The 144,179-nt window shown below is 37.7% G+C and overlaps 3 protein-coding genes and 1 non-coding gene across 9 annotated transcripts; 2 read left to right on the forward strand and 2 right to left on the reverse strand.

The window, feature by feature from the left end:
• The first annotated feature begins 7,102 nt into the window (after nucleotides 1-7,102).
• Nucleotides 7,103-90,449, forward strand: LOC127803355 (disease resistance protein L6-like). Of its 4 annotated transcripts, none has more exons than XM_052339519.1 (2): nucleotides 7,103-7,713; nucleotides 55,772-55,900. In XM_052339519.1, the coding sequence occupies exons 1-2, from the start codon at nucleotides 7,400-7,402 to the stop codon at nucleotides 55,809-55,811; spliced, it is 354 nt and encodes a 117-aa protein (XP_052195479.1). In that variant the 5' UTR covers nucleotides 7,103-7,399; the 3' UTR covers nucleotides 55,812-55,900. The 4 variants fall into 4 exon arrangements, with proteins under 4 accessions (XP_052195479.1, XP_052195477.1, XP_052195480.1 ...); XM_052339517.1 differs by lacking the exon at nucleotides 55,772-55,900 and adding an exon at nucleotides 40,588-40,718 and having other exon boundaries at nucleotides 7,104-7,713; XM_052339520.1 differs by lacking the exon at nucleotides 55,772-55,900 and adding an exon at nucleotides 89,847-90,449 and having other exon boundaries at nucleotides 7,106-7,713.
• LOC127805388 (small nucleolar RNA R71) lies at nucleotides 19,990-20,096 on the forward strand. Its single transcript, XR_008024122.1, has one exon. It is a non-coding gene; the product is annotated as a small nucleolar RNA R71 (small nucleolar RNA).
• Nucleotides 40,829-54,250, reverse strand: LOC127803353 (putative late blight resistance protein homolog R1A-3). Of its 3 annotated transcripts, XR_008023506.1 has the most exons (6): nucleotides 53,644-54,250; nucleotides 42,473-44,725; nucleotides 42,277-42,360; nucleotides 41,574-41,683; nucleotides 41,111-41,416; nucleotides 40,829-40,901 (listed from the first exon to the last, which is right to left on the reverse strand). XR_008023506.1 is itself a non-coding variant. In XM_052339512.1 (3 exons), exons 1-2 carry the CDS (start codon nucleotides 54,088-54,090, stop codon nucleotides 42,515-42,517), a joined length of 2,658 nt encoding a protein of 885 aa, XP_052195472.1. In that variant the 5' UTR covers nucleotides 54,091-54,250; the 3' UTR covers nucleotides 42,016-42,360; nucleotides 42,473-42,514. The 3 variants fall into 3 exon arrangements, 1 of the variants encoding a protein (XP_052195472.1); XR_008023505.1 differs by having other exon boundaries at nucleotides 40,829-41,416; XM_052339512.1 differs by lacking the exons at nucleotides 40,829-40,901; nucleotides 41,111-41,416; nucleotides 41,574-41,683 and having other exon boundaries at nucleotides 42,016-42,360.
• A 44,821-nt stretch (nucleotides 90,450-135,270) lies between the features above and the next one.
• LOC127804919 (putative late blight resistance protein homolog R1A-10) lies at nucleotides 135,271-140,396 on the reverse strand. The gene is made up of 4 exons (XM_052342019.1): nucleotides 140,091-140,396; nucleotides 136,072-138,910; nucleotides 135,731-135,921; nucleotides 135,271-135,583 (listed from the first exon to the last, which is right to left on the reverse strand). The coding sequence occupies exons 2-4, from the start codon at nucleotides 138,883-138,885 to the stop codon at nucleotides 135,520-135,522; spliced, it is 3,069 nt and encodes a 1,022-aa protein (XP_052197979.1). The 5' UTR covers nucleotides 138,886-138,910; nucleotides 140,091-140,396; the 3' UTR covers nucleotides 135,271-135,519.
• Between the last annotated feature and the right edge of the window lie 3,783 nt (nucleotides 140,397-144,179).

Below are 144,179 nucleotides of genomic sequence, written 5' to 3' on the forward strand. Positions count from 1 at the left end.
TGTTAGGGACGCGGCCGTGGGTGTGGAAGGTCCGACCTCCCTCTCCGCGAGCTCGTACTCAAAGTTGTGGACGAAGAAGTAGCACTTGATTGGCCTCAGACTGCCTCAGTTCGACGAGGTCGAGGTCTACCATGTCGTCACCTATTGCAAGCTTCGGTGATCTCGGCCGCAGGAATGAACGAATCCTACACCTAGGACTTTGATAGATCCCTCACTCGCAAATCTCGGTCTCAAGGGAAGGGGTAAGCCGGGGTAATCCCTGAGTAGCTGGTATGTCAACTCGAAATCCCCCGAACCCATACCCGCAGTGACGAGTCTATCAAGGATTTCAGTTTCCTCGACCGACAAATGTGGTTTCTGCTTTCGAAATCTACGCAACAAAAATGAAGATGTCAGAGCTTACACAGAAGGCCAAATAGAGCTGCCCAAACTGAAATATCCTTACCTGGGGTCAACACGAAGCTAAAGTTCCTAAGCGGCTAGAAGGAAGGGCAGGAGGAAACGAAGAACCAATTGAACTTGTAATTGCCCACGTTGCATTTCTTCTTCGCCCGGCCCTGGGAAGAATAGTTTTGTATTTGGAAGGATGAGCTGCCAAGTAGTAGAGCCCGTCCTTAGCAGTCTTGAAGGGAAAAAGAAATTTGATAAGTTTCGGAGTTGGGGGAGAAAGATTGTTCTTAAGGAATAGGATTGTTAAAGAGGTAAGTTGGGTGTATAAGTTCGGGGTCAGCTGGAAAAGTGCGAGCTTGAGCTTATTCAAAAGGTTCGAAAGGTAGGGGGTAATGGGAACCTTGAACCCAGACTCGAAGCGCTGGGGACTAATGGCAATAAAGTTGGTCGGTGGATAAGTTGCATGGCAGTTCGGAGATGGGATGTACACCTAGAAACCCTTCGGAAGGCGGGATTCCAGGACGCAAGTCACCACCTCGTGAAACTTGGCTTTGGAAGGATGTCGTTTAAAGACCTCGCGCCCGAGGCTATCTTCCCCGACCTGCTCGTTAACGTCCAGATCGGTTTTAGAAGACAATATGTCTACTGGCTCCCTAACTCGTGAGCTCATTTCCCCAAAGCTATGCGTCTCTATCACAAGGCAGTTTTCTGAATTCGAGGTGTCGCCCTCTCCTACGATGTAGTTGCAGCGCTTTTGACCCAAATTCCCTTGAACGAGATCGGACATCTACAAAGAGAAAGAAAGGACAGTCAGGTCGCAAGTAACGAATCAGACCCCAAAGAACTAGAAAAGCCTTAACAAGCCATGCGCTTTGCAACGGGATGCTGCCCAGAACAATAGGGGGGCTGCAACTACAAGTCCTGTATTCCATGGAAGATCAACCCTAGAGTCTTTAAGCCCGAAGGCTCGGTGAACACCTAACTAACTGATTCTAATTGGTCCCCTGGAAAGTGAAAGCAACACCGATAAAATCGAAAAGACCAGAAGGACCATTGATAGCTAAGCGATGATGGACAGACTAAACAAATGAAAAAGATGAGAGTTACAAGAAGGTTACCAATCGTTGAGTCTTCGCCGGTGTGAAAGCTTGAATCAAAGCGTCGGACAGGGATGGTCGACGCTTGAGCAATTGTAGACGGGAAGGCTTGATGGCAATGGAAGTCTCGAGAGTAAAGGAGGAAAATAGCAAGAGAAAATTCAAAGTAACATGAAAAAGGGAAAATGGCAATGCCCTTTGCTATTTATACCTCGTAGATCGGTCAATCTCAACCGTTGGATCAAAATGACTTATGGAATGCACTGCATCCATCTACCGCACAACAGCCCATGGGTCCCACAAGCATCATCATGCACAAACAATGCAAAAACGTGTGCATTAAATGCGTTGCAGACAAGACGTGCTACATGAAATGACATGATTTGAAACGATTGGGTAGAAAGCTAAAAGGCGTATTAATAGCTGGAATGGCTGGCACGCATCAATTCCCAGTCCGAAAGTCGCACTACGAGCTGGGGGGGCTTTAGGTTACGGGTATTTCCCATTCTACCCCTTATGGGCTGGACTCAACCCAGCGGGCTGACTCAATCGCATACGGCCCAGTAGACCACGAGCTGAATTCGTCGAAGCGAGCTCACACGCTGCTAAAGCTCGAGATCGGATCTCAAGGCCAAGCGAGTTCCAGCAATGCCTTTAGTTCGCCGTACTATCCGCACGAGCTCCCAACTACACTTCGAGTGAGCTCCCAACTACTTTCTCAGTTCGCCGACCTAGCCAATCAACTCGCATAACTGGAAGGTCATATGCCCGAGAACATTAGTGGCCTAGGGGTCGTCCTAGCTGGGCCATCCAGGCTCAATTTGGTCTCATCCTCTCGGCCCATTTGATTGGCCTATATCAATCCCATCCTGGACCCTTGCAACAACATCATGACAGTCACGTCTGGATTTTCGTGCGTTCACCTTAGATCCCATCCTCATTAATGACGGATCCCGTCCACATTAATGAGGGTCCCGTTGGCACCTTACTGCTACATGGGCATTTTCGCTGGCTCTAGAAATTCCATCTCATTATCTGCAGATGTACATCATGTGTAGGAGGACTGCTCTACTTCCCATATATCAATCAGCTCTTCCTAGAGCCATGGTATGTTTTCTCACCAACTGGCTGATACTCTGCATTTTCCTTACTCGTTTACTTATTTGAGCATCGGAGTATTATTGCAGGGACCAGACGGCGGACCAACAGACCAAACCAGATAACCCTCATTTCTTCTCCATTTCAGATTCATCACACCAGTGCAGGCCAACGAATCATGATTGACCAATTCCGAACGTCGACAAAACTATTGCAAAATTTTAATTAATCTCAATCTCCCACATTTCTTTTACCAATAATTAATCTCATGCGCATCACTATAAATTTTCAATTAATCTCAATCTCTTATATTTCTTTATCAACAATCAATCTATTTCTATGCGCGTGGCAGTGGCATGACATCCATCCCCTCACAACTATTCCATATATTTTTAATTAATCTCAATCTCCCCTTGTATGATTGTATCACAACTATTTCCATACGCCTGACAGAGGTCACAACTCCATTGTCTTTCTCAGTTCCCCTCCTGCTCAATTTCTTATCCATCAAGTGTCATTGGCATTTGCCATCAATTTGCGCACGCGTAGGTCCTCAATTCAACTAATTTCATAACTACGCATTCTCTTTAGCGATTCCATTTTTATTCTCACCATCTTGTTGTGTGATTTATCAGGTATATATTTTGATTTTTTTTATTAACTCTTAAATTATCAATTAATTTTATGTATATATTTCAATATTTGTGATATCTCTGTTATTAGTGAATCTATATTAATGGATTGAGAATGGTATCTATTGAAAAACATATGTTGGAACAAATTAATTGTAATAATTTAATTATTATTTTTTATCTAAAAATGTTAAAAAGTAAATTTGAAGTGAAATATTATAAATTTATATAATAAATTTTTTTATTAATATTAATTTTATTTTTAAATATAATCGTAGAAGTTCTCATAAAAAAATTGATTTAGAAACCTTAAAATCTCATGGTGAATCTCATGGCGGACCCTCAACATGCAAAATCGTTATTTTTACTGCATCAATATTTTTAGATGTTTCCCTTTACGTGATCAATAGAATGGGCGAAAGAAAATCAATATACAAGATGATTGACTTGAAGGAAATTTTTTAAAGTTAAGTGATTACTGGTAAACTTGCCTTCAAGTTGAGTAACCATCGTACATTTTATCCATTTTTTACATCTTCTTCAACAAATTCAAGTACAATAATTTGCAATTTTCTTATTTAATTATGAACAGAAGTTTCAGAATAAAAATATCCCTCGTATGAGTGCGATTTTGTTCATCTCCTTTAGCGGGGTGAACGTAATCTCTGTAAGTGGGATTTAAAAAAATATTTTTTTTAAAAAAATAATATTTTATTTTTATATTGAAAATTATAAAAATTAATCGTATTTTAAAAAAAAAATTATTTTTAGTGATTTTTTTAAAAAAAATTATTTTCAACCACTCAAACAAATTAATTGTTGAAAACAGTCATTTTTCAGTTTTAACCATATTAATCATTTTTATTTTTTTTTAAAAGAAATCGTTTTCAGCCACTCAAACAAACTAATTGCTGAAAACAACCACTTTTCAATTTTAACTCAATTTTAATTCTATCAATTATTTTTGTAAGTATGTCATTTTTTTTATAAGTTTTAATCCATCCAATTTTAATCCTGTCACATTTTTAGTTAAGTTCTAAAAATAATTTTTTTTAAAACATGATTAATTTTTATAATTTTCAATATAAAAATAAAATATTATTTTTTTAAAAAAAATTATTTTTTTAACCGCCACTGACGGGTTACGTTCACCCGTTAATGGGGTGAACAAAATCGCACTCCATCATATGACAATATTAATAATTACGATGATTCCTGATTACTGCAGCGAGTCAAAGATCTACAAGATTTTTATATTGCAAATGTCATTTATAAACTAGGTATTAATTACCCTGTCCTAGCTAGCTATTTCGTTACAAGTTGAAGCGCTAGCTGCTGCCTGATGAAATTGCATAACCAATTAACTTGTTCAATAATAATACCATTAAATTAAATTAAATATAGAGATTTTAGTGCTGTTGATTCTCATTCTATACATTGTAGTCTCTATTCTATTTTTTTGATATATATAGCAAAGTTTTCATTCTATTACTTTATGTGTTGAAGTAAAAAAAGGGGCAGCCCCTTTTGACATTTGTGGGAGAAGAAAATAAAAGAAAAAAAAAAACAAAAAAAATAATTAGAAGCATTAAAGTAGAAATTGACACAGAGGAAGTTGGCAATCATAGTCGCAATTAACTTACAATAGTCGCAATTCAAATAGTGGTGATAAGAAGAGAGGCCCGGCTCATTTGTTATTCATTTCAAGTAGAAAGTTAGAAATATTCAAACTATTTCTTCTATTTTTAAAAGAGATTATTATTATTATTTTTTTATAATTTAAAAAGAAGATTATAACTTATTATTTTTTAGAAACTTCTAATAGAATAAAGGGATTAATTATACCAATAATTATTCAACTTTATATTTTGTTACTGTTTGATCACTGAACTTTGAAATGTTACCTGTTAATCATTAATATTTCAAAACCGTTACTGTTTAATCACTGAACTTTAAAATATTACCTACTACTTATTAATATTTTAAAATCATTTCTTATCCGTCACTCGTTAGTCACTAAACTTTAAGTTCACGAGTGACTAATGAGAAATAGTTTTGAAATATTAGTGATTAGTAAATAATATTTTAAAATTTAGTGACTACATAGTAATAGTTTTGAAATATTAGTAATTAATAAATAATATTTTAAAATTCAGTGACCAAACACTAATAGAATGTAAAATTAAGTGATTATTGATGTAATTAACTCTAGAATAAAGACTCATTATGCCAATTTTCCAATAGTAGCAACCAATAGCACAAAAATAATAAAGAATTGTAAAATATATATATATATATATATCAATTGATACTAGCAGGTTTAAGAAATTTCTTTTGTAAAAAGATTAAATATAAAATTTTGGTATACTCAATTAATTTGTTGAAATTAAATCGAAAAATATCAAAGACTATATATAATGCTCCAAATAAATTTATATTAAAAAACTAAAAACGTTATATAATAGAATTATTATTATTTAGAATGTCGAGGATGAAACTCAACCATAATATTTTAATCTTTCCACGTTCGGGAACAAAAAACAAAAAGACTTTCAATTTCAATCATAGAAATAAAAAACTTCAACAGACAATATCATAGAACAAATTTAGATAAATTAGATTCATGGAATCCTTCTTTCTTTCGGTAATAATTCTCAAAAAATTGAGCCCAAAAAAAAAAAAATAATTTGATAAAAAATACTATAAAAATAGATATTGAATTCTGAGGATAATAATTTTTGCGTGGCTACAATGTCCGTACTCACGATTATATTAAGAAAGATAAATTATAAGTTGTATCTTTAACTATTATATAATATAAATTCACAATTTATTAGATTCCGATTCCTCGTCATGACTGTGAGTAACAAATGTTGAATTCTTAATTTCCATTAATGATGCTGGTGAGTTGTCACTGGCCGAGGTCGGGCCTGAGGGCCAGGCCAAGCTCTGGGTTCTCCATGAGCCGAGTTTAATGAAATTAGTACTATTCTATTGGGAGTACATTCGCATCATTGGTCCCCCTTCTATTTGAAGTTTCTGAAAAGCCATTGAGTTAACAGTAAAACATAATCGAAAGTGCCAAAAAGAGACTTAACGATGCACCTACGTACAATAATAGACAGAATAAGGACCTTATCGCTATTATATTAGTTCCCAGCTCACTGAATTCCCTTCTCCATCCACAGTTGGAAGCCCTTAGTACTAAATAGTCTCATAATTACCCGTCCCTTAGCTTCAATGCTTGGCCAATTTACGACCGTAATTTCTCTGCTTTCTCCTTCTCCAATGCTAATCATAACCTGCACGTCACTTCATTTACTTAGCTGCAAAGCAATTAAAATTGGAGAGGAAATACTTGGCTGAAAATGAATTAAAATTGAAGAAAGGATAGAAGAAGAGATGGGCGGACAAGGCTGCTTCAAGCCTTCAGCGTGCAACGCGTGGCAGCCTCCAGCTGCCATTTGACTTCAATTTGGGCTCTCCAAACGGCGCCGTTTTGGCCTTCTTGCTGCTGGAAAATTCCAGCAATATCTCCTCCACAAAATCAGCTCCTCCAATGCGCTGCCTAAGGATCGATCAAAAGACCAGCCGCGCCTGCAACCTCCTTCAATTATATACATATACATGCTAACATTAATTTTAACTTATACTTCTGCTTCCCTTCTTAAAAATAATATAATTTTCAGCATTGCACGTCCCTGCCTCAAACCTTAAACCTTCCGCGCGCTATACCCTTGCACACACAACCACCAAGCCACCAACGCGTGGCAGCCTCCACCAGGCCACCAACTTCCCTTCTTGCGGGTGGGTATTCACACGCAAGGCCTTTCACAGTCACGTACATGGCTTTCTGGGTACATATATGGTCCCACCCACGGAAAATGCTAGACGAACAACTCCCCTAGACAAACCTAATTTGTTCCCATCCCATATACATGAAATTACAAAACAAGTTGTCAAAAAGGAAAAAGTAGATAAATTAAGTTTGAGAACCCGTCGGAGGGGGAAAAAAATTGGAGGAAAAAGACGGTGTTATGGAGTCAACTCCAGCGTTCCGGCTAAAATGGGACGTTTTCTTGAGTTTCAGAGGCGAAGATACCAGATACATATTCACTAATTATCTCTACGTACGATAGTCTCTTCTCGAATGTAATCCGAGTCTTTCTAGACAATGAAGGAATGGATCGGGGCGACGAAATAGCGCCGAGTTTGCTAGAAGCGATTGAGGATTCGGCTGCAACAATTGCTGTTATATCGCCTAAGTATGCATCCTCCCGGTGGTGCTTGGAGGAGCTGGCGAGAATTTGCGAGCTGCGAAAACTTGTGCTTCCGGTGTTCTTTGAAGTTGATCCGTCGGATGTACGGAGATTGAAAGGACCATTTGAGAAGGACATTGAGGATCTGGAGAGAAGATTTGGAGTGGAAAAAGTGGTGAGATGGAGGAATGCCATGGAAAGAGTTGGAGGGATTTCTGGCTGGGTTTACAACCACAGGTTCTCTCTTTAACCCTATCTCTTTAATTTTGTACGTAATTGAAGATAAGGTTTGATTTTTTTTTTTTCATGTTATTAGTATATTTACAAGGTTATAATCTATGAGGATTACATGATAATAAACATAATTTAGCTATCTTCAGAATTTGAAATTGGTGCTTTCGGCTTTTGTTAAGAACAGCAATGTTGATTCGTGAGGATTTTTGGGCCTATCTATTAGAATCAGAATTGGAATAGGAGAATTGGATCCCCCTATATATCATTCTATTGATGCATGCATTTTGTCTGAGATAGAAGAGAAAAGCTTCGATCTAGCTACATATGAAACAAAAGGATCCTATCAATTTTTTCTTTTCTAATTAACTACCCTTCATAACAATTTTGATTATTTCACGTGCATGTATCAATGGAGAAGAGGAAAAATGAACAAAATTTGTCAAATAAGAATAAATGAATTTGGAAATATGTATTAGATGAAAATAAGGATTGTAATGGAACCAATAAGTTTCAATTTTCTTTTAATAGAAATATTATTGGGAGCTCACAGGAATGCTGTGAACGAATATTAATTACAAAAAGAAAACATATATATGTTCCCCAAGTAGCTAGCTAGTGCATGCATGTCAATCATTAAAACTTTAATTTGAAGTTAGAATTAAGATTATAGCTGCATATATATATATATATAGGAATTATATATATATGGGAGAGTTTGTAACCAGAGTTTGTAACCAAGGAAATTATACACATGCATGGATGTGATGATTTGGAATCCAATTTGTGGCATGTGTAGGTAATTTTGGCTGGGTTGCACTTTTGGATTCTATTATAATTCAATTATTATAATTGACAGAAATGAGTGGTGAAAAGTGGGGTACATAGTAGTTGTGTGTTGTGTGTTCTACAAAATGTGAAATATTTGGCTTTAGAGATCAAAATTTCAAATATTTTGACAATTTAATTAAGGAAGTATGAAATAGAACTTCGAATAGCTATTTATTACCCAATTTTGGAGTTGGTATTCGATTAATTTGATAATCTGTTGTTTGGCAACCAATGGCCATAATCGAATGGGATTTGAGTACTGACGGCAATGGGCCTGAACCCATGGGTGGTTGGGGCTCATGTTTGTACAAGTTCTGGGTAAAGCCGACCTCTAGGTTTGATCGAATGAGACGAGTCGAGCTGGACATTCAATGCTCGTGGGCTGCATGAGCCTACATGAGTACACATGTGTTATGCTTGTTTTTTATAGTTTATTTTTAAAATTTGTAGCAATTTTTTTGCAAAAAAAAAAATTTAACTTATTTTCCAATCAAACTCATAGTGAACCGAGCCCAAACCTGACTCCTATTGCATAGGGCAAAGCCCAAGCTCGGGTAGTGGTAGGTTGAGATGGCTTGGTTTTTCCCGTTTATTTTTATTAGATACAATAAGATATATTTCGTGAAGTTACCTACAGGTATCATATAATATTGAAATTTGTCAAAGGATTTAATTGTGCAGACCCTAAGCCTCCATATCCGTCATTGCCCCTCTTGCCTCGCTTGCCCCGCCACTGCATCGAGCATCGTTGTGGCCTCCCCCTATCGCGTTGAGCATGGTTGTCCCCCCTCCCCATCGTGTCGAGCATTAGTCCACCATCACCCCCTATTGGGAGCACTAGTTGTCGTCGCCCCCTTGGCTCGAGCACCGATCACTGTCGCCCCTCACTCTGCCACTTACATTCACCACCAGCCGTAGACCATTATTGCCCCTCTTTGTCGCTCAGACCACCATCTCCCCCGCCAATAGCTCGCGTGATCTTCTCCCTCACGCTTAGCTGCGAGCAACTGCCAACACCCACCATATTGCATCTCGGACGACCACCACTAGCTGTACGCCCTACTTTCCCGAGGAGGGCATTAATCACTCGAAATTTCGGGGATACATTTTTTTTTCCTCAACATATACACAACATCATTCATCATAGATTAAATCCTGACAATCCCGATCCACTGTCTCAACATATTAACTTAAGAATAGGCTAAAACTAGCAACATCATCACATCAGCGGAAGCAGAATTGAAACCTTGAAAATACATAACCGAATTTATTTTATTCATAACGTAGAAATTGTTTGACAAGACGTTTCAAAACAAAATACATCGAGTCTCATCTCTCAACAATAACTACTAATACCTCGAGCATAGACAAAATATATACTAACGGTTACAATAAAATCAACAATTATATCTCGATAACTCCCTTTCCTTTCGCATCACTGCTTTCACTTGGAACGTTTGAATATTCCAGGGACATAGTCCAAATTAGATGATGAATCATCTAAGTGAGAGTTCAAAAACATTTTCATGAATATATGCAAACATGAATAATATCGACATATCCTTTAACAATCATTCAACATAAATTGAATCCTGATATGACTCGACATACCTCATCCCAAGAGAATCTCACATAGCACTTAACCCTAACCGAGAAAAATGCAATCTCTCTAAAGGCCACACATCCACATTGACACATTGGCACAATGTAATCCTACTTAAGAGGGATAACCTCAACACATGAACTCAGGTATCACCCCCATATCATGTATAGGCATTATGCTCATACTTAAAAGCATCCGGATCCCAACACAACCCTGGCCACAAGATGATCAACATTATCCATGGGAATCCACGTTCACCTCGGGAACAATACTACCGCTCAATGGTCCTAGGGTGGTGTCCACTCACAGCCCTGCCATTTTGAGCCGGTCTGAGGTGGTGTCTACTCGCAGCCCTGCCACTTGAGTCCCGTAGGGTGAAGTCCGGTCTCAGCCCCGTCCTTAGTGGGTATTTTCCTTTGGCACGCTTCCCTAATGCTATCACTCAAGTACGTCACACAGGTTGACAATACACATCCCACATAGACATCACACAACATGCCAATGCCAACATCATCAACCATGTATCATTTAAACATCATTTTATGTACATAATTTATCGCATAAAATTCAATGCACATGCAAAAAACGTTTAGGGACAAACCCATATGAAATCAACCATCATAAGTTAAAAATCGTTCACATGCAACAAATCCTTTTGCAAGTAATCAAATCATGTTTCAAGTAGACATTTTCACATGCAACGAAGCAGTTTTTCAGTTGAACTACTCACCTTCGACAAATTTCAGGATGCCTCAATTAACGTGCACGACCTCGATTTTCGTACCAACCTCAAACTTCGCACAAGCCAGTTCACCTCAAGCCACAAGGCACCCTAATCATTATATTCATTTCAATAAGCATCAAAATCCCAATTTTCCTCATTTTCTCTATTTTTCTCCCATTTTTTCTTACTAATATTCTAAATAAATAACTCCTAAACCTATTTTCTTAAACATTGTTGTTAAAATCCCGATTTTACGCGTACGATTTTACGATTTTACGATTTGAAGACCCCTAAACGATTCAAATCCCATGTAAAATCCAATTTGGGATAAAATCCTATAAAATCTCGATTTTACATATACGATTTTACAATTTTACGCTTCAGAGATCCCCAAACGATTTTACGATTCAAAGACCTTCATTGATTTAAGTTGCAATTTAGAGGATATTTTCCAACGTCTCAATGTCACATAGCATCTGATATTGGAACTTATGCAATGAATTATTATATTTTGCCTCTAAATTGAAACTTGATTTAACATTGATCGTATAAGTTCCAATGTCACATAGCATTTAACATTAATTGCATAAGTTCCAATTTACTTGATTTAAATTATAATTTTTACTTGATTTAACATTGACTGCATAAGTAAATCAAGACAAACAAGTAATTAATTAATGGACCACCAAACCCCAAATCGGGATTTTACTTGATTTAATCAATGTTAAATTAAGAAAAAAATGCAACATAAATCTAATGGAAGACGTTGAAAGATTCCTCTAAAGAATTTTAAGCTATATTTTACCTCTAAATTACCTATATTTTGCCTCTAAATTGCCTATACCAACCTGCTAGTTTTTGAACTATATTTTGGAAGTATCATCTTTTGAACTATAATAAGGAATAATCAGGTTATTAAAAGATATTAACTTATTTTCTGCAAAATTATGTTATTATAAACATATATTTACAAAAATTGAAGGGTATTTTTAATTATCTCTAAAATCTTACGATTTTACGATTCGATTTTATACACACTTTTTCGATCCCACTTAAAATCCCGATTTTAACAACCTTGTTCTTAAATCTTATTTCACCAAAATTCATAATAGTCAAATATCTTCAAAGGAAAATTACTGAACTTACCTCGATGCTTCAATTTCACGTAAAATGAGGCTCTTTAATGTTAAAACCGAGACACCAGAAAGCCAAACTTCAAAACTTTTTGCACCAGCACCTAAATCTCCATTTCTAAGATTTTAGGAATTTTTTTTCACAATTTTCTATGCAGGCACGCGCCCCCACGCGCCCAAGGAAGTTTAACCCACGCACATGCGTGTGAAGCCAACGCGTGCAATGCACACACTTCGTCTTCTCCGGCGAGCTGGTCGTCGGCCGGCTACCGAAATCCTCCCCCGACCGCACCACCCGATAGCCCTCTCGAAGTCAATCGCGATGGCATATCTTGATGCCCGAAACAACCACCGGAAGGGCTCCAAATCAGGCAAAACCAGACTCGGTCTGACCCCAGCGCGCGACTTTCCGACTAAGCCCGAACACACTTTAAACCCTCACCAAAATGCTTCAAAATCTCCAAAAATATCTCTCAGATCATGGGCTTCAAAAGCCCCATCCTTTGAACCTCCAATTTGTTCAGTTGAAGCCTCGATTTGAAACTCCAAAATGCAAAAACCCTTGGCCAAACGAGCTCCTATTTATAGCCAAAATTGGCCCTCTAATCGGGCATGGGTGTTCGACCCAATTTCTCAAGCTTCTCAAAACCCCCTCAGGCGACCCAAAAGCATCGACAAAGGCCCTCAAAAGGCCATTTAGAGGTCGCTGCATTGCTGACCGAATTGTGGTCGAATTTTTCGAAAATTCGGCCACCTCGTTGCTCGTTCGCGGCCCAGCCTTGCCCCCCACGCTTGCTTGATCACCCTCCTCGGATTCCCCATGGTCCGAGCCTCGATCGGTGACTTGCAATTTGTTGGTCGGCCATGGCTGGTTCTATCTTTGCGAAATTGCACTTCCACCCCTTCCAATTTTGACTTTTACACTTTGGCCCTTTCTGTCAAGCATCTTTCTATTATTTCCACTAAGACCCTCAAGTTCCAAAATCCTTATTTCCTCTTCTGAAGATTCTAAAAAATCATCCGTTCGACCTCCCTCTAGCAAATTCAGTAAATTTTAAAACATTACATTTTGGCCCAAATTTTCGTTTTGGTCTTAAATCCTTTTGTTTCTTCCAAAAAAAAACCACTGAAGGGTTGTTCTATATACCAAATATGACCCTCCTTGGGGTTCCGTTGACTTCTCGAAAGCCCCCCTGCGATTATCCAATTTTTCAGCCTCACTTCTAGTTGCATTTTAGCTATATCGAAAACTATTCTCGATCCAATTTCTTCCGATGCTAAAAATCACTTTTCGAATCGCTTATTAATACTATATTATTTTCCTTTGATATCTAAGTTTCGGGACCCTCCCTTCAATTGATTCAGCGACTTAATTTCACTATTAAGCTAATTTTCGGTATTTTAATCTCAACTTAAATGACGTGGCAGCCTTATGCTGAAATGGGGTCTTACACTAGCCTCCCATCGGCTCTCTCACCGCCATTGCCCCCAGCTGGTCACCCCCATCCGTTGGCCCCCCCTCTCCAAGCCTTTCACCTACCTTCTGCCTCTACCGGGTTGTTGCCTCGAGGAGTCGCACATGCATTTATATATATATATATATATTTGTTGTTGTTTGTCTTATGTGGTGATGATGATGATGATTTGGTTGTGAAAATAAAAAATTAAGAATATATTTTTTATTTGATTACGTGAGGAGTTTAAGATTCGAGCTTACAAAATATCAAGTTCATATGACGTGATTGGGGAATGAAATTTACCCGTTAGTGAATGTAATCCAAAAAATGATTGAAGACGGTGTTGAGAAAGATAGAAATGTCTAAATATTACTTTATTTGAAATTTACCTATGTTAGGACTGTGACCTCTAACAACTTCCTTCCATAGCGGTCCTACCACGGAAAGCATTTCACTTTAGGACCATGAGCTACAGTAATTTGGCCTTTCAACTCTTCAACTTTTGTATTTTCACCTCACTACTTTGTGACTTCCTTAATATCAACCCCAAATAGATGCCCATCCATGCCTTCCATGCTGGGTTCGACTCTAATCATGCACTAAAATAATTATTTCTGTTAGTGTAAGTGTTCTACACCCAATCAGATTGGGCATGTTGTACACTGACAATTGCAATCATATTTATTATCAAATAAGGAGTTATTTTACTTCACAAGAAGTCGTTCTATTAGTTTCTTGTTATTATTATAATGACCGAATGAAACTAGATAGAAGTTCATATGATGTATACTGTGATTAATCTATAAAGATGTGAGAAGATGCATCATAATTTCTAAACATCATTAAATGTCCCAAGTTGTAACAATGTTAAGAATGGATATTGACAATTGTGGTAAGATTTGTATGTGTTATGTTTTTGCTATGTAATAGCAATAAGGGTCTCACACCTATAGGCATGGGGATTCTTAGACAAGTACATAGGTGACCAATGTTGAAGAACGTGTCACTAGACATGACTCGCCATGGGAATCCATTTTAGTTATATGTTGATGAAATTCTCATATGAAATGGGTGTAACTAATTCTTAGACCCGAGATTGTCATGGTCATCTCATAAAGAGACTGATATGCTTTGACATTATTTCGATGGGCCTAAACAAAGGCTGCACATGGGCAATCGATGGGCATATCGTGAGGCTTATGGAGATGAGTGCATAACTAAGATGAGACTCATCTATCCCTTGATAGCTTGATAGAGGATGATGTATCTAAGGCGTCTTCGGTGGATATTCACTTTAAATCCATGACCATAGTGAAAGAGATCAGTAAGGAGTTATTGATTCATTTTCTATTAAGTGAAGATATCTGGATGACCGAAGAAAATTCATGTGATTGTAATGAAGCAATATATCGCTAAACTTGAAATCACATAAGATACATTAACGAGATGGTCAAATTACATGGTAACCATACTTGTAAAAGGTTATTTGCGGATTATGAATACTTTTGAATAATTAGGTAGGTATGATGCTTTACTAGAGGTCAATTTTGTCTTATGTGTTCATATTAACACATTGTCAACATATTTAGAAGCTTAATGAGTCATATGCAATAGGTATGATCGCTGACTTAAACTAAGAAAGTGGATGTATGGTTAAGTGGGACACTTCTGCAATAAGTTGTGTCGTCATAGGTTCTCATGGAAAAAGAGCAAATAGACGTAATGACGTTGATATAATGAGGGGTCGTTATAAAGAAAAAAGTTTTCTAAAATGACAATTGATTAAATTAAGAAAGAGTTTCTAAGTTAATAATTTTTTTATTTGTTGGAGTGGCAAATAGGAAATAAAATATATTTGGGCTTAAATTAATATTTGGGCTAAATTAGATTTGGGTCAAATATTAAATTAAATATTATATTTGGGCTAAATTAGATTTGGGCCAAATATTAATATTTAAATATTATATTTGGGTTAAATTAGATTTGGATCAAATATTTTATTTAAACTTATAATTGGATTTGAGCTACTTAATCAATTACTAGTTGGACTAGGATAAATGAGTTGGTCCATATCCATTAGGGTTTAAGAAACTCTAGGAGGTTTCTCTATAAATACCCCTTTAAGGGTTGCTCAATTTATAAAAATTATTTTTGTATGATTTTTCAAGAGTTGAAAAACAATTGCCATTCACTCTCTCTCGTTTCCTTCTGCATCGATTCGAAACGAGGAGGTTATTTCCATCCGTACACAAGCAGCGAAAAGGAGAAGGAGCTAGCACTCCCATTCCATTTTCCTCGCCAACAGACGTGTGCCGCGTATTACGAGTTAGAGGTCGGACACTTGGATGGTTTGAATCTGCAAACGACTAAAAAATGTAAAGGTTAGATTTATTTTATTTTTTTATGTGAATGATTTGATTTCGACGTTGATCCAATTGCTGGGATCAGGGTAAAGTTCAAAATTTTTGAACTACGCTGCTTGCCCCGTAGCGATCTTGCTTTATTTTCAATTTCCGCTTCAAATATCTTCAAATGAGTTTATCACCTACATAACCACATATAAAACCAAATTAAGTAGAAATCATGCCCATTAAATGAATAAATGCTAAGTTTGTAGGCCAAAATAAATGTATAAAAGACACTCATCAAATACCCCTAAACTTAGTCTCGTAATCGTCTCGAGCAAGACTATCGACTCAAATATATCACCTTTCAAATAGAGAACAGTTAGCATTCCAAAATCACTTACATGTTGAATAGTTTCCTAGTTAGCCTCAAATTTTGGTATTGTTCATAATTCACATAGAGTTTTCTAGTAATGCTACACAAATGTTTTGAACTTATTCCATGTTTTGATGTGTGTGTGTGTGTGTGCGAATCTGATCAGGTACAATATCATGCATAAGGTTGTTGGTATCTAGACCCTTCAATGGTCTTGTACACTTTCCCGCTCATGATATGCACTCTACCCCCAAACTTGGTCTTTTCAATCAATCCCTAAGTGCTCTAAAAATGTTCTCAATCACTCTTTTCTTTCTTGCTCCGGTTTGGTTAGGCCTAACCAATAATAGCACTACCTCAGTCTGTGAAGATTCTCCTTTATTTTGAATGCTTCAGCATGCTAACATCCACTAGGTAGTCAAACCTACTAGTTATCTCAATCCCCAAAAATAAATATCGGCACAATCTTTTTTTATTTTTTTATTTTGTGCACATATATATCTTATGTGCAAGACTTTACTCCATTAAGCTTTCTAAATGACCCTTGTAGCGGCTTTCAATTGATGACTCCTAAGTCAAATGACCATAGGGCACTAGGTTTTAAGATACCCTAACGGCCTTAATCACTCAGAGTCATTAGGTTACGAAGAGAGGTATAAGATATATGTAAGCTTGATTTATTTATTTTTTTTTACATGACATATTAACATAGGGATTAGATCATTAGCCTCTAGTCATTACCTAGCTTCCATCAGTATACCAAACATACTCCACACAAATTTTTGACATGCACGGAATCAACACATTCCTAAATAGATACTATTATCGTTCAACCTTCCCCAAACTTCTCTTTTATTAGGTTAAGTGTTCACTAAATTGATTTTGGGGGCTAAAGTCCACTAACAACTTAGTAAATGTAATCAATCTATGCAATGAACCTCCTGGCAATAGTGCTCAATATTAGTCTCACATGGGAAAATGAGTCATCAAAACAAAGTGAGTAGCATCACCATCTTCACTGTATGAATCAAAATATTGCCAAATAAGTTTCATAATTGCCGGCTAGCTTATCTAACAAAGCCTTTTTTATGTGTGTGTATATATATATTTAAGCGTCATCTCAACAAAATAGAACATATCACACCCCAATGGAGTAAACCCTTCCCCAAACTTAAATGAGACATTGTCCCAATGGAACAAAGATAAAGAAAAATGAAAGAGTGTACCCGGTGCGCAATAGAGATGTGATGGTAGACGGATCAACACGTGCCCGTTTTGAGGTATTGGAAATTTCAGCAATGGCCTTGCCCTTTCAAGCAATTGGTGTAGGACGTGTCTTTGGTGGCATTATCACTTCCAAAAATGTATCTACAATGCACAAGTTTGAACATGATAGAGCAACAATGAATAGAAACGACATGAAGTAGACAGAGTCACATGGATGCCCAAAGTCCCCCCAAACTTAAGCCTCAAAATCACTAACTTAAGGTGCAATGTGCAGATGAACATTAGTTGGGACATTTTATCAAACACCTAATATGCATGTTGTATATAAACACATGTAATAAGAGCATTTAAGGTGCTAGAAACCCTTCAAGCAAAAACCACAAATTCCTTCACCTATGCACATACAATCATGCCCTAACTTCCATTCATACACCATCATAGCTGAAAAATAAACAACAATGCAAAGATGTCCCCAAAATATAAAGTTTCACGATACATATCGTAGCAATTCGAGAATGCAAGGTTGGAATGCACGATTTGAAGATGAAATCAATGCGTCTACAAATGTATGATGGATTTGAGGGTAGATTGAAGGTTTGGTGGAGAGGCTTTTTGGAGAGATTCAGAGAAAAGGTGACATAAATGAAAAGAGGGGCTAGTTTTAATAAACCAACCTATACTGAGGTCCTACCGTGGCATGCTTATCGCGATTAGACCATGAGCAACAGCAAGCCTCTTCTTATTGCGATCCTACTACGATTGGATCATGAGCAACAACAAGCATGTTGTAATGCATTTAGGCGACGCCATGCTTGCTGCGGTCCAACCCCTAGCTCCCATCCCTTTTTTTTTTACCTACTCCAAATGATGACCTCAACATTATTGTTTTTATGCACAAAACAATTTCTAAAAAAAAAAAATGACACTCTAACCTGACTCAAAATCAGATAAACTAAAGGCAAGAAAGCAAAAAAAAAAAAAAAGTGCAAAATTATAATAAATGAAAGGGTTAGAAAATTGGGTTGCCTCCCAATAAGCGTTTGTTTAAAGTCGTTATCTTGACTTTGTCTCCATCTTCAATGAGGCTTGAATTCTTTTTCCATCAACATTTTGTGAGTGCTAATTAATGGACTTATTCCTTGAATGTTAACAACTTTCAACCCAATTCCCTTCTTTTGCTCCCTCAACACCCTTACCAACTTTTCCTTTTCATGACTTGGTGGCTTGGCTTTTGAAGAAGAAGAAACATCAAAAGAACACAATTTATCTCTTTTGGATGGACAACCTTTTTGCTTCTCTCCCAAAGAACCCACAGCTATGACCTTGTTCTTCACATCCAAAATTAATGAAATTTTCTACAGGTCATTGGATCTCTCTACGAAATCAACAATTCCATCTCCCATTAAGACTTTTTTTTCATTGCCATTAGAATGTTTCATAGCCTTAAATACATTAAATGTAATTGTCTCATCATAAATTCATCATAAATTCTAAGGCTAAGTGTTCCTTCCTAGACATCAATCAAAGCTCTCCCTGTGGCAAGAAAAGGTCTTCCTAAAATTAAGGACATATCATAATCTTCTTCCATGTCCAAAACAAAGAAGTCAACAACAAAAATAAATTTATTCACTTTTACCAAAATGTCTTCCACTACTCCCCTATGATATTTGATACTTCTATCATCTAGTTAAAGAGAAACAATGGTGGGTGTTGGTTCTTTTAATCCAAGCATCCTAAAAATAGAAAATGGCATCAAGTTTGTGCTTGCACCAAGGTCACATAAAACTTTATCAAAATTAATTTCACTAATAGTGCAACGAATGGAAAAACTCCCTAGATCCTTGAGTTTTGGTGGAAGCTTATTCTGTAAGATGGTTGAACACTCCTCTGTTAGGTTGACTGTGTAATACCCAAGAATTTCTTGAGGCTATAAATGGAAATTAATGAAAGGTACACGTGGAATTATCGCAAGAATAAGGCTATAGGACACACGCATCAGTTCGTTCTTGAAACTTCGAGATTGCTTCTTCCCATCCTTATTTTTCTTCTTGTGGTCTTCCCTATTTTGGTAGATTCTAAACATTTTGATTGTTGCCATACGAGAAGTTAGGATGGTTTCTCCAACTGGGATTGTATGTCTAAGAGAATGGATTATTGTGATGCCGTTGAAAGTTTTGTTCGAGTTGGAAATTTTGTGTATAGGTAGCCTGCTCCGTAAAGGAAGGATCCATGATGACCATTGGGCATTCTGAAGATTGATGATTCGCCCCACATGTTACACAAATAGCAAGAAATCCTTGCACCATATTAGTGGATGAGGAGTATTTGAATGCTTCTATCTATTTTAACAAAGCATCAATCTTAACTAGCATCAAAGTACTCACTTCCACTTCATGCACTCTAGTTGCTCTTTTATGTAAACTCTAATCCGACCACATTACAAACTGCTCACTCATTGTTTCAAAAAGATCATGTAGTTCTCTAGCCGATTTATTTTGAATGAAACCACCTACTATAGAGTCAACGGTTGAGCAGCTATAGGAAGTTAGTCCAGCGTAAAAATAATAATTTTGTGCCAGTAACAGGATACCATGACTTTGACACTTCCTCAATAACTCTTTGAATCATTCGCATGCCTCATGAATGTTCTCAAATTCAACTTGTTGAAAAGTTGAAATTTCATACTTAAGCTTGCTAATCTCAGTGACATGCACCACTCAGACAAGTTGATTTGCGTTATCGCCCATAGTGTTCTATTACTGTTCCCTTTTTGCCTTATGTTTACGATGTCTTTGATGAAATGTTCGTTCAATTTCTGGATCAAACTCAACAAGATCGGGACGTTTTGAACAGGGCATGCACTATCTCAATGCTATCACAACAAAAATTTAAATAGTTTAGCATTAGGAATTATAGGAAGTAACACAGATGTTAAAGCTAATCTTAGCTAAAGTAATAATCAAAAGAGCCAATCCCTGGCAACGACGCCAAAAACTTGTCCGCCTATTCTATCCCGCAAATGGACAAATCGTGACAAGTAATATAGTGATAAATAGAGTGTCGTACCCACAAGGATTGTCTAATGATTTTTACTTTAACTACACTTAACCTTAATAAGACACACACAATTAGATACTATTAACAGTTATATTATAAAAATGAAAACTAAATCACTAATAGAAAAACGCAAAGACAACTACTTTGGTTTTGAAACTCAAAAGTTGAAAGCACTAGGATTCATGAATCCACCATCGCTTTTGATATGATTTAATCTTACAGTACTCGAGTTTGTTAATTCTTGTATTGAGTTGAAAATCGATGATCTTATAACAATCAAAAGCCTCTCTCGATGGTCAATCGATTCTATGCATATATATGAGATTAATTATCTCTAATCAACCTACGAATATATAGACATGCATTTACCCTCAGTGATCATCTCCATACAATTTCACAAAGCATAACAATATCTCTACCTGTTATCGGACCTTATGTTATTTATTACCATGTGCTAATTCGTATTAAATCTTTTGAAAGCAATATGAATCACAAACACATTTCAATGGTAATCAAGCATCAAACGAAACAATAGTATAATAAACAATCAACCCAAAAGACAATAATACAACAGAATTGAATACTTTGAATTAAATCGATAATGAACGAGATTTCATCATTCACCTTAGTTACAAAATACCTAGCCTAACATGATTTCAATCAATAATAGCATAATAAAAACGGAAGCCATGATCTAGAAAAGAAGAAAGAACAGAGAAAAATATAACTAAACAGTTGAGTTCTTCAAAGCCTCCTCCTTTCTTCTTCGACTCTTCTTTGTCTCTAGTAAAAAAAAAAAACAAACTCTAAATCTTCCAAGAATCATTCTTTATATAATGTTTTTTAGGTTATCAGAGTCATGCATCTGGAAAGAGTCCATCCCCACTATGGTCCTACCATGGTATGCTTACCGTGGCAGCACCGTGAGCTTTAGTAAAGATGTCCAACTATGGTCCTACCATGGAATTCATTCCATGTTAGGACCGCGAGCTCCAGCAACTTCCTTCTACAGTGGTCCTATTGTGGAATGCATTCCGCTTTAGGACCGTGAGCTACAACAACTTGACCTCTCAACTCTTCAACTTTTGTATTTTCACCTCGTCGCTTTGTGACTTCCTCAATATCAACCCCGAATAGATGTCCATCCATGCCTTTCATGTCAAGTTCGGCTCTAATCATGTACTAAAATAATCATTTCCACTCCAAATATCTTCAAATGAGTTTATCACCTACATAACCACATATAGAACCAAATTAAGTAGAAATCATGCCCATTAAATCACTAGCCTCTGGTCATTACCTAGCTTCCATCAATATACCAAACACACACCACACAAATTTGACATGCATGGAATCAACAAATTCCTAAATAGATACTACTATCACTCAACCTTCCCTAAACTTCTCTTTTATTAGGTTAAGTATTCACTAAATTAAAGTCACAAAGCGGCGAGGTGAAAATACAAAAGTTGAAGAGTTGAGAGGCCAAGTTGTTGTAGCTCACGGTCCTAAAGCGGAAAGTATTCCATGATAGGACCATTGTGGAAGGATGTTCCTGGAGCTCACGGTCCTACTGCGATAAGCATACTATGGTAGGATCACAGTGGGGTTCAAAGTTTCGCGAAAAGGCTATTTTGAGTCTGTTTTCTTCCAAATCAAATGGGGATGGACTCCTCGAATGTGCACGACTCTAAAAACCTAAAAAGTACTATATAAAGATTTATTTTTGAGGGATTTGGGAAGTTTTTTGGCCGAAGACAAAGAAAAGTCGAAGAAGAAAGGAGGAGACTTTGAAGAACTCAACTGTTTTGTTGTATTTTTCTTTGTTCTTTCTTCTATTCTAGATCGTGACTTTCGTTTTTATTGTGCTATTATTGATTGAAGTTATGTTAGGCTATGTGTTTTGTAACTAAGGTGAATGATGAAACCTCGTTCATTGTTAGTTTAATTTGAAGTATTCGATTTTATTGTATTCTTGTCTTTTGGGTTAATTGTTTATTATACTCTTATTTCATTTAATGCTTGATCACCATTAAAACGTGTTCGTGATTCACATTGCTTTTGAGAGATTCAATACGAATTAACACGTGATAATAAATAACATAAGGTCCGATAACAGGTAGAGATACCGTTATACTTTGTGAAATCGTATGAAAATGATCACTGAGGGTAAATGCATGTCTATATATTCGTAGATTGATTAGAGATAATTAATCTCATATATATGCATAGAATCAATTGACCATCGAAAGATGCTTTTAATTGTTTTAGGATCATCGATTTTTAACTCAATACAAGAATTAACAAACTCGAGTATTGCAAGATTAAACCGTATCAATAGCAACAATGGATTCATGAATCCTAGTGCCTTCGACTTCTGAGTTTCAAAACCAAAATAGTTGTTTTTGCATTTTTCTGTTAGTGATTTAGTTGTAGTGTTATAAAACCAACTATTAATAGCATTTTATTGCATGTGTCTTTTTAAGGTTAAGTATAGTTAAAGTAAAAATCATTAGCCAATCTTCGTGGGTACGACACTCTATTCATCACTATATTACTTGTCACAATCTGTTCACTTGCGGGAAAGAATAGGCGGACAAGTGCCTTCCATGATTTTGCTTTTGCCCCCGTCTACCCTCATGTTGACACATTGGCTTTATCTATCAAGAATCAATCCAACTTTCCTTGCTGTATTAATCGTTTGATTTGTTCTCGTAGTTCTTGGCAGGCTCCTGTAGAGTGCCCCAGACATTCATGGAATTTGCAAAAAGAGTCTAGCTTCTTCCCTAGGGGTTAATTGGAACGAGGGGGAAGTTAATCAAGCTTGTATGTGCTATTGAGGATAGAATGGCCATTCTGGACTCTTTAAGGGGGTGAAATTATGAAAAGGCGATTTGCGTGGGTCTTCTCCTTATCGGACTATTTTTTCAACTCTTATAAATTTTCCATCTAGTTGTCTCTCTCTTTTCTTCGATTCGCAATTTCCCAAAAGGTCCATTTGAGTAATAAATTGATCAGCTCGAGCAAACAATTCAGATAGAGTAGATGGATGAGCAAAATCCAAGGATTCTTTTAGTAGGGCAAAAGTGGTGCCTTGGATCATAGCCACCATGGTTAAACTGGTAGACAAATCCTGCACCTCTGAAGTAGCATTCTTGAACCATTCAACATACTATTTTAATGTCTCGTTGGGCCTTTATTGAATGCTCATGACATATGAGGGATTCTTCTTCTTTGGTATATAAGTAGTAAACGTTTCCAAAAATGCCCTGGCCATCTGGCCAAAAGATTTATTGTGCCCATTTGGGAGGTTGACAAACCACTGGTAGGCTTGGTCGACTAACGATAGGGGAAAGGCTCGGCACTGGGTAACTTCATTCCACCAATGCAAACTTGCAATAGATACAAACCTCTATATATGGGACTCTGGGTCTTCTTTTTCAAAGTACACAGGCAGTTGCAGTAGTTTAAAATCAGGCTGGGTAAGTTAGTTGAGCAATTCTGCTGATAAGGGGAATCCCTTAGAAGGCATTCCTGGGGGTGTTGTGATAACTTGCATCTATTCCAAAACTTCCTCGATTAGCTTTTTCACATCTGCAACCCCAAGTGGCATTTGAGTGCTCACTTTGTCAATCGGGGCTCGCTATAACGACCCGCTTCTACTTATGGGCGCTACTGATAAATAATCGACCGGATTACTCACCCAACAAACCACAACTGAAGGGTTGGACTATGTTTCAACAGGAAACGCCCTAGGTGGGAACTAGGCTTAGTCCTTCCCTTCGCTCCACTCAAGAATCGGTCTCAACTTAAACAAGAAAACTCAGCAGACCGAGACCCAAAACCCAAGTGAGCTTCACCTCTCTTCAGCGCGCCTCATAGCAAGCCAGAGGTGACCCAGGCACAAAGCTAGCATAACAATGCTTCGCCGAGTATTGAGGATTTATGAGAACATATCTCGCTGGTCTTTACTCGGTCCAAACTTGGCTTCAACAACTAAAGCCGCATATACATCATGCAGACTCACAATCATCTATCACACTATGATGATTACAATAATTAGATACATCTAACGCTCAACAACATATATATTTACTCACAAGGTATACATACATACACCACATGGCCACGTACAAGAGATAATAAAATACATAATTCGAGCAACACAGTTAGTTGCCACAACAGTCTTCCGGCGCCATCCCTGCTTGTATCTGGACTTGCAACATCTACACATGAGGTAAAACCTCATGAGTCATAAAGACTCAGTAAGGGTGCAATGCATGTAAATATGAATATAACCATGTTTATGTATTCCAAATGCATGCAAATGAGGCTAGGCCCACACATCCTCACAACCTACCAAGGTTGAGGCATCAACCTATCAGCCCCCACAACACTAGTCATCCATATGGCCATAGGTCCACTAGATCTCATATCACGCGAGTATTAACCACTACATGCAAATGCAACATAAAAACATTATCAAACACATTTACCATGTAACACCCCCTCTCCTAGAACTGCCCGAGAAGAGGTGTTACTGGGGATAATAAAATAAACCAACTGATAACTGAATTTTGATACCAATACTGTATATATCAATTAACTGTAATAAGACTCTGAGTCATCAAAACTGAAATCATAATTGCATCTAAGGGAAATTCCCTAAACTCGAAATTGAAATGAATCTAAACTGATCAAGCACTAACTAACAACTAATAACTCCCAGACATCTTTGGTCTTGAGCGGCTCCACGTACACACACTACTGGACACTGCTGCTAGGCCCCACGTCTGGTACTCCCCCACTAGGACCTGGAATGGTGAAGAGTACAAGGTGAGCTACAAAGCTCAGCAAGTAATAAACTGGAAAGAATAACTGAAGCTGAATCGAAGAATATCGATACTGATGAAAATACTTACTGAACTTGTACTGAGAGATATAATAATCACTGGATGGCATTTATAAGATGAAATGCACATAAGCTGTAAACTAAATGCAGGTATGCAACTTTGGCCCATAGGCCCACATAACTGTAACACATACCTGACTGATCTGAGTCCTGCAAACATAAAAACTGTAAGCACATACTTTGGGCAATATGCCCCTAGCTCCCTGGTCGACATCAGGCGAGCAACTCATAACTGAGATATAATTGTACTGATACTAGTGGGATCCCCGCGGACAAGCCGCCTGGCGCGCATAATGCAATGCTCATATAAATGCTGGCACACGATATGTAGTGCTCCACATAAGTCATGCTCAATGCTCATACAATGTGTATGCACATAATCTCACAAAATAATGCTGACCATGTCATAATGAACTGATAAACATGGTATATGATTTTACTAGAAATATTGAGATTCAAATATTCTGAAATTTCTAAGTATAGGCATGGCATATTGGATTTGATGATATCTTGGCATAAAAATTCAATATTTAAATAATTGAATATTCATATTAAATTTAAAACTTGAATCAAGAATTTATTGGAAGCTATTTGGATGCCATTTGATACTATTTGGATGATTGAGAAAGTCTAAGGAAGCAATTTGAATGAAAAATAGCTCATTCGAATGAAAAAAATGGATTTCAGCAAGCTCATTCGAATGGCAGAAAACTCATTCGAATGACAGAGACTCATTCGAATGACAGAAGGCTCATTCGAATGACTGATGATATTCAAAGGCTATTCGGATCTGATCTGGGACTCATTCGAATGACTCTCAAATTCATTCGAATGAATTTTGAAAATTTTCAACTTTTGAACTGGAAAAACTCGACTCATTCGAATGCAACAGTAACCTTATTCGAATCAATTTGAAGATCATTCGAATGACAAGAAGGCTCATTCGAATGCTAAGCTATACAAAGCAACAACTTACTCACATCTTCAAGGGCTCATTCGAATGACAACAAGGCTCATTCGAATGACAGTCAAAAACCTCAAAAATACATACGAATGATATGATAATCACATGACTCATTCGAATGACTGGAATATTATAGGGGAAAAGCCTACGATAACACTGAAACTTATTCGGATACTTTGAAACTCATTTGAATGACTCAAGGCTTATTCGAATGACTGGATTCTTATCAGATATACAGCTTACGATAACAGAGATCAAAACTTGAATCAAAACTTAGCTTCACTACACCATTCCAAAAGAAATCTTGGGAGAACAATCCCAATTGATATATAAACAACTTGAGGGATGATTTACTGATCATAACTAATGTAAACATTGCAAGGAATATACATGAACTGGCTGGTACTCACTGTACGCATGTAAATACATATATAAACATGCACTGAACTGAAATAACTCACTGTAACGCACATATATGAATATACATGCACTGGAACTGATTCAATGATGGAAATCTGATATCCAACTCAATCAAGACCTGTAAGAAAGGATTACAGGGGAAGGATACTTGCCTTATGATCTTCTTGATCGACTTAATGATCTCACGAGAGCCTCCTATGCAAGACTTGAACTCACTGCTCGTGCCTATATATATATATACACTGACTGTAACATAAATCTGAAACTTAAACGAAGAACTGCTGGAACTGATGATCGAATGCTCATATACGATCTCGTAAAAAAAGTTTACAGGGAGAATAACTTGCCTTTCAAACTCTCTGATCGATCCAATGATCTAACAGAAGCCTCCAACGCAAAGCCTTTAATTCACTGTTGAAGCTTCTTCTTCTCTCTGTTGTTCTTCACACGGCGAAGACAACATGGCTAATGACTATTATATATATACATATGCTTAAGAGAAACCTTAATGCCATCTCTCTCTCCTAATATAACTAGGAGTCTTTCAAACCGAATCCTTCTCACGGCTGGGTTAATTAATCCCTTAATCACACTAATTCTGTTTAACAATTAAACTCTAATATCAAATCCTTAAATGACCAACACGTCCTTGCATTTAATCTTCTCAATAATTAAACATAATTAAATGCTATTTTCTCAATTAAATCTCTAAATTGCCATATTAACAATTAATTGGCAAAAATTCTCCAAATAAAACTAATTAAGAAATTCAATAATTTCTAAATAAAAATCTAAACCCTCTAATGGGTCGTTACAATTTCTCCCCTCCTTAAAAGAATTTGGTCCTCCAAATTCGTAACTGGTTACTCGAACAATGAGGGGTAAAGACGCCTCATCTCTTCTTCTAGCTCCCACGTCGCCTCTTCTGCCGAGTGACGCTGCCATTGAACTTTCACAAGAGGAATTGATCGATTCCTCAAAGTTTTCTCTTTTCGCTCTAAAATACTGGTAGGCGTCTCTTCATAAGACACATCTTCCCTCACTTCAAGAGTCTGAAAATCGATCACATGTTGAGGATCTGGCACATACTTCCTCAACATGGAAACATGGAACACATTGTGGACATGGGACAACTGAGGTGGCAAAGCTAACTCATATGCCAAAGTCCCTATCCGTCTCAAAATCTCAAATGGACCAACGTAACGGGGACTAAGCTTCCCTGTTACGCCAAATCTTCGCACACCTTTAATAGGCATGACTCTCAACCAAACATGGTCGCCTACCTCAAATTCGAGGTCTCGCCGTCGCTTGTCTGCATAGCTCTTCTGTCTGTCTTGTGCTGTCTTCATCCTTGCTTTGATCACTTGGATCTTTTCTGTCGTCTTCTCCACAATTTCAGGACCCAATAAAGTCCTATCTCCAATCTCTTCGCAACATATCGGCGATCGACATGGTCGCCCATACAAAGCCTCATATGGTGACATTCCAATACTTGAATGGAAACTGTTGTTGTAAGCAAATTCCACCAAAGGTAAATGCTCATCCCAACTACCTTGAAAATCTAGAACGCAAGCTCTCAACATGTCATCGAGAGTCCTAATAGTCCTTTCTGACTGGCCATCTGTCTGCGGATGAAATGCCGTGCTGAACTTCAACTGAGATCCCAATGCCTCATGCAAAGCTCCCCAAAAATGAGAAGTAAAACGAGGATCTCGATCTGATACAATGCTGGATGGAACACCGTGTAACTTCACGATCTCCTCAATGTAAATTTTGGCAAATCTATTTAATGGATAAGTCTTCTTAGTAGGAAGAAAATGGGCTGATTTAGTTAAGCGATCAACAATCACCCATATAGCATCGTAGCCTCTAGTAGTCCTGGGTAAACCCATCACAAAGTCCATAGCAATATTATCCCATTTCCACTCCGGAATGGGTAATGGAAGTAATAAACCTGCGGGTTTCTGATGTTCCGCTTTAACTTGTTGGCATACTGAACATTGTGAAATATAACTGGCTACATCTTTCTTCATACCACTCCACCAATACTGTCGCTTAAGGTCGTGGTACATCTTCGTAACACCTGGATGAATAGTGTAACGACTCTTGTGTGCTTCATTCAAAATCTCTTGCTTAAGATTTCCACCATCGGGTATACAAATACGTCCCTGAAATAAAAGTATACCATCACTCCGTAGAGTATATCCCAAAGGAGAAAATTTCTCAATATCTGCTAAGATTTGTGCTAACTTCACATCTTTCGATTGCTGTGTCTTGAGCAATTCAAATAGCTCGGGTTGTACTCTCATATAAGCGCAACTCACAACTGGTTTATCTTCTGGGGTTGAAATAGATAAGACACTCAACTGTTCTAATAACCTCCATTCTTGAACCATCATCGTAGCCATAGAAGCTCCTCGCCGACTCAAAGCATCGGCTACTACATTAGCCTTTCCTGGGTGATATAGAATCTCACAGTCGAAGTCTTTAAATAACTCGACCCATCGTCTCTGCCTCATGTTCAATTCCTTCTGGGATAAAAGATAATGTAGGCTCTTATGATCTGTATAAATTTCAACTTTCTCACCATATAGATAGTGTCGCCATATCTTCAAAGCAAATACTACCGCTGCCAACTCCAAATCATGAGTAGGGTAGTTCACTTCGTGTTTCTTCAATTGTCTGGATGCATAAGCATTAACTCGACCCTCTTGCATCAATACGCAACCCAAACCTGAATGGGATGCATCGCTGTAGATGGAGTATTTCTCTCCACTTCTTGGAATGGCTAAAACTAGTGCAGTAGTTAACTTTCGCTTCAATTCTTGGAAGGCACGTGCACACGCGTCATTCCATTCAAACTTTTCTCCTTTTCTTGTTAGCTTAGTCATGGGGGAAGATAAACGAGCAAACCCTTCGATGAATCGTCTATAATAGCCTGCAAGACCCAGAAAACTACGTATCTCTGTCACTGTCGTAGGTCTCGGCCAATCCATAACTGCTTTGGTCTTGTCTGGATCCACTGAAATACCATCTCCAGACACCACATGACCTAGAAATCCAATTTGAGTGAGCCAGAACTCACACTTGCTGAACTTGGCGTACAGTTGCTCTTCTTTAAGTCTTTGTAATACCAGAGTAAGATGCTCTGTATGCTCCTCCACATTAGATGAGTAGACTAGGATATCGTCGATGAAGACAATAATGAATCGATCTAGGTACTCACGTAGAACTCAATTCATCAAATCCATGAAAACAGCTGGGGCATTCGTCAACCCAAATGGCATCACCACAAACTCGTAGTGTCCATAGCGAGTCCTGAAAGCAGTCTTCTGAATATCATCGTCTCTAACTCGCACCTGATGGTATCCCGATCTCAAATCTATCTTCGAGAATACCTTAGCTCCTCGCAATTGATCTAGCAAGTCATCCACTCGAGGTAAGGGATATTTATTCTTCACTGTCACCTGGTTCAATTGACGATAGTCAATACATAATCTCAAAGATCCATCTTTCTTCCTCACGAACAATACTGGTGCACCCCACGGGGATGAACTGGGTCTGATAAATCCCTTCTCTATTAATTCTTCTAATTGGGCCTTCAACTCCTTTAGCTCATTAGGTGCCATCCGATATGGAGCCTTAGAGATAGGCTGCGTATCAGGCAATAAATCGATAGTAAACTCCGATCCTCTCCGAGGAGGTAATCCTGGTAGCTCATCTGGAAAAACTTCTTGGAAATCTCGTACTACTGGTACCTCAGTTAAATTCTTCTTGCTTCCTTCGTCAGTGGTTACAAAGGCTAGATAGGCCTCGCATCCATCACGCATTAGCTTTTCAACTTTCATCACCGAGATCATAGGAATCGTAGACATAGGCTTAACTCCTCTATAAATGAGAATCGGCTGTTGAGGTAGTTCAAAATCAATAATCTTTCGCCGACAATCGACTCTTGCATAATGTCGTGATAGCCAATCCATGCCAAGGATCAAATCAAAATCCTTAACATCAAGAATTACCAAATCTCCCAATAGCTTCTTATCATGGACCTCGATCTCACAATTTTCAAACATTTCTCTAGCTATCATAATCTTATCTCCCGGCGTAGACACAATCAAGTGGTACGGCAAAGAAATCCGGGGATGGGGAACATAACATACTATGCGCAGTGCAATAAAAGAATGTGTAGAACCAGTATCAAATAATGCACGCACATCATGACCATATAGGGATAGAATACCTTGGATAGTCCCGTCGCCCTGCTCTGCCTCAGCTGTGGTAAGGGCATAAACTCTACCCTGCACCTGTCTATCTGCGGGCGGTGGATGCTGAGCTACTGGTAGTGCTGGTATAGGTGCCGCTCCTGGCCCTCTAGCTGCTGGTGGCCTCTGATTAGCCTGCTGACCTCTATTTTGGGGTGGTTGAGTACACCGGTTGGCTGTGTGTCCTTTTTGTCCGCACCTGAAACAAGTGACCTCTGGTGCGGGAAGTGCTGCTTGATTCCTCGGGCAATCTTTCTTTCTATGTCCCTCTTGTCCACACTTGAAACAAACGTTCTTCCCAGCTAGGCACGGTCCTCCGTGCTTCCTTCCACATTGACCACATTGTGGATTATTCTCTGTTTTATTTCCTTGTCCGGCTGTCCACTTCCTCTTCTTATTATTGTTGGACGAACCCTGAGATGTACCCGTGCCCTTCTTGGTTGCTTGTGTTGCTCTCCATTCATTGCGATCTCGCTCGATAGCATATGCTCGCTGGACCACCGTGGCATAATCCACACTTAGAGCTCCTCCAAAAGCATGTCGGATATCCGCACGCAATCCTCTCTGAAATTTGGCGGCCTTCTTTGCTTCACTGGACACCAACTCTGGAGCGTATCGTGACAATGCTGTAAACTCCGCCTCGTACTGAGCCACCGTATTAGTACCTTGTACCAACTCCACGAATTCATAAACTTTCTGCTCCTTGACCCATGCTGGGCAATAAGCGTCGTTGAACACTTGTTGAAACTCAACCCATGTGGGTTCTCGATCACCAAACCTCTGGCGGGCAGTCTCCCACCATCTCTCGGCATCGCCTCTGAACATGAACGTGCTAAGTCGAACTCGTCGGTCGTCCGCACAACCAATAGATCGGAGATGCTTCTCTATTGATAGCATCCAATTCTCCGCTGTTGCTGCATCTGTACCTCCATGAAATGCTGGTGGTCGGAACGCCATGAAGTCCTTTAATAATTGACTCCCAGTGTCTGCCGCTACAACTGGAGTTGTTGGGGCGACTAGCGGTTCGCCTCCACTGCCTCCTGCTTCTTGGTGCACTTGCGGTTGTCTCACCTGGTTCGTCACTAGGGTATCGACTACCCTCATCAAACCTGCCAACATGCCTCGCATCTCGGCCATACCCTGTCGTAAGTCACTGCCAGAATCCCCTGGTGAGCCTGGTGTGGGAACTGGAACCTCGCCTGGCGTAGAAGTAGCCTGGCTACGAGTACGGGGTCGTCCTCTTTGATTACTCATCTTCCTGTATCACCACTTAGGGTTAGAATACTGTAAATTGGGTTAACGTATCTAACTGATGGACACAAGTCCTAACTCTACCCAACATCCTATGTGTGTACTGGAGACTCGTCAAAACACTGCTCTGATACCAATACTGAAACACCCCCTCTCCTAGAACTGCCCGAGAAGAGGTGTTACTGGGGATAATAAATTAAACCAACTGATAACTGAATTCTGATGCCAATACTGTATATATCAATTAACTGTAATAAGACACTGAGTCATCAAAACTGAAATCATAATTGCATCTAAGGGAAATTCCCTAAACTCGAAATTGAAATGAATCTAAACTGATCAAGCACTAACTAACAACTAATAACTCCCAGACATCTTTGGTCTTGAGCGGCTCCACGTACACACACTACTGGACACTGCTGCTAGGCCCCACGTCTGGTACTCCCCCACTAGGACCTGAAATGGTGAAGAGTACAAGGTGAGCTACAAAGCTCAGCAAGTAATAAACTGGAAAGAATAACTGAAGTTGAATCGAAGAATATCGATACTGATGAAAATACTTACTGAACTTGTACTGAGAGATATAATAATCACTGGATGGCATTTATAAGATGAAATGCACATATGTCAGCCAGAGGTGCTTTGACTCTTCGGAGGGCCTGGACGTGTCTTTGGGGCTAAACTCTCCCGAAGACGTGCTTCTTGATATTGTTCCGGAGACTTGAGTCTCCAAGTGGCTTTGGTTCCCCTAGAGACTTAAGTCTCCAGGTGACTGCAGGCTCAGGTCTTCAGGTCCTCATTTTGGCTCGATTTTCTAGGGCAACCCACAATAGTTTTGAAATAAAGCTTTTTTTTCTTTTTATGATATTTCGAAATAAGATCTTAAATGAAATTTTAAGTTTTGCAAATCACCTATAAAGGAATGTCAAGACAAACTTTTTCTTTGTTTTTTAGAACTTGAAAACCTTTGTGATTATGAAATATCTGGTTTTACAAAAATGATTTTGAATAGATCTAAATCTTTTAAAATGAATGAAAGTGTTTAAACATAAGTCCATAGAAAAATAAGTGGCACATGAGATTTATAGTGGTTAAGTCCTTGGCCTAATTCACTCCCTTCAAGTATCCCCATTTGAAGGTATTTTCACCATCAAACAATGATAGAATGAGGTTTTACAAGGCTCACCTTAATAACCTTTACACTTTGAGTTTTTGAATAGGCTTAACTCAAACCTTTAAGTAGTTTTTTAAACCAGGTCTCAACTACAACCCAATAAACAAGATATGAAAAATCAAGATACACTTGTGTATCAATACAATAAAGCACAACAAATAGGATAGATGTCTTAAAAGTTGATTTGTCTTGAAAACCTTCATAAGAATCGTTTTCTAGGATTTGCATGGTCTTATAACGCATTAAATGGTTTTTTCCTTCAATGCTTCATGAAAAGATGTACATGCATAGAAATTGTTGAGATTTTATCTCACACTATTTCCTCATATTTTTAGTTTGACAAGAGGTACTTGTATGATCTTATTGTAATAGTTATTGTTGCCTCAAATCTAGATAATTTTTTTTGCTTCATTATGTACCTAACTTGTCTTTTATTGCTGTTGAGATGAACGGAAGACTCAAAACAAAACAGATTATAAAATGTTCTCAGAATCCAATTACTTTGATAGAATAGAACATCATACACACACTTATGCAATAAAATGGAACACAAGCAAATCAGAACAAAAAAACACAGGAATTGAAAGAGGACACCAAAATTTACCGTGGTTCATCCTAAATAGGGTTACCTCTACGATGAGCTCAGGAAGAAAGAGCTCACTGCACTATATTGAGTAGGGTTACAAACTCATAACACACAAACTGTACATCAATAATTCTTCTAACAAAATATCCTCATAATCATCAAATATTGATTAGAAGCAAACCTAAGAACCAAAGATTACAACAAGAACAAAGAGCTACAAGAATGAAAATGATTGCTCACTCGAGAAACCCTTCACCGATCGATCTCCCTCTTCCCCTTTTCTTTTCTGTAATTTTTCGTCTACTTACCATCCCGAGGCACTGTGGTATTTATGTGAGAATCGAGCGGTTGAGATTTGATCGGATAAAAGGAAGCATTGAAGGCCATTAGTTGATCGTATAACATGATTAACAAAAAGGGAGAAAAGGACAATCAAGAACGTCGGGCAGAGGAGCAAGCTTGATGGTTGCCAAGTGACCCTCCATCAACCGTCCAAGAATGGGCAGCTGAGGTTGCCAACTTTTCCCTCCAATCAAGACGACACCGTTTTGATGCTTCACCCACAACAATCTTCACCTTGAAGCATTAAGAGGAGGATGAATCCACTACCCAGAAAATAGTGCAGTATGCTTCAATTTCTTACTGTCATAACTCTTGTCAGTTGATGGATCAACCGACTTCAATGTGCAGCAAGCCCAAGCAGTGCTTGAACTTAGCTGTAGTCAGAGCCTTGGTCACCATATCAGCTAGATTGTCCTTGGTTAAAACCTTATTAATAACCACAATTCCATTTGTTACCAGTTCTCAGACAAAGTGATACTTAACATCTACATGCTTAGTGCTCTCATGATATGTCGAATTTTTACAGAGGTGGATAACACTTTGACTATCCGAGAACACCACTACTTTGGTTTAAAGCAAATTAATTTCACTTAGGAGGCCTTAAAGCCATATGGCTTCGTTAAAGGCATATGTAATGGCCACATACTCTGCCTCAGTGGAAGACAATGTAACCAGAGGCTACAATTGTGACTCCCAAATGATGCAATTACCTCCTAAAGTAAAGAAGTATGCTGTAGTGGATTTTCTAGAGTCTTTATCGCTTGCAAAATTTGAATCTACATATCCCACAAGATCAAGATTATCATATCTTTTATAACACAAGCCAATGTTGACAGAACCGTTAATATATCTAAACAAGTATTTCAAGGCATCCTAATGAGGTTTCCTAGGGTTTGACATGTATCTACTTAGTAAGGAAATTGAATGAGCAAGGTCAGGCCTAGTACTAATCATAGAATACATAATGGTTTCAATTGCATTTGCATAAGGTACATTTTCCATTTTAATGATTTTAGAATTTGAAGTGGGACACTGGGCTTTAAAAAGAAGAAAATGACCAGTTAAGGTGATCGTTACAGATTTACAATTATTCATACCAAATCTTTGCACAGCTTTTAACAAGTAATCATGTTGCTGTATTTTTAAAATGAAATTGTTTTTATTTCTTTCTATTTTCATTCCTAGAATTTTCTTAACATGCCCTAAGTCCTTCATATCAAATTTCATGTTTAACATAGATTTTAATTCACTAATTTTGGACTTGAATTTGCTAATTAACAAAATATCATCTATATATATATATATCATCAAATAGATAGGAATATCTGAAAGGGTAAAATAGAAGCAATTATCATACTGACTCCTAACAAAACCAATTTCTGATACAAAATGGTCAAATTTCTTATACCATTGTCTAGGTGGCCATGCAATGATTTCTTTAATAAACAAACATGCTGAGGTTTAATTGAGTCAATATATCTAACAGGTTGAACCATATATATTTGTTCATCTAGGTCACTGTGTAGGAAGACAGTTTTAATTAACATCTAGTTGTTCATGTTCTAAATCAAAATGAACAGTAATAGCAAGTATTAAACGAATAGTTTTAAACTTAACAATTGGAAAAAATATTTCATTATAATCTATTCCCTCTCTTTGGGTAAAACCCGTAGCAACTAACCTTGTTTTGTATTTAATTGGTTCGGAGGATGACATACCTTCCTTCAGTTTGTACAACTACTTACATTGAATTAACTTTTGATCCTTTGGTCTGGGAACCAGTTCCCAAGTTCCATTTGCAGCAAGAGGTGCCATTTCCTCAACCATGGCTTGCTGCCATCTAACACTATCTTGAGAGTTGATAGCCTCCTCATATGTAGAGGGCTCACTATCTCTCAATTCATAACCTGCAACCAATGCACAATACACTAAATCTGAATAAGGATACTTAGAGGGTGGTCTTACCACCCTCCTACTCTTATCCCTGGCTAGTTGATAGTCACTAAGATCCTATTGGGGAACACTAGTTTGTTCCTCCTCAATCTTAGGGTCATCTGTTTGTTCCTCATGATCAGAATTGTGATCAGATGTATGATTAGTGGGGGATAAAACATCCCCCAAATTTGGTTCAAGTATGGTTGGGGCGTTGCTCCACCTAAATTTGAGTGTCCTCTAGGATAGTATGATCATCTAGTTTTCTCTTATCATTAGATTCTTTTGTGTTTGTTATCTTATAAGAGAATTTGGTTTTATTGAATATGACATCTCTACTGATGATTATCCTAACTCCACCTGAATACCTATCCCATAACCTATATCCCATAGTACCTTTTTGGTAGCCTACAAACACACATTTTTTGGATCTAGGTTCTAACTTTCCTTCAGATTGATGAGCATATGCCTCACAACCAAAAACTCTTAAGTATTCAAAGTTTACTTTCTTACTAGTCCATATTTCTTCAAGGCATTTAAAATTTAGCACTATTAAAGGGCTTCTATTGATTAAATGAGATGCAGTTGAAAGAGCCTCACCCTAAAAGAATTTAGGCATACTTGAGGTAAATAGAAGGCAACTAACTTTTTCAAGTAGGGTTCTATTCATTCTTTCAGCCACCCTATTTTGTTGGGGTGTATTTCTAATTGTCTTATACCTAAGTATGCCTTGTGAATTACAATATGTATCAAATTCTCTATTACAAAATTTCAATCAATTATCTGTCCTTAACACTTTAATCTTCTTATCAATTTGGTTTTGTACTAAAGTCTTCCATGTTTTAAATTTTTCTAATGTCTGATCCTTGGCTTTTAGCAAGAATACCCAAACTTTTTTATTGTAATCATCTACAATGGAAAGGAAATACTTGTTACCACCATGGGAGGAACCTGGGAAGGTCCCCATAAATCAGTATGTAGGTATTCTAGGCATACATTCGCCAAGTAAGTACCTTGATGGAAACTCAACCTGTGTTGCTTGCCTAGAATACATGGTTCACAGAAATCCAAGAATTCGGCAAACACTAGTCCAAGGTAGCCTTGGTTTTTCAGTGCCTGCAAACCTTTTAGGCTCATATGACCAAATCTTAAGTGCCATAATCCTATCTCATCAGATTTTATAGTGCAAGTAGAATGTATATTAACAGAAGGATGATAGCAGCCATTTAAAATATATAAACTATGTTTCTTGGTGCCAGATAGGATTAGATCATCACTTTTAAGAACATCCATGAAATCGTTCTCTGCTTTATATGAAAAACCTAACTCATCAAGTGTGCCAAGTGATATTAAGTTTCTCTTTAAGCCTAGTACATAACTTACATCAGTTAAAATTCTCATTTTGTTATCATGCAATTTTAAAGATATATCACCAATTCCTTGAACATTACATGATTGATTATTACCCATATAAACTGTACCAGTTTCCTTTTGATTAAAGTTTTGAAACCATTCTCTATTAGGGCAAATATGAAAAGAACAACCGGAATCCATTACCCATTCATTTTTAACAGATGAGCTAGAGACAGTAAGCACTATAGCTAGACAATTAGAACTACCTGCATTTACATTTGTGTTACCCCCTTGTTTCTGTTTCCTAATAAAATCTTAGCAATACTTTTTGATATGTCCCTCTTTCCCACAGTGGTAGCACTTCCATTTTGTTTGTTTCTATTTTCCCTTCTTATCCTTTTTCTTTCCTTTAGACCCTGTTCCATTAGATTGATCACTATTCCCTATGTGATTCCTTTTATCATTTTTAGCTTTCACAAACAAATTATTACCTGACTTCTTTGATGAATTTAATTCAAGTTCTTTTGCTTTAATACCCGAGATTATAAATTTAAGCTAGGAACTATACTAGTATAACGCAAGGTATGTTTAACATCATATTCATCAGGCAGAGAATTCAATAAAATCATTGCCTCACTGGTATCTTCTAGTGCTTGTTCAATACCTCTTAACAATAGAGCTAATCTAGTAAATTCATTTATATTTTCATCCATTGATTTAGAGGTATCCATTTTGAAGTTAAACAATATGCATTTTAAATATACAAGATTAGGTGTAGTCATAACAGAAAATAGAGAATCAAGCTTGTTCCAGGGATCAATAGGGTTAGACATACCATCTACCTTCCGAATGACGCTGTCACCGAGATGAAGAAATATGAGGTTGAAAGCCTCATCTCGTATTTCTTCAGTCCGAGCGATCTGGTCTATATACCATTTTTGATCATCTGGTTTCAGTGCTATTAGCACTTTATGATGAGAGAGTAAGACTCTCATCTTCTTTTTCCAATTGCCGAAGTCACCTTTTTCGTCAAATATTTCAATTTCGAATCGGGTGGATGCCATCTTCGCTTTGCACGAATGTAACCTAGACCTCTAGATTAAGACTCTCTCAGCACACACCCACTGACCGAGAATCATAGAAACTCTAGAGTCTTGGTTTAGGGCAAAGAACAAAGCCCAAACCCAGAAATCGAACAACCCAGATTCTAACTTAAACCCCAGAACACAATTTATATAACTGCGCTCTGATAACTGTTGAGAAGAGCGAAGACTCAAAACAAAACAGATTATAAAACTTTCTCAAAATCCAATCACTTTGATAGAATAGAAAACCATACACACACTTATGCAATAAAATGGAACGTAAGCAAATTAGAACGAAAAACACAGGAATTGAAAGAGGACACTAAAATTTACCATGGTTCACCCTAAATAGGGCTACATCCACGTTGAGCTCAAGAAGAAAGAGTTCACTGCACTATATCGAGTAGGGTTACAAACTCAGAACATACAAACTGTACATCAATGATTCCTCTAACAAAATAGCCTCACAATCATCAAATATTGATTAAAAGCAAACCTAAGAACCAAAGATTACAACGAGAACAGAGAGCTATAAGAATGAAAATGATTTCTCACTAGAGAAACCCTTCACCGATCGATATCCCTCTTCCTCTTTTCTTTTCTACGATTTTTCGTCTACTTACCATCTCGAGGCACTGTGGTATTTATATGAGAAACAAGCGGCTGAGATTTGATTTGATAAAGGTAGCATCAACGGCCATTAGTTGATCGTATAACACGATTAACAGAAATGGAGTAAAGGACAATCAAGAGCATCGGGCAGAGAAGCAGCCTTAATGGTTGCCAAGTGGCCCTCCATCAGCAGTCCAAGAATGGGCAGCTGACGTTGCCAACTTTGCCCTCCAATCAAGATGGCATCGTTTTGATGCTTCACCCACAACAATTGATTTTCTGCCAAAGGTTGTTTTAGCTTTGCTTGGATATGTATTGCTTCCATTAGAATGTTTTTAAGTCCAATTGGTAAATAATTTATTAGTATTGGGATTGGGATTGGATGGTAAAAAAATTCAGTGTTTCTCCCTTAACAAAAATATTACCAATAGAAACAAAAGCATTATTTAGGGAAAACATTAGAAGGTAAACTACTTGAGAACATATGGGGAAACTTCTTTTTGACCCTCCAAAATTCTCTTGTGACTTAGTTCTCATCTCCTTGAGGATAAATATTGTCATCTCCTTTAATTTAGAGACGAATATTGTGTCATCTCCTTGAGGATAAATATTCTGTCATCTCCCTCCGATGTGCTTTAGATCTCATCACCTTCATTATATATTAGCTATTGAATAGAAATAGATAATTTAGCCGCCTCTAAATTGTCTCCAATTCGGCAATTTGAATAAGTTTTAAGATTCCATCTCTAAGTTGTCTGTATTCCAATTGCTGATTAGAGGTGGAAGAAATCCTTCTCTAAATTACCTCCCTATTTGGCTTCTCTTTTGTAATGAATCTACTCGTGGATGTTTACAAAGCAACCGTATTTCATTTTGTCAGTGGTATTACCTATTCTAGCCACTCCTGGGAATAATTTAACAGAGTTGAAAGAATTATGGGATATAGGTTTGCCAACTTATGATGCAATTTTTAAAGCCAAATTTTCTGATGCGTGCAGTATTATTGTGAACAACTAGTGAAGTTTCAGACATTAATGACCTTATGTAAGAACAAGAAAATTCAAAACTTGCCCCCAGGGCGTAAATCAACTGACAAAGGAATAACTTCTAGGGTGTTACTTTTTGGGCCCTCAGGTTTCGTGTTCAAGTACTGACTAGGAGATAGTTTAGCAGCCAATGAGCGACATTGAAAAATGAAAAATACTTATCATTCTCATATTTGCGGTTGTGCTAGGGGTCAAAATCTGGTTGCTGAGTTCCTTGATTTACCTCTCTTGCTGAAATCGTGAGGCCGAACATCTGGAATGCTCGTGATGGTGCGAAAACCAAAAAAGAAAAAAAAGAAAATTCAAAACTTGCCCCTAGGGGCACAGCTGAGTAGCAAGGAGGAGGCTGTAAAGTCATACTAAAGGCTGTCAGTGTGAGATCGATTCTTGGGAAAGGCAAATCTGCATTCTTCTTGGAGTGGTTCTTGGTAAGTGCTAGTAGATGTAGTTTCAAACCCTGATCACCCAGGCACATCCTTGATTTACTTCCCTCGTGATGACTCTGGGTGAATTTGACGAGGGTGAGAGTGATAGCACGTAATTAAAAAAAAAAAATCAAAACTTCTTTACGATGTCTTGTGAAGAAAACTTCTAAACCTCAACATTACATAATTTTGAAAATCTAGCTTTTCAAATTTGAAATTTTAAGAAAAATTCAAGAAATATAAAAAATCTGTGCAGCTTCATTTACCCAAAAAAAATAGTACTTACTGTACGTCGGACAACGGTTGAGACAAAACATTCACCCTGCGTTTATAATCATAAATGTATGAGAAATTAATGCGCAGCAAAATACAACAAAAATAAATCACAAATACAATTTTATATGTTCAAAAGAAAAGGGAAAGAAATCCAGCTTCTTGAAATGTACCAATTAAAACTATTTCTAAACATAAAAAACCACAAATCCCCATAGCACACATGAATCATTTCAGCCCAATACAATGAATGTGAATCATCATTTGCACTGCGAATGTGAAGTTGCTCGAGCACTCACCAATTGAAACTTCACTTTCCCTGAAAAGCCATTGGAGCCTCAATGAATTTCAACAAAAGTTATTGGACTATTCAGAACCGTTATAAGTACATTGCATCAGTTGTTTGCACTTAAGCAAACAATTTCAATCTTTTCAAACTAAGATATGAAGGAAAAGAAAAGGCAGCATTCCATTACCTAACAGCATCTTTTCTCTCTCTCTTTTTGCTACGGACTTTCTTAGCCCGTTGCATCTCCAATCACCAATTCATGTAAACAACGGTCATAACTAAATTCTGGCATTGTTCCTGCAAAATAAAGGCCATCAGATTCTTCCAAAATACCACAAAGCAACTAGTAAAACATTGAACACCAAAAATTTATAGACCCTGAGTGAAATGTTATTCAGTAGAAAAACACTTTAACAAAGGACTAGCTTATATCACGCTTAGAGATATTGTAAAACTTTCCTTTTGCCAAAATTTTCTAATGTTTTGTGCCATCTTAAAACAGAAAAAGTAAATCATACAATTCAGGACCAATAGAATGCGCACGCCCCCAAACCCCCTCACCCCACCCCCCTTCTTAATTTTCTTTTTAAGAAAGGACTGATTTTCTTTTTTGTTTGAGTGAATCAAGATTCGGAATGAAGCTGCACCAATTTCATTCAGTATCGAAAGGAAAGTACAATAAAATGGAGAAGCACACGCCTGAACTCCATTAATACACCAATAATTAAAATACAAGAACAACAAAATTAAAGAAAATCCTCCTCTTGATTCCTTCATTGGCCAAAACACATATGGCCTCTTTTTCCGCACCATGAACTTTGTTAAACAGAAGATAAAAGAGTATTCTGCTGACTACAAAAGCCGGAAAATAGAAGAGTACAAAAACCCACTTTATTATTGGATCATAACAGAACCCAGAAGCAAAGAAATTCTCCAATGAGAAAGTTTCTTCCGTGAAGCAGAGATGGCTTTACCTGAAAGAAGAAAAAGGATCAATAGAGGAACATGTGCGTGTTCTAATGAAAGTGAAAGATATCTAGTTCGAAAGACAGAATTGAAGAATAAAATGCTTCTATTTTCTCTAACCTATCAAGGAAGAATAAGCACTCCGCATTGATTATGAGCTTTTCATAACTCTGGAGGATAAATAGAGAGCTTGAACACACTATCTTTCGCGTTCTTGTCTTGGGCTAGCACTTGAAGTTTTGCCCGCTGAAGTTCCCTAGCGGATAGAGCCACGGATTTGTCGTTACAATAAAGATCCATCAGCTTCAGCGTGGGAATATCTGCAAGTCCAGATGGAATTTTCTCAAGCTTAATGCAATGCCTAAGGAAAAGGTGCGTCAATTTTGGGAAATGACTTGCAGAAGCCTTCCAGACAGTTAAATCTGTGCTTCCAATGTGCAAAACCTTCAGTCGTTGAAAACCCCCATTTTCTGTTGTCCACGAGGTTCCTTCAAATGCATTCTCTTTCAGTTTTAGCACCTCAAGCTTCTTCAGCTTTCCCAATGTAGACATATATTTCCAGTCAAGCTTGGTATTTAATAAAGTCAGCTTTGTGAGGTTGCTCGGAAAGTTGCTCTCATTGGGAAGGACAAGTAACTTGGCAGTTGTATCAGTATTCAGCAGTTTCAGATTTTCAAGGAATTCTAGTTTCTGAAGACTACCAAACAAATTGGATGCAGCGTTACCTTCCATAATAGGTACCAACTTTCCACATATACCCAATTTCTTGAGCATTGGAGCCCTCTCGAAGACTTCTTTCTGGCAACTCACGGGAGAGAGCGCGGAAATAGTCTGTATATTTATATTAATTGAGGAATCTGCCTTGGTCTTTGCCAGCAAAGATGTGGACACATTCGTGTCTAGATGCCTCAATCGTGCTATCTTCCACAGGTCGGCTTTTATATCAAGGCTCGGTGCTGAAGTGTTAACAATAAGAGTTTGCAGATTCCACAGGTTCGATATTTCTTTAGGAAGGATCTTGAGATCGCAGGTGATGGCAATATACTTCAAAAGATAAAGGTTAAAAACTTGAGAGGGGAAACGACTCAACCTGATCTTTCTAACCTCCAACACCCTCAGCAGTTCGCAGGTTTTAGGAATGAAAGAGGTGTGATATTCCACGGGCAAATTCAATTCCTCCTTTGCAAAAGTCAAGAGCGAGCGGACATGCTTTCCAGCAGGTTGATGTTTTACATAATCCAGAACATAAGAATTAACGCAATGGCGACGGTCATTGTCAAATGATGTGCTTCCAGATGAATTGGTTGCCTGTTCAAGCGTCCTTATCTCTCGAAAAAGACTTTCCTTTCGGCCATGATTCTTGCAGAAGTCACGCAATGTGTCATGAATCCGGATCGCTTTAAGCTGACCGTTTGATCTCCTCCCCAGCACCATCACTAAACTCCTATCAACCATGTCCTCTAGATAATCTTCTGCGACATCCTCCAAGCTTCTATTCCCATTACTTGGGGGTATAAAACCTTCTGAAACCCACAATTGCAACAATGTCCGCACAGGAATCTCAAAGTCCTCACGGAAAACCCCTAGGTATAGAAAACATGGCTTCACACGGTAAGGCAAATTGTTGAAGCTTAGGTTTATAACGTAATCTATTTGCAATTCAGCCGTACGAGAACAGTTTTCCACTCCCTCAGCTACTTTCTTCCACCAGCGAACTTCATACCGATTATTTGTGAGAACACCAGCAACTACCACTATAGATAATGGTAGTCCTCCGCATCTTTGTAGGATAGGTGCTTCATGCTCCTCTAGATCCGTTGGACATGTATTCTCACCAAAAACCTTTCTTCTCAATAACTCCCGGCTCTCCTCTGGATTGAGAAAACGCAAAAAATGTGGATCAATCTTCTTCCTAGCATATTCTGCCACAGGTTTTTCTCGCGTAGTTATCAAGATTCTGCTACCCACGCCACTGTTTGGAAAATCATCCTTCAGATCATCCCATGCTTGTGTAGTCCAGACATCATCCAAGACTATCAAATATTGTCTTTTCTTCAAATTCTGCCTAATTAATATCGCCAAATCATCATCTGACATGCTTCGCATTTCATCAGTGATCCGAGTGAAAGTACGCAGAATTTTCAGAAACATTTCATTCTTCCTATAATCTTGAGAAACTTCGACAAACGTACGGATGGAGAAATGATACTCAATTGTTGGATGATTAAAGACCTTTTTAGCTATTGTGGTCTTTCCCAAACCAAGCATACCAACAATTGATATCACCTCTAGTTGCTCTGTTCCTTCAGTGAGAAGCTCAATTAATTTTTCTGTCTCATCTTCAAGGCCAACAACAATATCATCAATAGGAGGCTGCAGGCATGAAATTACTAAGAGATATCAGAACAACAATTAATACATCCAAAATTGAAGTATATGACTTAATCAAGGAACCACAGATGATAAAATTAGAACATGAAGGTAGAAATTATACAAATTCAAGATTTTCAACTGAAATCACAACTCAGACTGTAGCATCTCAAAAATTTGGAGATAAGTAAAAATAATTAATTTGGATGTTGTGGATATCTTAGAATATTTAGGAATTTTTGAGAAATATTTATTTATGATATTTTAAAGACATAGGAAATTAAGGTGATTAATTAAATTAATTGAAAATAGTTATGAAAATAATAAAATAAAATATAGTAATAACAATAATACTAATAGTAATAATAAGAAAGTAAATCAAATTAACTTAAATTAAATTAATTACTTAATATATATATATATATTTATATGTGTGTATGCATGGCGTGGCCTTGTCTTGGCCATGTCTTTTTATGGCTTTAATGCCATTGAGTTGAGTGCAATGAGATAAGCTTGGGCAGCAAAGTGGGAAGAGCAGCGCGCGGGGAAAGAAAGAAGAAGAAGAAGAAGAAAGGGAGGAGAAGAAGGAAAGAAAGAGGAAGAAGCAGCGCGTGCAGGGAGCAGCGGGCGCGGGGAGGAGGAGAAGAAAGGAAGAAGAAAAGGAAGGAAAGAAAGAAAATAGAGGAAAGAAAAGGAAATAAAGAAAAATAAAAGGATTTTGGAATTTTTTGGCATTGGAAGTGATCAGGTACATGGGTAAAAATTTGTAGAAGCATGATATGTGTAAATTATAAATTTTGCGCGATTAAAAATAATTAATTTACGTTCCGGATGTGTTATTTGTTAGGAAATGATTTAATTCGCATCGGGAGCACAAGAGAGGCTAAAATCAACCATTTTCAGGCAAGCTCCTAACCCTCTCTTCATGTTATTTATTTCCCTTGAAAGTCTTTGAGGTTTCTTCTACTCTAAACCCTCCCTCACCATGACTCGGTTCTACGCACAAATAATAATAATCTGCGTAGTAACCATTTAACGACTTTTATTTTATTAATGAGTTTATTGTTAATGGGATAAGTTTAGTAAGGATGTCATGGCGTCTTTTATTTCAACCGTCACGGAGCTTCGTATCGCTCCGCTTTCCTTGGGAATGATGCCGAACCCATTGAGGTTAAGTTCTTAGAGAAATTGGTTATGGTTAGAATTAGGAAGAGTTTATTATGTATGTTGAGATGACTTTATGTGAATGAAAAGTAATAAGAATGGTATTACGATGTTATGTGGTTATGTACATGAAGAGTTATGAGTTATGGAGAAATGTTATGTAAAGTTAAGCTGGGAAGATATAAAGTTAATAATGTCAGTAAGTGTGTCTAAGGGTATGGGTACAAAGCCACTGACTGTTGATTGTGGGTCGTGGCAGTTGATGGCTGGATGTATGGGCGCCAGTCATCGGTTGTTACGATAAGCGCTAGACGGCCAGAAGAGTTGGTATTCCAGATTCTCGCCTTGGTTTGTGCATTTCATGATGTGTGTGCTACAAAGGGTTGGGTTGCATTCACGTGGGGACATGCTTTGTGTGTGATGGGATGTATGAGCATTTGCATGACCGGGTTGGTCCAAGAGCCAATTTGGGTATCCTAGATGAGCATATGCATTTAGAACATGTCGCATGTGTGAATTCTTATGTGTGGGCGTAGCAGGGCCTGATGCTTGGTTTATGGGGGCTTGTCATCACGTTTATGCTACGGAAGCCCTTGCATTTCTTATGTGTTGCATTGCATGGTTCTAATGTTACTGTTATTCTGGACGGGAGTACCGTGCCAGGTGTCGGGAGTACCGACTCATGTGAGCTTCGGCTCGGCTTAGATATTAGCTCGGGGTTGGCCCGAGGGAAGACCAAGATCGCGGAAGTATATGATTATGTGATGTATGACATGATGAACACATGAGAATATGATGGGAATCAGGAAAAGTATGTAACAAGTATCAGGAAAAGACAAAAGTTGAATGTCAGGAAAAGCCGACCATGTCAGGAAAAGGCTGGTCTAAGAGAACGATGATATGGTAGCCTATGTTAGGCTACAACAGGTTTGTATGTGGGACCCGGGTGCCAATGTTTGACTTATGTGGGCCCCTGGTTCCTTATGTGCAGTTTATTTTATGTTATGCATGTAGAAGTAAGGTACGTATAGCTCATGACATGGCGTGATTTCATTGACATGAATTGCATGGGGTGTCATGGGAAGAGTCCTATCCTAAACCCGTAACCTTTCTTTCTAGAGCTTGCTGAGTCTCGCGACTCATGTTGTTTTACATCATTCCAGGTCAGCGTATCCTGAGATCGCAGGTGTGTTCATCGGGGTTTGGGTCCAGACCGTCAAGTCATGGTAGCCAGTGCAGAGCTCTCCCAAAACTAGATCCTGGGTGTCATCGTGTCTTAATAAGGTTAATGTTTATGTTTTCAGAGTTTGTCGCATGTTATGTAAGCCCAGGTGGGGCCCAAGTGATGAATGGTTGTAAAGATTATGATGAGATGTTATAATAAAGAAAAATTATGATTTCAAAAAGGGTTATGTGTGTGTTGTAGGTGCGTCATTGTTCGATATCATTTTTATAATGACCCTCTCACGGATCCTCTATCCGCGATAGGGGCTCCGGGAGGCGGGCCGTTACACAGACTCACCAAAACTAAGAGCCACAGCTTGATCAAACATGATATTGCACTTGCAGATTTGATTATTACACAAAACATAATCTGTTAGTATTATAAAAATGTGGCTTAGGGTTAGAATGATTTACACTATGAATGAATGCTTTTTACCTTTCTCGGATTACCTAATATATCATTAGAATTAACTAGCCAGTGTGTAATATGCCCTTGGAATTTTAGTAATTAACTTCTAGTATTAAATCAGAAAACAATAATATATATTTTCATTATATCTTTTAATAAGAGGAGTTAATAGAAAAGCTTGTGACAACTAAATGATAAATGGATTAACTTCCACTGAGTCAATTAGTACATTATAATAAGTACTCCCTCCGGCAAAAAAATAAGGTGCCTAATTGCCATTTTCTATATTGTGGAATCATAAAAGGACCAAAATAACCTTACTTTAATTTCCTCAAATAAAACACCACCATAAAAGGATGAGGGTTGTGTTAAGTAGTCGGCATCCAACGTAAAACTTAGTTGGATCTAAAACATAAACTCTAGACAAACTATGAAAAATCGTTGAGGTGTAACCGTTCATAGCAACATGCTATACTGTCTGCATGTAGTGTCAAGTGAGATAGAGCCACTGCATTGACGCCTGTATATAGTGATAAATGAGCAAGGGTCTTCGCATTTATTTGGACGGATGCGGGTAAAGAAATTAGTCCAAAATCAAAATAAAAAACAAAATCAAATTCAAAGTCAAAGTCAAAATTAAAATCATAGATTAAGGATTGGGTCATAGAACATAAAAACATTAACAGAAAAAACTATGGAAGTGGTAGATGTGATGACTAGGAGAAAGATTAATATTATTTGCCTTCAAGAGACGAGATGGATAGGGAAAAAAAATAAAAACTTTATCAGAAATTGGATATAAAATATGTTACACAAGAAATGATCGAGCGAAAAATGGAGTGGAGATTATTATGGATAAAAACTTAGTAGATGAGGTAGTGGATGTAAAGAGAATAGGGGATAGGAATATTATGGTGAATGTTGGTTTAGGAAGAATGACTATGAATACCTTTAGTACATATGCACCACAAGCGGGGTTAGATGAGGAGATAAAAACAAAATTCTAAGAGAACCTAGAGGGACTCATATAAATTATACTAAGAGGAGAGAAAGTGATTATAAGAAGTAACTTAAATGGCTACGTGGGTAGAGACAGACACGGCTATAGAGAGGTACATGGAGGGTACGGATTCGGGGAAATTAATAATGAAGATAAGTCTATTCTAGATTTTGTTCTGGTATATGGGCTCATCATAACCAATACTAGGTTCAAAAAATGGGACGAACACTTAATCACATATAAAAATGTCACAGCAAACACCCAAATAGATTACTTTCTCATGAGACAAAAGGATCGATTATGTTGTAGGGATTGTAAAGTGATGTCGGGGGAGTGTTTGACTACTCAACATAGACTTTTGGTACTTGACGTCCAAGTAAGAAATTAGAAAAAAAAAATCACATAAAACAAAATTCAAGAATTAGGTGATAGGATTTAAAAAGAGGGAAACAATTAATCTTCATAGGCAAACCAAATGTGGAGGGAAAATGGCTACTACCCTGAGAAGTACGACAAATGTAGTCTTTTGAGAGACAAATGGGAGAGCTCCAAACCTTAAGGAGTTTTGGTGATGGAATGAAGATGTACAATTGAAAATTAGAAATAAAAAAACTCGCTATAAGGCTATATATCAGTGCAACAATGAAGAAAACCTAAAAAATTATAAAGAAGCGAAAAAGATAGTAAAAAAAGTTGTTAATGAAGGAAGATCAAAAGCATATGAGAATCTATATAAACGATTTTATACAAAAGATGGAGAAATTAATATATATAAATTAGCTAAAGTAAGAGAAAGAAAAACAAGGGATCTAACCCAAGTGAAATGCATAAAAAATGAAAACCAAAATGTATTAGTGAATGAGAGAGCGATTAAAGAGAGATGGATGGAGTATTTCACAAAATTAGTCAATAATGTGGGGACACAAGAGTTAGGCTGGGACATCTTAGTAACTCTGAAGGGAACGTGAGCTATACATTTTATCAACACATAAATTTAAAAGAAATAAGGCAAGTATTAAAAAATATAAAAAAAATCTTAAGGCGATAGGACCGAATCATATACCAATAGAAGCATGGAAATGCATGGGAGAAGAGAGCATCTCCTGGCTAACGAAATTATTTAACACGATCCTTAAATTAAAAATGATGCTAAATGAGTAGAGGAAGAGTACTTTAGTTCCTATATTATAGAGGAATTAAGTTAATGAGTCATATCATGAAACTTTGAGAGAGAGTAATAAAGCAAAGGCTCAAAAAAGAAACAAACGTCTCAAAAAATCAGTTTGATTTCATGCTTGGTAGGTCAATAATAGAAGCTATATACCTACTGAGGTGCCTAATGAAAAAGTATCAGGATCATCAGAAGGACTTGCATATGGTGTTTATAGATTTAGAAAAGGCCAATGATAAGGTCCCTAAAGAAATATTATGGAGGGTTTTAGAGAAGAAATGAGTCTGAATAGCCTATATACAAGCCCTTAAGGATATGTATCACGGTACAGAGACAAATATCAGAACATGCGAAGGGGATATTGAACTGTTTAAAATTACAATGGACTGTATCAAGGTTCTGCACTAAGTCTATACTTATTTGTTTTAGTAATGGATGAACTCACTAAACACATTCAGACAAAAATGCCATGGTGTATGCTATTTGCAGATAACATAGTATTGGTGGAGGAAACAAAAGAGGGAGTGAACACTAAGCTTGAGTTGTGGAAAAATAATTTAGAATCTAAGGGATTTAAATTGAGTAGAAAGAAAATTGAATATATAGAATATAAATTTAGTAAGAATGCAAGAGTAGAGGATGTTATAATAAAATTGAAAGACCGAATCATGCAAAGAAAAGATCATTTTCGATATTTGGGATCAATGATTCAAAAAGATAGAGAAATTTACGAGAATGTCACGTATAGAATTAAGGCAGGTTGGTTAAAGTGGAGAAATGCATCGGGGGTGTTATATGATGGTAAAATCCTATTAAAACTGAATGAAAAATTTCATATGATAGGTATAAGACCAATTTTGTTGTATGGTTCAGAATATTGGGTAGCCAAATATCAATATGAGTAAAAGACGAGCGTAGCGAAGATGAAGATACTAAGATGGATGTGCGGCCATACAAGAAAAAAGAAAATAAGAAATGAGATTATTCGTAATAAGGTAGGAGTAATGTCAATCAAGGAGAAAATGAGATAGATTAGACTAAGACAGTTTGATCATCTGAGAAGAAGAGCAAGAGATGATTCTGTGATGAGAGTTGATGAAATAGAATAATTAGTTAAAAAAAGAGATAGAGGCAAATCCAAGAAAATTTTATGAGAGACTTTAAAATTTGATATGAAGTGTATGGGCCTAAATGAAAATATAACAAAAGACAAAAATATATGAAACTCTAGAATTTATGTAGCCAACCCCATATAGAAAGATAAAGACTCGATATGTTGTTGTAAAACACCACCACTATAATAACTCTCTCTCTCTCATTCCACTTTGTATTTGAAATAATTACTATTATACTTGAAATTTTAAAACAATTAATGTGAAAGTTAGTAAGGGTAAATTTGAAATAAAAGAAGTAATAAATACTTCCTTGATTTCACAAGTAGACAGATAATTTGAGACAAGAAAAATGATAATTAGGCCACTTATTTTTTACCTATAAACGAGCACTTATTTGACAGTCCTTTAAATTGAAATATTTATTTATAATGAAAAAAAAAAAAAGATTTCAAAATCTTCAATGCTTGTAACACTTTGGATAGTCTATTTCAATACTACTACCTATAAACGAGCACTTATGTCTACCATGAAAATCAAACAGGAAAAAGTGGAAATGAAGCTATTTTGTTTTGACAGAGAGATATATAGAGCAGCACAATTTGTAAAATTTGATTTATTTTTTTGATTTACTTGTAAAATTGATGATCAGGATTTAGTCATTTTTGGTTAAAAACCTGGTTTTGAAACTCTTTTACACTAATTAAGCTCTAGTAAATTTGTCAACACCTTGTTTGAATAATATATAAATGGTTCTCAAATCATGAGATTTAATCATCAAAAGTCCTTGGCAGATAATTTTATTACACAGATCGAATTATCAGTTTTAATACATATTTGTTTTTGAGATAAATCATTCACATACATATACTATCACAAAGGGGGAAGGGAACAGGGAATAGGCATGAGCTCCATAAACATTAATTAAACCCGAGACCATCATATCTGGTAGTAAGGACTGCTTTACCAATCTCACAGGCTAGTCTCAGCGATTAATTGGGGGAGGTGGACTAGTTTGATCTTTAATTTCGAATTTTCTCTCAATAAAGTCGTCGGTGAATAATACTTGAATTTACCTTCTTATCACTAAAAGGTACGATGACGGGGCGTCGAGGGTGACGTCATCCCAAGGAGTGCTTTACCATTTGTGTGAATGATAAAAACAATACTCCCTCTGCCCGAAATTGAATGTCCCATTTTCCTTTTGGAAATGAATTCCACTAATAAATATCCTGTTTCTAAAATAAATATTTTTTTAATCTAAACTTTCAAAACTAACTCCTCGTTGATTTAAGAGATATGAATTCCACTAATAAATGGCCCTACCACTAACCTCTCTAATCAATAAGGAACTCCTTGATTTAAGGGATATGATTTCCACAAACACATGGACCCCACCACTAATTTCTTTAATAATGATAAGATGGTAACTTGCCTATGGTCAAATACTCTCTTAAATTTTTTAAATTGAATGTCCCCCACGTGGCTCCGCCCCTGGCAGCTAGGGCTTTCAGCTACAGCTAGCTCTCCTTTCCTTTGTATACGTAGACTAACAAATTGATATGATCTTTACCGCCTCCAAGTTTTAAAATATTATATCTTTTTTAAAAGGTGTAACTTGCAATGCATATGATATTGTAATGTCTATAACTCTTGAGATCTATAAAAACCAACCAAATCTACCTAAAAATTTTGCAAGAAAGAATTGAGTGAGTGCCTGTTGGGTTGGCCGAAGTAGTAGAACAATAGTATATAAGTTCTTCCTAAAGATTTCTGAATAAGAGAGAGTATATATTGAAATGATGGATGTTGGATGAAGGCTATTTATAGGTTTGGTAGGGGTGGCAATTTGTGTTGGCGGGTCATAATCGTGTCGTGTCAAGACACATGTATAACACGTGTCAGGCTAACCCCAATATAACCTGTTTAATAATCGTGTCAAATTCTTTAAACCCGAACACGACACGTTTATTAAACGTGTAACATGACACGACCTGTTTAACCCGTTTAACTAAACGTGTCGTGTCACCTGTTTAATTTAAATGGGCCGTGTTGTGTCGCATGTTAAACGTGTTATTTAATTTTAAACGTGTTATTTCGTGTATAATCGTATTAACGTATTCAGATCAACCCACTAACCCTTTTAATTAAACGTGTTATTTCGTATATAATCGTGTTAACGTGTTCGGGTCAACCCGTTAATACTTTTAATTAAACGTATCATTTCGTGTCTAAATGGGTTAGACGGGTTGACTCGCCTAAAACATGAAAATAATCGTGTCATAAACGGATTGACTCGTTTATGACCCGAACCCGATTAACTCCAACCCTAACCTACTTAACTCCGTGTCGTGTCGTGTCAGTAATCGATCATGTTAAAAATTGCCAGCTCCGAGGTTTGGTAGATTTTTACTACAATTTGACAAGATACAACCCTACTATCCTCACTATATTAATTCAGTTTTTATGAATTTCAACTACTGCCTGAGCAAGTAATTAATTTGAGGCCTGACCGGAAACTGTGGGAGGAATCCCAACTACAACAGATCAACCGTGGACGTGTCTAACTTAAGATCCATAAAGAAAGACGAAACGAAAAGGAATTCAACTTTGGCGTAATCCATCTCACTTTGTGTCATATCACCAGCCTAAATCTTCTTTCTTGTTGCTACTTTGGCGTTCCGCCCGGGTTGCCTCCAAAATCAAGTTGTCATATTACAGCATGCAGCAACTAAAAAAGCAGCTCTTTAAAAGAAAGTTAAAAAAAAAATTGAACTTTTATATTTTCTTAAGATCTTAGCTGATATCATCCAACCAACAAAAATAAGCAAAGACTTTTACCTTTCTGATTCCTCTTTCTGGTGTTCTTGGGGGGGTTTGACTTGCGATGAACTGCAGTTTGTTCTTGTAAAATTCCTCCACCTTTGAGCTGATGCTCTTGATCTTCTTCGCCAAATTTCGAATTTCCATTGTATGATCAACCACGTTAAGAGCTTTCTTCGTCCAAGTTCTTCCTCTTTGCTTCGAGGCCAGAACGATGTAAGTCTCAATTGCATCTTCAGCTTCATGAACCAAGTTCCGAACGTTGTCGGCTAAACTCTCCAGAATGCTATCGTCGCTGCAATTTTCCATGCATTTCTGGAGACAGCTCTTCAAGAAACCAAGTTCTTGGGACAACGATTTGAAACCATCCTCTGCTCCACCGATCAAATTAGCGTTGTACTTAATGAACTCCTCCAAATTCTGCAAGAGAAATCCCACTGTAGAATCTAGTGGAATGCTTGCCATCTTTCTTCCTCTCTACCAAGTAGCTAGCTAGTGTGCTTTGATTTCTTTTTCTTTCCTTTTTGTGTGAAATGAGCAAAAGTAGAGGAGATGAAGAGTGGTGTGAGAGAGAGAGAGATTGCAATATAGCAGAGCAGTTCAATTGTAGCCATCAATAATGGCTGTAGAGACTTTTGACTCGAGTAAAAAAATTCAAGAGGATGGGCTCTCGGGCTTAGGAGGGACAATGTCTCTGTCATGGTGGACCCCCGCTCTTGGTCTAACGCGCGTATTACTGCTTTTTGACGGTAAAGAATCCCTACAACTTCGCGTCGAGTTTAAGCCAGTTAAATTTTAATTTATGCTATTAGTAAATTATTTATATACATCTTAAATTATATAAAATATATAAATAACATAAATATTTTTTACATCATTACGTCTCATTGTATCTCATCATTTCAGACGAAGATATTTTAGATATTAATATATTATTATATAGTCCTAAAATATATAAGATGTATTAATAATTTTTTTTTTTAAATTTTCAAATTTTGTACATTTTTATTATTACATGTACGCAATTAAACTGTTTTTACGGGGAACAAAATTTAGACCATACGATTGGGCAAACTTTGTGAATTAGATTGCAACAGTAGGGAATAACAATTACTTTGAGCTTCCCCTTCATTTCATTTCGTTATTTAAAATATTATTATAAATTAAATCTAAAAAATAAGAGGAAAAAAAAAACTGCAAATGGGCCCCAGACTACGTAGATTGATCGCGGACCATCCGTCCCACAAGCAAGGGCAGTTCCTGTGGTGAAATATATATATATAGAATGAGGAGCAGGTAAGAGGTAGGACAAAATAATGCTCTGGGGCTCAAATATTTATTATCCTATCTCTTACCTCAGACAAGAGATAGGACAATAAAAAAAAATTATTGTGTCTCGAACACGCCATAATTTGTCGAAAAGGGGACACAGTTCACGTGATGTGTTGGAGACGCAATAAATTTTTTTTTTTTAAGAAGACACAGTAAATTTAAACGATCACTATTGAAATTGTTTCTTTTTTTAATAAATATTATTGATATTCTAAAAATAAAAAAAATACTATTGATACACTTTTGTGTACTCTTTGAACTACACAAAGGTATACCAATGATAAAAAAGTCCCTCATGAGACACATAGAGATGTGTGAAGGGCATAAAAATGAGGGTATTTTGGTCATAATATCCTTTTGTGTAGTCTAAGATATACAAAAATGATGTACAAATAACATGATTCGAAAATAAAAAGAAATAGTGATGATTACAAATCTGAAATATGGAAGATGCAAATCATAAGATGCCATATTTAAGTCTTTGTGGGGTTTGTCTAATCTATCTGATGATGTAACGAACTGAGTCACTAATTTTATTTGTAATATACCTCTAAGATGGCAACGAGTAACATTGATATGGAGTGACCTAACAATGAATCGAACTTGACTCAACAAAAGACACTGTTAGTATGGATCCTAGAGATTAGTTGGAGTAAACATTTTGATACTTAAATCAGTATGGAACTTAAAAGGAGATAAAAGGATGAGACGTGATAAGTGTCTTTTATACACTTATTTTGGTCTATAAACTTAGCATTTATACATTCAATGAGCATGGTTTCTACTTGATTTGGTTCCATATATGGTTATGTAGGTGTGGAGCATGTGTTGAAGACAATTGGATCATAAAGTGATGATGATGTCGCATTTTTGGAGCTAAAATAGCAGTAAAGGCAAGATCAAAGGTCCATTCGGGATCGAGGATGATGATGTTGCAAAGCGCCGGAAAAATGACGTCATTGGTAAAGTGTTGGAAATTAAAGAGAAATGGCTCACGGTGTTGTCATGCAAAGCATTGCATAGTAGGGTCGTGATAAGAATTATTTTCTATGGCTCACGGCCTTATCGCAGAAAGCATTCCGTGATAAAGCCGTGGTTGAAGAAGTATTATGTGGCTCACGACCTTACCGCAGAAAGCATTTTGTGGTAAGCCCGTGACAAGATTTTCATTTTGTGGCTCACGACTTTACCGCGGAAAGCATTCCGTGGTAAAGCCGCGGTAAGGCTTTAGGCTTCGTGAAAAGGCCGTTTTGAGCCCGTTTCCTTTCAAATCAAGTGGAGATGGGCTCTCTTAAGGGGCGCAACTTTGAAGACCTAAAAAACATTATATAAAGAAGGATTCTTGAGAGATTTAGGAGCTTTTTGGAGAGGGAGAAGACAGCACGTCGAGGAAGAAGATGGAGATTTTCTTGAAGAACTTCGGGTTTGGTTGTATTTTTCCGTTCTTTCTTTTCTCCAACATCATGAACTTTGTTTTTATTATTCTTTCATTAGTTGAAACTATGTTAGTCTAAGTACTTTGTTGTTAGGGTGATTGATGAAACCTAGTTCAATGATGGTTTAACTAAAAGTATTTGGGTTTTATTATATTCTTGTCTTTCAGGTTGATCGTTTGTTATGCACTAATTCCGTTTTGATGCTTGGTCGCCATTAGAACGTGTTTGTGATTTATATTGCTTTCGAGAGATTCAATATAGATTAACACTTGGTAATAAACGACATAAGGTTCAATAATAGGTAGAGATATTGTTATGCATTGTGAAATCTTATTTTGATGATCATTGTGGATAAATGCATGTTTGTATATTTGCAGATTAATTAGAGATAATTAATCTCATATGTAAGCATAGATTCAATTGACCATCGAGAGAGGCTTTTGATTAACTTAGGATCATCGATTTTCAGCTCAAAGCAAGAATTATAAAACCCGATCACTGAAAGATTAAACCAATTAAAGAACTATGGTGGATTTATGAACCCTAGTGCATTAGATTTCTACATTTAAAACCTAAAAAATTATTTTGTGTTTTTCATTTAGTGAGTTGGTTTTAGTTAATATAAAACTTCCATTGAGTATTCTTTTAATTGTGTGTGGCTTATTAAAGTTAATAGTGGTTAAAGTAGGGATCAAAAGCTAATCTTCGTGGGAACGATACTTTATTCATCATTATATTACTTATTACGATTCCGTTCACTTGCAGGAAAGAATACGCAAACAAGACGTGATAAAGAATACCCAACTAACCCTCCCCGATTCCTGAAATTTAGTTAATATCCCTTAGTTTGAATGGAAATCAGGGTTTACCTTGAATAAACTTCTAGCTGTCTTCGGATAAGATCTTGTATGTTGTTATGGGTATTTTCTAGACCACACTACATGGGTTGGAAACGGTCCAGTGGATTAGCCCAATGTTTCGAAGTCCAGTAAGTCCCGAGTTGAGGACATCAAGGCGAGGTCGCAGGTCTTTTCGACTGGGTTTAGATCGCGGAATGTCTTAAGTTGTGAAACATGCCGTCAGACAACTCAGCTCGCGTCGCGAAGAGATTACGAATTTATCGGAAGCGGTTAGAGAATAAGTCAACCTTCCTAATCTAAGGCAAATTGTATCCCTATAAAAGCAGAATCTATTCCTAATTAGGTGAAACCGATAATGGAATATTATTTTCATGATATTATCCTTTCATTTTGAATTTTATTTAAATTATAACAAACAATTGATGATGTAACGAACCTGAGTCACCAATTTTATTTGTAAAATACCTCCAAGATGGCAACGAGCAATGCTGATCTGATCCGATAATATCTTATTTGTATCTTGTAAAATACCTCCAAGATAGGATAATAAAAAAATTATTGTGTTTTGAACATGCCGCAATTTGTCAAAGAGGGACACAGTTCACATGATGACCGACTCACCCATGATTTGTCAGTTCACGTAATAAATACTATATCTGAAATATGGAAGATATAACGCATAAGATGCCACATTTAAGTCTTTGTAGGGTTTGTTTAATTTATCTGATGACGTAACCAACGACTCAGACAAGAGGTAGGACAATAAAAAAAAAAAAAATTATTGTGTCTCGAACACACCACAATAAAATTAAGGAAGACACAATAAAATTAAATGATCACTATTGAAACTGTTTCTTTTCTTTTCTTTAATAAATACTATTAATACTATGAAAATAAAGGAAACAATGATGTTTACAAATCTGAAATATGGAAGATACAAAGGATAAGATGCCACATTTAAGTCTTTGAGAAGGTGTCCCACTATTTGGTAAGAAAAGGACATGGCTCGGAGTAATTCTTATGGGACTAGGCTTTAAAAGCCCAAAGGCTTCAGGGCAACCCTAAGGAGTTCGAGGCCGCCTGAGGAGTTCGGGGTATACCTTTGCCAACGTTGAAAATTGGTTAATCATGGTTTGTTTACCCATACTGAGAAAATAAATACGATTTCAAAGAGAAAAGAAGGGAAGAAGGACTGTGTAAGGGAGTTTTGACGTGGTTCGGCATGAACAATGCCTAGTCCACGATTGTTCATCTGGTTATTCCAGCAAGGCAACAATATGCTATTGTTCTTCCTTCTCATGCAATGGTTTTCGACCCCTATTTATAGCATGAGATGTTTATAATTGAGATAAGATTCCAAAATAAAAAGATATTATCACATTGATAATGCTTCCCTATCTGCTTCCTTCTAATCAGGAATGGATTCCGCTTTAGTAGGGATTTGATTTGTTTAAACTCAAGAAAGATGATTCCTTCTCCAATTATGCTATTGAGAATCTCCGATAAACTCGCTCCTATTGCATTACGCGAGCTTATCAGCCTTGAGAGGAGCTAAAGACGTAGCTTGTTGTTCACGTCACTCCACGAATTGGATTCGATTTAAGCAACCTGCGAGCTCTCCTTGCTGGCTTTGAACCTGGGCTGGCCAGCCTTCGGATGATTGGGCCGACCCTCTGGGCCGCCCTCGACCTATAATCATGTTGTCTCGAAAATACCTATATCACTAGCCGTCCAGCGCTCAGTGCGATCTGCGGACTGAGAGCTGAAGCATATCAGGCCGTGGGTTATGTGGGTTTTTGAGCCGCCTTTTTGGATTTTGCCCAATCACTTCAACCTTGCACCCCTTTAGGCTGCACGTTTTGTTCCGAATGTATTTAATGTGCACATTCCCTATAACTGCCGAATCTTCATGTTCATGGGCCCCATGACTTTTCGTGTTGTCATTAGATTTAGGGTAGCTCATCAGTCTCTCTATCCAATGGTGGAACGACTCAACCTATTTAAGTGAGAGAGAATTCTTTTCCTTCTTTTCCCTCTTATCGTGCCATTTTGAAAAGATTTTCGCTCATGCACTCTTCTTCTCCCTTCTAACTTCGAGACTCCATTGTCGATTGCTTCGAAGCTTTTTGTCTTACTCCGTGTTACGGGTATTTTGCGAACCACCTTGGGCTATTGTATGGACCATTGTGGGCGAGGAATAGTCCAATGGTAAGGCCCAACCTCTCCAAGTCCAATAGGCCCAAGATCGAAGCTATCTCTACGAGGTCGCATAATTTCTAAAGCGCGAGCTTTGGTTACGATAACAAGCGAGCTCCCGGCAATGGCTCCAGCTCGCTGGTCAACCCGATCAGCTTGCAAAGAAGACCACAAAGCAGAACATTTAGATCTGATGTCCACCTGTCTTTATCCGTGGAAACTAGTCCCTACATGGTGCAGAACTTTTACTCCCTATTTTATGAAAATAATGACACATTGTCCCTCACGATATGGCCTACAACTTGGAAGTTTGTGTAAATTGTAAATACCCCACACTATAAATAAAGGGTAAAAAGCTATTGTACAGGCAGGATAAAAAAAATACATACTGTGACTCTGCAAAAATGATCGGAGAACAGTCATGGACTAGGCATCATTCTGGCCGAACCACGTAAAAAACTCTTGTGCATTGTTTATTGATGGTGTTATTGTTCATTTCCCCTCGTATTCGTGATTACTGGATCAGTATGGGCCGAAGAATCTTAGTTGACCATTTCTGAACATTGACATTTTGGTGCTAGAAGGAGGGCTTGTTCTGATCAACGTCAATGGCAAGGAGGAGACACACGAGAAGTTCTAAGGTAGTGGTCAATCAACCCGAAGATCATGCTAGTCGGTCGCCGGAAATTCCGCCTGTAGGGGGCGCAATCTTGACCGCTGAAGCTGTTTCCATTCCCCCATTGACTGGAACAATCTCAGGAATCCCTTCGTGGGTTCCCTATTAGTCGACGACCCCTGTTCTAGGGATAGAGGCAGTTCAAGCCTAGAAGCAATGTCAATAAGCATTGGAGAATACGGTTAGGCAGCTCGCTGATGTGGTTAGGACATTGGCCCAAACACAAGTCCAAGTCGTACAAAATCAGGTCGAGGTCTCACCATCAAGAGGCGTCTCGCAACCTCAAAATGAAATACTCGTTCCAAATGAAAGGGAAGGTAGAGGAATATCACGACGAGCTGGATCTGTGCATTCCTCGAACTCACGGTCCGGGAGATCAGAGGAACGGTGATCTTGAGGAAAGGGACTGGAGGCGCACCCCACAAACCTGAGAATGAGAGCAAATCGTTATGAAGATCACCATGGCGAGGTTCAAGAAGGGAGCCGACGACGTGGGAATCCACACCCAGGAGAAAACTCGACTAGGATTAGCCTAGGTCACGCCACTCATTGTAACTCGCGAGGGAATAGGAGACGACATCAGCCTAGAGCTTGCTATTCGCTAGATCGAGGAAGTAGATTGGAAAGGCGGTCTCCACCCGGGCGATCTTTGGACCAAAATCCAACTGTGGATGAGTTATTGCAAAGGGTCCTACAATTGGAGGCACGACATGGAGCTCATGATCGGAAGGGAGAACGTGATGAAAATACCCTATTCTCAAGAGAAGTAGAACAAGAGCCTCTACTGTAACGACCCGCTCCCACTTACAGGTGCCACCGGTGAATAATCGACTGGATTACTCACCCGACGAATCACAACTGAAGGGTTGGACTATGTTTCAACAGTAAATGCCCTAGGTGGGATCTAGGCTTCGTCCTTCCCTTCGCTCCACTCGGAAATTGGTCCCAACTCAAATAAGAAAACACAGCGGATCGAGACCCGAAGCCCGAGTGAGCTTCACCTCTCTTCAGCTCGCTTTATAGCAAGCCAAAGGTGACCCAGACACAAAGCTAGCATAATAACACTTCGCTGAGTATTAGGGATTTATGAGAACATACCTCGCTAATCTTTACTCAATCCGAACTTGGCTTCAACAACTCAAGCCACATATAAATCACGCAGACTCACAATCATCTATCACACTGTTATGATTACAACAACTAGATACCTCTAGTGCTCAATAACGCTTACATTCAAGTACATGAATACGAAAAACAAATACAGGAGAATACACATCCACTCATCTCGGGCAACGATGCTAGTTGCCACAACAGTCTCCAGGCACCATCCCTGCTTGCAATTGGACTTGCATCATCTACAACATGAGGTAAAACCTCACGAGTCATAAAGACTCAGTAAGGGTGCAATGCATGTAAATATGAATATAACCATGTTTATGTATGCCAAATGCATGCAAATGAGGCTAGACCCATTCATTCTCACAACCCTCCATGGTTTAAGGTATCAACCTATCAACCTCCACAACACTAGTCCTCCATATGGCCATAGGTCTACTAGATCTCACATCATGCAAGATAACCACTACATGCAAATGCTTTATAAAAACATTATCAAACATATTTACCAACTTGCAAGGCCATCTCCACATGAGGCCATCCCATACCTGGCTCGAAGCCTCGTCTCTGCCTCGACACGAACTCCAGCTCTTCTAGGATCACCGCCTCCTCGGTCGAACCTAAAAACCAATCACACAAAAACTCCACAATATCAGACATTAACCAATGCCTTCATTTTTGCTTACACCACAAAATCACTCATCAACACTATCTCCAACAACGCCAACCATTGCATAAACCAGCCATCTAAAATTTTCCAAACAACCCCACCCAAGGGTTCAATCCAACAACACTACACAATTCAATATCTTACATAAAGGAAATATTCTGAAAAGAATTTATTTACTTACCTCAGACAATCTGGAAGAGAAAATCGGATAAACGCCTCCATCGGCCTTGCCTTCTATACTGCCATATTGCACCCAAAATCTCCATTTTGAGCTTCCGGCACGTTCCTTGGGCCCCGAATTAATTTCCAGACTTTTTTTAGAATTTTCTGGAATTTCCTCCTATTTTTCCAAATTTTTCCAAAATTTTCTTTATTTTCTTCCTTTTTCTTTTCTTTTCTTTTCTTTCTTTTCCTTCATTTCTTCTCCTACGTGCCCCTGTTCTTCTTCCTCTTCGCGTCTTCTTCTTCCTTGGCGCGCATAGCGCCTGCGCTCTCTAGCAACTGGCCACAGCCGCTGGCCCTCAACCCCCGCCGATGCTCGCCTCTAACTCCGTCGGCCGCTCCCCGTCACGCGACCCCCGGCCATGGCTACCATCGGTGCGAACTGCCATGGCCGGACCTCCCCTGTGTGCTGCCATGGCCATCCACCGCTTCGGCCTTCAGCCACCGCGAGCCACCAGCTCGCCTTCGGTCACTAACGCTAGCCCAAGACGGCCTCACCGCGACCACTCTAGTATCCTCCGCCATTGCTGGTCCGCCGCTACTAGTCTGCTCGCGTCGGCCATGGCCGTCATCGCTGCAACAGCAACGGTCAATGCCGCTGCTTCTTGCTACAAAATCGGCCAACACCGGCCTTCTCCCTCTCTTGATCTCCCTCTCTCGCGCACGTACTCTCTCTTAGCCCAGCTCTCAGATCTCTCCCTTTCTCTTCTCTTCTTCTCACTCTCTGCTCTCTCATTTCAAAATACAGAGACATACGAAGCTTCCTAGAAGCTTCCCTCGCCCACATTATATATATATATAATATGCACATATTACATATTTAACCCACTTAATTTTCATAATCCCACTTGAGAAGATTAATAATTATACTTGGAGATTTTTATAATAGCACTTGGGACCTCTTAAGGTTTTAATTGATTACCCTCAAGCCACTAAAACCTTAATTCTCCAAAATTAAAAATTGGCTTTTACTCGAAAATATCGATTTCGTCCTTGCGCCTACACGGGACCTTTATTCCACCTAAAAACACTTAAGGGTTACCTTATTCTCAAAATCGAACCACCCCTAGGGTCCCATCGACTTCCCGGAGGTCCCATGCAACCATTCGGTACCGACACTCGCTCGGGCTTATACAAAATTTATTCCAAAAATTATTCTCGATCGGACTGCTTCTAGCGTCATTAACCTCGTCTCGAGACGCTCACCAGTCTCATGCCCTCTTCCCTGGACATCCAAGTCCCGAGGCACTCCCTGCCGCTAATTCGGCAATTTTATTAATTAACTTCTTGAAATCGACCTTCGCCTTCTCGGACCACTCAAGGTCCTACCTAAATAATTAAAATTTATTTATTTTTCAATACCATGTAATACCGGGTATTACATTCTACCGCCCTTAAAGAATTTGGCCCTCGAAATTCACTTTGCCTTAATCTCTTACCCAAGATAATCACATTCTCGGGCTACGTGACAAATTTTCATGCTCGAGAATCTCATAGCTTGTCCATTTCTCACCTTTACCTCGGGCTATTCCCACCTCAAGGCTTCACTTAGGCATTTGGTCTTCCGCCTCTCGAGGACATTCACCAACCGAATACCGCCTTGGCCTCTAGTCAAATCGCACCACTGGTCGTTGGTCATGCTTACTGCAACGATATCCATCTCCTGATGGATTTTCTCTACCTCGAAGTATCGCTTTGCAATTTACTTCCCATTTTTTGCATCAATCAAAACAAACTCTTGCTAACATTGCATCACTGATCAGTCTACCACGATTTTACGCCGATCACCCACGGCAACGTTTCCCATTACCAATCACACATGACCACGATTTTACGCTGGTCCAACCAGCAACGTCTTAGCACTGATCATCAGTCGCAATGTCTCTTCTAGTGCCCACAAGACACTCTGACACTCATTCCACCATGGCATACCGCCATTTATTACAAGCAAGCATAGTTTGAGTCGATCCTCATGGCAACCTCTCATTACCGATCAACTAACCATGCTAGCACTACATGGGAAGCAACCATTTGGACCACCCAGCTAACTCGACCATTTCATACCTGGTCTTCTACCTTGACCAGCCGACCCTCATTTATCGATACGATTATGCATCATCGACACATCCAACAACCTGCCAGGCTATTACACATTCCAACCATAAATGCACTACACGAGTCCACCTCGAGCTTGGCGATGCACACACCAATACCACCTCACCTCGAGCTTAACCATGCTCGGGCCACAACCTTCTCCCAACCAGGAGTTTTTCGCATAAGCACACAGACTACTCTGGCCTTCCTTTCTGGCCAATATGACACGCTAGTAGGGTCTCATACCCATACCAGGAAACTCTTCACTGAGCAACCCCTCTTCAATTCTTCACCCCATTTCAGCCTTTACCATCATGTCCCATGCTAGGCCTTACCTTAGTTAATAAACCCTAGCACGAGTCAGAGATCCTACCATTGAGCTTAAGGGCGTGGAACCATTAACTGGCCCTTGTCATCACCCACGGTGCGTGGCACAAGTGATCGGCTCATTACCATCTGCACAATCACTTATTGCATCGCACCTGTAGGATGATTCGTGCCTTTAGTCCCTTGCCATAACAAGCTAACATGGTTACACCCTCACCTTGTAATGGTCTTCCATCCAAATTCACTCGCCCAGCTTCAATTTCATTGGGACTTTTCAAATCCCACCATTTCTTGACAGAGCCTCATATTCTAAAGGCACAAAACCTTTCGACCATCTTAATCAGGTTCATTCTCCATTCACAATAGACACCTGACTTATACCATATATAATGGTTCCCCTTGTCCACCTCGACAAGGATAATACCATGACAACAACAAATTTCCTTTCACAGTCGTTGCATCTCAACTCTCACAGGTCAACACAACCCACACAACCTTAATCTTGGATTAGCTTCTCTCTACCACCTTGCCATTTCTTGGATGGCTTACTAATCCCTTGAAAATCTCTGGCTTCTCATGGATTTTCCTATACACTTTGCTACAACTAGATCACACCACTCGGTGAGCTACCACATTGGCTCTAATGCCACCATTATCGGCTAAAACGGCCTCTTGTTATCGCTTGGCACCACATCCAAACGCAACTGTGACTCCAGATCCACCAACGCCACTGACCAACTACTCTCATGACGTAGCATGACCATGGCTAGCCGCCGCTCGCCGTTGCTGCTATCACCAATTGGCGCTTTCGGTCGCCATCGGCTACCCCCAGCTGATCACCAACCGACTCCATTAGTTACTTTCCTTCACACCCATTAACCTCTAATCACGAGGCTAAATCTTATCAATTGCCCCCATACCAAGGTATCCCGCTAGCTGTATCACTCACAGCTATCAAGTGATCTCATCACCTAAACACGATTCCTGTGAACCAATCTCGTCCCATAAGCTCTTCCTTTAAGCTCTCGTCTCATATTAGCGACATCTTACATTCGCCCTCAACTTTTCTTGGAAGAACATCTCAAGTTCTACTTAGGCTACATTTCAACACTACCATTTATAACCATCGCTATGGAGTAATACTCCTTCAAGCAGCACAATTCTACCCTGACCAACCATCTTTTATCCCCTTGGATCTCTTTCTCAGCACCCACCTGGTCTAACCGCCAAGACCCGCTGAACCTTTATGTACACGGTCAATTAACAAGGCTTTACATCACAGTCCTCGAGCCTCACGCTCCCATCATTGTCATCAGGTGCTACCACCTGGCAACGGATCCTGTGTCAACAACTGGAAACCCATCCAGTGCTACATGAGGATACTTCCTCATTTTCGCATCGACACAATTTTGACTAACACTAGATTGTGCAATTGCAAGCCTTCACGAATTTCAAACTCCGTGCCTTAGCCACGTGTTCAGCTTACACAACTCACATCACAGGATTTGAGATCCCTTTACTTGAAACCTTCGCACGCTTCAATATTCTTATCTCATGGTTGGCTTCCAACTCGTAAGTCTTGCCCTTCATGGCACTTACATAACATTTTGAAGCCATTTACCGATTCCACCAATCAATCCATCTTCCTGCATTTTCGCAAGATCACACTGGATCCATCATCCCAATTTACCATAACCATTTCGGTCAAATTTAACCACAACTGCGTTAGCATCCTTTAGCAAGGAGCATCGCTACGCATCTTGATATCACACCACAAGATATCACCCAATCGATTCACAAATCTTCTTGTTGCCATGACAACAGAAGGCAGTACCCCGATACTTCAACCCTTACGAAAATTTAGGTCTGGCCCAAACATAACCTACAGCATACCCCGGGTCTTCGGTGTCTAATCGTCTCCACTACAGACGGGTTACTTTACATAAAGGGCTGCAGTCCCTCCTATGAACTAATCGTCTATATCTAGTGGTCCTTGGCATTAGACCCGTCAACGATAGGCATCAACCGTAGCGTTATTCCCACGCTAGGCCCATTTCTTTTTCCTGGGTTTCTCTCTCAAACATCTCGAGGCCCTATAATGCCTTAACATTTGCTAAACTTCCTCAACACCGCTTATTACTCGTAGCTGAGTTGCAGAATTGACCACAGCTTTCGTCACCTTTATCGAGAGTCTCACAGATCTACAGCCCCTGACCATCTGCATAATCATTGTGTTGCCCTGTGCTTTAGGCGAGCCAACACTTGGCCATCATTACCGTGTCACTCCCATACACTGGCCCAACACTGGTTCCCCATCGTGTTGCCTTGTGCTTCGGAGAGTCAACACCAATTCATCACAACCGTGTTGCTCCCTTGCAGGATACTCTCGGTCTCACCTGACCAAATTTCCTAAGGTGCTGCTCCAGATCTTTGGCATCTGACCGTCACCTACAGTTCACTAAATTGCTCAAACCCATGGGCCACTTGCCCTCAATGCGAGCCAACTCATTAGTCCTTTGCCACACAGTCCATAACATCAGATTCGTTACCTCGAGCCTTGCACCCATAACATCAAAGTTACTTATAGCCTCCCCGAGCGACGATGGTTCCACCACCATATTACCAAAGCCATCTTACTTGGTTATCCTCACCTTGATAACCTCAAGCTCATACCATGACCCTCGCTCCTCAAGACTCTACATCTCTTACCGCTTAAGAAACTCTCAAACCATTTCACATCTTGAGGCCTCATGATCTTACCCCATAAGATCATACCTCACGGCTTTCACTCAACATTTGAAAGCTCCAACTTTCCATGATAATGGATCCAAATCTATCATGATTCATTTCTTCTCCCGCGTGCCCCTGTTCTTCTCCCTTCTTTTCGTCTTCTTCTTCCTTGGCGCGCACAGCGCTTGCGCGCTCCAACAACTGGCCACCGTCGCTGGCCCTCAGCAGCTACCGATGCTCGCCTCCAGCTCCGCCGATCACTCCCCATCACGCAACCCCCGGCCATGGCTGCCATCGGTGCGAACTGCCATAGCCGTCCATCGCTTCGGCTTTCAGCCACCAGCTCGCCTTCGGTCACCGACGCTAGCCTAAGACGGCCTCACCGCGACCCCTCTAACTGCCTCCGCCATTACTGGTCTCCCGCTGTTGGTCTGCTCACGTCGGCCATGGCCGCCATCGCTGCAACAACAGCGGTCGATGCCGCTGCTTCTTGCTACAAAATCGGCCAACACCGGCCTTCTCCCTCTCTTGATCTCCCTCTCTCTCACACGAACTCTCTCTCAGCCCAGCTCTCGGATCTCTCCCTTTCTCTTCTCTTCTTCTCACTCTCTGCTCTCTCATTTCAAAATACAGAGACATACGAAGCTTCCAAGAAGCTTCCCTTGCCCACACTATATATATATATATAATATGCACATATTACACATTTAATCCACTTAATTCTCATAATCCCACTTGAGAAGATTAATAATTACACTTGGAGATTTTTATAATAGCACTTGGGCCCTCTCAAGGTTTTAATTGATTACCCTCAAGCCACTAAACCTTAATTCTCCAAAATTAAAAATTGGCTTTTACTCAAAAATATCGATTTCATCCCTGCGCCTACACGGGACCTTTATTCCACCCAAAAACACTTAAGGGTTGCCTTACTCTCAAAATTGAACCACCCCTAGGGTCCCCTCGACTTTCCGGAGGTCCCCTACAACCATTCGGTACCAACACCCACTCGAGCTTATATAAAATTTATTCTAAAAATTATTCCCGATCGGACTGCTTCCAGCCTCATTAACCTCGTCTCGAGACGCTCACCAGTCTCATGCCCTCTTCCCTGGACATCCAAGTCCCGAGGCACTCCCTACCGCTAATTCGACAATTTTATTAATTAACTTCTTGAAATCGACCTTTGGCTTCCTGGGCCACCCGAGGTCCTACCGAAACAATCAAAATTTATTTATTTTTTAATACTATGTAATACCGGGTATTACATCTACCCCACAGATTTAAGGTCTTAAACATCCGTCAATACAACGGAGACGGTGACCCTATGACCATCTGGATGCTCTTAACGTCCAAATGAACCTGCAGACTTCAAGTTCATTAGCCAAATGCCGGGCATTCCCCGCGACCTTAGGGGATATGCCTCGAACATGGTTAAGAAGTCTCCTCCCCCCCCCCCCCGGTGTAGTATTTGTAGCTAGGAAGAGTTCTAGAGAAGGTTCATCAACCAATATAGGTCGCTCCGGAGGTAACTTGCTCCAACATGTCACCTCACTATAGTTTTCCAGCGATCTAGTGAATGCTTGAAGGAATACATAGATAGGTTCAGGCGTGAGGTCAATAATGTCGAGAGTCTCTCAGACGATAGCATTCTGATCTCGATATCCGTGGGACTTCACAAAGATGGGAAGCTCTATGAAAGCATCTATAAGTCCCCTATACGGGACCTAGGTGAGTTCTATGAGCGAGCTGCGAAAGAGATCCAATGGGAAGAAACTTTTAGCTTAAAAAAGCCCAGCAACTAAAAGGACACAAAGGCCTATTTATAGACATTTTCGGCCAATCATGTTTTGCAACATGTCCCATAATCATGAGGCCTTATTATTACCTTCCATGTGTGGCCAATAAATGCTTGGAGATTTGGAGATTTTTGCTAACTTAGAGGCTAAGTAAGCTTTTCCTTGGCCAATCACGCGTGCCACCTCAAGGGGTCATTATGAGCTATCATGTGACCTTATCTTATCTTTCAAGTGGCCAATGATTGATTGCCATGTGTCTCTAGCTTGGAGACTAAGAAAACTTGGAGGCTAAGTCTTGGACTCCAAAGCTCCATTTAATTTGAGTTTGAAATCCATGATATTTTAAAGAGATATTTTAAGGTTTCAAGAAATGACGCTTTAACCCAGAACTTTTCGCATAACTATACTTAAACCCTTGCAACTTGGTCCCCGAGCTATTTTTAATTGCACTTTTTGGTCTCCGAAAAATAGATAAATTACACTTATCACCCCAAGATTTTAGGTAAATTACACTTTTACCCGAACTTCAATATTTACTATTTTGCCACTGGCTCAGAAACTGAACCCTTGTCTCAAGGATTCTATAATCTCTTGAAAGGACATATTTCCTCAAGTATTATAAGCTAAAAATCCCGAGTATTACATCATATTTTAGTCTAAAAATCTCGGGTGTTACATTCTACCCTGTGGTTGCGACACTTCTGACCTAATGTAGACATTTATAATGAAAAGACAAAAAGAAAAAAGTATCAGGTCGCTGAGAACGAACTGGCCCTCATGAACCGAAGTCCCTAGGGATTCTTCCTACCTATTAGGTTGTGCGCTTCTCAATAGGGTATGACTTGAAACATAGGGGACTGAGGTTATGAGCCTATCAAACCTCCTAAAATAAATGAAAACTAGCACTACAAGATGAACAACCATCGCCAAGAGGTGAGGCATGGAGACGGAATTGACGGAAAGAATGAGAGCAGGGACAAAATAAACAAAAAGACTGCGAGAAACTTACTGTTCTTGATCGATTGCTGCAAAAATCTGGGGGAGGAACCAGCAAGAAAGAAACGGTGAAGGGCGAAGAAGCTTCAAAACCATCGGCAATGGAGTCCTGGAGTCGGGAGGAAAAAGAAGGTTGCAGAACCAAGAAATATTTTTAAATGATACGGTAAAGGGGGAAGGAATTTCCCTTCACTTTTATAGTTTAAGGTATTCCACCGTTGGATGAAGAGACTGACGAGCTGCCCTAGATCCAATGGTGGTGTGCATAAGTATGGGGCCCACAGACATAATGATTGAGCGGTTACAGGGAACATGCGCAATAAAGGCGCCATAGATAAGACGTGCGACGTGAAACAACGCAATTTGAAATGATTGGGTAAGTCCAAGAAGGTGGATTGACAGCTTGCATAGCCCAATCCGATCTGCATACATCAACTCGCGCTCTGAAGATCGCACCACGAGCTATGGGGCTAGTGTTACGGGTATTTTTTTAACCGCCTTGGGCTATTGTATGAACTGTTGTGGGCAAGGAATGGTCCAATTGTAAGGCCCAACCTCTCCAAGTCCAATGGGCCCAAGACTGAAGCTATCTTTGCGAGGTCGCATAATTGCTAAAGCACGAGCTCTGGTTACGATAACAAGCGAGCTCCCGACGATGGCTCCAACTCGTTGGTCAACCCGATCAGCTCGCAAAGAAGACCACAAAGCAGAACATCTGGATTTGATGTCCACCTGTCTTTATCCGTGGAAACTAGTCCCCACATGGTGTAGAACTTTTACTCCCTATTTTATGGAAATAATGATACATTGTCTCTCACGATGTGGCCCCATAACTTGGAACTTTGTGTAAATTGTAAATACCCCACACTATAAATAAGAGGTCAAAAGCTATTGTACAGGTAGGATAAAAAAAAAAAAAATACATACTATGACTCAGCAAAAATGATCGGAGAATAGTCATGGACTAGGCATCATTCTGACCGAACCACATAAAAAACTCTTGTGCATTGTTTGTTGATGGTGTTATTGTTCTTTTCCCCTCGTATTCGTGATTACTAGATCAGTATGGGCCGATGAATCTCGGTTGACCATTTTTGAACGTCGAAACTCCGCAAAGATCATGGCCGCATTTCTGTCAGGTATTGCCTTTCTGCTCAAGAATTTGCGACGATCAACTAAAACAATGAGTTTTCATAACTCATTAGCTTGTTTTATAGCTACTCTGTTTCCTTCCTGCCAAGTTCCTTTCCACGCCTCACCTTCTAGTGATGGTTGTGTGTCTTTAAGGCATCTGGTGATATGTCGTTTAGCCTTCGGGCCAGCCTACTGTAGGGGTAGCTTTATTTTTCTTTAGAGGTCTGACGGGTTGGTAGACCTAGCCCCCCTGCCTTAAGCAGTTCCTTGTTGTGAAGCGCGCGACCTAACAAATAGAAAGTGTCCTTAGGAACTCTGATTTGTGGCTTAGTCCACTTATAGCGGCCTGACTCCGTTCCCTATGTAACACCCCACTTTCTCGAGCATGTTATTACTTAGGACAATTCTAGGGTAATAATTTTTTTCTTTTCAAAACTACAGCTAAACCATATCATTCTTCATATCTATCCCAAAATTTTCATTTATTTATCTCGAATGAGAAACATCATAAACATCAAATGCGGAAGTTAGAATCAAACCTTAACTTTAACATTAACCAATAATAAGATTATACATTATCGTTCCTCAAAACGTTCAGAATTGAAAGTAGAAGAACTTAAATACATGGGCTACATAACATACAATCAATTCACCATGCATTTTGCTAAATGTCATTTCATGCCTCATTTATCGTCGTTTTTGTTACAATCTCCATATGGAACGTTTAAATATTCCAGGGGCAAAGCCCAAGTTAGATGATGAATCATCTAAGTAAGGGTACAAAATCATATTTCGTGCATTGATGCAATATGCAAAATGTCCTTTTGTTTTTTCTTTTCGTTTGAGTCGACCGTACTTTAACGCTACTCCCTATTTTTACGGCTTCCTGACCATGCCGAGGTATATGAGTGCACCCTTGGTAGAGCAGTAGTGCCAGCCCATACTCTCAAACCATATGCGATGCATGATAAAAAATATCATCGTGTACATATCCACATTTCATCATAATATGTAAATGTTAGATATGAGCCCTAAAGACCAGTTCCAGTGACACAAAGGGACTCGATCTTGTAATTCTTTAAATATTATTTAAATGGCAAGTTTATGTTTTTATTTAAATTGCAATATGGTTTAAATTATAAAACATATATCCATTAGTATAATAAGAAGTGGATACTATTCTTAAGTGTTAAGAATACGAGTTACGGATAATCCACAATTTGTTATACTATAAACATGTTCCTGGCCATAGAATTCCTATCATGGATGATAGCAACTCGTAAAGGCCAGCACATTGTCTTCCTCCTTGTTTCAGTATGAGATACTGAAAGATAAGGTTGGTGAGTCTCGTGCCATTCTGTATGAGCTATAGAAGGAAGATAAGTGCACTACAAGAAAAACGGGTTTTAACGACAGGGAAAAACAGTCGTTAAAAGTTAATTTTCGGTCGTTAAAAAGTTGTAACGACGGAAATTTTCCTGTCGTCAGTCGTCGTTATTGTCTCCGAGGATAAAAGTCTTTAACGACGGAAATGATAAACCCGTCGTTAATTGTCTTCCTCCTTGTTTCAGTATGAGATACTGAAAGATAAGGTTGGTGAGTCTCGTGCCATTCTGTATGAGCTATAGAAGGAAGATAAGTGCACTACAAGAAAAACGGGTTTTAACGACAGGGAAAAACAGTCGTTAAAAGTTAATTTTCGGTCGTTAAAAAGTTGTAACGACGGAAATTTTCCTGTCGTCAGTCGTCGTTATTGTCTCCGAGGATAAAAGTCTTTAACGACGGAAATGATAAACCCGTCGTTAATTGTATTAACGACCGTATGATTCCCGTCGTTAAAAATAATTATTAGCGACCAAATTATAACTCAATAACGACAATATTTCCCGTCGTTAATAGTGTGAATAATTAACGACAGTATAATTCCCGTCGTTAATAATTATTAACTACTGAATTATAACTCAATAACGATAATATTTTCCGTCGTTAAAAGTATGAATAATTAACGACCATATGATTTTCGTCGTTAAAAATAATTTTTAGTTACCAAATTCTTTAATAATAACGACAGTATTTTCTATCGTTAATAGTGTAAACAATTAGAGACTATGATTTTTGTCGTTAAAAAATATTATTTACCTACCAAAATATAGAACAATAAAGACAGTATTTCTCATCGTTAATAGTGTAAAACCAACGATTAGTCATCAATGACGACAACATCCTGTTTTGATGAAAACCACCAAACCTATATATCATTATCCATATCAAATTGGAATAAAACTCATAAAATTAAACCTGTCATTCAACTAATTAACTTCAAAGTAATATATGTTCAACCAAAATAAAAAGTATCATTATCCATTAGCATTTACACACCAAAAGTAGTATCTATACAGGTGTTAATTGCCAACAAACTACACCAAAAAAGATGTTTAACTAAAAGCAACACTTTGATAATTGTATATACTATACAAAAATGTACACCAAAGCACTATAGTCAAATAGTTGATTGAAATTATAATTATAGAACTGTTCATGTAGTCCAAGACAGAAATTGCTTCCTTTAGAGTTCTGTTGTTTCATTGACCTGCAAAAAAAAATAAAACATAAAATTAGAGTCAAAGATCGATGTGTTCATGTTTTCTTTATAAAAGATTACAAATAGAATTAATAAAACACAAAAACGTCTCCATCACAAGCTACAAAACATACAACCATTAAAATGCACCAAAACACAACAAAATTTCACAAACACACTCTAAATTTTGTAATTGATGCTATCTGTACAAGACTTAAATGCTCATAAGCTTCTAAGTAAAAAAATTTGCACTTACAAGGATAACAATTATTGCAATATAATTTGTTAAAAAACAAAATCTACAACATTCCCAGTGTTCATAAGTGCTTTGTTATATAACTAACTTTGTCATATTTGGAACAATATTATCAGTAACTTTCACATTAATATTTTGTTGAAAGTTTATGTAAAATGATGTAAAAAAAAGTCTAAATTACCATAGATGGGTAGATGATGTGCAAATGATACTATCAGTGATGTTTGCACTAAATGATTTACCTACTCCCAGAATCAAGCACTAATTAGAAAAAGGAAAATAAGATGATATCTTACTAAGGACAACCACAGCAGGTCACCAACAAGAGGAAATAGATTGAGAAGTAAAAAGACTAAACAAAACAACAGAAAGCAAATAAAAGCCTAAAATTGAAGAAAATAAATGCAAACATTCTCTAGTGGATAGCACATGAAACACGGGAAACCATTGCATAGTGCATACATTTCACACTCTAGTCTATCAACTAAGAACTGTGGGCTAATCCATTCCTCCCATTGTTTATAAATGAAAAGATAAACCAAATTAAAAATGCCTACAATCCCCTGAATAATCCAAATTTTGGCATATTGAACCAGCTAACAGCTTTCTAATTTCAGCAATGTTATATATCATATAAGCAAGTCAAAATATGCAACAACCTCGGGAAATTTAGGATTTCATACCAAAGAACATATGAAATCCTAAACACTTCTAATCAAGAATAAAAAAAAAGAAAAAAAAAAAGACATGCAAACAGTGAAATGAAAAGAGGTTAGTGCGCTATCTTATCCTATCAAAAAGAATTACAATTGTTTACAATGCTAATAAAATTAAAAACTTAAAACTATAATTATGTGCATCAAAATGTATATATATAATAAGGATAATCCCCGAATGAAGCAGATAATTAAACTGTCAGGCAGGGATAAAGCCATAGAAGGAATGAGATTCCAATGCAACTGTTAACTTGCTGGGAAAACATAAAAGTCCCTCATACAAACTGAAACAATGTATTTTGAGACATAACATATTCAAAAACCTTGCATGGAAACAACTAAAAGCTTACTATAGTTGCCATGAAAACCTATTTAAAGCTTCTTTAACCAAATACAGAGACAGCAAAGCTCAAAATAGATCAGAGCACTTCTTTAGACATGATGCAATCCTTAAACCCAAACAATGAGAAAGAACAAAACAATGCCTTTAAAGGGATGTACAGCCAGAATTTCTGGGAGAAGTGAAAGTTCTAACATGCTAGTTTTTTTTTAATTTATGTTCATCTAAACATAGTGAATTGGAAATAACAAAAGCACGAGATATTGAAGGTCATTGGAGGAGGTTCACATGAGCAATATAAGCCTCTATGAAGCTTCATTTCCAAAGAAACAATAACAAAGCCCTAGGAGACAAGACTACTTTGAGTTACAGTTCAATCTGTAGTACATAACTATTGAAGGCATCATATCACAACAATAACCCCAAAAGATAGTGATTAAATAGATAAATTAGAAGGGGGGGGACACAAAACAAAGGCCATCACTAAGAATCAAAACTGCACGAAACAAAATCTGATTTCCCTAATATTGAATACAAAGCTTCCAAGATCCAAAATCAGATTGCTTAAGAACCTTACCGTACAACAACAGTATGTTCTGGTCCCTCATTCTAAATGCATCATTAAAACTACTTAATTTGGTAACAAACTACATTCTTAATGATAGCAAGTACACTGGCAATGACTCATTAACAGAAACAAATTTGATATGCCTTAGGTGTAACTTAAGTTTTCGGGGGCAGGGGAATTCATAACATTAATACTTTTACAGGACACAAAAAATCCCACATGGGGAACTTATTACATTAATACCTCTAGAGGACACAACAAATACCAAGTTAAGTAACCAAAAGACATAGTAGAAAATCATTTGTTATGCCAACGACACTCACTTTTTTAAACGTTGCTATTAATTTAATGGAAACCTAGCCTTGGTCATCCATCTTCTGCCACAAGTATGTATCTTTAATTAAATTCTTATTACTGCAAGGAATAGATAAGAGCATAGATCGTTCAATTCCTAACTAAAAATAATTAACTAGCAAATTAGCAATGATTACCAATGAAAAGTAATGAAAGCCATTAATAAGATACCTGAAATAATAATCTATCTGATTCAATATCTTAACAGGCAACTGTGGGTCTGGGACAAGAAAAAACATTGCAGGGGGTGATATTGGCGACATAAAAGGCATGGCTCTAAATGAATCAGGTGGTGGACCTGTAACATAAAACAGTGGATGCTGCCCTTCTGCAAACAGATGGGTACATTTACTGGAACACATATAACTAACCTAAATCGGTAATATACAAGTATAGAAATATCACACAAAATATATATACAAAAACATCCAGAACAAGAAAAGAACCTGTTTCGAACATCAACGACGTCCTCGTGAGGCAAAAGCTGGGGCAGTTCGTCGTAGACGCGATTGGCCCCACCGTCGACCCAAACACGAAGATATGCTGCTCTACACCGACAACAACAACAAGAACAACGAGACGGCGGCATCGATCAGACAACCAAATCGCACGAACACAACAAAATCGAATGAACCAAGAGAGAAGAAGGGGCGTACCGTACTTCCAAAGCAGAGGAGTGAATCGGGGGAGGCATTGATTGAGCAAGACGAGGGCGTAGGTCTGAGGGTGTCCGTTGTGGGCGGGAATCGAGGGGAGGAGGAAGGTGGATGAATGAGCCGTTTGAGATGGAGATTTAGCGGCGGCGAGGAGGCCGCGATGGAGTTGGAGGTTGCGACGAGGTGGCCGCGATGGAGTTGGAAGCGGCGGCAACGTTGAGGCGGCGGAGGGAGGCGGCCGGGAATGCAGAGGGTGAGACTGTGATTTGGGGGATTAGGGCTTGGGGGAATTCTGATTTGGGAATAGGAATTGGAGGGGAAAAGGCCCCTGCTCACGCCAACATTTTGATCTTTTTTAAATATTTAATTGTTAATTAATAAAAATAATATTAATAATTATTTAATTAATAAAAATAAAATAATTTAACATTATGGTAACTGATAAAATAAGTTAAATTATTGCATCAGATTAATAATTATTTAAAAATAAAATTATATTATAAATAAATCTATTAATTATAATAAATTTGTTTGATATATTTTATTATTTTTAATATATTTATAAATTTTTAATATATTTTATTATCAATAAATTAAAAAATTAATTTTCAATTATAATAATTTAATAATTATATTTATACATTTACAGAAAAATAATTTATGAAATTAATATTAATAATTATTTCATTGATAAAAATATAATAATTTAAGATTATAATAATTGATAAAATAATTTAAATTATTACATCAAATTAATATTTATTTAAAAGTATAATTATATTATAAATAAATCTAATAATTATAATAAATTAATTTGATAAATTGTATTCTTTTTAATATGTTCATATTTTTTTAATATATTATATTATCAATAAATAACTAATGCTCAATTATCATAGTTTAATAATTATATTTGTGCATTTATAGAAAAATATAATTATATTAAGAATTGCTTATATAAGTGTTAGTTAAATTTTAATAAAATTTTTTATTAATTTATGCTTTGAATTAAAAATTTTAGTCATTAACGACGGGAAAATAGTATATTAACGACGACTTATTTTACCTGTCGTTAAAAGTTATCTTATAACGACGGGATTTATATTTAGTCGTTAATAGTATTACATTAACGACCAAAACTAATGTCGTCGCTAATTTTTGGTCGTTAATGCCAGTTTTTGTTGTAGTGGTGGGTGCTCGTTACAAGAACGAGTTCACTGAACGGGACTGTTAACATTAAATCACATGGGTTATTTCTCACGGGTCAATGATTTAATGTTAGCTGCGATTTTACAACTACTCCTTAGAGATGACATGGATATCTGTGTATTGGTGGATTAGGATATCAACGATATCATGTGGTTGTTCTAATCAAGGATAATCATACGTATCTATGTGCCTGATTCAGTGATACATGAGGTATGTGTGCATTAGACATGGAATCTATCACCTCGAGATTTATGAGGAAGATATCCTATGCGATCCAGTAATCACTTGACGATAAATCCTTGGCCGAGGTAATATGACGATGGAATTTGTTCCATACGGGTTGTGTCATAATTTGTCAAGATTGATTTTGGATTTGGTCATATGACAAGATTAAGAGATTCGACCTACTGACCATGATCTCATATCTTGTCGGGATATAGGATGATAGAAGGACCGTATTGTATGGTAACGTAGTAAAAGGTTCACAATACCCGCTTCACAATAAATTGGGTAATCATGATATATTGCTAGATGTCACTCATGATTTACGAGAATTAATTGTTGATTATTCTTGTTGCCAATTTAGTGCATTTATTTGTTAATTGTTATAGTGCATTTATTTATTGGATAAATAAGAATAATTAAATAATTATATTATGAATGTAATTATTTAATCATAGATTGGGTTGGGCCTTTTGCTAGTACATTAGGCTTGGCCCAATGGCACTATTGGATTCAAATAAATTCCATTGGATTGGGCTTGGTCCAATTGCATTAAATGGAATGGGCTTGAGAAGCCCAACCCATTTAATGAAGAATAGTTTTTAATTGGAACTATAAATAGCTCCAAACTCTTATTTTCTCTCATAAGTGTCTTCTTGATTCATTTGAATGTAGAGAGAATTTTGGAGAAGTGTTCTTGAATCCAAGAGGTAAGTTAGAAATTTTTGTGAAAAATTTCTACTACTTATCTTCTCTCTTTGATATTCTTGAATAGAAGTGATTTCGGGTGGACCGACTCGGCATCCTACACTTGGAGGATTATACGGCGGGAAATCTAACAGTGAAATAAGATTTCATCAAAGAGGTATTTTTCGTTTATGCCTTCGTTTTATTAAACCATAATTTCTGAAAAACGGGATACCTCCAAATTAAATTTTAATTTCCGCTGCGCATATGATAAGATCTATGTAACTCAACAGTGGTATCAGAGCCATCGTTTTTCAGTTTTATGGTTTTATTCATGTGATTATTGGACATTGAATTGGTATTTTGAAAAATAAAACAATTTTGGATGAGATCCGAAGAAGAGTTGCATGCCGGCAGCATTTTAAAACTGATTTAACACTGTTAGACAGTGCTGGAATCAGTTTTGGCGTAGCTGGAAGTATCGGAATTTGTTTCGGGACGGACGGGCAGTACCGGGTGCATCTCGGGAGGCAACCAGCACGCTGGGTGCGTGCTGGGCCCGCTGGGGCGCGCCCAAACGCGAGCGTTGGGCGCCCTGGGCGCGCCCACGCGCGCATGGGCGCGGGGCTAGCCCGCGCCGCTCGGGCAGGTGCGCGGGCAGGGCCCGCGCACCAGCGCCGCACGCTGGTGGGTGCGCGGGCCCCGCCCGCGCACCACCGCGCGCAATGCGCGCACTATGCGCGCGCACTGTGCGCGCAGTAGGGGGCTGGCCCCCCTGTCTGCCATTGGCAGATTTTTTTTTTATTTTAATTTTTTTTTGTTTTAAATAAAAAATAATAATAAAATAAATAATAATAATTGTTATTATTATTTGTTTTTATTTATTTGTTTTATTTAAAATAATAATGATAATGAATAAAATAAATAATAATAATTGTTATTATTATTTGTTTTATTTCTTTGTTTTATTTAAAATAATAATAATAATGAATAAAATAAATAATAATAATTGTTATTATTATTTTATTTATTTATTTTATTATTTAAAAAAAAAATACCAATGTATAATTAGTTATACAATTGTCCAATAATCATATGATTGCTTATAATATGCTTTTAATTGTTAATAGCATGTTGTGGATGCCTTGTTGCATATCGGTATTGGTCATGGACTTAGGACACTACATGGATGATGTATGTGTGATGTGGATGTATGGATTATTTTATTTAACGGCCTGCGTGCCGAAGGTTGCCGTCTTTTTCATGACGGTTGTAAAATAATTATTTATTGTTTTTAATTTTATTGTAAAAGTAGTTTATAGTAAATTGTAAAAGCAATGGATTCACACCAATCGAGGCACGGCTTGGAGTGAAGTCATTGATGGCAAAATAATCAAGGAAATGAAGACCCTATGTGAAAGGGTTATGCTTGTAATAGTTATAGGCGTTTCCTTATTTATTCACCCACGAATGCACCGCACAATTCCAATGGCTGGAATTGCGCTTAGAATGCATGATTGAGTCCATGACCATATCGACTAATTTTATGCAATGTTTATTTACATAGTTGATGTATGTTAAAACGTTGCATGTGAAAAGTGAGACCAATTAATTAAAAATCTCCCATATTTATAAAATTAAATTGTAACCGGTTGGACCTTAAGAGTTAAGACAATCTAATCGGGGCTCTCCATCACGGTAGAAATTGGGGCTTTTTAATTCGTGTGTTGATCGGCTATGGATACATAGGGGTTGCACATTGATTAAAATACTTTAATTTCTATTTAAAACATTTGATGAGATGGGGATGCACAAATATCGTGACCCAAGAATCTATTATGTGAGGCAATCGATATTCAACTGTGCAGACTTGTCATCGTGATGGTATGATTTAACTATGTTCAATTGCCAAGAAACTATTATGTGAGGTATATTGGACTGGGAGCCGAAACAAAATATTTGGGCCGTACATAAGATGTACTGGACAAGCGTTGTCCACTTATTGAATTTATTATTCCAAGAATCTATTATGTGAGGAGTAATAAAATTAATAAGAATCCAAATACCCACTAGAATTCATGCCAATGTGAATTTGCTTTTTCCTTTAAATGGGAGTAAGGAATTTGAAAAACTCAGTGGGAGGTACTGTTTGATTTAAAGACCAAAATCAGATAGTTAAGAAAACAAGATATCTAATAATCTACTTATTTTCTGCGGATATATCAAATGGCTTCACTAAATGCACTTTCTAAATTTGTTGACGCAAACCGGCTAATTGGACCAAATTTCAACGACTGGCTTCTAAATTTGAAATTGATTACAAACTTGGAAAAAATCACATATATCTTGGAAACGCCTATCCCTGAGCCAACTGTTGAACATATTACTCAGGAGGAACAAGATACACTCAATAAGTGGCAAGATGATGATCTTGTTGCTAAGAGTTACATCTTGCTTACTATGAGTCAAGAGTTACAGCGGCAGCATAATAAGATGCCAAATGCGTATTCGATTATTGCTCGTTTACAAGAGTTGTATGGTGAGCGAAGTCGAAGTGCTAGATATGAGATATCTAAATCAATCTTTCGAGCAAAGATGTCTGCTGGAGGATCAGTTGGAGACCATGTTCTCAAAATGATCTCCTGGATGGATAAACTGAATGAATTAGATGCTCCAATGCATCAATATCTTCAAATAGATGCAATTCTTCAGTCTTTGCCAGATTCGTATGGGGGTTTTATTTCAAACTTCTATATGAACAAGATTGAGTGTACCCCGGCGGAACTTATGAATATGCTAATAACGGCCCAGGGTACCATGAAAACAGGCACTGTGATGGCTGTGTCCTCTACTAGAAAGACTAGAAAGGGGAAAGGTAAAAAGAAGGCCACCCAAGCAACTAAAGTGATTGAAAAGAAGAAGGGAAAAACTGTTGCCAAAGGAAAATGTTTCCATTGTGGCAAAGAGGGACATTGGAAAAGGAACTGTAAAGATTACCTTAGTTCCTTGAAGAAGGAAGCGACAGGTATGATGATAGTTCATGAGTATTTTTCCATTGCTTACTCTTCTACTTTATGGATTCTAGATTCAGGAGCGACAACTCATGTTTGTGCATCTATACAGGATCTGGAACAAAGTATAAGGCTTGCAGATAATGAGATTGTGCTAAAGGTAGCAAATGGGGCAAGAGTTGCAGCCACAGCTATCGGCACTGTATCTTCAATTTTATCACATGAACATAGTTTAATTTTAAACAATTGTTTATGTGTACCTGGAGCTTTTAAGAACATTATTTCTATTCCTGTATTGGTGAAAGAAAATTATGAATTTTCTTTTAAGAATAATGTTTGTGAAATTTATTTTAGAAATAAATTGATTGCTACTGGTAATTTTGTCAATAGTCTTTACATTTTGAATGTGACTATTGATAATAGTGAGCATCTGCATGTATCAAATAATAATAAGAGACCACGTGATAACCCAAATTCTAAAATTCTGTGGCATTACAGATTGGATCATATAGGGGATAACAGAATCACTAAGTTGGAGAAAGATGGGCTTTTGGGTCCATTAGGTTCTGAACCATATCCAACTTGTGAATCTTGTATCCTTGGAAAGATGACCAAATTGCCTTTTACTGGGCAAGGTATAAGGGTCACAGAATTGTTAGGACTTATACATTCGGATGTGTGTGGGCCTATTAATGTAATAGCCCGAGGAGGTTATCAATACTTTATAACTTTTACAGATGATATGTCTAGATATGGATATGTTTATCTCGTGAGACATAAATCTGAATCTTTTGAAATGTTCAAAGATTTTAAAGCTGAAGTAGAAAATCAAACTGGTAAAAAGATAAAGGCCTTACGATCAGATCGTGGAGGCGAGTATCTTAGTAACGAGTTTGAAGATTTTCTTAAAGTCTCAGGTATTATTTCACAACGGACCCCACCAGGAACGCCTCAACTGAATGGAGTTTCAGAAAGGAGGAATCGGACTTTATTAGATATGGTCCGAAGTATGTTAAGTTGTATAGACTTACCTTTGTTTCTATGGGGACACGCCCTTCTTACTGCAATATATATCTTAAATCAGAGAAACTTGAGACACGATCTTTAAAGGGTAGTTTCGTGGGTTATCCTAAAGATACCTTAGGATATGAGTTCTATATTCCTGAACTGCAACAAGTAGTTGTAAGCAGGAATGCCATTTTTCTTGAAAAAGAGTTTATTCAAGAAAGAGGCAATGAAAGGAAAATAGAACTTGGTGAAGGGTTCACCGAGCTTGAAACTATGCCACGAGATGTCCAAGTACCAATTGAGGAGCCAGGGTCGAGTGTTGCACGTCCCATTAGAAGAAGTGAGAGGATACCCCATCAACCTGAGAGATATGGTTTTCTAAATGAACAATAGTTGTTCCTTGTAGGAGACAATGATCACTCTGATGATCCTACCACTTACCAAGAGGCGATATCAAATATCGACTCGAAAAGATGGCTAGAAGCCATGAAATCTGAAATGGATTCCATGTATGAGAACCAAGTCTGGACTCTTGTAGATCCACCAGAAGGTATAGTACCTATTGGATGTAAATGGGTCTTCAAGAAGAAGATAGGTTCAGATGGAAAGGTAGAGACCTATAAAGCAAGACTTGTGGCAAAAGGTTATCGACAAAGACAAGGGATTGACTATGAAGAAACCTTTTCTCCAGTCGTCATGCTTAAATCCATTAGAATTTTACTAGCCATTGCTGCTCATTATGACTATGAGATTTGGCAAATGGATGTGAAAACAGCCTTCTTAAATGGTTATATAGATCGGGAAATCTATATGGAACAACCTGAAGGCTTCACACCTAAAGTTAACGCAGGGAAGGTATGCAAGCTTAAGAGATCCATTTATGGTCTTAAGCAAGCATCCAGAAGTTGGAACATTCGTTTTGATGATGAAGTCAAATCGTTTGGTTTCATACAAAACGTTGATGAACCCTGTGTTTATAAAAAGGCTAGTGGGAGTGCAATAGCATTTTTGGTCTTATATGTAGATGATATCTTACTCATTGGGAATGATGTAGGGTTGTTGTCAAAAATAAAGGTCTGGTTGTCAAGTAAGTTCTCCATGAAAGATTTGGGAGAAGCAGCCTATATTCTCGGTATACGGATCTATAGAGATAGAACCAAGAGATTGATAGGACTCTCCCAAAATAAGTACATAGAAAGAGTGTTGAAGAGGTTCAACATGGAAGATTCCAAAAGAGGACTGTTGCCCTTTAGACATGGAATCCACCTCTCTCGTGATATGTTCCCCAAGACACAAGAAGAGAGAGAATGCATGTCTAGGATTCCTTATGCTTCAGCAATAGGAAGCCTAATGTATGCAATGCTATGTACTAGGCCTGATATTGCTCATGCTGTAAGTGTTACAAGCAGATATCAGTCTAATCCAGGTGAGCAACACTAGATTGCCGTTAAGAATATCCTTAAATATTTGAAAAGAACTAAGGATTTGATCCTTACTTATGGTGAAGGAGAACTGAAAGTGGAGGGTTACACAGATTCTGATTTTCAATCAGATGTTGATGATAGAAAGTCTATCTCTGGATATGTGTTTACCTGCAACGGAGGAGTATTCAGTTGGAAGAGTTCCAAACAGGATATGACTGCCGATTCTACAACAGAAGCTGAGTATATTGCAGCATCGGATGCTGCAAAGGAAGCAGTCTGGGTTAAAAAGTTTGTGACAGAACTTGGGGTGGTTCCTTCTATAAAGTCTGTCGTCCCCTTGTTTTGCGACAACAATGGAGCCATAGCGCAAGCTAAGGAACCGAGGTCTCACCAGAAGTCCAAACATATTGAAAGACGCTTCCATCTCATTAGAGAGATCATTGGTAGATGAGATGTCAATGTGCAGAGAATAGATACATCAGAGAATGCAGCAGATCCACTGACTAAGGCCATGAACCAGAAGCAACTAGATTTTCATCTAGATAGGTGGGGTATGAGATACCACACTGAATGGTCTTAGTGCTAGTGGGAGATTGTTAGATATGAGCCCTAAAGACCAGTTCCAGTGACACAAAGGGACTCGATCTTGTAATTCTTTAAATATTATTTAAATGGAAAGTTTATGTTTTTATTTAAATTGCAATATGGTTTAAATTATAAAACATATATACATTAGTATAATAAGAAGTGGATACCATTCTTAAGTGTTAAGAATACGAGTTACGGATAATCCACAATTTGTTATACTATAAACATGTTCCTGGCCATAGAATTCCTATCATGGATGATAGCAACTCGTAAAGGCCAGCACATTATCTTCCTCCTTGTTTCAGTATGAGATACTGAAAGATAAGGTTGGTGAGTCTCGTGCCATTCTGTATGAGCTATAGAAGGAAGATAAGTGGGTGCTCGTTACAAGAACGAGTTCACTGAACGGGACTATTAACATTAAATCACATGGGTTATTTCTCACGGGTCAATGATTTAATGTTAGCTGCGATTTTACAACTAGTCCTTAGACCTGAGATGACATGGATATCTGTGTATTGGTGGATTAGGATATCAACGATATCACGTGGTTGTTCTAATCAAGGATAATCATACGTATCTATGTGCCTGATTCAGTGATACATGAGGTATGTGTGCATTAGACATGGAATCTATCACCTCGAAATTTATGAGGAAGATATCATATGCGATCCAGTAATCACTTGACGATAAATCCTTGGCCGAGGTAATATGACGATGGAATTTGTTCCATACGGGTTGTGTCATAATTTGTCAAGATTGATTTTGGATTTGGTCATATGACAAGATTAAGAGATTCGACCTACTGACCATGATCTCATATCTTGTCGGGATATAGGATGATAGAAGGACCGTATTGTATGGTAACGTAGTAAAAGGTTCACAATACCCGCTTTACAATAAATTGGGTAATCATGATATATTGCTAGATGTCACTCATGATTTACGAGAATTAATTGTTGATTATTCTTGTTGCCAATTTATTTGTGGATCCAGAAAGTCCCACCCAAAAAGAAATTACTTTCAAAGAGAAAATAAATAAATTAGTAATTTTATAATTACTAATTATAGTGCATTTATTTATTGGATAAATAAGAATAATTAAATAATTATATTATGAATGTAATTATTTAATCATAGATTGGGTTGGGCCTTTTGCTAGTACATTAGGCTTGGCCCAATGGCACTATTGGATTCAAATAAATTCCATTGGATTGGGCTTAGTCCAATTGCATTAAATGGAATGGGCTTGAGAAGCCCAACCCATTTAATGAAGAATAGTTTTTAATTGGAACTATAAATAGCTCCAAACTCTTATTTTCTCTCATAAGTGTCTTCTTGATTCACTTGAATGTAGAGAGAATTTTGGAGAAGTGTTCTTGAATCCAAGAGGTAAGTTAGAAATTTTTGTGAAAAATTTCTACTACTTATCTTCTCTCTTTGATATTCTTGAATAGAAGTGATTTCGGGTGGACCGACTCGGCATCCTACACTTGGAGGATTATACGGCGGGAAATCTAACGGTGAAATAAGATTTCATCAAAGAGGTATTTTTCGTTTATGCCTTCGTTTTATTAAACCATAATTTCTGAAAAACGGGATACCTCCAAATTAAATTTTAATTTCCGCTGCGCATATGATAAGATCTATGTAACTCAACAGTAAATGCATTCTACATGACATATTTACATCATGGCATGACAACATGGTAAAATCATTTATATAAAATCGAATTTAAGGTCGGACCACTTACCTCGAACTTATCTCAGAATATCTTGATTCTCGTGTCGGGCTTCTAATTTGGAACCTCAACGCACCCTTGACTTAACTTCTTAGGCTTCCTCAGTATGCGTGTCATGACCTTGAAAAGCATGCTCACATAATTTCTTGACCTCGGGCATGCTCATCTAGTCCCAAATTAATTTTTAAAATTTTCTAGGAAGTCTTACTCACCTCGATGAAGCCTTTTCAACCTTTTCAATATATACTTTTTCTCGAACTACGTGTCTCGAGTAACTTTCCTGGCTAATTTTTTTTTGAAAAATTAATAAATCTCCATTTTCTTTCTTCTTTCTTCTTCCTCCCTATTTCTTTTACTTGCACGTGAACAACCATGCCAGCCCGCCACACTGCCAGCCTCCTTCGCGCCATAGCCGACCACTGCTCCTACCATCGGTCGCCCTACTCCACTGCACGTGACTTGCTACTCGCGGCCATGGTCACCTCCGTCTGCTGTTCCGGCCAATTTCGAGCGCTTTCGACCACTGCTTCTCTCCCTCTTCTTGATTCTCCCAATTGCATCTTCTTTCTCCATTTTTCTTCCCGCATCTTAGGTCATTTCTCCACTATTTCTCTCCCTCTTTCGACCCTGATACGGGATCTTTTCATAATAGGAATAGAAATCTGACTTTAAATAAGAATAAGAATTCAAAATAAAAAAATAAAATATGAAATCAAAAAAGAAAAGTAAAATATATTCTCAAATAATTAGAAATGTTAAATCATATTAGCAAATTTAAAAAATTTATAATTGAATTATGCTATGTTATTATATATATAGGTATAGATATAGATAGATAATTTTAGTTGTTTAATTAATAATTATTTTGATAATGGTTACTATATTTACCTGTGAAAATGGGTTTTGATTTTAACAATTACAACAATAAGGGTTGAAAAAACTCTCCTCTATAAATATTGTAACATTCTGTGAGCGATAGAAAAGACCGGATCAACTTATCTTGATAGGCTTACGTGAATTTCCCAGGGATCACCCATCTTTGAGCAACCTTATCTCAAACACGCTTAATTCCGGAGTTCTTTATTCATATTTAACTTAAAAGGTATCCAGTTGGTATTGTTTCTGATAAGGGAAAATATCCTTGGGTCCATAATTACTCCAGTACCACGGAAATATAGCCATTGGCAGCAATAACACGTGTCCACTAATAAGATACTCCAATGACGTCATCTTACTCGGATTTGGAGGAGACACATGGCAGGCGTGTATCACCACACCAGCTGGCTTGTTACTTGATGAGGATTCTCTAGATTCCTCGAGATCAACCATTCCCCCAAGGATCATGGAGATGGGAGCTAGCCCGAACTCCTCGGAAGCGATTATGGAATTCATATCAGTAAGATTCCAACTTCGCGAAGAGCGAGATAGAGATCCTGGTGATTTGGAAAGAATCCTTACCTTATCAAGGGTATAAAGAAGAAAGACTAATGACGAGTAAGGGGATCAAACTCTTTCGTTCTTGGAGTTGAGAATGACACATCTTGAGTTTATTTTAATCTGATAATCTAACTTGAGTGTTGGACTAATACCGAGGGAGCAAGTCCCCGATGATAAGGGTCAATATTTCCTATATCCTAATGAATTATATCCTTATTTTGGCTTTATATTTATGCTTAAAGTAAATAATTATTCGTATTACATATTATTTTAGGATGAAGCAAGGAAGTTGGCTTCTACAATTAATTAGGGGCATAATCGAAGACATTGGATTACCCATTTTTTATTGCTCAAATTCAAAGGCCAATTATGGAGTCTAGTGGATGTTTCAAATGCACTTGGCCCAACTATCAAATTGAATCCAACCAAAGGCTCAAGACCAACCAAAGGTCCAAGACCAATTAAAGTTCCAACAAAGCCTAATTTGTAGAAAACTTTTATTTGTTTTGTATTTTTTTTATAAGTGATTTACCACCTAAAGTCTTTTGTATTTTTATGAATAGTCCACCACCTAAAGTCTTTGGTATTTTTTGTCTTTTACTTAATTTTCTTCTATTAGTTAGGTGAATGTTTTGTGAGTGCCCATTAGATATAATTATGTTTAGTTGAATAATTGTGTGGTTTGTATTGCATCTTGTGGGCTATAAATAGCTCACTTGGGTGCATTTGTGAGGAAGTGGTTATTACTTGAATCAAAGTTTAGTTTTGTTCTTAGAGTTTCTCTTAGAGAATTGCTCTTATTCTCTCTCTTGTTTTCTCTCGTAATCTTACTTCATTCCTTTCTTCTTTTAAATTCTTATGTCATTTATTGTTACTTTATTATCTACCGCCTAAATGGCCGGTTAATTTTTGCCTTTAAATTTTTGCAATTTTAATTCTTATCTTTTAATTATCCACCGCCTAAATGGCCGGTTAGTTTATGCTATATTAATTCTTGTCATTTAAATTCCGCTATTTAAATTACGCCATTTAAATTCTTGTTAATTAACTTTTAAATAAAAATGAGTAGTTAAATCTAATCTTGAGTTAAGGCAAAGACAGTGTCCAACGCCAATGATTTTCAAATAAAACTGTGCTTTAAATGAGTAACATTAATTTAAATTTCAGTATGAGTGTGTTTTAATTATTGAAAAATCACTAGATTTGGATTGGAGCGTAAGCCTAACTTAGAGCTTTCATGTCACGCATGAGAGTTACTAGAACTGGAAACGCTATCATACCCAAATCCGGATGATTAATTTAGTTGTTTTGTTTATTAATTGTAATTGGATTTATGGTAGTTGCTTAAACTAGAATCTCACATATCATGTATGGGGATTGCTTAAACTATAACTATCATCATCTCTAATTGCATTTAGTAACAAACCCTCATATCTAAAATTAAATTAATGTTACTAACCTTGTTTGCTAAAATTTGAGAATCAACGGGTTGATACTGAAATTGTCTTAACTCAAGTGCTATCCAATTTTATATTCTCATATCCAGTATTTATTTCTACATCTGTCTTGCTTTATTTCCTAGTATCTGTTGTTTAAAAAAAATCATAAAACAATCTTGTTACCAATCCATCTAAATGCGTGTGCGTGTGTGTGGCATTTTTTTTCTTTTGTCATAAATAAATCTCTCAGTTGACGACCTGGACTCATCCAGAAAATATAAATTTAAATTTCGACTACAACTGCACTCGTACACTGACGAGTATAAACCTCTCACAAAAAAAATATATATATCTATATAAAAATTTTAATGTGTTTTTATTGTATTTTAATTGTAGGGTGAGAGTGTAGTCACCCGACTCCATTGCAAGTACCCGACGTGAGGCAGAAGGAAGGTGATCGACCACTGCATCATCAGTTTCATTCTTTACTATTCTCGATATATAGCTCCTCTAAAATTCTTTCTTAGACTTGACCTTGAACTCTAAGAGTATTATAAATTAAAATAATAAAGATAATTGTCATAGCATATTTGTAAATTTAAAATGTTATGGTAAGAGTTTTTCTCCTGGACGCCGTCGCAATGGTATCTAAATGTTCGTCCTGAGTACAGAGGGAGTGGGGTTCATTGCCTGCGTAGTCTTCGATACTGTTGAAGAAGACAGGGTTGATGTTGTGTTCAAGAAAGAGGACAAAGTGGTTATTGTCGAGAAAGAAGAGAGTTTTATAAGCCTTTACATTATCATGTTTTTATTTTTTAGAGTAAAATACTACTTCTCTCTAACGTCCGTCCTAATTGTATCTGAATGCTTGTCCATTAAGCTAATTTATTTTTTAGGATTGGGTTGCAAGCTAAAATTATTTACTAATTAATGTTGGAAGTCATTTTATATAATTATTGACTTTGGGGTAGTTTTCTTTCTCTTCAAAATATTCTTAAAATTATTTACTAATTAATGTTGGAAGTCATTTTATATAATTATTGACTTTGGGGTAGTTTGAAGAGAGACTTTGGGGTAGCTTTCATTCTCTTCAAAATATTCTTAAAATTGTTTCCTAATGAATGTTGGAAGTCATTCTATATAATTATTGACTTTGGGGTAGTTTTCATTCTCTTTAAAATATTCTTCAAATTGTTTACTAATTAATGTTGGAAGTCATTCTATATAATTATTGACTTTGGGGTAGTTTTCATTCTCTTCAAAATATTCTTAAAATTATTTACTAATTAATGTTGGAAGTCATTTTATATAATTATTGACTTTGGGATTGTTTTCATTCTCTTCAAAATATTCGTGAATTATTGATGCTACATATATAGTATCAATGACCTTATTTTATTGCTAAGAAAATTAACAAGCCTCAAAATACATCCAATCACAATGCACTAGAAATAAAATTGTCTACTTTTTGTAGCCATTATTTTTTAAATTTTTTTTGTATATGTTTCAAATTGTCATGAATTTGTATACAACCCAATTAATCCTCACAAGAATTAAGGCATATGTTCAATTTTATTATATAATTAAAATGTACTAGTATTCATAAATAATGGCAGTAAATTTATTTTTAAAATTTTTCCAACAATATAAACATATAGCCAGCCTGTTCAGAAACATACTTATATGTTGATATCAGCTTAAACAATTTTAAAGTTTATTTTAAATTTGTAAGACACTACTCATTTCGAATCACTTCTTAAAGTTTATTCTAAATCTGTAAGGTTTATTTTCCAACATACTTATATATGTGTTTCGAAACTTCTTCAAAGGTTTTGAAACAAATAATTCTGTACATAATTAATTATTAATATTTTAAAATTTTAAAAATTTTAAGAATAGTATATTTTTAAAGGAGCAAATGACTCAAAGACTTAAATACAAATGGAAGGAAACACATTATACAAAGACTATATATAAATATATAAATGGAAGGAAACATATTAATACTAATATGTACGCTACTTATATAAATATATAAATACAAAGTTCTAGTATTTGATCATGATCTAAATCTATAACTTATTCAGATCTATAAAGTGTACACATTTTTAGGTGTACACTTAAAAAAACAAAAGCAATTGCAGGAAAAATATAAATAGTCTATTAAAAGTGATGCAACTCCAACTTGTAACCACATTAAACAAACCATCAATAATCAAAAGAAAAACTCTCATAACTCTTATATAACTAATATCAAAAATATAAGAGTGACTTGTAATCACAATAAACATATTATTTAGATAATATTTTTTACATGAAATTTTATAAAAATACATCAATTTCATTGAGTTTTACATGAATCTAAAATGTGAAAACTATTTTTGCTTTTGCAATTAAGGTTCCACTTTTTGTTTTAAGAGTAGGAAAAAAATCACGAACATTTCTAAATTTAAAACAAATTTATTAAAATAGAAGTGTAAGAATTATCTTATAGCTCATATGATAATTCATGTAAATATCTCAACAGATATTATAGTAATTATTTGACGAGATAATTAAGTTCATTATCAGATATAATAGTATTAATCTGATAAAATAAATATGAAGATTTAATAAGATAATGGTCAATCTTAATTCTATTTGATTTAGAAGATGTTAATAATAACTCCTAAAAGTCTTGATAGGAGACTACTTCTACTCTTATAAATAGGGGTCTGGTCCTTTCCCTACCCTACACAATCAAAAGCATTATAGTTATTTATTCCATCATTACGGTTGAGGTCAAGAGGGAGAAATCAGATTCTGGCATTTCGTCATCAATTGATATTTCTCATTACGGTATATCCTATTATAGATTCAGGTATGTATTTAATTACCGTTTATGTGATTTACATGAGTTTTACGATTATATGGGCATTAATGATTCATTGTATGTTATGTTCATCATGCAATATTATGATTACAGAAACTTACATGTGGTATCAGAGCCAACGTTATAAAACTCGTGTACTTTTCATTTAAAAATGTTTCATTTTTGCGTACATTAGCTTGTATGTAAAATAAAATTATTAATTAGCATGAGAGAACTGGTATTCATTGTTCATGTTTCCTTTTCCCATGCTTTTCAACTTCACATATGGATTCACCCAAGCAATTATTCAATGCATATATATAATATATTATTGCATGTAATGGATTAAGATGTGAAATTACAACTGGACGACAGAACTTGCAAAGCCATGGTTGCATAACAGTGGGTCTACATTTAATGAGACATTATGGATTCAGTGGATTTCTTATCCACTGCATCACTGCAACTGGGCTTTTCATTGCGTGAGTCACCAGTAAGGCAATCTGGGTTTGCCATGACCGTGGGTTTTCTTCCTCCCAATGACGAGTGATTCAGCGGTAGTGGGCTTTATGGCTGTGGGTTTTTGTCACGACTTACAGCCATTATTTTAGCCGTCGGCCTCTTCATCGTGCAGGTTGTGGGTAGCCATGGTTTGATGTTTTGCCATAGCCGCGGCCCTGTTTCTTCCTTATGACTCATTTTTGGTTTTGCCAGAATGATGGACGACCGGTGAAGAGAACCGATTGATCGCGGCCATGGGTTTTGCTGTCGTTGATGGTGGCCGATTATGCCTTGTGCTACCATCAATCGAAGTTTCCCCATGGGCGACCTGAAGTGGGTTGTTTTCACCATAATAGTGGCCGATCAGTCGATCATCAGCTATGGGATGCCTTGCTCTCTGTTCGCGAATGTCGAAGACCGCCATTAAAGGAGTAAGCCAGCGGCCAAAGCCGCTGGCAATAAAAGATATAGAGGTGGCGGCTGCACAATGAAAGGGCTAAAACCCTAGCCTAAAAGTGAAGAAGATGATGAGGTTTAAGCTGGGTCAATATTTGGGTCGGATCTGGGTCGGTCCGACCCGATCCATGAAGTAACCCATTCAATGATTTGGGTCAGCCTCTTTGACCCATTAATGCTAATGACCCAACAGATTGGTTTGGGTTTATTTTGACCTATATTATGATTTAAACAGATCCATAATGGGATCCGTTTAAAATATATAATTACGATATATATATATAATACATAAAATTATTTATAATTTGAAATTTATATTAAGAAAAAAGAAATTTGTTAGTCACCAAAGTGACCAAATTTTGTAAAGTAAATAAATTTCAAATTATAAAATAATAAATTCATAATTGGATTTATTTATATATATATACAATTATGGTGTGTGTATATATATAATAAATGAAATAAATATTTATGGCTTAAAATTTATATTAAGAAAAATTTGTTAGTCACAAAAGTGGCCAAATTTTGCAAAGTAAATAAATTTTGAGCTATAAATTATTTTCAATTTTCCCATAAACATTATAGTTGATGACATTAAAGTTTTGTTTGATATTTGTTTGTGGTTAAATTGCAGTTTGTATTATAAGGCTATTTGGGATTAACCCAAAGGTTAATTATTTGTCCTTATAATTGTCAAACATAAATGTGATAATTATTGTGTTCTGTTAATTTTATTTTGTATATCCAAAGATAGCAAATAGATTTAATTGGTGCATATTTAATTATCAATTATTGTTTTATTTTGTATATCTTAGTATCGCCCAAAGGAGAACTATGATGTGCCTTATGATTAATATTTGAATCTGAAATTACATAAAAAAAAAAATTATGCATTAATGTTGAGTATTTAAATTTCTTTTACAATATCTGTGCTTGTTTCAATTCATTCGCAAGCAACATCTGTACCATTTTTTAACGGATTAAATTTCTCCGACTGAAATGAACAAGTTCAATTTCACTTAGGTGTTCTGAATCTTGATTTAGCACTCAAAATCGAGAAACCCGCTGATTTCACCGATAAAAGCACCGATAAGCAGAGGGAATTCTATAAAGTATGGGAGAGATCAAACAGATTGTGCCTTATGTTTATGCGGATGACTATTGCAAACAACATTAAGTCAGCGCTTCCCAAAATTGAAAATGCTAAGGAACTTATGAAGTTCGTGGAAGGGCGTTCCCAGACTGCTGATAAGTCTCTGGTCGGTACATTAATGAGTTCTTTGACCACCATGAAATATGATGGTTCTCGTATCATGCATGACTGGAAATGACCACCTTAGCAGAGCAATTAAAGACCCTGGGAATGACCGTGGATGAGTATTTCTTGGTATAATTTATTCTCAATTCCTTGTCTCCAGAGCAATATGGGCCATTTCAAATGAACTATAACACTATAAAGGATAAGTGGAACGTCAATGAATTGACCAGTATGCTCATTCAAGAGGAGACAAGGCTGAAGAATAAATTATACTAAGAAATACTCATCCACGGTCATTCCCAGGGTCTTTAATTGCGCTGCTAAGGTGGTCATTTCCAGTCATTCATGGTACGAGAACCATCATATTTCATGGTGGTCAAAGAACTCATTAATGTACCGGCCAGAGACTTATCAACAGTCTGGGAACGCCCTTCAACGAACTTCATAAGTTCCTTAGCATTTTCAATTTTGGGAAGCTCTAACTTAATGTTGTTTGCAATAGTCATCTGCATAAACATAAGGCACAATCTGTTTGATCTCTCCCATACTTTATAGAATTTCCTCTGCTCATCGGTGCTTTTATCAGTGAGATCAGCGGGTTTCTCGGTTCTGAGTGGTAAATCAAAACTGAAAATGCTAAGGAACTTATGAAGTTCATGGAAGGGCGTTCCCAGACTACTAATAAGTCTCTGGCCGGTACATTAATGAGTTCTTTGACCACCATGAAATATGATGGTTCTCATACCATGCATGAGCACATTCTGAAAATGACCACCTTAGCAGCGCAATTAAAGACCCTGGGAATGACCGTGGATGAGTATTTCTTGGTACAATTTATTCTCAATTCCTTGCCTCCAGAGCAATATGGGCCATTTCAAATGAACTATAACGCTATAAAGGATAAGTGGAACATCAATGAATTAACTAGTATGCTCATTCAAGAGGAGACAAGGCTGAAGAACCAAAAATCTCATTCCGTTCATTTTCTGAAGCATCAAGAAGCTGGTAACAATTTCAAGAAGAGAAGTGGCAAGAAAGGTCCTTGTAACCTGAATGATTCTTCGAAAGGCGCTCATAAAGAACCTATGGCTGTTAAGTGTCACTTTTGTAAGAAAAGTGGACACATGAAGAAAGACTGCTTGAAACGTAAAGCTTGGTTTGAAAAGAAAAGTAAGCCTTGTGCTTTAGTATGTTATGAATCAAACTTTATTGAAGTTCCACATAATACTTGGTGGATTGATTCTGGTTCCACTACTCATATTTCTAATACGATGCAGGGGTTCCTTACGATCCGAACCATAAGGCCAAATGAAAGTTTTGTGTTCATGGGGAATAAAAGTAAAGCTCCCATTGAAGGCGTTGGCACTTATCGTTTGATTCTGGATACCGGACATTACTTAGATTTATTAGAAACTCTTTATGTTCCTACATTTACTCGTAACTTAGTTTCATTACAGAAACTTGATGTAGTTGGTTTTTCTTTTAAATTTGGTTCTGGATCTTTTAGTTTATTCAAACATAATAGTTTTATTGGTTCCGGTATATTATGTGATGGTCTCTACAAGTTTAAACTTGATAATGTGTTTGTTGAGACTCTGATAACCTTGCATCATAATGTTGGTACTAAATGTAGTTTAGTTAATAAAAATTCAACTTACTTGTGGCATAAACGTTTGGGTCATATATCTAAAGAAAGGATGGAAAGATTAGTAAAGCATGAAATCCTTCCATATTTAGATTTTACCGACCTTGAAGTGTGTATTGATTGTATTAAAGGTAAACAAACAAAACACACTAAGAAAGGAGCCACAAGAAGCACACAGCTTCTTGAAATTATAAACACCGATATTTGTGGGCCTTTTGATGCTCCATCTTTTGGTGGAGAACAATATTTTATCACCTTTATTGATGATTTTTCACGTTATGGTTATGTTTATCTATTGCATGATAAGTCTCAATCTATCAATGCACTTGAAGTGTATATTAAAGAGGTTGAGAGGCAATTAGATAAAAAGGTGAAAATTGTAAGGTCAGATAGAGGTGGTGAATATTATGAAAAATTTGATGAATCGAGTCAATGTCTAGGACCGTTTGCCAAATTCCTTGAAAGACATGGTATTTGTGCTTAATACACAATGCTAGGTACACCACAACAAAATGGTGTTTCTAAAAGGCGTAATCGTACCCTAATGGAAATGGTTAGGAGTATGATGAGTCACTAATCTTTACCCTTATCATTATGGATGTATGCATTAAAGACTACTAAGTATTTGCTTAATAGGGTTCCTAGTAAGGTAGTTCCAAAAACTCCTTTTGAATTGTGGACGGGTAGGAAACCTAGTTTAAGACACTTACATGTTTGGGGTTGCCCAACAGAAGTAAGGGTTTACAATCCACATGAAAAGAAATTGGACTTTAGAACTATCAGTGGTCATTTCATTAGATATCCAGAAAAGTTCAAAGGGTATAGATTTTATTGTCCTAATCACAGTACTAGAATTGTTGAAACTGAAAATGCTAGGTTCATTGAAAATGGTGAAATTAGTGGGAGTGACAGAATGCATAATGTCAGCATTCAAGAAGTTAGGGTGGAAGTTCCTATGCCCAAGACTGATAAAGTTGTTGTTCCTCAAGTTACAATCCAACCAAATAATAGTCAAGAACAAAAAACACTCCATGATGAATCGGCAGTAGTTGAACCACAAGAAATGGCATTAAGAAGATCTCAAAGAGACAGAAAATCTGTTATTTCTGATGAATATGTGGTTTATCTACAAGAGTCTGAATTTGACTTAGGAATTGATAACGATCCAATTTCATTTAAGCAAGCCATGGAATGTGATGATTCTACTAAATGGTTAGATGCCATGAAAGAAGAGTTAAAATCTATGGATCAAAATCAAGTCTGGGATCTCGTTGAATTGCCTGAAGGGTATAAAAGAGTTGGATGTAAATGGGTTTTTAAGACCAAACATGACTCTAAAGGTAATATTGAACGACATAAAGCCAGACTTGTTGCCAAAGGTTTTACTCAAAAAGTCGGCATCGATTATAAAGAGACTTTCTCACCAGTCTCTAAGAAAGATTCTCTTAGAATCATCTTGGCTTTAGTGGCTCATTATAATTTGGAATTACATCAAATGGACGTAAAAACAGCTTTTCTTAATGGGGATTTAGAGGAAGAGGTCTATATGGATCAACCTGAGGGTTTTTCAATTGAAGGAAAGGAACACATGGTGTGTAAATTAAAGAAATCAATATACGAACTTAAGCAAACCTCCTATCAATGGTATTTAAAGTTTAATAATACCATTATGTCTTTTGGATTTCAAGAAAACATCGTTGATCGGTGTATATATATGAAGGTCAGTGGGAGCAAATTTATTTTTCTAATCATGTATGTTGATGACATTCTGCTTGCTGCTAATGATCTTGGTTTATTACATGAAACCAAGAAGTATATCTTTGAGAATTTTGAAATGAAAGATATGGGAGAGATAACTTATGTGATAGGAATAGAAATATTTCGTGATAGATCACAAGGATTGTTAGGGTTGTCTCAGAAAGCATATATTAATAAAATTCTGGAGAGATTTAATATGGATAAATGCTCATCAGGGATAGTTCCAATTCAGAAGGGGGATAAATTTAACCTTATGCAATGCCCGAAAACTGAATTAGAACGAGTGCAAATGTGAAATATTCCTTATGCATCTGCAGTTGGGAGCCTAATGTATGCTCAAACATGCACCAGACCAGATATAAGCTTCACTATCGGGGTTCTCGGTAGATATCAAAGTAATCCAGGCCTTGATCACTGGAAAGCTGCAAAGAAGGTTTTCAGATACCTGCAAGGAACTAAAGATCACATGCTCACTTACAGAAGATCCAATCATCTTGAGGTGATTGGCTATTCAGATTCAGATTTTGCCGGATGTGTTGATACCAGAAAATCAACATTCGGGTACTTGTTCCTATTAGCCGGAGGAGCAATCTCATGGAAAAGTGCAAAACAGTCTATCATCGCTGCATCCACTATGGAAGCTGAGTTTGTGGCTTGCTTTGAGGCCACCGTTCATGGTTTATGGCTACGGAATTTTATTTCAGGGTTTCAGATTGTTGACAGTATTGCCAAGCCGCTGAAAATTCATTGTGATAACTCCGCAGCAGTATTCTTCTCTAAAAACGACAAGTATTCTAAGGGTGCTAAGCATATGGAAATCAAATACTTGGTTGTTAAAGAAGAAGTTCAGAAACATATAGTGTCAATAGAGTATATTAGCACTAACCTTATGATTGCAGATCCTATGACAAAAGGACTGCTACCCAAAATATTTAATGAACATGTTGAAAGGATGGGTATTTTGGGTATTAAGTAATTTGACTCTATTAAAGTTTATGCATTTGACATTTTGATTTCATATGTTACTGATATTCCTGTTTTTTATTTGTATACATAACTGTTTAGATTGAAGTTGACAGGAATAATTAAAGTTGGACCGTCATGATCGTTTTCATTAAAGGTCATGCTAAGTTAGAAGTTAGTGTTGTAGTACATGGAAGGGACTAGTTTAGAAAGAATTGACTCACAATCGCCATGACCCGCATTAATATTTTAACTTAATAATGACATTATGATAACCAAAATAAAGAGAATTAAAGGATGATTATTTGTGCACATTATGTTCTTTCTTATTAAATCATAAAGGTAATGTCATATGAGCCAAGTGGGAGGATGTAAGAATTATCTTATGGCTCACATGATAATTCATGTAAATATCTCAACAGATATTATAGTAATTATCTGACGAGATAATTAAGTTCATTATCAGATATAATTGTATTAATCTGATAAAATAAATATAAGGATTTAATAAGATAATGGTCAATCCTAATTCTATTTGGTTTAGAAGATGTTAATAATAACTCCCAAGAGTCTTGATGGGAGACTACTTCTACTCTTATAAATAGAGGTCTGGTCCTCTCCCTACCCTACACAATTAAAAGCATTACAATTATTTATTCCATCATTACAATTGAGGTCAAGGGGGAGAAATTAGATTCTGGCATTTCGTCATCAGTTGGTATTTCTCATTACGGTATATCCTATTATGGATTCAGGTATGTATTTAATTACAGTTTATGTGATTTACATGAGTTTTACGATTATGGGCATTAATAATTAATTGTATGTTATGTTTATCATGCAATATTATGATTACATAAACTTACAAGAAGAAGATGAGATACCATTGTTATTAGATATCGATATTTTATACAACAGGAAGAGTGTTAAAACTTATTGATATTTTTGTAAAATAATTATATATTTCGGTCGATTGTGTGTATTTGGTTTAAAACCATAACATTAGCGTTAAAAACTGAACAAAAAAAATTCAAAACTAGGAACAAAAATAACTATTTCAATATAAGAAACTCTAACAAATTAAATTTGGAAAAAGATTGAACTGGATTAACAAGATCAGTTTGAAAATTCGATTTTAACCAAATAATGGCATCTATGGAACATACATTGGAGGCATAGATGCAAAATTTAGCGACGAATTATTCCGTCGCTAAATAATTAATAAATTTTAATTTATTTTTTATTTTTTAGCGACAGGGCTGCCCATCGCTAATTTTTTTTTATTTTTTATTTTTCAGCGACGGGCAACCCTGTCGCTAAATTTTTTATTTTGATTTTTTTGATTTTTTATTTTTTAGCGACGGAAGTTGCCCCATCGCTAAATTTTTTTTTTATTTTTTATTTTTTATTTTTTAGCGACGGGTGTGACCCCGTCGCTAAATTTTATATTTTTTAATTAATTTATTTTTATTTTTTTGCGACAGGACTAGTCCATCACTAAATTTTTTATTTTTATTTAATTAAATTAGATATATTTAGCGACGGGATAATCCGTCGCTAATTAATAAAAAAATTAAATAAATAATAAAAACTTAAATTTAAATTAAATATAAAATTGCTAAATAATTAAAAAAATTTAAATTAATAATTAAAAAATTTAGCCATAGTTACAAATGGAAAAAATAAATTAAAAAAATAAAATTTATTAATTATGTATTAAATAAATATTAAAATGTATTAAATGCATATTTTATGTATTTTAGTTACAAACCAAAAATATGTAAATTGATATGATATTGTAAAATTTATAATAATAAATATGTATTAAACTAATTTTTAATCAAATAAAACTTAAATATTTAAGAGATAAATTAATTACAACATTTAAGTGGTATATTAGTTGAGTTAAAATTTACAATATTTATTTTTTTAAGTATTAATTTATGAATTTAAAAAATTTAAAATTTATAAACTTAATTTATAATAAAATTAAAATGACTGACAGGTAAGTATAGTATATAGTTAATATATGTAGTGTATATGACAAGAAAGCTCGCAGCTCGGACGGTTTGCATGCGCACGGGCACAGATGATCAGGGATCGAAACTGAGGAAGGGAAGAAAGTAGTGCACTGAGAAATTATCCTAGGGCGCCACGTGGCGGCTCAGGTGGCACCACGTGGCACTGCAACAGCGCGCGTGACCTTCCAAAGCGGGCTATAATTTTTTTTTTAAATTTAAGTTAACGACGGAAACAGTTCCATCGCTAATTATAATTTATTTTAATTTTTTTTATATTATAATTTTTATTGTGTATTAGCGACATAAAGTTTTCTGTCGCTAAAATAATATTTATTTTTTTAAAAAAAATATTTTTTATTTTTAAATTAGCTATGGAAATTTTTGTCGTTGATTTTTCCACTAAAATTCAGCGACGGCATTTTTAGCGACGGGAATTTGCCCGTCGCTAAATCCGTCGCAAAATTTTTTAGCGACGGATTTTGATTTTTTAGCGACAGATTTTTTCGTCACTAAATTTCGTTTTTCTTGTAGTGTTTGTCTCCCACATTTCTTAATTATTTCACCCACTATCTTTAATTATTTTGCCACCTTAATTATTTTCTATTAAATCTTCTTTTGAAAATTATTCTTTCATTTAATTCATTAATTTTAAGCCCACTTCCTTAGCCTACTAAATCTAACCCCATTTACTTAGCTTTTTCTTTTTTTTACAACTTAGCCCACTAAATCTAAGCCCATTTATTTAGCATTTCCTTTTTTAACTTAGCCCATTAGTGTTTTCAATTATAATCTTTAATGTATATCAAATATTTTAGACACAAAAAAATTAATTATTATTATTCTCAAAATACTAAGATATTACAGATATACTCCCATAGGGGCTCCCCAGAATAGTGTTTGACAGAATTAGATTGGAACTGGACTTAGGGGGCCTCTAATTTCCCCGAACCTATCAGCAAACAGCCTTTGCAACTGATAAAAACTCTAGATACTTCCTTCGAGTAGAGTATCATACCAATCTCTAGCCCCATCCCAGAGCATTCTTACTAAACTTCGACACATCATGGCATCTAAAGCGCCCTTTCCCAGCATATCATCAGAGAACAACCGAATGTGGTGCCTCGAGTCCTCAGTCCCCATGAAGGGATCAATAACAGGATACTGAAACCTATCTGGTATAAGCTTCCTGATGACTTCACGAGCCAACGACGTCAACACAGATTGGAAGGATCTCTGCTCTTTCCACTACTAATGTTGATCCCAGGTCTTGAGAAAATCATGAACCTTTGAATTCTTGAAACTTTTTCTCAGGCTTTGACTATAAGAGCAGTTTCGGTGTCTCTTCCTTTTCGTCCTCTGATCATGGTGCCGACGATCTCTCTCCTCTTCTTTAGAGGAATCTCTCCTTGGAGGGCAACTGCAACCCTTCCAATATCCCCCATTCCTCGGCATCCATGGGGTTGTCATACTCGCACTGAGGCTCATTGTCTAGTGGTGTCACCGAAACTTGTGGCCACGTTTGAGGTTGCTTGACTTGCTGATCCCGATGGGTACCATTACCGAGGGCATTATGAGTCGTATCGTTTCCTCCCTAACTCTGCACTTGTCTCTGTAATTCTTCAATCTGCATTAGCAAGGCTAGTGGATCCAAGCACGTCATAGGGGTATGATCGCGAGGCTGGCCTGCCCCAGGTGATAGGTGGCCTTCTACTTCAGGTGGACCTTGAGGATCCTGCTGCTCTCACAGGTTGGATGGGGGAGCTTCCATCTGTGGCCGCTGAAGACGCTCATCCACCACAATGGATTGAAGAGGCTAGGTAGTTGGTAGTGATGACACATGGTCCTGGGGAACTATGTTGCACGAAAACGGAAACGGGATACGTTTCCGATAGGAAATGAAAACGTGGAAATGGACATTTTTCTAAAAAAAATAGGCATAAATATGGTCTAAAACAAGAATAGGAAACGTTTCGAAAATGGAAAAATCGCTCCTATGAGGTGTTTTCGTGCAACATAGCTTGGAAATTAGCAGAGGCCTCCGAGGAGACCGCCTCAAAGGCATATACCTACGAGAGCTCTGGCAAACTCACGAACTTTGCCTAGATTGGCCCAACACTAGCTGTCTCAAGGGTAGTGACTGACTTACTAAGGGTGAAGAATGCCTGGATTCAGTGGAACTACAATTTTCGATGTGAGCTATCTCAAGGTATGGTGGGAGCTGCTTTAGTATAACCCTTCATGCCCACAGATGACGCCAAATTGATGACGTAACAAACTTGAGTCACCAATTTTATTTGTAAAATACCTCCACGATGGCAATGAGCAATGCTGATCTGGATTGACCGGACAACGAACCAAACTTGGCTCAACATTAAAAAATATAAGAGATTGTAACCACATCTATTAAAAAATATAAAGAGATTGTAACCACCTCCATTAAAAAATATAAATATTTTTGTAACCACCTCCATTAAAAACTATTTCCATTAAAAAAATACGTTAATTTTTCTCCTTGGATTTTTTTTTTTGGGGGCAACTTATTCTCGAATTTGGCAGTAGAAACTTCTCAAGACTTGTCAGAAAAGGTCATTGATTTTGGATTTAATCTAAGGGCTTTGTAGCTTTGTCTCAAATTTGACAGCAAAACTTTCTTACGATTTGTTAAAGAAGACTATTGAGAAACTTCTAACGCTGAAATTTAAGGCTATTCAATTATTTTATAGATGCAAAACCTGGGAGACTTGAATAGCCTTGATAGGCTAGTCTTGATTTTGTAGATGCAAAACTTGGGAGATTTGGGATGGCCTTGATTTAGCATATGCAAAACTTGTGAGAGTTGGATAGCCTTGAAATCGAAGGCTTGATTTCGTAGAGAGAGAACTTGAGAGACTTGAAGAGAAATGGATAAAGCTTTAGTATTCCATATTCGTGTGTGTGTGTGTATATATTTGCTAACATACTATATGAAGGTAGTATGTTAACATTGTACTCATTTTTTCTGGACCAAAAAACCAAGTATACTCATTTGCCACCTCATTAAAATCAATGGTGATCTTGTAAATTTATAACACTGGACAATAAATTTTACAAATCAATTAGAATCTTATTAATTATGTTTTGACTTTTACAGTTTCCTTATATAACACTTATTTGCTTCTTCATTTTTCCCATGTAAACTTACTAATCCCATCGTCTCTTATAAACCTACTAGCGTATGCCCATGCCTAAAGGCACGACGGTGAACACACTAAGGCAGGGCAGCTGACAACGTAGTAAAGACGACCCACAACAGCAAAGGTGTAGGCCAACGGCCATGGCGGATATCCAGCTATGATTGTGACCCACTCTCGCCGATGCCGTGCACCATAGGCGACGACAAATGGTGCCATGGGCACCTATGCTGCCGCCTTCTGCCTTCTCTATTCGTCACCACCCACCCATCTTTATTATCTCTCTCCCCCCCCTCTCTCTCTCTCTCAGAAACCCAAAATGATGAACAATTTATGAACATATATATATATGTATCTTATATATGTACAAGACGGGAAAATTGAAGAAGAATTGTTGAGCGGGAAGAACAATTGATCTCAGCCATTGATATATGTTCGCATATTCTTTCCCGCAAGTGAACGGAATCGTAACAAGTAATATTATGATAAATAAAGTATCGTTCCCACGAGGATTAGCTTTTGATCCCTACTTTAACCACTATTAACTTTAATAAGCCACACACAATTAAAACAATATTCACTGTAAGTTTTATATTAACTAAAACTCACTCACTAAATGGAAAACACAAAATAATTCTTTAGGTTTTTGAAATAAAAAATGTAAAACACTAGAGTTCATGAATCCACCACTGCCCTTATATGCTTTAAGCTTTTGTTATTCGAGTTTGCATCTTCTTGCCTTGGGTTGAAAATCGATAATCCTATGACAACCAAAAGCCTTTCTCGATGGTCAATCGGTTCTATGTGTACATATGAGACTAATTATCTCTAATTAATCTTTGAATACATAAACATGCATTTATCTTCAATGTTCATCCCCATATAATTTCACAAAGCATAATGGTATCTATACCTATTATCAAACCTTATATCGTTTATTACCATGTGCTAATTATGTTGAATCTATCGAAAGCAACATAAATCACAAACACGATTTAATGGTGATCAAGCATTAAATTGGAATAAGAGCATAATAAACAACCAACCCTGAAAACAAAAATATAACAAAAACGAATAACTCAATTAAACCCATAAGAAACGGGGTTTCATCATTCACCCTAGCTACAAGGTACCTAGCCTAACATAGTTTCAACCAATGAAAGAATAATGAAAACGGAGTTCATGATGTAGGATAGAAGAAAGAACAGAAAAATACAACTAAACTGAAGTTCTTTAAGAAAATCCCCATCTTCTTCCTCGACTTGCCTTCTTCTCCCTCTCCAAAAGCTCTCCAAATCTTCCAAGAATCCTTTTTTATATAGTGTTTTTTAGGTTATCAAAGTCGTGCATACTCAAGGAGTCCATCCCCACTTGATTTAGAATAAAACGGGCTTAAAACGACATTTTCGCGAAGCTCAGAGCCTTACCGCGACCTTACCACAGAATGCTTTCTGTGATAAGGTTGTGAGCCACATAATACTTTTCCAACCATAGCCTTACCACAGAATGCTTTCCGCGATAAGGCCATGAGCCACAAAAAGTTTCAACAGCCACTACCTTACCACGGTATACTTTACAAGATAACACCGTGAGCCACAAAAAGGAGTTCTTACCACGACCCTACCACTCAATGCTTTGTGTGACAACGCTGTGAGTCGTTTCTCCCTGCTTTCCAACACTTCACCAATGACGTACTCCTTCCGATGCTTTGTAACCTCATCAATCTTGACCCTGAGTGAACCTTTGATCTTGCCTTTAATGCTCCAAATGTCTTCAACATATGTTTCACATCTACATAACCACATATAGAATCAAATCAAGTAAAAATCATGCTCATTGAATGTATAAATGCTAAGTTTATAGATCAAAATAAGTGTATAAAAGACACTTATCAAAAATACATTTAAAATTCATCTCAGCTATACAAATGAAATGTATATCTAATACATTTTACACATTTTCAAAAACCCTTCTCCCTTATTATATAGACTAGCATATGCCCATGCCTAAAGGCATGACGGTGCAAATAAAATTAAGATTAAAATGCAGTTATAATTTATACATATTATATTAAAATTTGTGAAGAACTTGTAACAATTTTGCTTGTATTAAATGCTCTACAAAACTTAAATAAAAAACAAACATATAAGATTTATAATGTTCACCAATATTGCAAATCAAAATATAAGAGCAAGTAAAAAAAAAAGAAAATTAAACACTTAACAAAAAACAAAAATTAAAGTTATTGTATACTTGTTAACGTTTTATAATAAAAAGAAAAAAATTACTAAATTGATATAATAAAGCATATCAATAAGTGCTCTACCAGCCTATATTCTACATACCAGCTTGAATTCTACAATTAAATGTCATCCTGTGTTCTCTAATTTCAAACAAATCAAATATAAAAAAAATTAAATATCAAATAATACACAACGGCTAGTACTTTGCAATCTAAAAAAAATTGAAATTAAAATGCACATCAATTAGTGCTACTGACATCAAATTATAACTACATAAGAAAAACAAACATACACCAAAAGAGTGGGTTAAAACTTTACAAAAAGTGGGTTAAAGTTTTTCAAAATATATATGCTTTACAAAAGATGTGTCAATAACATGTCTTCAAACATGTGTTTGCCCAAACTTTCTGCTCATTACTTTCCAAAAAGTCTTTATATCAACTTGTATGTATCCCTAATGAGGAACATACACAACAATCTGGTAATTTGTGAAAATAAAAAATATATATATACATTAGTACATTTGTTGGAAATATACATATCAAAATACTTTGAGATTGAAATTACCTTATTACATTCCCATCGAAACAAACTAGTCGTATGTCTCCTTTTAAGCTCCATAGATTCTTAAAATCCTAAATTGAAATTTTATAAAAAGTTATATAATCAATAGAAATAAATCTACATGGTTACCTTTTAATAAAACGCGATTTAATCTATTTAGAACACTGCAACAATACTTCAGGATAAACAATATTTGTAGTAGAATCCAAATTATCTTTAGGGAGGAGAATACTATACGATCAAAGAATGTACATCTAGACAATATGCCACATATAATTGCCCATGGCTAAACACTAGTATGAGCAAATGTGTAACACACGGTGTAACCGGTGTTAAGAGAATAGGAAAGGAAGTAAGTAAACTTCCAAAAATGCCCTTGAGAAAGTGATGATCCTTGAGATTGAGAATGCCCATGAGAAGGGTAATTTGGTAATTTGGATAGAGAAATCCAATAAGAGGGTATTTCGATAAATTAAAAATAATTCCTATGTGGAATTAGGTGTGTAAGTGAATAAAAATCCCAATTTGGTATTTATGAAGAAATATGTGGGATTAATAAATTCACAAATAGTATTTGGGAATTTTGAGAGAGATTCCATGAAGGAAATTAATTTTGAAAATAGGGAAAATGGTGGATAATAAATTATTTGAGGAGAATAATTAAATTTTCCCTAAGTTAGTGAATTAATGTGGTAATGCCACATGGAGGACCAAGATAAAGAATTGGAAGCCAAATTTGTGTCTTAGAGTGACACTTGGCATAATCTTGGAAGTTTAAGAGAAATTATATATGTGGATTTATGAGTTGGAGAAGGAATGAATTAAATGCAAAAGAAATGTTAAATGGTCTTTCAAGCATTTAATAAGAGCATGATTAAATGGATTAAAGAAAATCCAAAAGAAAATGGTAAATGGTCACCATTAATGCCTTGGAAAATATGAGAGTTATTTAAATACATAAGAAAGTATTTATGTCTCTCAAATGTGATGTTGGAAATTAGTCCCATTAATTTAAATGGGAAAGAAATTATTTATGTCCCTCAAATGTGATGTTGGAAATTAGTCCCATTAATTTAAATGGGAAAGAAATTATTTATGTCTCTCAAGTGTGATAGATGTAAAATTAGTCCCATTAATTTAAATGGGAAAGAAATGGAAATTAGTCACTCATTTATGAGTGAAAATGGGGAGATTTATTTAAATGGGAAATAAATATAAATTCAATGGATGAGATGTATTCTTGAATTAGAGAATAAATCCTATGGTGGGGATTTAAAGAGAAGAAATGGCATGGATTGCCATCCTAATAAAAGTGTGCTTTCTTTCAATGGTGGAGATGAAGTCTTGTAAAGACAAAGGAAATCCAATAGATGAGAGTAATCTAGACCAAAGCACATGGATTGTGCTTTCTTGTGTGGTTGGGATTTTCTTTCAAAAAGCAAATGGAAATCAAGGGCTAAGATTAAGTCTTGAAATTGAGATTTCAAGACAAGAGTAGTATTTAAAGGGAAAGTAAGCCCTTGTCTCAAGTTTTTCCATTTCAAAGAAAGAAAGAAAATGAGAGGAAGGAAGAGTTGTCTTCCAAGAAGAAGAAAGGGAGAAAATGAAAGAATGGAGAAGAAATGAAGATGAAACCAAGGTATGTTCCATTCTTCTCTTCTCTTCTCTATTTAGTATTCTTGTATGCAAGGTGAGTGACAAGTTGAAATGTCATTTTAGGTGGGAGAAAATGGTGTTGGAAGCTCTCTTGAAATAAAGATATGGAGGTTCAAGAATAAGGTAAGGGATGGCCCCATGTGGAGGTGGCCTTGCATTGCATTGTAAGTAGGTTGCATAAACTTTTATGTATCTCCTTGCATGCTTTATGTGTTCATGAGACCTATGGCCATGGGGGTGGGAAAGAAATGGTAGGTTGATGCCTCAAACCATGTTGGGTTGTGAGGATGGAAAGACCTAACCATGCTTGCATGCATTTGCATTACATAGACTTGTTATGCTTGTATTTACTTTGCATATGCACCCTTACTGAGCTTTTGAGCTCATAAGGTTTTATCCTCCCCTTGTATGTTGTTCTTATGTCAAAAGAGAGAAAAAAGTGGCAAACTTGTGGGTGGAAGCTCATGGTGTTTACTTATTTTTGTTGTAAATGTATGGCTTATGGAAGCCCATGTTATTGTGTTTGATTCATGAGATGTAATTTTATGGGGTTGGTAATGGCTTGTTTAAGCCTAAGACTATGAGTGTATATTCCTTGAAGTGTTGATTTTTTTAAGTGAATGAGATTGAGGCTTATGGCATGTTGAAGCCTAGGCAAAAACCTCACTTTGGTATGATATGTTGTGTATTCATCAAGAGGTGGTGGATTAAGCCTTAATTATGGAGAATTAGAGGCAAACCAAGATGAATGTGAAGTTTATTTATTTAAATTAAATTCTAGAAGGTTTGGGTTTAAATGCCCAAGAAAAAAAAAAAAAAAAAGTGTGATGAGCAGCACAGGGGGCAGCCAGCAGCAGCAGGCTGCTGGGGGCCGCGCGCGCGGGCAGCCGGCCGCACACGCGCGTGAGGGGGCTGCCGCGCGCAGGAGGCCACGCGCGCGGTTGCGCGCTGCATTCGCAGCCAGCCCTCGCGGCCAGCGCCCAGCGGGGCCCCGCGCGGGGCCCGAGCGTGCCAGCGAGCCCCGTCGGCCAAATTGTTTTAAAAAAAATTAGAATTTTGGGAAATTAAGGGGCATTTCTAAATCGATTTTGGGCCCCGGAGGAATTTTCAAAATAAATGGATTTTTCGGGCATTTTAGAGAAAATGCCGAAAATTTAAAAATTTGAAAATGATGATTTTTTCCTCCAAAATTGGTGATCCATCAATGGAATGGTTTAAATGGTGATTTTTAGAGCCCGGTAAAATTCTTCAATGAAAAAGAATTAAATAAAATGAGAAAATGGCGATTGGGCGCCTGAAGGAGATTTTCTTTATAGCCAATGCGGTGTGGCTAAAGCCCAATTCTGCTAGTGAATCTTGGGATTCAGCGAAGGGAAGGATGAGCCTAGTTCCCACCTAGGGCGTTTCGTCTTGAAACATGGTCCACCCTTCGCCACAGGCCGGGCAGGTGGACAATTCGGGTGATTGTTCACGAGTAACACCCGTAAGTGGGAGCGGGGCGTTACAAAATGAACCCCCAACAAATTTAACAGATTGTCCTTGAGATTTATTCATGGTCAAGGCATATGCCAATCGAACTGAAAATTAATGTCTTGTCATTTGGAAAGCCATTTCTGAAGAAGATGGTGTCAAAGATATCCTTAGTATAAATGCCAAATCGCCAAACTTTTCTCCAGTTAAAATTTGAGTTTTAATTATGCAAGTGTCGCACCTAGTAACCATCAATCTTGTACCATTACATAGTTCATCTTTCGGTGTAATGTTTCTCAACAATATTATAGGATAACCCACATTCAACTCTAACTTAAAAGTTGGCAGCCTAAGAGGATCCAATGAATTTAAATATTCATTATGATATCTATTTATAATCGTATGATCAATTTCATTATCTTCAGACATTTTATTTGCTGTAAGATAAGTACATAATCTCCCCGAAAAGATATTCAACGCAGTAGTATTAATGTCACTGACATCATCGTTACGCGCAGATAGGATTGTGCGTTCAGTTAAAAATGTTGGGGTTGACGTCTCTATCATATTTGACTGCTACGCTACCTTGCACATTTATTCATCAAAACTACAACCAAATTCATCAAACATCAATCTTCTTATTAAAGCAAGTGTAGGGCGATTATACTTGCCAGTGTGCGTGTAGTACAATTTTAAATTTATATTTCGGTGAGTCCGAGTCGGTTCACAGGGAGATTATTTATGGATGAAAACAAAAATCATAGAAGATTTGATTTTAGGAGGTGATTGAAATGATCTAAAGACAAGAATTAAAACTAAACTAACATTGAATTTAAGCAGCTTGGGTTAAGACAATTTTAGTGTCAAAACTAATTAATTTTTTATTTAACAGAAAAGATCAGTAATATTTATCTGAATTAAGTTTTGCAGATCTGTTAGTAATTTTAGTTCAAGATAATGATAATTCTTGTTTAAGCAATCTCCATACATGGCATGGAAATTCTAAGTTAAGCAATTACCATAAATTGAATTATATTCTATAGACAGAATTTATAGATACAGATTAATCATTTGGGCTTGGGTATGAAAATTCTAGGTTTAGTAATCTCCATACGTGGCATGGAAATTCTAAGTTAGGCTTATGCTCTAATCCAAACTCAAAGATACACTATACGCACACTGTTCAAATTAATATTACACATTTAAAGCGCAACTCTCTTTGGGAATCATTGGCGTTGGACACTGTCCTTGCGTTAACTCAAGATTGGATTTAGCTACTCATCTTCATTTGAAAATAAATTGGCAGGAATTTAAATGATCGGAATTAAAAGACAATATTTAAGAAACAATATTTAACCGACCATATAGACAATATATAATTAAAAGACAATGTTTAACCGACCATATAGACAGTGTATAATTAAAAGACAATATTTAATTGACCATATAGGCGGTGTATAATTAAAATACCATAATTGAAAGACAATATTTAAATGACCATATAGGCGGTGTATAATTAAAAGACAATAAGAATAACATAACACAACTATATGGAAACTAAAATTTGAAAATTTGAGAAACAAATTCTAAGAACAAAACTATATAGAAAAACTGAAGTTGAAAATTTGAGAGAGAAATTCTAAGAACACAACTATGCTTTCGTTATATGAAAAATTAGATGGTTACAAATGCAACCAAGTGAGCTATTTATAGCCCACAAGATGCAATGGAGACCACTCAATTATCTAATTTAAAAATATAAAAAAATTAATTTAATAATAAAAGAAAAACAAAATACCTAATTTAAAAATACAAAGATAAAAAAAATATCTAATTACTCAAAAAGTTTGGATCAAAGTATAGTTTTTGGAACTTCGTACCTTGTTGTAAGGGATGACATCATTCCAACCCATGAGGTAAGCGATAATGTAAGCGATGATGTAAGCAACTTGTGGGACTTGGGCTTTTCCTTATTTTGGGCTTGGGCTTTCCTTCTTTTAGGCTTGGGCTTTCCTTGTGTTGGGCTTCTAATCTGTATATTATATTTATTTTTTATTTTATATATATATATATATTTTATATTAATATTTTTAAACTTGCACGCAATCAAAAAATACATAATAATATTCAATTTAAACCATTTTAAAATCAAAATAAAAGTGAAATTATACTAAAATTTTTACAAAATTGACCACTAATCAATATTCAACTGTGGGTAAACTATAGAGAGTAATTCATTCAAATCTTGACATTTGTGCACTGTTGATAGAAGGTGAACGATTTCTCTTGGATTGGTCTCAATCTAAAAAAAAGTGAAATCAATAAAAAATTAAGAGTGTAAAAATAATTTATTAATTTAAAATAATTTATATAATAAGAAAAAATATTAAAGTAGTGTTACCTCCATCAAGAAATTTGTAAAATTAGCATTTTCATGGTCTTCATGATTCAAGTGCATATTCAAATCCAAAGTTAAAATATGTATATGCTTCCATATAATAGAGTGTTTTAATGATGCATTCACAATTTGCTTACAAACTTTTTTGAGTATAACTGGTAAGATTTGTCGAAAGTTTCCACCAAGAACAATAGTAATACTGTAATACCCAAAAATTGTTTGAGGCTATAAATAGTATTCTATGATGGGCATAACTGGAATTATCGAAAGAAAGAGGTTGTAGGGTACACTATCGATATTTTAAGAGACTGAATTGATTAGAGGGAGTACCCTGGACCCTAGATGATTAAGGAAAATAGTATAGTAAGGACGAGTAATACAAGTTATGATTTTAGAAATCAAAAGAAGTGGGATCGGGAACAGTTTTCTGTACAGTTGTCGACAGGGCTAAGAAAATCGAATCAATGTAGGGATCATCCAAAAAGTCAACGGAACGTGTTAATGACCAATATTTTATGTATGAAATAACCCTTGAGTGAATTCGGGTTGAAACAAAGGGATTTAAGGTCAAAACGGGCAACTAGGCCAAAGTGTAATTTTCTAAATTTGCCCAAGTGTAATACCCTTGATGAGTCATGATAAATTTTATCATTTAAGAGAATATTGGATTATGAAAAATTTCATAATTGCCCTTGAATTAAAGAAAATGCCATGATATATTGGATGTCTTAGAAGGGGCAAAATGGTAATTTGGAGTTCCATCCCAAAGGAAGATAAATTATTTTTGGAGAAATTATTTATATTGGAGAATTAATTTTGGAGAATTTAATTCTTGATTAAGTGCATGGATAATTAGGAATTAAATTGAAAAACGAAGTATGGCTAGATTTGTGACACTTGGCAAAATCTTATGGAATGAGATTTAATTTAATTTGGAGAACAAGGATTTATTTAATTAAGAGAATTTGGTGACACATGGCATGATCTTATGAATCAAGAGTGATATTTAAATAAATGCAAAAAGGAAAAAGAAATTAGTCTCTCAAGCCTTAATGAGAGCCATTATGGAGAGAATTAAAAAGAAAATCTATATTAAAAAGAAATGTGTCAAGCATTAATGTTGGAAAATGGTAGATTTAAATAAATGCTAAAGTAAATGGATTATGTCTTTCAAGAGCCTTTAAATTTAAATCAAAAAGAAATTATTTAAGTCTCCATTAAATGCTTGAAAAGTTGTGGATTTAAATTAAATGCAAAATTGGGAAATTAGTCAATCTTGGAAATTAGTCATGATTTAATTATTTGGAAAATGAGAGAATTATGAAAAATTGGGATTGATCCAAGGGATGAGATTTAGTCTCCAAAGAAAGATCAATGGATGAGATTTAAGAAGACAAAGTCTCTTGGATTTGTGTTTTCTTTGAATCTAGACAAGTGTTCTCCTAAAATCAATGGCTAGGATTTAAATTGGGAGAAGCACAAGGATTGTGCTAATGTTCAAAGGTGGAGATTAAGTCTCTTGAATTAAGAAGAAATCTATGGCTAGGATGAAATCTTGAGATTTGGCATGGATTGAGAAGAAAGTTCTATAAATAGGGAATGGGGAAATTGGTTCAAGGTTTCCCCCACTTGTGAAGTGAAAGAAGCAAGAAGGCAAGCAAGACTAAGAGAAGGAAGAGAAAGACTAGCATAGGTAAACCTAGTTCCCTCTCTTGAAATAGTTGAATGCTTACATATAAGAGCTAAAATTCCTTTATTATTTTTTTTTAAGGGTGATTAAAGTCTAAGAGAGATTCTTAGCTTGTGGAAGTGTTGAAGCTTCAAAGTCTAAGAGAGATTCTTGGCTTGTGGGAGTATTAAAGCTTCAAAGAAACAAGGTAAGGGATAGCCCCAAGTGGAGGGGTTTTTGCTTGCATTTGTACATGTGTGAATGAGTTGCATGTAATGATTCTTGCATGTTTTGTGCCCTAGTGGACCTATGGCCATAAGGAGGACTTGTGATGGGAGTGAGGGGTTGGTTGGTGCCTTAACCTAAGTGGTTATGAGGGCATGGAGAACTACCCTTAATATGCATTGCATTTGCATTACATGTTATGTTTCTCATACTTCATTTACATTTGCATAGCACTCTTACTTCATAAGGTCCTTTGACCTCAATGTAGGTGGTGAATCATCAAAGGGAAAGGGAATTTTGCAAGGTTGAAGGTATTGAAGCAAAGAAGAAAGCATGTGTAGTGGTTTATGTAGTTTTGTGTTCTTGTGTTGTATTATTTTGTTAAATATGTAATGTATGTTAAATGTGGTGAAAAGGGGGTAAACTTGAGTGTTTTGGAAGCCCCTTGCTGCTATGTTGATTTTTTTTTATTTTAAATTTTACTTTCTGTTTATTTAAATATATGATATTATTTTGGAAATTCTGAAATAATTTATATTTGAATAAATAAATAAATGAGTATTTAGCTTCTAAATTAATTATTAAATTAATATGAATTTGAGGCAATTGTGGGAAAATTTTCTATATTTTGGGAAATTAAATAATGGAGTATTTTCCTTAAATTTTGAAAGTGGCTGAGGATGTCTTGAGGTTTGTATTTCAAAAATTAATTTCCTAATGGTTGGAAAATTATGGAATTTTTGAAATAATTAAAAGGGAAAAAGCAATTGAGATTTATGAGGTAAATTTATTTAAATTTTTCCACAGAAATATTAATCCAAATATGTTCCAAAGGAATTGGAAGTGAGATAAATGGGTTAATGGTTGGGGCAAAGATAGGAAAAATTATTTTCTTATAATATTAAGGCGTTATGCCATAATTTATTTGAAGCCAGAGAGTTAGCTTATTTTCTTTCGATCCTGTGAGGTCACCCTTAGCTCTTCATTAAAGAGCTTGAGAATGGGTGATGTTTGCGAGGTTTCGGGTTTTAATAGGTCGTTTGATAATTCCCGGACCCTCGAGCGGAGCGAAGAGAGGGCAAAGCCTAGTTCCCACCTAGGTCGTTTCCCGTTGAAACGTAGCCGTCTCTTCATCTTTGCCCTAGCGTGTGAATAGTAAGTTGGCTATTCGTGAGTAACACCCGTAGGTGGGAGCGGGGCGTTACACCAAGGGAGGTCAAAACGATAGTTTTTCGAAAGTTTCAAGGATAAAATGAAGTATATAAAACTTGTGGGCCTTAGTAATAGTGTTGAAAAGTCCAGGGGTATCATGGTAGGGGCTAAAATGGAATTGGAAGAAATTAGGGGATGAAAGTGTAAAAATGGAAAGTTTAGGGTGTGAATGTGGCAGCCAAAAACGGCCGCTGCAAATCCACCGCAAGTGGAGGCGATCTCCGGCGATGGGACAACCGAGGGTGGTTCGGGGAAGGTAGTATATGGCCGTGGGTTTCTTGTAGGCCAAGTTCTGGCCAGTGATTGGTTGATGAGTGACTAGATTTTGCTATAAAAAGGGTAAGGGTTGGCCGAATTTTGCAACTCAAATTGATCGCAATTTTGGACGTTTTTGAGAGAGTGGATATGGGGCTTTTAATCCTTGCATCACAAGGGATTTGGAGCATTTGGTGCATTTTCGTGAGCATTTGAAGGCCATTCGAAGCTTGGCCGAAGTTTGGTGGCGGACCGCCTAAAGCCGCCTGCAACTGACCGTTTGGGGCCTTTTCCAATGGCCTTTTGGCCTGAGATTGGTGCCTTTAGGATCGACTTGATGAGGGCTTTAAGAGGGTGCAATCAAATCGGCCATCGGAGCCGTCGTCGGTTGTCGAAATTTTGGAGAAGACAGTGGCGCGTGAGCTGCACGCGCCATGCATCATTTGCACCCACGTGCCAGGCGCGTGTGAAGGGGTATTTTGGTAATTCTTTTTTCATAATTTTTATTGATTTATTTAAGGATTTATCATGTTAAAATATTTGGAAAAATGTTTGAAGTGATAATTATTTTAGAATTATCGAGGTGAAAATTTGGAGAAAATAGAGGAAATTATGAAAAAATTGAGGAAAATAGATTTTAATGTTTCCTTAATTAAATATGGTGTTTAGCAAATATTGTGGCTTGAGGTTGAGTATAAGTTCAAAGGTTTGTGATTTGGCACGCAAATCGAGGTAGTGCACGAAGATCGAGACGATCCAAATACGTTCAGGTGAGTGGTTTGATTATAGTCTTACCTTGTTTTGAAAATGTGTTGGAGTGTGTGTAGTGGGTTCAGGTGAACGGTTTTACCCTCCCAAACTTAGGTTACACACAATTGGACTAGTTCTAGTCAGCGGTTTTACCCTTCGAAACTTGGGATGTTATACATATGCGTTTTACTTATGTACTTGTGGCATCATTTGCATATTGATCATGTGGTATATTGCATCAAATATTTTTACTTATAAAAGAGTCGATGCATGGCGTGTGATTTTCATATCATCATGGTATTAGTATTCGTGTCGTTGTTAGGTCCGTATGGGACGGGATGGGGTCTTCTTGAGAATGGGACAAGGTTAATCCTGGTGAATGGGTGACACGATAGGGCACTCGAGGGATTAAGTATGTCGCGGCAAGGTTAACCCCAACGGTGTGTGGAATGGATTTTCTATAAGAGATTGAGTATGTTAGGGAGATTTCTCAAGTTAGACGTGTTGCATGTTGTTGTGTCTGTATATGCCATGCTCGTATGTCTTTCATGCATTATGTAAACTGTTTCATGCCATCACTTAGATCTTTTATCATCTAACCTGGGTTATGCCCTTGGAACATTCAAACATTTCAGCCAGGAACTGTTGCAAAGGCGAGGACGTGGCCAGTTGAGGGCCAATGGTGTTTAGTTTGATAGTCATTGTATTTTTCTGGAGGCTTTAGTATGTAATTCGGTTTATGTATGAACAGTTTCCAGATAGTGATGTTATCATTTGGTAGTTTGTAATACGTAGTTCGGTGTAGAAACACCTTCTATGGAACTCGTGGTAGGCCACAGTATTTTGATGTTAATGTATCCACTGCGTTATAATATGTCTCGTTTAGTTGTTAAGATTATTGATCTTGTTAGTTAAACGGGCAAGACTGGGGTTCTCGGGATTCGTTATCTGCACATGAAGATTGTTCTTGAAATCACCGCGCGTGATGAATTTGGAAAAAAAAAAAAGATTCCCAGAAATACCCTTATAGTGACACGCCTGGCGAGGCGGGGTGTTACAAATACCCTCAAATGGCTTTTCACTATCACAAATATCCCTCAATATACGATCAACCGCCTCAACACAATGTCTACATTGCATGGGAACTTCATCCCAAATTATGAGTTTTGGTTCCCATTCTAGGTGAGTGTAATCGCAACGAATTGGTGTTAAAGAATGTTTTCTTTGTTGAACAGATCAATTCTTCTAATCCCTCTTATTCTCGTTGCAAGTATTGAAATTCAAAGTATGAATTTTTATTTTTTTCACACTCTTGCCATACACATTGAGCCAATGTAGCGTTTGATATTACATTATCATTTTGTGTCTAAGATGAAAATATTTTATCATTGATGCAAAATATGTGAATATTTTGTACTTAAAATGAAATTATCTTCCTATTTCTTTCCTTTATCTTAATTTTGTTTTCTATTTTATTTGTTTTATACCTTTAATAGTGTTATCTTATTTAGTTTCTCCTTTCTTTATATATTTTTTTCTTTATTTATTTATTTCTTTTTTCCTATTCTCTTCATATAAGTAGCAACTTATGAATGGTACATTATAAATGCACATGTATCTATACAAAATAAAAATAAATAAATTTGAAAAACACATACAAATCATAACAAGTTACTGAAAAACATATTACAATCATTCTACAAAAATAACATAAAACAACAAATTCATTTTATACACTCATACCATTTGACATGCATTTGTCATTCTTTTGTTAGAAGGAGCCATCTTTTCTTTTCCTTTAGACATTAGGTTGACATTTTTTTTTTCTTTTGCCTAATAAATATAAATAAAATATTTAAAAGATTAAAAAAATCTTATATAAATAAAATACATACAATGCTTGACTTGATTTTGTACTTACTGCATGAACTCGGATAACATTAAGGTCATCTCATCACAAATGACCGCACCAATATTTCTAGATAGGGTTGTAGGAGCAGGCCTACAAAAATGGATTCTGAACAAATTAAAATTTATATAATAAAGTGGTAATAGTAAGAGTATATATTTCAAGAATTAAACACAGTTACTTCATGTTCTCTAAATTAAAATACATAATTAACACTTTTGGCCAGAAAATTATGCACCTCAATTTAGACAACACATATCCCAAAATACACTAAGAGAAATTGCAGATTTCAGTTTATGAGCCACTTTGGCAACTACCACTCACATTAATCTATAATTTAATAATTGGGATATTAAAATTCATGCCCTTAAGAGAATCATGTGCACCAAACAATTAAATGAGATTATTAATATTAATTATCTTTTTTTTTTTAAAATAACAAATTGGGTTTATTATTTAGTTTATAATTTTAGGCTCAAAATCAAATATTAACTTAATGCCTAAAAATATAATCAAAACAAATTAAATAAAACCTATGATAAAAATATAGCCCAATATATATATGGGTTGAGATAATGAAATGAGGCCCAAAAATAAACTGGTCCACTTTATTTAATAAAATAAATGCCCTAGACCCAATTCAATCCCAACCCATTTGAAACAAATTCATTGCTGCACCAAATCCTCTAATGGATCTTTTAACAGATCGGGCGACCCAGATCTGACCCGATAGCCTAGTCTGACCCAATAATTGGCTACTAAAACCCATCTTCTTCTTTCTTTAGCTAGGGTTTCTTCTTGCCTCTTTTCCTTCTTGCACCGTCGCCAACAACATCTTCCTCCTTGCACTGCTGCCAACACAGCCTCTATTCTCTAATGCCGATTGCTTTCTTCCTTCATTGTCGGCGGCTTTGGCCCCAGGCTTGCCTCCTCTGAGGGCGACCTCAGAACTTCGTAGCCATGACGGAGCTTAACCCATAGATCGACCATCTCAAACATAAAACAAAGGCGGAGGTGAGACCGATCAAAGAAGCTTTATCCGTCGACCATGGCGAATCTATAATCGATGGTCGGCCACAAACCAGAGACACCCTTGAGAAGACTGCCACCAATCAATCGACCAACAGCCAAGAGGAAGATGACCATGGTGAACATACCAAGGCATGGCAGCCGACGACATAATAAAGATGACCCACAACAGCAAAGGTGCAGGCCCACGACCATGGTGAATATCCAGCCGTGACCTATGCTCATCGGCGGTGCGCACAATCGCTGACGACGAAAGACGCCATGGGCTCCTCCGCCGTCGCTTTCTGCCTTCTCTGTTTGTCACCATCCACCCATCGTTATTATCTTTCTCTCCCTCTCTCCCTCTCTCTCAGAAACCCAAAACGATGAACAGTTTATGAACATATATATATATATGTATCTTATATATGTACAAGGCGGGCAAATTGAAGAAGTATTTTTGGGTGGGAAGAACAATTGATCTTAGCCATTGATATACATTTAAAATTCATCTCAGTCATACAAATGAAATGTATCTTTGATACATTTTACATATTTTCAAAAACCCTTCTCCCTTATTACATAAATGGTATACGACTTTGTTGTGATAATTATACATATCTAATTGTGGTTTATGAGTAGATTAAGTCCAATCTTTTAAAAAAAAAATAGATTAGGTTCTATTATGGGTATTTTCTAGACCACCTTTTATGGGCTGGACTCGACCTAACAAGCCGACCCAACCTGCCGAAGCCCAATAGGCCCAATGCTGAGGTCATCAGAACAAGGTCGTGCATCATTGAAATCCTAGCTCAGACCGCAGAACCAAGTGAGCTCTCAGCGATGCTTTTAGCTCGCTGGCCAAACTGTTCATCTCGCATAACAAAAAGACCGCAGAATCTAATTAGAGACAAACCAGATTCCTAATAGTGCGGAACCCACTCCCAATTTTATGGAGCTGATAAGGACACTTTGTCCCCTATAATATTGTCCTTCTATTTTTGGATTTTATGTAAATTATAAACACCTCACACTATAAATAGAGGTCAAAAACCATTGTAAAAGGGAGGAGAACAACAATAACATACTGTTACTCTGTCAGAATGACCAGAGAACAGTCGTGGACTAGGTATCATTCTGGCTAAACCACCCAAAAACTTCTTTGTGTACTGTTTATTTTTCGTTCCATTTATTTCTCCTGTTGACATTTTTTGTGTTAATTCTCTCATTGCGGGCCTCCGAATCATGGTTGACCAACTCCGAACATCGACATTTTGGAGCTAGAGAAAGGGCCCGCTCTGATCGCTAGCCATGGTAAGAGGAAGGAACACACGAAGCTCTGATACGGTGGCTGATTTGCCAAAAAATCACCGGGCTCAACTACAGGGCGTTCTGTCAGTCGGAGAACCTGTTGTTTCTGCAACGGGTGCCCCTGTTCCACCGCCGATTGGAGTCATTGCCAACATGCCCCCGACAAGCTCCTGTCTAACCCGTCACTCTGACCGTTGGGATGGAGACGATCCATGTAACGCCCAAGATTTTTAAACTGAAATATAATGTAATACTTGGGATTTTATTTTAGCTTCTAATACTTGAGGAAATATGTCCTTTCAAGGGATTATAGAAGCCTTGAGACAAAAGTTCAATTTTTGAGCCAGTGGCAAAATCGTAAATATTGAGGTTCGGGTAAAAGTGTAATTTACCTAAAAATTAGGGGTATTAGCGTAATTAGTCCTTTCTTCGGGGACTAAAATGCAATTAAAAATTGGCCTAGGGACCAAGTTGAAAAGGGTCTAAGTGCAATTACTTGAAAAGTTTGGGCCAAAGTGTAATTATTGAAACCTTTTTCCTAAGGGCATTTGGGAGATTCAAGAAAAGCCTTATAAATGATTTTAGAGATAAGGATGAAGCCTTATGATGATATTAGAGATAAGGATGAAGCCTCATGATGATATTAGAGATAAGATGAAGGCTCATGATGACTTTAGAGATAAGATAAGTGTTCATGATGACTTTAGAGATAAAGATTAAGCCTCATGATGACTTTAAGGATAATATTTGATTTGATTTGGATAAGATTTGATAAGATCTTATTTGGATAAGATTTGATAAGAATGATTGTAGAATATTTTAGAAGATATGGAATGATTAGAGAATATTTTAGAAGATTTGAAATGATTGGAATATCTTGAAAGATTTAGAAAAGATTTGAAATGATTGTGACTTACTTGGTGACCAAGTTTCCAAGCCTATAAATAGGGCTCATGGCCAAGAGTTTCCTCATTCTAAGTTGGGATAAATTCATGCTAGACGGGAGTGCTTCGAGCTTTTTGTAAAGGTGAAGCCTTCAGCATTCAAATCTCATCAAACCAAGTTAAGGTAAGTACATTATGAACTATTTATGATGTTTAAGCATGACTATGAACTATGTTATGTGGTCCCTCATGTTATGTTATGTTCACTCAAGTTTCGGGACCGGAGCTCGGTAGCGTTACGCACGAGGGTTCTTACCCCTGCAAGTTGGTGGAACCTCTCGTGTCTCCATACGATATGTTATGATATGTCATGACTTGTTTAAATACATATGATGGTTCTCTTGTACTTACTGAGATTTGCGTAATCTCACCACCCTTATGTTTCCCCCTCCCCCAGGTGAGCATGAATGAGGAGACCAGGACATGGACGTGGAGCGTGGTGGCTTGTTTAAAAAGGATTTTCAAGAACTTAAGTTTAGTTTCCTTTTGAAAACAATGTTTTTAGGGTTGAACTCTGATCTTTTCCTATATGTATGCCATAAAGCATGTCTTGGAATTTTATTTGATTTAAAGAAAGTATGATTTTGGTTTTAAGCTCCGAATATTTTTATATGAATATTATTATCATTAAGCATGTAAGTAAGTTACGGGTGTCACAATCCAGGCCTAGCAACAACACCAGGAGGCGTTAGAAAACACGGCCATGCAGCTCGCTGACACAGTCAGGGCCTTAGCCCAAGCTTAGACGCAAGCAATCATGAGACCACTGAAAATCCCTTCACCCTAGAGGATTCACCAGCCGAGACAGGAGAGACCTCCACTGGGTGAGGAGGACATCGAAGATAATTATCTGCCCCCAAATCGTCATTCTACGGAGCAAGAGAGCGGGTGAAGCAAGTCTAGCTATCTACTGACCCGGACTCGACTGTTAAGGAGTTATTTCAAAGAGTTCGATAATTGGAGGCGCAACAAGGGATCCATGGCCAGAATAATGGCTATGGGGAAAGGACGTTGTTCACCAGGGAAGTCGAGCTCGAACCTCTCCCTCGTGGATTCAAAGTCCCGAGTATGCCGCGGTACAATGGGTCATGACAACCAGTTCGCTAGTCAAGTGTCTCATTTTCTCAGTGACCTTGGGCAATATTCCTCTTGCTTGGTTCAGGAGTCTTCCGCCTTGCAGCATAGGAAGTTGGGAGGAATGTCAGTGGAGGTTTCTCAATCAATACAGGGCATTGAGAAGGCAGATCGCTGCACTATGTCACCTCACCATGGTGTTCCAGAGAGAAAACGAGTCCTTAAAGGACTACATTGCCAAGTTTAGGCGCGAGGTGAGCAATGTTGAAGATCCCTTTGACGAAGGCATCCTGACTGGGATCTTCGTAGGCCTCTGCAAGGATGGGAAGCTCTATGAGAGCATTTACAAGTCCCCTGTTAAAGATTTTGGGGAATTCTATGAACGAGCTACCAAGGAGATTTGATGGGAGGAGGCGTTTGGCTCAAAAAAGTCCACCGGACAGAAAGAAGAGGCTAGAAGCTCCAACCAGAACAAGAAAAGGAACAATGAAACCAACGGAAAGGAGGCTCAGGGAGATTTCTCGAACCAACCCTCCAAGCCAATCGAACAGCGGATAAAGAGGAGCGATCCCTGTGACAAGGTCACTTTGACAACTATAGTGCCCTATCAGATCCCCAAGAAAGGATCTTTGCCATGGAAAGAAGTAGGGAGGATTTCAGGAGGCCTAACCCAATAAGAACTCTCAACAAATTCAGAAACAAGGAGAAATTATGAGCATACCATAACGAGGTAGGTCATGACACCTCTGAGTGCTGGGCTTTGAGGGACGTTATTGAGGACCTGATCAGAAAAGGTCGGTTGAGGGATTATGTGGTGCAACCGACCAATCAACTGCCCCAGTAACCAACACAACAATGACCTCCTCTTAACGATGAGTGTGCTCTGGTGGTTCGAACAATCTACACAATCCATGGTGGACCTCACCTCGTTGGGACTTCCCATAGATCCCATGAAAGGTATGTACATGAGGCCAACCATGTCTTATTGGCAGGATTAAGTGGGCAGGTTAGGACCTCGAAGCGAGTTCAGGTGCTGGCGAAGGAGATCACTTTCTCTGAGGAAGATGCCAGAGATGTACACTGGCCACACAATGATGCCCTCATCATTCGTGCCCAGATCAACTACACAGAAGTGCGAAGAATAATGTTGGACACGAGCAGCTTGGTGAATGTAATGTACAGAGCTTGCTTTGACTAGATGGGGCTAAGATCGGAGCAATTGATCATATCCCCTGAGGGATTCTATGGGTTCACAAGAGATACGGTGGTCCTTGAAGGGTGCATTAGTCTCCATTTTACTATTAGAGATGCAGATCGCCAGGCTACCACGTTGATGGAGTTTATTACAGTGGACTGCCCTTCAGCATACAATGTCATGCTTGGGAGGCCGACAACGACCTTGATCTGGTCACCTTGACCAGGTTACTGATTGTTAAGTTCCCGACCCCCAATTGAGTAGGGTGCATGCGAGGAGAACAACACCTCGTAAGTTGTTGCTACAAAGATGCTGTAAAAATGGGGGCCAAAGGAAATAAAATCAATGTCGTTACGGGAGGCGACCCGCGACCTGTTAGCCGGGGGGTGTTAACTACGATCTGGACCCCCATGAAGTGGATTGTGACAAGGCTACCGGCCTAGTGGAAGAGCTCAAGGACATCCCAATTAGTGAAGTAGATGAAGAAATATGCCTCAAGCTGGGAAAGAATCTGGCTTCCCAGGTAAAATCCCAACTCACCGATTTCCTTAAAGCTAACCTCGATGTATTTGCATGGAATCACGAGAATATGGTAAGGATAGCCCCATAAGTTATGTCACACAGGCTCAATGTAGACCCCAGTTACAAGCCAATGCGTCAGAAGAGGAGGCCGATGACTCCTGAGCGCTATGCCGCTCTTAAAGAAGAAGTAGACAAGTTCTTGGCGAGCGAGTTTATTAGAGCCACTACTCGATCTGGGTAGCAAACCCAATTTTGGTAAAGAAGAAGAACGAGAAGTGGAGGACTTGTGTCAACTACACCGACCTGAATAAAGCTTGCCCAAAGGACAGTTTTCCTCTCCCTAGGATCAACCAGCTCGTGGATGCAACAACCAATCACCAGCTCCTCAGCTTTATGGATACTTATTCAGATTATAATCAGATTCCCATGAACCCTAGCGACGAGGAGCACACGTCGTTTATCATCGACCAGGGGCTGTATTGTTAAAAGATAATGCCCTTTGGGCAGAAGAATGCTAGGGCGACCTACCAAAGGCTGGTGAATATGATGTTTGTGTTGGAAATGTATGCCCTAAAGACATGTTTTGTTTAATTTATGGTAATGATGTTTCTTTTATTCAGTTTATGGCACATATATTATTTGCATTTAATTGTTGGAAAGGTGTCCATGCTATTAAGTAAGTGATTCATGTGATGGGTCGTTCTTCACAGTTAGGCACGAATCATGGGTACTTAATAAGCAAGAAAATATTACTCTTGATCTTTTGATAGAACTGGGCATTCTATCATGATAAGATCATTGTGCAATAGATCCTAATGGAGGATGGCTTGCCTTAGCCAGTAAACAGTCCGTTTACTCTAATTGTACAAGCGCATTTGGAATGCGTAGAGTGGACCTGTGATAGAAGCTAATGACAAAGCACTAATTATCATGGAGCTAGTCTATCACTGCTACTACGTGGACGAGTACTCTAATACTTGAGTATTAGTTGGTGGTCTAGTGAACCTAGAGCTATATTCTTAGATTCATTGTAGGTGAGGTCTATCAAAGATCAATATCCTTTTGAGTTGGGAGTATGGTTTCTAATTAGCTAAGACAGACTAATACAAGATAGTTTCTATGATTCACCCCCTTGTGATTGTCCAAGAATAATCGAATAATCCAGGGCCCTGGGAACGTGACTTAAGAGTGTGTACTTCTGGGTAGCTCCCAGTGATAAGCAAGTACATTCGAGTAGTCACGGATTATTGGACTAGTGATCTAAGGATGGTAGAAGTCATTTAGAAAGGTGTTAGTACATTATTCCTTTCTAAATGATGGGTGTTACGCAGAGGGGTATTTTCGTCATTACACTAGTAGGTCAAAGACATGGCATATGCAAAATTATTCGTGGGGTCAGTGTTACCATATGGTGATAGTTGGAACACTTAGAATGACAAAATATAGCTACTAGGTAGCAGGGATATTTTGGTCATTTTAGTAGCCGTGAATAATTTGTCTTTTGGTCCCCGGGGTAGCTCGATGTAACTCATGTATTTTTTAATACATTTGGCTTGTTGGATGAATTACATTGAGAGAGAATTATTTTATTCAGAATGGTCCATTGGGCTAGAATAAAATAATAGTTCATTAGGGTTTTTAATTAATTAATTGGGCTAACCCAATTAGAAAATTAATTAAAAGATCTTGGCCCATTAGGGTTTGGCCCACTAGGGTTTTAACCCTAGGGTTCTCCCTATATATATCTCTCTTTAGTTGTTTTTCATCTAAGTCGTTTTTCATTCTTCTTCATCGAAGAGAGGCCACGAGTTCGAGTCATACTCCGGAAGATCGAAAGGGTGCGTTTGAGTTCTGATGCGACGGAGCCGAAGGCTAGCAGGACAGCCGTCGTCTCCACAGCGCGAAGAAGCTCCCATCGCTCCATTCCGTTCGGTAATCCGCCGCAAAAGTAAGTCTCCTAGATTCTTATCAATACGAGGAACGTTTTTGATTTTAAAACGCTTCCGTTGCATGCTTTGTTTCCTCGTTCATGATCCTTCAGTTTGAGACACTGATCGGCAAGACCATGGAGGTCTATGTTGATGACATGCTGGTAAAGTCAGAGCAGGTAGCTGATCGCACTCATGATTTGGGGGAGATGTTTAAGATCCTTAGGAGTTATCAAATGAAACTCAACCCACACAAGTGTGCTTTTGGGGTGGCCTCCAAATTTTTTTTGGGTTTTATGGTGAATAATAGAGGCATCGAGGCTAATCCTGAAAAATAAGAACCTTGCTGGATATGAGGTCACCTTTACGGATAAAAGATGTGCAAAGCCTCAACTGCCAAATCGCTACCCTGAGCCGATTTATCTCCAAGGTAACTGATAAATGTGTCCCATCCTTCGGGGTGATGAAAAAGGCATGAGATTTCCAGTGGACAGAAGAATGTGAGGTCACCTTCCAACAGTTGAAGGAGTATATGGGACAAGCTCCGCTACTTGCCAAGCCCAAAGATGGAGAAAAGCTGATTATATACCTGAGAGTGTCTCAACATGTTCTCAGTGTAACCCTCGTTCGGGGGGAGAATGGGGTGCAGTACCGCATATATTATGTCAGTAAGATCCTAATGGATGCGGAGACAATGTACATGCCGATGAAAAAGCTTGTGTATTGCCTGGTAATAGCATCAAGGAAGCTGCGGCCTTATTTCCAGGCTCATCAGATTGAGGTCCTGACAAAGTACCCAAGTGGTAGATCTTGCAGAAGCCAGACACCTTGGGTCGCTTACTAAAGTGGGCTATTGAGCTATGTTGCACGAAAACACTTCATAGGAGTCATTTCCCCATTTCTAAAACATTTTCTATTCCCATTTCGGACCCTATTTATGCCTATTATTTTATAAGAATGTCTGTTTTCACGTTTTCGTTTCCTATCAGAAACGTTTTCCATTTCCGTTTTTGTGCAACATAGCTATTGAGCTTGCCCAGTTTGATATAAAGTATAAACCGAGTACGGCGATCAAGGGGCAAGCACTGGAAGATTTTATTGATGAGTTCGCTGGGCTAGTTGAAGAGGAAGTAGAGTGCTCGTAAGGACTGTCCTGGGAGCTATATGTGGATGGGTCATCAAGTGAGCAGGGGGTTGGAGCTGGAGTCATGTTGATCAACCCCGAGGGCCATAGGATCCTCTGTGCCCTAAGATTTGGTTTCCAAGCTATTAATAATGAAGTTGAGTATAAGGCACTATTGGCAGAACTCCGATTAGCGAAGGAGGTGCGAGCCAAGGTCCTTGTATTTTTCAGCGATTCTCAGCTGGTTGTAAATCAGATACGAGGAGAATACCAGGCCAGGGACTCGAAAATGGAGACATAATTACAAAAAGTACGCGAGCTCCTAGGTGCCTTCGAGAAATATCAGATATGCTAGATTTCCCGTTCTCAAAAGTCTCGTGCAGATGCACTGGCTCGTATGGCAACTGCTTAAGATACGAAGTTTCTGGGGGTCATACCAATAGAGTTCTTGGCTACCCCAAGCACCGAAGAGCGAGCTGAAATGATGGTAATCAATGTGCCCCAAGGCTCATGGATGAATCCCATTCTAGATTATTTGCAAAATAGGAAGCTACCGGAAGATAAGTTGGAGGCACGCCGATTGCAAGCTCGAGCAGCTCGGTATTGTGTCTATGACGATAGGTTATACAAGAAAGGGTTCACAGCCCCGCTTTTGAGATGTATCAATAGCCCTGACTGTCAAACTATGTTGGAAGAGATTCATGCGGGCCATTGTGGTAATCATGCTGGGGCACTATCATTGGCGCAGAAGGCACTTTTGCAAGGATTTTATTGGCCCACAATAAAATAAGATGCAATAGAGCTGGTCAAGAAATGTGACAAGTGCCAGAGATTTGCTAAAGTCCCGCGAGCTCCGCTGGCCTATTTACAGCAAATGAGCAGCCCGTGGCCTTTTGTTATCTGGGGTATGGATTTGATTGGGTCGCTTCCAACAAGTCGCGGAGGGTGCAAGTATGTCATAGTGACAGTTGATTACTTCACCAAATGGGCAGAAGTCAAAGAGTTCGCGAAGATCTCCAGCTCAAAGGTATATAATTTTATGTGGGATAACATCGTTTGCAGGTTCGGAGTTCCAAGAAAATAGTCACGAACAACGGAACTAAGTTCACCAGCGAGCAATTCATCTAATTCTGTAAATCGCTGGGGATCTAGAAGATTTTCACGATCGTGGACCACCCCCAAGCCAACGAACAGGTCGAGGCTATCAACAAAATAATCAAGCAGATCTTAAAGATGAAGCTTGAGTCCAGAAAAGGGGGCTTGGGTGGACGAGCTACAAACGGTGCTTTAGGCCTATCGAACGACAGCTCGAAACAGCACGGGGGAGACCCCGTTCTCAATGGTGTATGGGTCCGAAGCTATGATCCTAGCAGAGCACGAAGTGACCGGCCAGCGAAGGGCTACCTTCCATCTAAACAACAATGACTAGTTGCTAGAAGCGAGCTTAGACCTATTTGAGGAAGCAAAAGACATAGCTCGCATGAGAGTCACCATCTATCAACAAAGGGTGGCGCGGTACTACTACAGGAAGGTCCGAGTTTGACATTACAATGTCGAAGATCTTGTATTGCACCTGATACTTCCCGGAGCTCGCAAGGCCAATGACAATACCCTTGGTCCTAACTGGGAAGGGCCTTTCATTGTCAGAGAAGATTTGGGAAATGGAGCATATCACTTGGCAAATATGGATAGGGTTATTCTCCCACGTGCTTGGAATACGGAGCACCTCCGTCCTTACTTCCAATGAATGTAATTGTTCTTACTTATGTTCCAATTTTTTATTGCAATTAACTTTCATAATTCTGATTGGAATTTATGAATTTTCATTCATTGCACTTTATCCTTGTTGATGTTCGATTGAACATCCTTAAGATTTGGGGTAGAGATATCATGGTCTACGAGCTGGGGCTCACTCATCTTAGCCACCGTGCTATGGTTTGCTGCTTAACTGAGCATTCATCTTGGTCCTCCCCAGGTCGTGGTTTGCAAGCTGAGAACCATTCATCTTGACCTAATGTCATGGTTTGGTACCTACTAAGTAACCACTTCCGTAAATGATTTCGAGCTAAGGGTTCACTAGCTGGGGTCCTTTCATCTTGACTTAAGTCATGGTCTGTGACCTATCTCGGTGTTCCCTCTTGGCTCATTAAACTTGTAAAAAGTCATGGTATGTTAGCTGGGATCAGCCTATGATCCACCTGAACATATAGCTTGGCAATTCAAGTAGAAGGTTCACTAACTGAGGTCCTTTCATCTTGACTCAAGTCATGGTCTGCGACCTACCTGGGTGTTCCTTCTCGATCAGTTAAACTTGCAAAAATCCATGGTATGTTAGCTTGGATCAGCCTATGATCCAGTTGGACATATAACTTGGCAATGCAAGTCAGTTAAATAGGAGCCATGGTATGCTAGTCAAGATTGCAGTACGATCTAACTGGGCATATATCTTAGCAAGATTTTCAATATGATCCAAATATTATTTTGTCAGGACATGTAAGCTTAGGTTTGTAACGATTTGCCTAAGTATGGTTGTTTGTGACCTATTAGACATCTTAATTATTAATTATTACATCCATCAATGACGAGCTATTTCAAGCTTGCTAGTTGCGAGCTAGGAATTTTTTGGGTCTATCTAAACTTATATTCGGAAGATTCATTCCGATTTTATATTCTGAAGATTTCTTCCAAGTTATACTCTTGAGCTTATCTCAGTATATAGAAGCTTCCTGTAGCTCGTTTTAAGTTATATCATGAAGATTGGTTCAAGTGTTATCTCATCAAATCTTATTTAAACTCTAAGTTTGATTGGCTTGAGTTTGTGAAAAAATTTAAAGCAAGAGGCACAATTTCAGAAAATGTTAAATTTCATTGAAAAAAAAAAGTACTTGTATTATAAGGCAAAAAGATGAAGAAAGAAAGCAAAAATAAGCCCTAGCTAGGAGGAGCTGTTGCTTCAGTTGGCTGGTCTTCGGCATTCTTAGCTGGCGGGGCAGTGCCACTTTGGTCCAGCAAGGTGGAAGCCTCGGCAACCTTTTATTGGGTAGCTTAAGCCGTAAACCGTTTCACCTCCTCAATGGCTTCCGCACCAAAGAAGGAGAAGTCCATTTCTGGATGCTCCATCCATAAGGTGTAGAGAAACCCCGAGCAGGTGTTGGATTAGGTCTCTTCTTGCGCTTTGGCAATCCAGTCTTCCACACTTGCCTTGATCTCATCAACGACCCTACCCACCATCTGCTCGCATTCTTCAGCTCGATCAACGGCCAACTTCAGCTCATCTTTTGCCTGTTTCAGCTTCTCCTCAGCTTTATTTAGCTTACCAATGAGATCGGAGTTCGAGGTCTCCCACATATTTTTCTCTCGGTGAAGCTCCTCTTCGAGGTCTTTACTTCTTTGTTGCGCATCTCGTAGCTTCATTTTGAGGCCATCAACCTTCTTCCAGGCCTCCAAGAGCTCAACAATATGAGACTCCTGCTCCTTCTCAAGCTTTTCCACTTCTTTTTTGAAGTTCATACTAACGGCGTTGAGCCATCCTTCAAAATCCACCTGCTACCTCTTAAGTTTCATAGCAATAAGGGAGGCCTGAAAAATAAAAAGGGTTAGCTCATTAGAAAAGATAAAACTAAGGAACAGAAGGATAAAGGCGGAGCTTACCAGAAGGTTGTGGCAAGCTAGGTAATCATGGAGCGTCATTTCGTTCATCCCCTCCTGTTCCAGGCTTCTGGTGGACGAGCCCATGATTGATGGCATGTCATCCAGGAGGGTATTGAAGTAGACCCCTCTGGCCATGGGCTCAAGGGTTGTCTCCTTCTTAGGAACCCTAACCCTCCTGCTCCTATCTTCCTCCTTCTGTTGCTGCCGATCTGGTGCCCTTTTTGATCCAGCAGCAGGAGCAATTGGAGTTTCTTTAGCGAGCTCTACTAGCCCCCCTTTGTTCAGATGAGCCGGGGGCTTGCTGCTGCTGCTGCTATCGTTGTTGTTGTTGTTGTTGTTGCTGGTGCTAGTGCTAGTGCTATTGTTGAGTCCGCAGCCGCTGTTGTTGCTGGTCCGACCTCCCTCCCCGTGAGCTGGAGCTCAGAGCCACGAAAGGAGCATCACTTGATGTGGCAGCGGACAATTTAGGCATAGTGAGGTTCAGCTTCACCATCTTGGTGGCAGGATCTTCTCCTTCCTTCTTATTTCTAGCCTCAGCAAGTTCGAAGGCAGACGAAATAGACCTAGTATGTCGAACTCTGATGAACTCTCTCGCAACGACCTCAGCGTCAAGGGAGAAACGAGTTGGTGCTCCCTAAGAAGCTCATCCGTAAGCTTAAGGTCTTCTAAGCCTGACCTCACAACAGTAAGAAGGTCAAGAATCTCGACCTCTTCAACTGATAAGTTTGGCTTTCCGCTTCCAAAGTCTGCACAGCAGAGTTAAGATGTCAATATATATATATATAAAACAAAATGATTTGTGCTAATAGATGTGTCCTTGCCCGAGATCAATGCAAAGCTGAAATTTTTGAGCGACAAGAGAGAGGGGTAAGAAATGAAAAACCAATGGGACTTGTAATCACCCACATTAGACTTCCCCTTAGCCCTGCCCTAGGGAAGAATGGCTTTATAGGTTAAAGGATGAGTTATCAAGTAGTACAACCCATCCTTGGCATTCTTAAAAGTATAAAGGAATTTTATGAGCTTTGGTGATAGAGGAGAAAGGTCATTCCTAAGGAATAAGATGGCTAAAGAAGTGAGTTGGGCATACGAGTTCGTTGTTAATTGGAAGGGCGTGAGCTTGAGCTCATTCAGCAAGTTGAGGAAATATGGGATGACAGGGAACCTAAACCTAGACTCAATGTGCTGGGGACTAATGGCTATGAAGCCAGTTGGAGGATAAGCCGCATGGCAACTCGGAGAGGGGACCACCACCCAGCAGTCCTTTGGAAAACGGAACTCCCCTATCTCTCTTCGTGGAATTTGGCTTTGGAAGAGAACCTCTTAAAAACCTCTCATCCCTGACTCCCTTCGACGACCTGCCCACTGATAGTCAGAGCAGTTCCTGAAGTCATCTCTTCTGTGACCTCCCTAGTTCACGCGTTCGTTTCTTCGATGTTATGCATTTCTATCACGAGGCAGTCTTTAGAGTTTAAGGTATCGTCTTCTCCTATGATGTGGTTGTAATGCTTTTAACTTGAGTTTTCTTGGACATAAATGGACATCTACAGTGAAAGAAAGAACAATCAGGTCGCAATTTGTGAACCAAACCTCTGAGATCCAAAAAACCCTAAAGGTATCCCCTATTTAGAAGGTCATGCGCTTTGCAATAGGGCGCCACCCAAGGCGGAGGGGCGAAGACTACAAGCCCGGTACTCCATGAAAAACTAGTCCTAAAGTCATCAAGCCTGAAGGGTCAGAGAATACCTAACAAACTGATTCAAATTGGTGCACTAGAAGATGGGAGGTGACTAAAAAGAATAACTCCAACGGAGCTAGGAAGGCCTATGGGGCCAAAGACATTTAACCAATGATGGACGGCCTAACAAAAGAAAGAGACAAAGGTCGCAAGAAACTTACCTATCAGTGGATCTCTTGCCGATACGAGAGCCTAGAGCAAGCCTCAGATGATGGCGGACACCCGAGCAATTGTAGTCGAAAGCACTTCATCGTAATGAAACTCTCTGAGATGAAGGAAAGCGAGAGTAGAATTTCAAAATAGCATGAAGAGGGAAATAGGAAGGTCTCTCTGCTATTTATAAGTCCAGCTCGAACGATCCCAGCCGTCAGATCAAAACGACTTGTGGCATGCCCCGTACTCACTGGCAACACGATGGCTTGTGGGTCCCACGGTTATAATCATGTGCAATAATAGAGGAATGTGCACATTAAATGCACCTCCGACAAGACGTGCATCATGAAACGGCATGATTTGAAACGATTGGGCAAAAGTCTGAAAGGCGAATTGACAATTGGAACAGCTCAAATTGATCGGCACACATTAGTTCCCAATTCGAAGATCGCACTGCGAGCTGGAGGGCTAGTGTTATGGGTATTTTCTGGACCACTTTTTATGGGCTGGACTCGACCTAACAAGCCAACCCAACCTCCTGAAGCCCAATGGGCCCAAAGTAGAGGTCGTCAGAACAAGGTCGCATGTCGCTGAAATACGAGTTCAGACTGCAAAACCAAATGAGCTCCCAGCGATGCTTTCAGCTCACTGGCTAAACTGTTCAGCTCGCATAACAAAAAGACCACGGAATCATCGGAGACTGTCTAATCAAAGACAAACCAAATTCCTGATAGTGCGGAACCCACTCCCAATTTTATGGAGCTGATAAAGACACTTTGTCCCCCATAATATTATCCTTTTACTTTTGAATTTTATGTAAATTCTAAACACCACACACTATAAATAGGGGTCAAAAATCATTGTAAAATGGAGGAGGACAACAATAATATATTGTTACTCTGCCGGAATAACCAAAGAACAGTTGTGGACTAAGCATCATTATGGCCAAATCACATAAAAACTTCCCTGCGTACTGCTTATTTTTCGTTCCATTTGTTTATCCTCTTGACATTTTGTGCTAATTCTCTCATTGCAGGCCTACGAATCACGGTCGACCAACTCCGAACGTCAACAGGTTCATTGATCCAAGTAACTGTTATGATAAATTTTCTCATCATCTCACTCTAGATTTCTTTTTTTTTTTTTCCTTAATTCACTCTAGATTTCTCTATGTAATAGAATCGCGCAACTTATCTAGTTTTAGTTTGCCTTTTCTTCAAATTACTATATCACTCACTACAAGAAGAAGGGGTGTTGCCGGCGAATTTTTCCCAGCGGTTTAAACAACTGTCGGGAAAACACCATAATCTCCAGCGATTTTGTAAACTGCCAGGGATTTAACACAATCCCAAGCAGTTTCGAAGTCGCCGATGATGTTGACCCATCCCCTACAATTTTTGAAACTGTCGGGGATATGATTTATAACACTGTTAAAATTCTCCCCCACCCCGGCCCAAATCTTCCCCTCACCCCTTCTCTTCCAAACTCTCGAAGAAAAGTTGAAACTCTCGTAGTGACTAGAATTTTTGTGATTTGAGAGTCATATTTGAAATGAAAAAAAAATAAAAAAAAACTACCTTAATTTAATGAGAAAACTGCAAAAGTCAAACATATTTAATGAGATTGTAATTGATTTGTCAAAATTTATTGTCCAGCTATAAATTTACAAGATCATCCTTGATTTTAGTGAGGTGACAATGGATATGCTTGGGTTTTTGGTCTCAAAAAAATAAATGCAATAGTAACATACTACCTTCATATAGCATGATAGCAAACCCCATATATATATATATATATTTGTCAAATTTGTTTGAAATAGAAAAATTAATCTCTAAAATGGTCTCTAATCTATCTCCAAAAGAATAGTTTAGATATGAAATAGAAAAAAAGGATACATCCTTGTCTAAGTAGAGACAAATTGGAGAGAAATTAGAGAAGTAGTTGAAAAGTTTAAAAGATTTGGCCAAATAACTTTTTCGTAACTCTAAAAATCTAGTCTTTTAAATTTGCAATTTTAAGAAAAATTTAGGCAATATAAAAAAATATGAGCAGCTTCTTTTACCAAAAATTAGTATTTTTTTACATCAGACAATGGTTGAAACAAAGCATTCACCCTGCGTTTATAGTCATAAATGTATGAGAAATTAATGCACAACAAAATATAACAAAAAAAAAATAAAGTTGTTGATTGCACGCTCAATAGCATATAAAAAATTGAAAAACAGTCCAAGACTTAAAAGAGTTTGTCAATTAATTGAATGTATGTATCAGAGTACAACCACCATATGCATTAGCACACAACTATATGGGCATTAATACAATTTTATTGTATTTAAAAGAAAAGGAAAAGAAATCCAGCTTTTTGAACTGTACCAATTAGAACTATTTCAAAACATAAGTAACCACAAATCCTCATTTCAGCCCCCTCACAGTCAATAATGTGAATCATCATTTGGCACTGCCAATTAATGTGGAATTGCTGGAGCACTCACCAACAGAAACTTCACTTTGCCTGAAAAATCATTAGAGCCTTTATGAATTTATTTCAACGGAAGTTCATTAGATTAGAGCCTACATTTCTTTAGTTGTTGGCAATTTCGATCTTTTCAAACCACATATGAGAAGGAAAAGAAAAGGCAGCAAGCATTAATTCCATTACCCATCATCAGCGTCTTCTTTTCTCTTCATCTTTTTGCTACGGATCAGTTTCTTGGCCCATTGCATCTTCAACCGCGAATTCTTCATGTAAAAATGTTTCTTGCATCGGACTCTCTTAGTCTTAGCCCCCCGTTGAATCTTCAATCGGGAATTCATGTAAACAACGGTATTAACTAAACTCAAGAATTGTTCCTGCAAAATAAAGAAGGCAATCAAATTCTTCCGTAAGCGACCTCCTAGCAGGCAATTAGACAATCAGAAAAGATTTGAACCCCAAAAAATTGGAACAAGCAGCATAATAATCCACAACGAAAGGCAAAAAGAAAAGATTTTTGGACATACATTCTGTATCAAACGACCAAGGCAAACTTTAAGTTTATCATTCCCCATATTGAGTTGTTCTCTTTGAATTTGTCTTGCAGATTCAAAGGCCTGAGAGCTACAGTATTCCAAGTCAATTAACTGCAATGTAGGTATGTTCCCAAATTCCAAAGGGATACTGAACAGGTTGGGACAGTTCCTTATAATTAGGCATTGTAGGTTAGGGAAATGGTCTTGGTTTGCATTCCATAACATCAGAGGTAAGCGATCAAGCACCAGACACTTCAATTGGAGGAATTCTTCATCAACCAATTCCCATTCAGATCCAACATTGGCAGGCCAGCCTTTCAATTTTAGCACCTCTAGATCGGGTAACATGGCTAAAGCATTAATTTCGCTCCATGGCAGATAGCATCCAACTAGAGTCAACTGCTTGATGTTTGGAATGAAGCTATCCCACTGCGGAATACATCTTGGTTTCTGATCAAGTTCCGCCGCATTGCAGCACAACTTGAAGATTTCAAGTTGATTTAAGCAAATGAGATTGCTAAGGGAACTAAATAGGAGCTGATCACCTTCAACATCTAATTCCTCTTCTGTTTCGTGAATCCTTAGTTCCTTCAGGTTTGGAATCTTTAAGAGGACGTCCTCGGTACAACTGGCAAAGCTTAAGTTAGAAAGCGTTTCAAGATTAGGAAGACCTGCTGAAACACAGCCTCCTCCTTCACTACTAGGGGGTTTAGCCATGGAAGAGCAAGTTCTTGTATGAAGATGTTTTAGACGTGCTAATGACCATATTCCATTTGGTAATGTTGGAGCTGCCCCTTCATGATTGTTGATCAATGTTTCTAGATGACAAAGTTTCGACACCGACTCTGGAATATTGCTACTAGTAGCCAACTCAAGATACCTCAAATTAACTAACTCTGTAATCTCATCTGGAAAATGATCAAAAGACTGATTCAAGATATCCAAGATCTTGAGTAGTTTGAATTCTGAGCAACCGATGGGACAATCTGATTCAAATGAGTGGTCAAAATAGCGTAGAGTACTGCTGAGACCCATTACATAATTTATGTCATTACTACCATTAAAGTAAGAATGGCTCAAAGAGATATTGTTACCGAAAATGGAATTGCCTTCTTTTCGAGCTTCTCTCATGCTCAAGTCCCACAAGAGATCGTGGACGCCGCATAATTTCACTTTACCGTCGAATTTCCTCTTTGTCACCATAATTAAATTTCTGGCAATGAGATCCTTCAAACACATCATTGCTACTTCTTCCACAGTTTTTGGCACATTAGGATGTAGAAATCCCATAGCAGCCCAAAGTGTAACTAGTTTTCTAACAGGGATCTCAAAATTCTTCAGAAAAGTGACCATTGTAAGGAAGCATGCCTTTAATTGCTGAGGCAAGTGATTATAGCTTATTGAAAGAATGTTGAGAAGTGACTCCATTTGGGATACTTCGGTTGCCAAACTTACACTTTCTGCAGCATCCTGCCAATACTCTTGCTTCTTACTACAGTTGGAAAGGTGTCCTGCTACCACTTTAATGGCTAGTGGTAATCCTCGGCATTTCTCTACTATTTGCTTTCCGACACTTACCAACTGAGGAGGGCAAGCTTCTTTTCCAAATACTTGTTTAAGCAACAAGTCCCAACTATCTTCAAGGCCTAGAAAATTCATAAAATGAGGAGAGTTCTCAGGGCTCACATAACAAGCAACATCACTGATCCTACTTGTCACTATAATTCGGCTGCCATTGTTGTCATCAGGAAAACACAACTTTAGTCGATCCCAAGCCTGCGTAGTCCAAATGTCATCAAGGACAATGAAGTACCTCCAACCCTTCAATCTTCTATATAGCCTATCAGCTAATTGTCCTTCGTGTTCCTTGCATACTTGTTCCGGCAGTGGAGCAATTGATTTTAGTATGCGGAGCAAAACATCTCTTTCATGGTATTCCTCAGATACTATAGTCCAAGCACGAACGGGGAAGTGAACCATGATTTGAGGATCCTCATAAACTCTTCTGGTAAGGGTTGTCTTCCCGATTCCTCCCATACCTACTATAGGGATTATCTTGAGTTCTGACAGACTACTTGTTAGTTGTTGTTTAATTTTTATGGAGTCACCATCAAGACCCACGATGTCATCATCATCATCCATATAAGCTTTGGCAGCATGCTGCATATCTGAAGAAGTATCCTTAAGAACATAGTTCCCCCTAAGGCCCCATTGCAAAGCGCGCATACAATAGTAATCAATCCTATCTAATTTATCCTCTGGGAATTGCAATTGATCTGCTTCTTGACTCATGTATTGTTTTGCGAAGTCTGCAGCCTTTTGGATATTGCCCCTTAAATTAGCAACATAGAAACTGTTTTCGACTGAAAGATTCTTGCAGTACCCATCAAAATAAGCAAGAACTCTTTTCCATGGAGCTTTGATGGTTTTTTTGCTGGCACTGAAATGGAGACATGCTGTTTGTTGCCGAAGTTCCATCATAACTTGCGCAAAGGAGTTATAAGCAGCATGGTTTGCAGCATCTATGAGCTGATTATTCTCTCTTTTCAAAGGACCATATAAACCTCGATAATAGTCAGTTTCAATAAAAAGCCACCAATGCATTCCAGTTCTTGGACGATCAAAAGCCACACATGCTTCTGAAGCGTCTATACTTTTAAGATAATTAAGGAACTCGGCTATGAAATGGCACTTTTTAGCAGCCATATCCAGACCATCACGATTTAGAATAGCATACAACGTACCCTGCAAGTCATGAACATCAGACAATGCACCCTCGACTACATCCTCGATTGCAGAATCCATTTTGAGCGGCTTTCCGATGGTTAATCTATTGAAGACAGATTGTCAAATTAAGGAGGGAAAAAATTAATGAAGTAAAAACCACTCAGAATGATCGAAATCAAAAATTGAGATACATACATGCGCGCATATATATATATATATATACATGCATGTGTGTGGCATTCATATGAGAAAAACGGAATGTATATCTAACTCAGGATATATCTAATGATAAGAAATATTTTTAATCAAATGAGTTAAATATTATCACGTACGCAATTGATTTTGACAAGCCCCAACTAACATTTTATAATCTAACTCACGAATTCCAGCCGAACACCGTACAAATCAACTCCCATTAAATTTTCCTAATGGAACGTAAATAAAAAAATAAAAAATTGCATTGTCAATTATGAAACGAATGTAGTATTTTCTCCGCCCATTTTTACTATTTACCAAAATTGTCGGTCAACTAGCTCATTAAATAGAGTTTTATTTTTATTTTTCATTAAATAGAGTTATACTGGCATGGATTCCAATCCAGTCAAGGGGGAAAAAGGGTCTTCTACCAAGAAGAACACCTCCAATCTTTGCCTCTCTCGCCACGTGAAAGAGGGAGCAAGAAACTGGAGTGTCTTTAAACTTACTCACCACAACTTCAATCTCAAGTGTCTCCACTTTCCCAAGTAAAAGTAAAAAGAGAACAAAGGAGCAAATTGAAGAAAATGGGGGGAGCAGCGAGAGAAAATAATTATTTCAACAAAACAGATTTGAGTCGGGTTTTGCTCTGTTCCTTTGTCTTTGCAAGGAAAAAGAAAAAGGGAGGTTCTGATTAGCCACCATTTTTGGTGAGGCTGTGCACAGAAGAGGCTGTTAGCAAAAACTTACAAGTATTGTTGCTGATGAAAGAGAGTTAATGTTCTACTCTTCTTATTAAATTAATAACTCCCAAGTTTGAGAAACAGAACACTGGTGGTGAAGGGGATGTGAGTGATCATGCGACTATCTAAAACCAAAACCCTGAGGGATCGATCTATGTGTATTTTTCATGTACTTAAAGGGGTGGTTTATGAAATTATGCCCAAAAAGAAAAAGGAAAAACAAAAATACTACAGAAAGAAACAAGCATAAGCTGAACAAAAATCAAGAAGCAAAATCCATGAACTAATTAAAAGGACGCTTTGGGAGAAGAAATGCTCATAGAAATCAGGGAAAGAAAGAACAACCCCTTGATGATCCAGTTGCAGGGAGAGCAATAGAGAGATCGGAGAAGAAAATTAGCTGCTGCTTCTGTAAGATTTATGCCGCTTCTTACTTTATAAGTATAGCAGAAGAAGGAAACATATCTACTTGTCTGAATTTAAATCCTCGGCAGGTTTGAAGCAGAACGAACTAGTTGGCAACCGCCGGAGGAGGGTAGATTGAAGCTGAACGTCGATGGAGATTTCATTCAAGATCCGCGGAGGCGTTGGGTTGGTGGCCAAAGACTTTAATGGCGAGGTGTTAAAGATGAGTGTCAGAATAGCAAATTCCGAATGAATATAAGTAAAAAAAGAATAATGCTACAGAATGTCTTACAGCAAGTCTTGCTGCTAAGTTTTATTTTTTTGCATGTCTTACAGCAAGTCTTGCTGGTAAGTTTTATTTTTTTGCATTTCCCCCCCCCCGGGGCGTGAATTTTCCCTCCCAGTCTCTCTCGCTATCTCTTTTCTCACTTTCTCTTTCTTTTCTCTCTCTCTCTCTCTCTTTTCTCACTTTCTCTTTTCTCACTTTCTCTTTCTTCTCTCTCTCTCTTTTCTCACTTTCTCTTTCTTTTCTCTCTCTCTCTCTCTCCCTCCTGCCAAGGCCGTCTTTTCTCACTTTCTCTTTCTTTTCTCTCTCTCTCTCTCTCTCCCTCCTGCCAAGGCCGCCGTCGCCCCCCACCGACTCTCCCTCTCTCACCGTCAACCCCCCCGCTCTTGCCGCCACTGCCCCACCCCTCCCCCTCGTCGCCAGCCCCGCCGCACTCACCTGCCGTCACCGCCGCACCCACCTCCTCGCCCCACCCCCATCGCCGCCTTCCTCGCCCCACCTCCGCCGTTGTAGCTGCCGCCGTTCGCCTCCTACACAGCCGCCGCCGCCGTTCTCTGTCTCTCTCTCGTTCTTGGCCGCGTCTTCTACCCCCTTGTCGCTTCCCGCCACCAGCGCTTCCATCGCCACCGCCGTCGTCAACACAGATCTGGTCGAGATTCTCTACCAGAGCCCGCAACAGCGATGTCTCGGCAGCGTCCGAATGGTTGTTCCAAAGATGGCGTCTCGTTTCAAGCCCGTGGCCGTCTTCTTGACCTATTGATGAAGTCGTATTCGCCTGCGGCAGCTTGGGCGTTCTACTCGAAGATTTTGGGTTGTGGGTACTGTAATGAAACTTTAACATTCTGATGTACAGCTTGTGCAAAGAAGGTAAAATGGAAGAAGCCCAGCTGATTTTTGATCAAATTGGGAAGTGGGGTTTGAGGCCTAATGCTGTTAGTCCAATACGTCGATAAATGGTTACTGTAAATTGGGAAATTTGAAGGAAGGGTTTAGGTTAAAAAGGGTTATGGAGGACATAAATGTTTCTCCCAATGCCTATACTTACAGTGTCTTAATTAATGGATTTTGCAAGAATAGTAGGTTAGATGATGCAAATAGACTGTTTGATGAAATGTGTGAGAGGATTGGTGCCAAATGATGTTATTTTTACTAATTTAATTGATGGAAACTGCAGGCATGGAAGGGTTGGCTTTGATTATGCTGCTTGTGAAATTGTTCTTGATTATGCTTTGATGATCTACGCCATGAGAAAGGGCTAGTTCTTGATTATGCTGCTTGTGAGATTGTGATTATGGGTTAGAGCAGACAAAAAAAACCCACACTAGTACATATATATATTAGGAATTAGAGCAAATTCTAATTATAGATTAGGAACTCCATATTTGTTATGGAGTTCAACAAATATTTTTTTATTTACTCTTTTTTCATTTATTCATTTAAATTTATAAACTTTTGAATTTTAACATGTGATCTCTCATGTTGATTTCTCATATAAGAATTGTATAAAAATTAATTCAAAACTAATCCAAAGTTGTTCAATAAAGGGCAATAAAAAGACTGTCAAGCAATAACATTAGTAAAATGTAATAATAGGTAATTTCCAAATTAAGATACACAACAGTTAATTAAAGAAGGGATGGGCGGGCTGTGTTGCATCGTTATATAAATTACAACATCTTTTTCTCTTCCTTGTTTGTGCTGGCTGCCTGCTGCAACCAAATTAAGTCAAAAATGGTGGAGGGTAGAGAAAGGAGGAGGACACAGAGAGATGGATATATAGAGTCCAATGGCCTGTCATGGCTGATCAATGGGACCCTGAGCCTCTGCCCCCTCTATCCTCAGAGAACGACAAGAAGGGGAAAGACAAGAAGAACAAATCTGGCAAGAAGAAACTGAGTCTGCAATGGGTGAAGGCTTTTTGCAAGAAATCTCAGAAATAAAATCTAAATCTGATTAATTTCAAGCCGTCTTCCTTCAAAATTATCGATGTCATTTACTTGTACCCGTAAATACTGTCTTACAAATGTGGCCAGCAAATGATGTTTGCTAATTACTCACAAATGATTATATTTTTATACAACCAACAAACAATGAAAAATGAGTCCTTAATGTACTACCTAATAACAAATATTTGTTTAAAAACTAGCAACCATCAGCTGCAACTAGCAACCTTAAGTCTTCTTCATGCATATGTGAATTCTATGCACCAAATCTTTGAAATGACGAAGTTGAATTGTAACATCTCGTATCGAGCAATAGAAAGGTCCAGAATAACTTAGTTTGATTGACTTACACGAACTTTCCAAGGGGTCACCCATCCTTGAACTTTCCCAACTCAAGCACGTTTAATCCGAGAGTTCTTTGTCAACATTCAATCCAAAAGGTATCCAGCTGGTGTTGTTTCATTTCTTACACTATTATCGATATATACTAACCTCTCTGGGCCCTCGAGGTATTACATTCTCCCCCCCTTGAGCACATGACGTTCTCGTCATTCGACCTTACAACCGGTCTCAGATCTATCTCCTTTTTCATGGCTAATGTGGGATTCGCCTAAGGTGCCTACACATACCCCCCCTAGGGACTCAGCATCCTCGCTGAGATTTGCCCCACCACCGCGCTCAAAGGCTCGGGATTCGACTCTGATTCCGCCTGTAACATCTCATATCGAGCGATAGGAAGGACCAAAATAATTACGCTGATGGACTTACGCGAACTTTCTAGGGGATCACTCATTCCCATTCTTGAACTTCCCCAGCTCAAACACGCTTAACCTTGGAGTTCCTTGCCAACATTCAGCCCAAAAGGTATCCAGATGGTGTTGTTTCCTTTCTTACACTATTCTCGATATATACTAACTTCTCTAGACTCTCGGGGTATTACATGAATGATGTGGCTCAACCTATAAAAATGCATAAACAATATAAATCCAAACCTTTAGCATTCAAAGTATATAGAAAAACATTAAACATTCACGGTAAATAGTTGCAAACCTGTTTTAATAAGCTACTAATGGGAAATGGACACTACGAACAGGAAACCTAAGGCACATTACAAGAATTTCTAATAGCCTTGTTCAACTAGAGACCAGTGATAATTACATTTAGGCATTTCTTCAGGTGGGTTATGGGTTAGACCAGTTTTGTTTTATGTACTTGTTACTTTGATGCTATGTTTGCATTTAATAATTGATTATTATTAAGACAATTTTCCTGACAATTATTTTTGGTTAACAGATCGAGGAATGAAAGAGAAAATTTTTTGCAGCCATTTAAAATGGAAGAACAAGATTATTTGGAAAATTTCAAACCTTGTTCATTCCTCAAACACCTGATGTGCATTACTTCCCCATCTCCCATCTCCTCCTCAAAGCGCCCCAGCAATGCCCACAATTCCTTCAAAATGAGTTCCGATCTTGGGAACAACCATTTGAACACTACTAAGTCGTCGTTGTTGAGAGCTCTGGTAGAAAATCTCGACCAGATCTGTGTTGACGATGGCGGTGGTGATGGAAGTGGCAATGGAGGGCAGCGACAAAAGGGTAGAAGACGTGGCCAAGAACGAGAGAGAGAGAGAGACAAAGAACGGCAGCAGCTGCAACGACAGAGATGGGGTGAGGAAGGAGACGATGGGGGTAAGTGCAGCGGTGGCGGCGAGAGGATGGGGTGGGTGCGACGGTAGTGGCAGGTGAGTGCAAGGGGGCTGGCAACGACAGGGATCAGGCGACAAGGGGGAGAGGTGGG

Source organism: Diospyros lotus, chromosome 6 (assembly GCF_014633365.1).
Source record: "Diospyros lotus cultivar Yz01 chromosome 6, ASM1463336v1, whole genome shotgun sequence".
Classification (NCBI taxonomy): Eukaryota; Viridiplantae; Streptophyta; class Magnoliopsida; order Ericales; family Ebenaceae; genus Diospyros; species Diospyros lotus.

Bases quoted from the DNA above. Each gene is read 5' to 3' on its own strand.
- LOC127803355 (XM_052339516.1), top strand. From the start codon at position 7,400: ATGGATCGGGGCGACGAAATAGCGCCGAGTTTGCTAGAAGCGATTGAG. The intron at 7,714-47,049 runs GTTCTCTCTTTA...ACATCATTCCAG, and splicing joins GGCTGGGTTTACAACCACAG to GTCAGCGTATCCTGAGATCG.
- LOC127803353 (XM_052339512.1), bottom strand. From the start codon at position 54,090: ATGGCAAGCATTCCACTAGATTCTACAGTGGGATTTCTCTTGCAGAAT. The intron at 44,726-53,643 runs GTAAAAGTCTTT...TCATGCCTGCAG, and splicing joins CAGAAAGAGGAATCAGAAAG to CCTCCTATTGATGATATTGT.
- LOC127804919 (XM_052342019.1), bottom strand. From the start codon at position 138,885: ATGGATTCTGCAATCGAGGATGTAGTCGAGGGTGCATTGTCTGATGTT. The intron at 135,922-136,071 runs GTATGTCCAAAA...TTTATTTTGCAG, and splicing joins TTGGTCGTTTGATACAGAAT to GAACAATTCTTGAGTTTAGT. The intron at 135,584-135,730 runs GTAATGGAATTA...ATGATTTTTCAG, and splicing joins AAAGAAGACGCTGATGATGG to GCAAAGTGAAGTTTCTGTTG.